Raw genomic sequence first — 144,179 nt, forward strand, 5'->3', positions numbered from 1 at the left:
GAGAACCTTCAAAACTAGGGATGCCAAGCCCATGATGACACTCTACAGGTCACTTGTTCTATCTAGGCTGGAATATTGCTGCACACTAACAGCACCTTTCAAGGTAGGTGAAATTGCTGACCTAGAAAATGTACAGAGAACCTTCACGGCGCGCATAACGGAGATAAAACGCCTCAATTACTGGGAGCGCTTGAGGTTCCTGAACCTGTATTCTCTGGAATGCAGGCGGGAGAGATACATGATTATATACACCTGGAAAATCCTAGAGGGACTAGTACCGAACTTGCACACGAAAATCACTCACTACGAAAGCAAAAGACTTGGCAGACGATGCAACATCCCCCCAATGAAAAGCAGGGGTGTCACTAGCACGTTAAGAGACCATACAATAAGTGTCAGGGGCCCGAGACTGTTCAACTGCCTCCCAGCATACATAAGGGGGATTACCAACAGACCCCTGGCAGTCTTCAAGCTGGCACTGGACAAGCACCTAAAGTTGGTACCTGACCAGCCGGGCTGTGGCTCGTACGTTGGTTTGCGTGCAGCCAGCAGTAACAGCCTGGTTGATCAGGCTCTGATCCACCAGGAGGCCTGGTCACAGACCGGGCCGCGGGGGCGTTGACCCCCGGAACTCTCCAGGTAATTATAATGCACATCTTATGATGATGAATACTTGCTCTTGGGTATTTTGCCAAAACCTCGCACGATCATAAATCACTCAATGTGAGTCTGTTTACTGCAAGACAGACAAACAACAGGTGTGAAGAGATTTGCTTGTGCCATAGTTTACACCCATTTGGGATTGAACCTGGGTACTTAAGGTGCAAGTTGAAACCACCACTACTGAGCTATGTAAATTTACAGAATAGCAGATATTGCTTTTGTTTCTAAATAGCCCTTACAGTATTTCTGAAATGTTTTTTTCCCATCTTCTGGCAAGGTTTGTTAGAACTCTTTCCCTAGTAGCTTTGTCTTATTGACTAAAATTCTGGGATGGGGTTAGTCATCCTTTTTTATATGGAGTATGGAGGTAGTAAATACATTTAGATATTGTGATGAATTTGGGAGTAGCTAACTCAGCAGATGGGCTTATTAAAGTTGGGATGAATCTGGGAATAGATAAGGGAAAGATAGTGACAGGAGTGTTAAAGCTTTGTAAAGTAAGTTTGTCAACAGATGTCCAGTGAAACTTCTCATTAACAGACTAATAGGGAGGAGGAGGTGTACAATAATGCTGATTGTCTGCAACTCCTGAATTATGAAATTAATATTCATGATTGTCCTGTTTTCTTCTGAAGTAGTCCACTGATGCAAAAGACAACCAGAAGCTGAGAATATGTTTATATTCTACAGTATGTTTATATACTACAGTATAGTACAGTACTGTATTGAATAGTAATTTTATAGTACTCTATGTAATTTTACATTCCTTTTCGTGAAAGAGAGATGAGGTGCGAACTGCCATGATTGATAGTGGTGATTCTGAGTCAGAGGAGCTGTAAAGTTCTTCTACTAGACTTAGCCTGATACTTCAGAAGATATCCACACATAAATCTACACATCGTAATGGATGATGTGTAGAATTATGGACTTATGTCCATTTTGTCTAATTAAAGTGTTTGTCTGGCCAAGTTTTTGTCTGAAATTGCCAGAATTTGTCAGTGAGAGGCTTTACTGTACTGTATATTCGGTTTAGGATACCTTTGAATATTTTTGGAGGAAATAATTAATTAAATTAAAAATTCTGTGTGCAGTGTCTGAGACAAGGAGATATCAAATTAGCCTAATTGTATCTGAAGCTAATGTCATAAATGTTTAAGAATGCTTCAAGTAACTGTTTTTCAGCATGTTCCTAAAATGTTCACCACCAGTATCACCACTACCACCACCAGTACCACCACCAGTATCACCACTACCACCACCAGTACCACCACTACCACCACCAGTATCACCACTACCACCACCAGTACCACCACTACCATTAACACACAACCCCACACTTGCCTTGGCTAGTGCAGTTCTGTTAATATAATTTATATATATACATGTATATCAATAACAACACTGCGGCATAGTGTTTCCCCTGTCATCTTCCATCACAGGGATGAGTAACATAGTACTGGAATGTGATAGCCAGAGCTGGCAGACTTCAGCAGGGTGATATGGTCAAGTGATATGGATGTCAAGAATTGGAGCATTTGGTTAGCAAAGTTGTTTTGACAGCCAGCTTGATACCCTGTTTCTTTTGGTGATTTTGATATTTTAAGTCTCCTGTGGTTGTATCGACATCTGGTATATTCTACTCTTATTCTATCTCTTCAGTTTTCCATGCTTATTTTACCTCAGATAATTATAATCAAAGGTATATAATACCAACAAGTTGAATAAGAGACATGTAACACATTGGTATCTCTGAAAGATGTTCTGCCCACTAGGGACTTTATTGATAAAGCCCTTGGTAGGCATAACTTCTCTCAAAGGTACCCAAAGTGTTATACATGTACATCTTTTATTTGCCACCCCAGATAATGGTTAACCCCTTTACAGTAACTGCAATTTTTTTAAACAAAATTTAAACCCACAGAAAGCTTCTGATCCCTGTGACTTTGGCTACATAGATTAAATAATCAAATGACTATTTACATATGGCTACCATTATTGTAATGGTAGTCCTATAGGTTTAAGGATTGTTATGCATTGGGAATTAAATCTCTAGACTGTAGAATAAGACTTTAACTCTGTTAGCCTTGACATCCAAGGCATTACAAGATTGACCTTAAGGACACAAAATCCACTGGCAAGCTCTACAACCTTATGCCCTAAGACCTGTTTCTGCCTATCAGTTGCATGCTCATGTTGGAGAAAGACTTGCCACCATGTTTAACTGTGGCAAAATTTTAAATTGCCGTTTGGTATCATAGGGAATATGGACACTGATCATTCTACGAGACCAGGAACAGTCATGGGTTAGAGTATGTTGTAACAGGGTTACTACCTTAGGAAATGTGGATGAATATTATGTATATGGGATGAAAGGAAGCTGAAACCCATAAGGGTAGAGAAAGAGAGGACTGGCAGGAAGCTTTGATGCTTGTGTGGACCCCATTCTCCCTCATTCACCTCAGTTGTTAAGTACTGTACAACTTCTTGGGTTCCTGTATTGTCATTCACACTAGACTAAAACTTAAACAGTGACTTTTACGTACAGTAAATCCTTGATTAAACATATTTCGGTTTAATGGACTTTAGAAATGAGACAGACTATCGGGTCATTTGATTTGGAAATGCTGGACAAAATCTGTTGGTTACAGAATTGTTCATTATTATTACAATCACAGCAAAACACTCATTTGTATCCACCCTAATTTCCTCTACTAGACATCCGCTTCCCTGTTAGTCCATTAAATCAAGAGTTTACTGTATTAATATGTATGCATATATTAAAAGATTATCAAAAAATATAGTAAAACCTCAATTTCCCAGACCTCCATTTCACAAATTTAGGAAATAAAAACATTATTTGTTAAATTGATTTTGAAAACAACATACAAGATCCACTGGGCACAGAATTGCTCAATACTTTTATGGCCCATAAAGGAAATATTGCAGAAATAATTGGTAAAATCTGCTGGATACAGAATTTTATGTAATTATCACAGCAAAATAATCTTGGCTATCTGCTCCTTTATTTTTCAGTGTTTTCTTCAGTATATCTTTATACTGCATTATATGTACAGTAGAGTACTGTAGTGCTTTTCTTTATCATTTTCAACATTGCAGTATTTAGTTACCATCATGTGGCACTACCAGACATCTTTTAACTCCCCTGTTGGTCCATTAAATTTCTGTATTCATTAAAATATACTAGTATTGTAACCCTGAATTGTATAAATGATCAGTATGAAGTGCAGAAACTGTATAACTAACTTTTATTTTATTTTATTTTTTTTATTAACACATCGGCTGTCTCCCACCAAGGTAGGGTGGCCCGAAAAAGAAAAACTTTCACCATCATTCACTCCATCACTGTCTTGCTAGAGGCATGCTTACAATACAATTATAAAGCTGCAACATTAACATTTGACTTTTCTTGCAGGTTATTGATGGTGGACAAGGGGAACTAGACATTAACTTTTATATTGCTGGCCCATTAGGACAAGTGCTTGTGCAAGATTTGCGGAATGCAGATGGATCCCACAGGTGGGTGACAGGATTTTGTATACTATATACAGTATTATATACCAAGATGTATCTATATGGTTGTCAGTAATCCATGTTATCATTGAGTAATCCATATCCAAATGCATGGTTGAAATTAACTAAATTTGTATTATTCAGTAAACAAAGAATATTCTATGCACAGTTTCAGACATCTATGTAGAACTATATAAGTCAAAGGGCAATTAGAGAAACCTCTCAGAGAGCTAAGGAGTATTATGACTACCATGGTAACAAGGCTAAATTTAGAATAATTTACTTCACAATTGTTTAAAAATTTGTGATTTAGTGCAGCACTGTTGTAGAGCATTTTGCATAGCTGATCCTGGACCTTAAAGATTTATCTGTTTAGTGTTTCTACATATCAGAAAATATAAAATGGGTTATCCCTACTCACTTAAGATAAGGATTTTTATTGTTTATGGAATTTTAATCTTCAGAACAACGATGTCAGAAGAAGCCGATTATCGGATCTGTTGGGACAACACATTTTCTCACTTCAATTCAAAAACTGTTTTCTTTGGAGTCATGATAGAAAATGAAGATGATGACGATGACGATCTTTGGGATGCTGGATTAGAAGCTAGCGTCACTGCAGAAGAGATATATGAAATGAAGATAGAGGACATGAAGGTAAAGATTTCATTTTCATTGCACAGACTATAACATAAGCTGTTTTCATATTTGATGGATGCCTCTTGTTTATCTTGTACATGTATATACTGCATATTGTTAAGTGAATTTTTGAAAATGTGCAAACCAAGCCAAACCTTAGGTTTACAGGAGATATAATGGACTTCTCTTCATAGGTACAGTAGTTAATAATTTATTTAAAGTTGTGTTTCTGTTTGTGTGACTGCACAAATAGCACATTTTCTAGTCATGTTTCTCTTTTTCTGTAACAGTAGGTTCAAGAAAGTTTTTACCAGGCCTTAGGCATGAGGTTTTTGCCTGGCTTCAGTCAAAAAGGGTTATTTCAGTATGTTTGTCACCTATTGCAGATTGTTGGGCTTGCTGGTATCTTTTGATTATTAGTTTAATGACAGCTAAATGAAAATCTAGTTGGGGTGTATATTATGTATTCAGCATTTAGCATAGTCATATCAGAGATGGAAAAAAAAAATTCATGTACAGTGGTACCTCGAGTTTCGAACATCTCCCAACTCAAATAATTATGTAAGTGTATTTTTGGGGGTCTAAAACGGACTAATCTAATTTACAATATTCCTTATGGGAACAAATTCGTTCGGTATCGGCACTTGAACAGCCTTCTGGAACGAATTAAGTTCGTAAATTGAGGTACCACTGTACTACTTGAAACTTTTTCTAATATTTTGTATGAACTCAATTTGCATGTTTGATTTGCCAACCAAATGTATATTTTTACTGTAATCAGTTGTTTCAAATTATTTTTTCTTTTACCTTTGTTTACCTTATCAGTTTATACCATTATACTATATATGTTTGTGAGGTGCATTTAATCACTCATCAGGTAACCTGAATAACATGATATCATTGGTACGAAACTACTGCATCGAGCTAAAGTATTGCCCAAAATGTTTTTGGAAGGGGAATATGTATTTCCTCCTTGCTCTCACTGTGCCACACATTCTTGCCTTATTGACAGGTAGATAATCACAAAATAGTCAGATTATGAAGAGTCTCAGGTGTAGTGAGATTAGCAACAGTGCTGAAGATTGAAGCAATGATACATTTGAATGGTTTTGCAGAAATAATGTATCATTCAAATTCATTAATAAAAATACAAACCATCTGAATCAAGATATAGCTGGCTCTTCAGCTTTGCATACCTCTAAACCCATTCCTACATAAATAAAACAACATATATACAGTATGTCACTGTGTCATTGTGACTGCAATTTGATGGTAAGGGAAGTGAAGACAAATACAACTAAGCTAGAAATTGTGATCTACTTGCTACTTTGTACATGCTTGCTTCTCTATATCCTGAGGATATAGAGGAAAAGTGCTAAACCTGTAGGGGCATAGGCCAAACCAACTTTTGCTAAATGGGCAATGCCTATAAAAATTACAACTGATGGTGCTGTATTTCTGGCATGTGTAAATTAGGAACAAATCATACTGTATAAATTATTGTACTTAAATGAGTGTTTCATCACTACGTAAATGTAAAAAGAAGAAAAACTACTGTTTATTTGTTTTTTGGGTCACCCTACCTCAGGGGAGGACAGCTGGTATGTTAAAAAAAAAAAATTTAAGTAATGTATATACTGGCATATACATTAACCCGTAAACGGTCCAAGCAGATCTACGTTCACATGTGTAGTGCTACAAAAGTAGATCTACGTTTTTTTTACATATTTTCAAATATAACAAAAAAAGAGTAGATCAAAGTTTTTTTACACATTTTCAAATGTAAAAAAAAAAAAAAAGAAGATCTACTTTTTTTACATACTTTCAAATGTTGAAAAAACGTATATACAGTGGACCCCCGCTTAACGATCACCTCCAAATGCGACCAATTATGTAAGTGTATTTATGTAAGTGCGTTTGTACGTGTATGTTTGGGGGTCTGAAATGGACTAATCTACTTCACAATATTCCTTATGGGAAAAAATTTGGTCAGTACTGGCACCTGAACATACTACTGGAATGAAAAAAGTTCGTTAACCGGGGGTCCACTGTATAAGTTTGGACCGTTTATGGGTTAATATAAGACTTTAATCCAAGTATAACAGTTACTGATGCATGGCAGAGGTGAAAATAATGCCATGGCACATTACTTGGAAGAGAAGTGACGTCACTAGTCCACTGATGCTGTCATGCTAGTACCATAACTTGTACCACAGTTGCAAGATTTATTTGCCGTTATTTACCTGTTTTACTTTTGTTGCCCAAACACATTTTTAATAAAATGTCACCTTTTATTAAAATAATACATGAAACTCCAGAAAATAGCAAAAATTAAAGCTGGAGAAAATAAGATACATATACTGCTTCCTAATATTTCCCTAAGGGTGCATGTCATTTCACTTACACTCTGGACAGTCTAATGAAAGTAGTGCTTCCTGATTTTGGGCAGGAAAGGGCAGGGGGAAAGTTGACTTATTGGGTGAATATATCCCTAAACCTTAATTAAGACTTCAAAATTTTAGGGGTTGACTTGTCTACTGGCAAATAAAAAAAAAAGTATGCATTGTAAGGTGGTAAGACACATTTATGAGTGACTTTAGGCAGGAAGTAGGGATATCCCTTTTGCCCTCAGCGAGCAAGGAATCTGCTAATTAGGGTACAACATAATATTGGCAGTGTTTAAAAAATCTGTATAGAATTGGTACTTAGTCCTGATGCTTTACTATCTTCCACAACTCTAGGATGCAATGGACAGGATTCGTGGTCACCTTACCAAGTCAAGATTCATGCAGGATCAACTTCGAGCATATGAAGCACGTGATAGAAATGTTGCTGAGAACAATTATAGCAAGGTCAATATGTGGTCACTAATTAATATATCAGTGATGTTGGTCACAGGAATAATTCAGGTGAGATAGTTCACATGACTGCTTTTATTTTACTCCTTGATTGATACAGAAGCATTTTATAGTTTTTCTATAAAATACAATGAAAATCCTAAATACAATTTCCATTAATTTAATTGTTTTTATTCAACTTTTGAAATTTTAGGTTTATGAATTATGAATGATTGTGTAACTTAGTTATTATATTTTTATTTCTTATCTACAGGTCATATTATTGAGAAGCTTATTTGACGACAAGTCCCGGCTACATGGACTATGGAAAAAGGGTGCGGCATCAACATTTTCTTAGTTGTTTTAACTGGATGGCTAATTTTAATGATATAATATCCCTTTATGATCAAAGCTTGAAAGAAGCAAAATGGTCACGTGTGTCATATATGGCATAAAAAAATGTTCATCTCATCGTATGATGGATGGCTTAGTGCTTGCGTGTTGCAAGAATAAGTTGATACTTACTGGTTAGCAGCTGCATCACAACCACCAAGTACATATACATATACATTATACACACACCTACACTATACACACACACACACTTATGTATACATGCATATATACACATGAAAAAACTTTTGTATAGTACTAGGAAAATTTATGACTTGATAGAGGATGTCCATAAGTTGTATTGTCAAAAGACATATTTTAAGGCATTACCAATTCAGTTTAAATTTTAAGTATATTGTACTCAGATGGGCATTTTATTAATTTTTTCTGTTTTTAGCGTATTATTTTTGAACATGATTTACACAAATTATGAATGGCAATAATGTAAAAAGTGTGGAAATCAGTATTTAGTATGTGTTTTATGTAGTGTCTTATGTGATACAGTAATTTGTGTGCATGTGTGTTTTTGTAGTGACCATTTTTTTTTTTTTTTTTTTTTTTTTTTTTACATCTTTGGCTGTCCTTTACCATATTGGGTGTCTCAGACAAGGAAATACATTTGCAATCATTCATTTAATCACTGTCTTGCCATAAGTGTGCTGACATTGTAATTCAGATTACCTTCTGACTGCAACATCCTCACTCCTCCTTCAGAGTGCAGGTGCTGCCCTTCTCATCTCCATTTACCCAGTTTCTCTGAATCCTCTCATAAATGTTACCTTGCTCATATTAGTCATGTATTAATTTGACAAGTGGGAAGCTCAAACCCATGGTGCTTAGCATCCCGGCCAAGTCAGAAATTGGCAAGAAAAATGGTGTAATTTTGCTGAATTGAAGAAAGATCAAAATGGAGATATTGGCAGGGCTCGTGAAATGCACAAGAAGTAGGATTGGTAAGGTAGGAGCAGATAGCCTAGTCAGTAAGCTCCTCGAGGGAGGTTCCTTGTTGCTGGTGAGGGGCTCTTGATCTAGAAAATTTGATATGTGCTCCTGTTCCCTGAATTGAGCCTGAATACCTTCCATCCCCGCACACACAGGTGCTGTATAATCCCTACAGGTTTAATGCTCCCTCATGATTATAATAATAATAATAGTAAGCATACCATCTGTTTATGGTGTGCATGTGTGTATGTGTGCAGTTGTTTGTTTTATTGACATTTTTACATATTGATTAACTATAACTAAAGATTTGGTAAAGTAGATAACTTTTTCTTTTTGACATTAGTGATTGCTCATGGTACATCATATATGTTCATAGATGCCAGTTTCCTCAGCTGTTGTAAAGAAACCATAATTGTGTTCAGCAGGTTTGTCCTGTAAAACTGTTTTCCCTTCAAAGTTTTGCTGTGATTAGTGCCATTGTTAAGTGAACTTTAGTGTAAAATATCAAGTTCTTATCGTTGGAAAATAATTAATTTATAATATTTTAACCTAAATGATGATCATATTGTATATGAAATGAATCAAAATTTGGTAAGTGTTAACTGAAAGTGTGAGGTGTGAAAAAATCTAACTGCAGGTGTAAATCTAAGAGTTTTACCCTTTAAAGAAATAACTGCAATTAATTCATATGAAGACTGACACCATTCACCAATTTAGTTAGAACAGATATTGTACCATTCACCAGTTTGGTTAGTACAGACATCATTCATTCATTCACTAGCTTGGTTAACTCACATGCCAGTCATTAGTTTGGTTAGCTTTAATAATTCTTGTAATAATAGTGTTACTATTTATACTTGAAGCTGAAGGCTGCATACTGTTGAATGTTCAAACCTAAGTGAAGTTCGTACAAGTGTAACAGCTATCAGTATATGCAAATTAATAACTTGTGCATTTCATCTTGGGTATTTTATGTATAGAGGTTGCATTAAGAGAGGCATAACAGTAAAGATATTTCTGTAATTCAATGTATAAGGTGCAAGTAAAGCCTACTGAAGATCTTGTTTAGGTTTTGTGTATCATATTTTTACTTGGGTTCCATGATTTATATTTATGGAAAGAGATTAGACTTATTGAGTGCAATGTAGATAATCTGTTGTTTTATAGTTGTATTGTTATTTTATCATTTATAGATCATTTCTTCCTGCAGATAGATGCTAGTTGTGTGAATTAATTTTTCATTTTATTTGTGGGTAATTAGATTTTAGTTTATTATGAATATCTTAGTGACATTGGAAGACAGAAGTACAGTAAGTCACCAGTGACCAATTACTGTATTGCCTATTTTTTTATGAATTTCTTTTAAACCTTGTACAAACTGCTTATTGATAAAAATTATAATTTTTATAATAAATATTTTGTTACTAGTCTCCCTTTAGCAGTAGTAATACAAGAGATAAATCACATTGTAATTACTTTCATTATCAAAATTTGTAAAATAATTATATTGATCACTGTAATGCATTAGTAAATTGTTTTTGGCATTTTACCCATGTAAATAGCTGCAGTCATATCCCTAAGAATGACTACAGTAATATTTCTTACTTGGAATTATTGCTGATTCAGAGTTTAAACTTTGTTAATAAATTACAGTGACTCCCAAATTCAAAATTTTTTTATGAATCAGAGTAAAATACTGGATTGTATTTGAAATTTTAAGAATAAGAACAGTCTTTACATTTTTATTGGAAATATACAGTATATCTGATTAATTTTTCAGTGAGAGTTCTGATTTTTAAATTGAGAAATATAGTCTTGTCTGGAATTTTTTTTGAATGATCGTATAATCTAATTTGTAATTTATATTTATGTGATTGAATTTCAGAAGTTTACTATGCAGTGCATGGGCATTCTTTAAGTGCACATTAATCTGAATAAGAAAGAGATCCTTGTATATTATATAGATAGTACTGGTTCAAGAGATAACTTAGTATACCTAGTTGCCAAGAGTTTCCAGTGCCAGCCATCATAGCTTCCTGAATTAAGCCAACATCTCATGGCTATGCCATTGGTGTGTATGAATAAATAACACTACAAAATTTTTTTACAGTATTGGTTCATTATTAGGCTTCATCTAGCAACAGCTTAACTTAATAAGGTACCTTATTTTTTCTCTATATAAGGCATTTAAAATGTGTGCTTGTGTGTGTGCACGTGCATGTGCTTGCCTGCATGCATTCAGTGTAGTACAGTGTTTAAAATATATTTATGTGAGGGATGTTGAAGATTAATATCCTTGAAACATATGTTTTAAGAATTAAAGCATGTTAAATACATAGTGGCTTTTAGTTTTTCTGTTATTTAATGCCTGCCTAAACATCTGATGTAATCAAGGAAGAAATTTTTAGAAAATTTCTAATTGCAGTTTGCAAAGCTTTACAGTTAACATTATTGTGATCATTGTAAAGTTAGAACATCCATTTGTAATTTATATTATATAGTATTCACCTAATTTTTACAAGTGTTTTGAATAAAAAGTATCCAAAAAGTAAATAATTTAACCTTTCCTCAAGTGCATTTAATTATATTATAAAAAGAAAAAATCAAACCTTTATGGGTCATACAGTACTGCAGCAAGTACATGCATGTGCGCGTGCACGCACAAACTTGATGGGGTTAGGGATCAGTAATTGTACAAAATGTCATAATTAGTGCTGTAGGCTAGTTTTCTAAGCCATATAGCGAATCTGCTTTGAAAGGAAGGTTAAGCAAGGAGAGCAATTAGTATGACAGCATTGCAGATGTCAAAAGTGAAATCCACATGATCTGATAAATAGGGCAGTCTAAAAAGATATGACAAACTTAATGTGACCTGGTCCTTGTAGAGGTATTGGGCATCACTACTTGAGGTATGTGTTAAAGATGTACGTAACAGATTCGGGCGAGTGTGCTTTCCCATATATTACTGATGCAAAAAACATAGCCAGAAAACTAATTGTGTTTATACAGTATTAGGAGGAAAAGTGTACGGTAGGGTTATTATTGAAAGAATTAGAGGTAAGACAGAATGTAGAATTGTGGATGAGCAAGGAGGTTTTAGAGTGGGCAGGGGATGTGTAGATCAAGTGTTTACATTGAAGCATATATGTGAACAGTATTTAGATAAAGGTAGGGAAGTTTTTATTGCATTTATGGATTTAGAAAAGGCATATGATAGAGTGGATAGGGGAGCAATGTGGTAGACGTTGCAAGTATATGGAATAGGTGGTAAATTACTAAATGCAGTAAAGAGTTTTTATGAGGATAGTGAGGCTCAGGTTAGGGTGTGTAGAAGAAAGGGAGACTACTTCCCGGTAAAAGTAGGTCTTAGACAGGGATGTGTAAAGTCACCATGGTTGTTTAATATATTTATAGATGGGGTTGTAAAAGAAGTAAATGCTAGGGTGTTCGGGAGAGGGGTGGGATTAAATTATGGGGAATTAAATACAAAATGGGAAGTGACACAGTTACTTTTTGCTGATGATACTGTGCTTATGGGAGATTCTAAAGAAAAATTGCAAAGGTTAGTGGACGAATTTGGGAATGTGTGTAAAGGTAGAAAGTTGAAAGTGAACATAGAAAAGAGTAAGGTGATGAGAGTATCAAATGATTTAGATAGAGAAAAATTGGATATCAAATTGGGGAGGAGGAGTATGGAAGAAGTGAATGTTTTCAGATATTTGGGGGTTGACGTGTCAGCGGATGGATTTATGAAGGATGAGGTTAATCATAGAATTGATGAAGGAAAAAAGGTGAGTGGTGCATTGAGGTATATGTGGAGCCAAAAAATGTTATCTATGGAGGCAAAGAAGGGAATGTATGAAAGTATAGTAGTACCAACACTCTTATATGGGTGTGAAGCTTGGGTTGTAAATGCTGCAGCGAGGAGGCAGTTGGAGGCAGTGGAGATGTCCAGTCTAAGGGCTAAGGGCAATGTGTGGTGTAAATATTATGCAGAAAATTCGGAGTGTGGAAATTAGGAGAAGGTGTGGAGTTAATTAAAGCATTAGTCAGAGGGCTGAAGAGAGTTTATTGAGGTGGTTTGGTCATTTAGAGAGAATGGATCAAAGTAGAATGACATGGAGAGCGTATAAATCTGTAGGGGAAGGAAGGTGGGGTAGGGATTGTCCTCGAAAAGGTTGGAGGGAGGGGGTAAAGGAGGTGTTGGCGAGGGGTTTGGACTTCCAGCAAGTGTGCGTGAGCGTGTTAGATAGGAGTGAATGGAGATGAATGGTATTTGGGACCTGACGAGCTGTTGGAGTGTGAGCAGGGTAATATTTAGTGAAGGGATTCAGGGAAACTGGTTATTTTACATAACCAGACTTGAGTCCTGGAAATCGGAAGTACAGTGCCTGCACTCTAAAGGAGGGGTTTGGGATATTGGCAGTTTCGAGGGATATATTGTGTATTTTTTATATGTATATACTTCTAAACTGTTGTATTCTGGGCACCTCTGCAAAAACAGTGATTATGTGTGAGTGAGGTGAAAGTGTTGAATGACTATGAAAGCATTTTCTTTTTGGGGATTTTCTTTCTTTTTGGGTCACCCTGCCTCGGTGGGAGACGGCTGACATGTTGAAAAAAAAAAAATATATATATATATATATAATATATATATATATTATTATTATTATTATTATCATCACACTGGCCGATTCCCACCAAGGCAGGGTGGCCCGAAAAAGAAAAACTTTCACCATCATTCACTCCATCACTGTCTTGCCAGAAGGGTGCTTTACACTACAGTTTTTAAACTGCAACATTAACACCCCTCCTTCAGAGTGTAGGCACTGTACTTCCCATCTCCAGGACTCAAGTCCGGCCTGCCGGTTTCCCTGAACCCCTTCATAAATGTTACTTTGCTCACACTCCAACAGCACGTCAAGTATTAAAAACCATTTGTCTCCATTCACTCCTATCAAACACGCTCACGCATGCCTGCTGGAAGTCCAAGTCCCTCGCACACAAAACCTCCTTTACCCCCTCTCTCCAACCTTTCCTAGGCCGACCCCTACCCCGCCTTCCTTCCACTACAGACTGATACACTCTTGAAGTCATTCTGTTTCGCTTCATTCTCTCTACATGTCCGAACCACCTCAACAACCCTTCCTCAGCCCTCTGCACAACAGTTTTGGTAATCCCGCACCTCCTCCTCCTCCTCCTAACTTCCAAACTACGAATTCTCTGCATTATATTCACACCACACATTGCCCTCAGACATGACATCTCCACTGCCTCCAGCCTTCTCCTCGCTGCAACATTCATCACCCATGCTTCACACCCATATAAGAGCGTTGGTAAAACTATGCCTCGGTGGGAGGCGACCAACTTGTTGAAAAAAAAAAAAATATATATATAAATATATATATATATATATATATATATATATATATATATATATATATATATATATATATATATATATATATATATATATATATATATATATATATATATATATATATATATATATATATATATATATATATATATATATATATATATATATATATATATATATATATATGAAGATTGAGACACTTATGCAGCATATGGAAATCTTTATTCAGGAAACGTTGTGATGAATGGTTTGAAAAACCTACTTGTCGGTTTTTCAAACCATTCATCACAACTGTCGGACACTGCAGCATCATGGGATCTTGTTACAAAGAATTCTTCAACACTTGTTCAACCTTTGGACGAAGACCTACTTCGACTAGTGGATGGTACCACTATGACCCCGCCTCCATCTGCTTCACGTCACCTCACTACAGTATATAAGCCACGTCTACGGCCCTATGCTGTACATTCTACAAGATTGATGGACTGAACACATCGACTCCAGGTTGAGGGACTGATTACCTCATTCTCCTCTCCTTACGCCTTCCTCTTTGTATTGGACTGATGAAGCCACTGTGTGGCGAAACGTTTCCTGAATAAAGATTTCCATATGCTGCATAAGTGTCTCAATCTTCAACTTGTCGGTTTTTCAAACCATTCATCACAACTGTCGGACACTGCAGCATCATGGGATCTTGTTACAAAGAATTCTTCAACACTTGTTCAACCTTTGGACGAAGACCTACTTCGACTAGTGGATGGTACCACTATGACCCCGCCTCCATCTGCTTCACGTCACCTCACTACAGTATATAAGCCACGTCTACGGCCCTATGCTGTACATTCTACAAGATTGATGGACTGAACACATCGACTCCAGGTTGAGGGACTGATTACCTCATTCTCCTCCTCTCCTTACGCCTTCCTCTTTGTATTGGACTGATGAAGCCACTGTGTGGCGAAACGTTTCCTGAATAAAGATTTCCATATGCTGCATAAGTGTCTCAATCTTCAACTTGTCGGTTTTTCAAACCATTCATCACACACACACACACACACACATATATATATATATATATATATATATATATATATATATATATATATATATATATATATATATATATATATATATATATATATATATATATACACACACATACACATGTCATGCCGAATATGTAAAACTGGTCATTTAGCAAGAACTCATTTAAAATTAAGTCCTTTCTAAAATTTTCTCTTATATGTTTAAAGATATATTTTTTTTCACTAATGTTAATGTAAAAATTTTTAGTTTTGCACCAAAAGAATCTTAGAAAACTTACCTAACCTTATTATAACAAGAGCAATTTATTTTAGCCTAACCCAACTAAATATATTTCAGATTTGTTTACAGTAATTTAATACTAAACAAACACAGTGAAATATATTTTTTTCGTTAGGTCCAGAATGATTTTGGCGAAATTATTGCATACACAAATTTTCACTTGTCTTATATGGCAAGATGAACGTTGCTATTTAAGCCAAGATCGCAAATTCTGCCTATTCGGCATGACATATATATATATACATAATATATATATATACATAATATATATATATATACATATATATATATATAAATATATAAATATATAAATATATATATATATATATATATAATTAATAAAATACATATACAGAAAAAACATAAACATGAATACAATGGCACAATGTATCAAAGATGATGAATTTCCTCCAGCTCCTCCGAGGCTGGACGTGAGCCAAGTATGCAGCAAACATTTCCCCTCTGGATGGCGACGCTGAGGCGCTGGAACATGAAAGTGGCTGCCCTTGGGTCCCTGGTGGTGTCGATGAGTCTGGAACCCAATTCTTTAAGGAAACGTGTGGCATTTTTTCCCCATGATGCCAAGGTCTCTGATCCCACTGGGACAAATTGATACTGTTGGCTAATGTCCCTGTACTTGCTGATCTTGTACTCCTCCCTGTGGTCAGCAGCTCCTCCCTGTCGCCCCACACTGTGATGGATATAGGTGTCAGCCAGTGTGGACACACAGGTATAGTCCCATGCTAAGAGCTTGCCATTCTTCCAAGGATAGATGGTGATCCCGTCGGGGCGGTTTGCTGGGTTGTGGATATTGTTTGCTGCAAGTGATCGTGGCTCCCACTCGGCAGGGCATCCAGCTGTAGCAAGGGTTCTCTTAATGATGTCGTTGACCTCATTGTGTCTTGCATGCCAGCCCTTGGTTTTGGAACAGTTAAGACCATGTAGACCGTATTGGTCTGCTTGCACTTCGCCGCAAATACACATATACATGTATTCTGTGTGAATTGGGCAGCAAGGCGCAGAGCCACTTCTTGGGATCTTAATACTTAGGAATTCTTCGCTTGCCTAATTCTTGGGCACAACCTACTTCCACATTGAACAAATGTGACACTACCTATGACTGCTACACCTCTCCTGCCATACGGTTTATAAGCTGCTTCTCCGCTCATCTGCCGTATTCTACTCAAGATTGATGGACTGAACACATCGACTCAAGGTTGAAGGACTGATTACCTCATTCTCCTCCTGTTCTTCAAGTTTCTCCTATGTATGGACTGATGAAGCCACTGTGTGGCGAAACGTTTCCTCAATAAAGATACCCAAGTGTTGCACATGTGTCTAATTTATCAACATGTCGGTTCTCTGAACCATTCATCTACAAACCTGTCAGACACTGCAACTTCTTGGGATCTTAATACTTAGGAATTCTTCGCTTGCCTAATTCTTGGGCACAACCTACTTCCACATTGAACAAATGTGACACTACTTATGACTGCTACACCTCTCCTGCCATACGGTTTATAAGCTGCTTCTCCGCTCATCTGCCGTATTCTACTCAAGATTGATGGACTGAACACATCGACTCAAGGTTGAAGGACTGATTACCTCATTCTCCTCCTGTTCTTCAAGTTTCTCCTATGTATGGACTGATGAAGCCACTGTGTGGCGAGACGTTTCCTCAATAAAGATACCCAAGAGTTGCACATGTGTCTAATTTATCAACATGTCGGTTCTCTGAACCATTCATCTGCAGTATGACCTCTGGACTTCTGTTGCTTACACTTCTTGATATAAATCCCAGTAATCTATTTGCCTTATTACGTATGCTTAGGCATTGCTGTCTTGTTAGGTAAGACACATATGCAACAGTTAGGTATCTTTATTTCGAAACGTTTCGCCTACACAGTAGGCTTCTTCAGTCGAGTACAGAACAGTTGATAAAAGCAGAAGAGACTTGAAGACGTCAGTGGTGACGTGTACTTAGCTCTGTGAAGACCTGTTTGTGTGCTCTCTGTGAATCTGTACCAGGATGCCCTCTCTTGAGCAACTTTACCAGCAGCTGAGAGAAGAGCTCAGAGTTGCTAAGATGGAGATACGGCGATTAACGGAGGAGAACAAGAGGATTCGTAGTAATCCTTCTGTTGTGAGTCCCCAGGTTAAGAGGGGAGCTTGGTCAGTGGCCGGGCAACATGGAACCAAGCTGAAGATCAAGAAAACGGTTGGAGAGGCAGAAACAACGAGAAACCAGAAGACTACCGTGGGAACTTCCAACTCATTCTCGGTGCTACCTGACGAATGTGAGTGTTCTACTGGGAATGCCACAACGAGCACCAAAGAAGCATTGGCAGACGTGAGTAAGACATCCCTAGAAACCCCAACGAAGACCATCGAGAACGTCTTGACGAATTCTACAAGTGGTGTAATGCTACCTGGCGAATGTGAGTCGACTACTCGGAGCATCACGACGGACGACGCCAAGGAAGGTAAAAACATTGTTGTTGTTGGGGATAGCCAGATTAGGTACCTGGATAGGGCATTCTGCTTGAAGGATAGGAGTAGGAGGCAGAGAGTGTGTTTTCCTGGGGCTGGGATGAAGGATATTGTTAGCCGTCTGGATGACATCATGAGAGGTAATGGGAGCAATCCTATTATCTGTCTCAGTGCTGGAGGCAACGATGTTGGCAGACGTAGGAGTGAGGACCTGATTAGCAGGTATAGGTCAGCAATAGAGATAATTAGGAGGAAGGGTGGGAAACCTGTCATATGTGGCATTTTGCCAAGGAGAGGAGTTGGAAATGAATGGTTGTCCAGCGCAATTGGTGTCAATTGCTGGCCGGACAAATACTGTAAGGAAAATGCGGTAACATTCATTGACAACTGGGACCTCTTCTATGGCAGAAATGACATGTATGCCAGGGATGGGGTTCACTTATCTAGGTGTGGGGTGGGAGCACTGGCCAACGCAGTGGAGGGAGCTGTTAGGTCTTTAAACTAGGAATAGTTAGTGGTATGGGTTTTGGCGGGAAAACTGTGAAATCGCAGGGTAGTAACATGAGTACTAGGAGAACTAGTAATAGGCAAAATGAGGTGGATATTGGAAAGCCAGTGGCACTAATTGACAGGGACAGTAATAGGTTTAGTGGAATAACAGAAAGGAGCAGGAAGGGTAAAGAGAGAGGAGGGTCATTAAATATTTATTACACAAATAGTCGCAGTGCTAGGAATAAGATGGACGAGTTGAGACTAGTTGCTAGTGCAGGTAACATAGATGTATTTGCCATTACTGAGACGTGGTTTAATTCAAAAAGTCGGGACATGCCTGCAGAATGTCACATTCAGGGTTTTAAATTGTTCCAAGTAGATAGAAGTATCAGGAAGGGGGGTGGGGTGGCATTGTATGTCCGAGATCGCTTGAACTGTTGCATAAAAACGGGTATTAAGTCTGAAGTAACACATACAGAGTCTGTTTGGATAGAATTTTCAGAGGGGCATGAAAAATTAATTTTAGGTGTGATATACCGTCCCCCAAATTTAGATAGGGACCAGGGGAGACTACTATGGGAGGAAATTGTTAGGGCCACAAGGCACGATAATGTAGTAATTCTAGGAGACTTTAACTTTAGTCATATTGATTGGAATTTCTTGACTGGGAATTTAGAATCATACGATTTCTTAGAAGTAGTTCAGGATTGTTTTTTGAAGCAGTTTGTGACAGAACCTACAAGGGGTAATAACCTGCTTGACTTAGTTCTGGCAAACAATGAATCCCTTGTTAATAATTTAGAAATTTCAGAGGAACTGGGTGCTAGCGACCACAAATCAATTACATTTAGAATTGAATGGAAGTATGATAGTAGGGATAACTCAGTAACAGTCCCAGATTTTCGCTTAGCAGATTACGATGGGCTTAGAGAACACTTATCATCTGTTGACTGGGGTAACGAAGAGAGCTATCAATATGACAGTTTTCTGAACACAATACATGCTGCTCAAAGAACGTTTATCCCTTATAAGGAAATTAGATCAAATAGAAATGACCCAAAATGGATGAATAATAGGCTGAAATATCTACTAGGGCATAAGAAAGGAATTTATAGACGTATCAAAAGAGGCGAGGGTCATCTTATGAATCAGTATATTGACATTAAGAGGGACATTAAAAAGGGGATAAGAAAAGCTAAAAGGGACTATGAAATTAAAGTTGCTAGGGATTCTAAAACTAACCCAAAAAGTTTTTTCCAGGTCTATAGAACAAAAGTCAGAGATAAGATAGGTCCCCTTAAAAATAACTATGGGCATCTTACTGACAAAGAGAATGAAATGTGCTCGATTTTAAATAATTATTTTCTCTCGGTTTTTACACAGGAAGACACTAATAATATTCCGGTAATTAATTTTTATAGTGGATCAGAAGAAGATAAATTATGTAACATCACAGTCACTAGTGAAATGGTTGTGAAGCAGATAGACCGACTGAAGCAAAATAAGTCACCGGGTCCTGATGAGGTTTTTTCAAGGGTTCTTAAGGAATGCAAAATGGAAGTCTGTGAACCATTAACTAATATTTTTAATTTATCTCTTCAAACAGGTGTAGTGTCTGATATGTGGAAGATGGCTAATGTAATTCCTATTTTTAAAACAGGGGACAAGTCGTTACCGTCAAATTACCGCCCAATAAGCCTGACCTCAATTGTAGGCAAATTACTAGAGTCAATTATAGCTGAGATTATAAGAAGCCATCTCGATAAGCATAGCTTGATTAATGATACTCAGCATGGATTCACAAGAGGCCGGTCTTGTCTAACTAATTTATTAACTTTCTTCAGTAAAGCTTTTGAGGCTGTTGACCACGATAAAGAATTTGATATTGTTTACTTAGATTTTAGTAAGGCATTTGATAGAGTTCCGCACCAAAGACTGTTGAAGAAAGTAGCAGCTCATGGCATTGGGGGAAGGGTGCTCTCGTGGATCGAATCATGGCTCACAGACAGGAAGCAGAGAGTGTCCATAAATGGGGTTAAATCCGAGTGGGGATCAGTAACAAGTGGGGTTCCACAGGGATCAGTCTTGGGCCCGTTGTTGTTTATAATATATATCAATGATCTTGATGAAGGAATTACTAGTGATATGAGCAAATTCGCCGATGACACGAAGATAGGATAATTGATTCAAATGTAGATGTTAGGGAACTTCAGGAGGATTTAGACAAACTCTACTCTTGGTCAGAAAAGTGGCAGATGCAGTTCAATGTAGATAAATGCAAGGTTCTGAAGCTCGGGAGTGTCCATAACCCTAGCACTTATAAGTTAAATAATGTAGAACTTAGCATACAGATTGCGAAAAGGACTTGGGGGTTATGGTAAGCAGCAACCTTAAACCAAGACAGCAATGCCTAAGCGTACGTAATAAGGCAAATAGATTACTGGGATTTATATCAAGAAGTGTAAGCAACAGAAGTCCAGAGGTCATACTGCAGCTTTATACATCATTAGTAAGGCCTCACCTAGATTATGCAGCTCAATTCTGGTCTCCATATTACAGAATGGACATAAATTCGTTAGAAAACATTCAGCGTAGGATGACTAAATTTATACATAGCATTAGAAATCTTCCTTATGAAGAAAGATTGAAGACTCTTAAGTTACATTCACTTGTTAGACGAAGAATGAGGGGAGACCTGATCGAAGTGTACAAGTGGTAGATAGGTATTAATAAAGGGGATATTAACAAGGTCTTGAGGATATCTCTCCAAGAGAGAACCCGCAGTAATGGATTTAAATTAGATAAGTTTAGATTTAGAAAGGACATAGGAAAGTATTGGTTTGGAAATAGGGTAGTTGATGAGTGGAACAGTCTACCTAGTTGGGTTATTGAGGCTGGGACTTTGGGTAGTTTCAAATTTAGGTTGGATAAGTACATGAGTGGGAGGGGTTGGATTTGAGAGGGACTTGCACATCGGAGCTTGTTTCTTGGGTGGCATTGAAAATTGGGTTGGTCAAATGTTGTTAGTGGGATGAATTGTAAAGGACCTGCCTAGTATGGGCCAACAGGCCTGCTGCAGTGTTCCTCCTTTCTTATGTTCTTATGTAATCAGTCAATCATCCTTAAAGTTTTGAGGTGGTCAGTCCCTCAGTCTGGAGAAGAGCATTGTTCCATAGTCTGGAACAATACTATTACGATTGTCCAGTATCTGCACTAGTAGACACAGATTAATATATTGCGTCAGACTGCGTGCATGTGGCATGGTTAGGGTGCTTCTGTAGTGCGTATGTACTGACAGTGACTCTAGATAAGCATAGTTTTGACATCCAGCACTGACTCAGTGTGTGTCCTTGTCGGTGGTGGCATCTCCTGCTATTGCTACGCTGTACATTAAGTTGCACAAGGAATTGAATGTAAGCCTTGCTGTCTGCCTGTTGTGAATTTCTCTTGATCAAGAGAATTTGAGCTAGCCTTCCCTTCCTTGGGAAATATACCCTGACCTTTGCCTCTCTTTAAACTACGTAATTCGTAACCACTTTAACTTTCTAAAATTCCACCATATCTTGGTAAATACTGGGTACTGTGAATAATAACTACAGGGAGCTTCATAATAATGTTTTTTTTTTTTGTGGTGGATGTCAATAGATTTGCAAGAGTTGATTACCAATTTAACTTGCTTAGCGAACAAGTGTTTGGACCTAGTTCTTTGACCCATTATGTGTCTGTGCAATCCTTTTTCTAGCACCCATAGAATGGGTTTTGATGCTTTTGAATATAAGATAAAGATATCAAACTAACTAAACTCGGTGTTGGAGTGAATGGTGAAAAAGTTGAAGCTTGTCTTGGTTGGAGGGGCTGCAGTCTGCCTTCCACACCACCACTCCCATATATACATATGCTGGACTGGAGAAGCTGTGAGAGACCAGTGGTGACGTATTAATAGTTTGGAGGAAGTGTCGCTGATGCTGTATGGTCATGACTGCAGCTTCCATGATGTGGACCTACCGACTCGCTATTCTCACTCTCATACTGCTGGCAGGTATGTTCTTATTCCTCGCCAGGTCCCTCTCCACCCATTGCCCCATCATCCATCCTATTTACCTTTCTACCTCCCATTCCCCATATTCCTTCACCCAAATCCTTGAAATTACTGATAGGCATCAGAGGTAATGAACCAACTGACATTATAACGACTTCTCGCTAAAGACGACTATTTCCAAGTTTTGGTTTAAAGGGAGTAATCTTTTCGTGATACATTATGTATACCCCTAATTGTATATACATTAATGCTCTCTGTGTATATGCGCAGAGATAAACATCTCTCGGTATGTTTATTAATAAAAATGTTCTTAATGAATGTACAGGCAGATCATACAATTTTTATATCGTGCCCGTGATATCCTGCCTAACATGTGCTGCTTGCATTTATCCCCACCCTGTAAACACATGTCCTGTATGTAAATATATCCTGCTTGTAAAAGGACCACCAGTCCACAAACATAATGTTGAATCTTTTATAAAATGTAGGCAATAACTTGATATGTGTGTAATGGTATATTCAGTGTAACCAACTCCAACTTTGTACCCAACAATATTTTTATATCATGTTACTTCACGTGAAGTGCTAAAACTCGTGAGGATCTCTCAACACCAGGAGTAGATAAATTAGACACATGTGCAACTCTTGGGTATCTTTATTGAGGAAACGTTTCGCCACACATTGGCTTCATCAGTCCATACAAAGGAGAATCTTGAAGAACAGGGGGAGAATGAGGTAATCAGTCCCTCAACCTTGTTCTTCAAGATTCTCCTTTGTATCTACTGATGAAGCCACTGTGTGGAGAAACGTTTCCTCAAAGATAACCAAGAGTTGCACATGTGTCTAATTTATCAACATGTCGCTTCTCTGAACCATTCATCTACAAACCAGGAGTAGAGGCTCGATCCTCTGTCCACTAATCGTGAGAAAAACAAGTTACTTAACTATTGTTTCCCGTGGCCAACAGAAGCGTCAAGAGAGGGTGATGAGATGTGTGGTGCGATAAGAGCAGGGGATCTTCAAGCTGTGGAAGACATGCTTGCTAGAGGCGTACATGTAGATGCTGTTGACCATATCCGTGAGTATTATTCCAAGAGCTGGATTCTGTGTGTGTGTGTGTACTCACCTAATTGTGGTTGCAGGGGTCGAGACTCAGCTCCTGGTCCCGCCTCTTCACTAGCCGCTACTGGGTCATCCCTCTCCCTGCTCCATGATCTTTATCATACTTCGTCTTAAAACTATGTATTGTTCCTGCTTCCACTACATCGCTTGCCAGACTATTTCACTTCCTAACAACTCTATGGCTGAAGAAATATTTCCTAACATCACTTTGACTCATCTGAGTCTTCAGCTTCCAATTGTGACCCCTTATTTCTGTGTCTCATCTCTGGGACATCCTTTCTCTGTCTACCTTGTCTATCCCATGCAGTGTTTTGTATGTCGTTATCATGTCTCCCCTGACCCTCCTGTCCTCCAGTGTCATCAGACCGATTTCCCTTAACTTTTCTTCATAGGACATTCTCCTTAGCTCTGGATCCAGCCTTACCTGGAGTTTACCTGGGGAGGGTTTCGGGGGTCAACGGCCCCGCGGCCCGGTCTGAGACCAGGCCTCATGGTGGATAGGGTCTGATCAACCAGGCTGTTACTGCTGGCCGCACGCAAGCTGACGTACGAACCACAGCCCGGTTGGTCAGGTACTGACTTTAGGTGCCTGTCTAGTGCCTTCTTGAAGACAGCCAGGGGTCTCTTGGTAATCCCCCTTATGTATGCTGGGAGGCAATTGAATAGTCTTGGGCCCCGGACACTTATTGTGTTGTCTCTCAGTGTACTCGTGGCGGTCCTGCATTTCATCGGGGGAATGCTGCATCTCCTGCCAAGTCTTTTGCTTTCATATGGAGTGATTTTCGTGTGCAGGTTTGGTACTAATCCCTCCAGGACCTTCCAAGTGTATATTATCATGTATCTCTCTCGCCTGCGTTCGAGGGAATACAGATCAAGGACCTTCAACCGTTTCCAATAGTTTAGGTGCCTTATCACACTTATGTGTGCCGTGAAAGTTCTTTGTACACTCTCCAGGTCTGCAATGTCGCCAGCCTTGAAGGGGGCCGTTACTGTACAGCAGTATTCCAGCCTAGAGAGCACAAGCCTTGTTGCAAACCTTTGCACTTTCTCTGATTTCTTGATGTGTTTGACCAGATGTGGGTCCCAAACTGATGCTGCGTGCTCCAGTATGGGCCTGACGTACACAGTTTACCTGGAGTTTACCTGGAGAGAGTTCCGGGGGTCAACGCCCCCTTACTGAGGTACCGGAATGCTATTCCCAGGTTTGCCAGGCGCCCATATGCCGCAGCAGTTATCTGGTTAATGTGTGCTTCTGGCGATATACTCGGTATTATACTCACTCCTAGATCTTTCTCCTTGAGTGAGGTTTGCAGTCTTTGGCCTCCTAGCCTATACTCTGCGGTCTTCTTTGCCCTTCTCCGATCTTCATGACTTTGCATGTGGCAGGGTTAAATTCTAGGAGCCAGTTGCTGGACCACACATCCAGCCTGTCCAGGTCTCTTTGTAGACCTGTCTAGTCCGCATCTGATTTAATTCACCTCATTAACTTCACATCATCTGCAAACAGGGACACTTCTGAATCTATCCCTTCCGTCATGTTCACATATACCAAGAATAGCACTGGTCCCAGGACTGACCCCTGTGGGACCCCGCTCGTCACAGGCGCCCACTGTGATACCTCATAATGGACCATGACTCGCTGTTGCCTCCCTGTTAGGTATTCTCTGATCCATTGCAGTGCCCTTCCTGTTATATGTGCCTGATCCTCTAGCTTCTGTACTAATCTCTTGTGAGGAACTGTGTCAAAGGCCTACTTGCAGTCCAAGAAAATGCAATCAACCCACCCCTCCCTCTCATTTCTTCAGTTGTCTTGTCATAAAACTCATGTAGGTTTGTGACACAGGATTTGCCTTCCATGAATCCGTGCTGGCTGTCGTTTATAATCTTGTTCCGCTCCAGGTGCTCCACCACTCTCCTCCTGATAATCTTCTCCATGACTTTGCATACTATACACGTCAGTGACACTGGTCTATAGTTTAGTGCTTCATTTCTATCTCCTTTTTTAAAGATGGGGACTACATTTGCTTTCTTCCATACTTCAGGGAGTTGCCCAGTTTCAAGGGAAGTGTTGAAGATTTCGGTTAGTGGCTCACATAGTGTCTCTGCTCCCTCTCTAAGGACCCACGGAGAGATGTCCGGTCCCACCGCCTTTGAGATATCAAGGTCACTTAGGAGCTTTTTCACCTCCTCCTCAGTGTGTGTGCGTATATATATATATATATATATATATATATATATATATATATATATATATATATATATATATATATATATATATATATATATATATATATATATATATATATATATATATATATATATATGTCGTACCGAATAGGCAGAACTTGCCATCTTGACTTAAATAGCAACGCTCATGTTGCCATATAGGACAAGTGAAAATTTGTGTATGCAATAATTTCGCCAAAATCATTCTGAACCTAACGAAAAAAATATATTTCACTGTGTTTGTTTAGTATTAAATTATTGTAAACAAATCTAAAATGTATTTAGCTGGGTTAGGCTCAAATAAATTGCGCTTGTTATAATAAGGTTAGGTAAGTTTTCTAAGTTCCTTTTGGTGCAAAATTATAAATTTTTACATCAACATTATTAATGAAAAAAATATATCTTTAAACGTATAAGAGAAAATTTTAGAAAGGACTTAATTTTAAATGAGTTCTTGCTAATTGACCAGTTTTACATGTTCGGCACGACATATATATATATATATATATATATATATATATATATATATATATATATATATATATATATATATATATATATATATATATATATATATATATATATATAGTTCAGTGACCTGCATTTTATGGAGTGGTTGAATTGAGGTGAAATCAAAGCATGAGAATTTTCAGAGGGTAAATAATGCAGTGGTCATTAAATTCTAGTGCATCAAAAATATTAAAATGTGTATACGTGAGTGAAGGAATGTGTGAATATATTCTTGTGCTACAAACCTGTACAACTGTAATGCTTCTTATCTGAAATACTCATTTGTACTTCATGTTGTAATTTGTTTACTGTAATTTTTACCACTGAATATATCACTGCTTAGTTAATCTGAAGTTAATTTTAAGCTGCCTATAATGCTCTGCATACAAGGCACTTTTGGCATGTACATCCACCCACTGTATTTCTTTGTACAACTATGTATCATGTAAAAATAAAATCAATAAATATGTATCCGAGTCTCAGATTCTGAGACCCGAATATTAAATTGATAACCAGATATTAATTAACAAACAACTTTCATATGCAGAGCATTTCAGGTTGCCTTTAAATTGACTTAGATGGAGACAAATATAGTAGTTAACTGGTACTATATTAGTTTAATACCTGCTGGGTTTAGCGCTTAGTTATAATAATAATAATAATAATAATAATAATAATAATAATAATAATAATAATAATAATAATAATAATAATAATAATAATAATAATAATAATAACTTTTATTTTAACATGATACATAGTTGTACAAGGAAATAAAGTGGTTGGGTGCACATGACAAAAGCTCCTTGTATGCAGAGCATTATGGACAGGCTTAAAATTAGCTAAAGATTATAAGCAATGATATTCAGTGGTAAAAATTAAAGTAAACAAATTACAACATGAAGTACAAATGAGTATTTTAAATATGAAATTTGAACATTTCAATTAAGAAGCATTACAGTTGTACAATTTGTAGCATAAAAACGTATAATATAACAAAATGATCAGTATACTAAACAAAGTCATACAATTTATTAATCCGATCAAATCGAATAAAATCAATGATTTGTAGTGCAGAAATAGGTTATATGGTCATTAGATGAGTTACTGTGCATTCAAGAAAATGTAGAAAAATGGAGTATTTTATTAGGTAATGTAATTAAAAAACATAGTTTGATAGTGTCACATGCCTGCTGGGGCAAGGAGGGCCACCTGGCTCGTCAAGACTGCGAGTCTTCTGATGAGTGATCCGTTTAGAGTTAAGTGGAATATTTGCAGCTCTGTTTCTAAACTGAATGAAATGGGTTTTGTCAGTATTCAGGGTAAGTTTATTAGTCACCATCCAGGCAGATATTTTCTGCAATTCGGCACTGATAATGTTGGCGAGTATGACTGGGTTTGGGTGGGAGAAGACTAGGGCACATTACAGGACGGTCGCCATTTATCAGATCTATAATTCCGCTGGGGGATATTTACATAACGGTTTTGGTGGGAAACCGGTTACTGTACTCAAGAACCAATGGAAACAAGTCATTTTGATTTTTTTCCGTGTTATCCTAGGTAATCTACACATATGCTACTATGTATGATAATCTGTGTAACTGTATTTATGTGTACCTGTACTTGAATAAACTTACTTAAGGTGTAGGTGTCTCGCTCTAAGGGGTTTCTAAGGAAAAGGGGGGAGAGGGGTTCCTTCTAACCCTAATTTGGAACGATTCGATTCGATGTGGTTCGCCGGTATTGTCCCGACCCGGGTCTTGTCCAGTTGGTGACCCGGCAAATTGGGAACTGTTTGTTCCTGTTTCTTTTGCAAAGGGGAATCCTTTGTCCTTTCCCTACTTGCCCAGCTTGGGGACTTAGTGGTGTGTGGGCGTCTTGCTTTCGCCTGGGATCTGTGACAAATTTATCCCATTCTCTCTGGGACGCTTGTCATCATCTTGTTTTGCTCGCTGGGCACATTACTGGAGGGATACCATTCATCAGCTCCTTGTTGTCGCCATTGATTTTTTTTTTAACTGTTGTGGTGGGAAGCTGGCTACTGAACTCAGGTTGGAGTGTGGCTTCCCACTCTGATGGGGCTTGGTAAGAGGGGTCCACTTGGCCTTCTTGGGAATTTCTGGTTTCTTTTTCTATTTGCAAAGGGAACTTCTGTTCCTTATCTTTCATCGCTGTTTTGGGCAACATCTCTTACTCGTGGCTCGTGGTCTGGTAGGCAACGTTAAGTGTCCATGGTTCGATCCCAGGCAGGGTTGGAAACAGGCGTGTTTCCTTACATCTGTTGTCTCGTTCACCTAGCAAGCAAGTAGGTACCTTGGTGTTAGTCGACTGGTGTGTGTCACATCTTGGGGGACAAGATTGAGGACCCAGGTGGAAATAAGGCAGACAGTCCCTCGATGTCGCACAGCCTTTCTTGGGTTATCCTGGGTGGAAAACCCTTCGGGGGTTAAAAATCCGAACAAATGTGGAAACTGTCGTGTTTCCTTACACTTGCTGTCCCTGTTCACATAGCAGTAAGTAGGTACGTGGGTGTTAGTCGCCTTATACCTGCTGTTCTTGTTCACTTAGCAGTAAGTAGGTAGGGGGATCCTCTCCAAGATACGATACTACGTGCCGCAAACTGCCCTTCTCACACTATACCATTCACTTATATATCCATACCTCACCTATGCTATCTGTGCTTGGGGTTCAACTGCAGCAACACACCTAAAGCCAATAATAGTCCAACAAAAAGCCGCAGTAAGAATAATCACTAAATCCCACCCCTGGCAACACCCCCCCACTGGAGAGAGTTTCGGGGGTCAACGCCCCCGCGGCCCGGTCTGTGACCAGGCCTCCTGGTGGATCAGCGCCTGATCAACCAGGCTGTTGCTGCTGGCTGCACGCAAACCAACGTACGAGCCACAGCCCGGCTGATCAGGAACTGACTTTAGGTGCTTGTCCAGTGCCAGCTTGAAGACTGCCAGGGGTCTGTTGGTAATCCCCCTTATGTGTGCTGGGAGGCAGTTGAACAGTCTCGGGCTCCTGACACTTATTGTATGGTCTCTTAACGTGCTAGTGACACCCCTGCTTTTCATTGGGGGGATGGTGCATCGTCTGCCAAGTCTTTTGCTTTCGTAGTGAGTGATTTTCGTGTGCAAGTTCGGTACTAGTCCCTCTAGGATTTTCCAGGTGTATATAATCATGTATCTCTCCCTCCTGCGTTCCAGGGAATACAGGTTTAGAAACCTCAAGCGCTCCCAGTAATTGAGGTGTTTTATCTCCGTTATGCGCGCCGTGAAAGTTCTCTGTACATTTTCTAGGTCGGCAATTTCACCTGCCTTGAAAGGTGCTGTTATAGATCTAAACTTACTCCCTGTTCAGAACATCCACACTTACTACTGTGCAATCTATATCTACAGGACCTTAAATTCCAATATTAACCTTGACCTAAAACGCTTTCTTGATAGTTGTGACAGGATCCACAGGCGTAACACCAGACACAAACATCTCTATGACATTCCCCGTGTCCGACTAAACCTTTACAAAAATTCAATGTATTTCAAAGGACCTAAAATCTGGAACACCCTACCTGAAAACTCTAGAACTGCAGACACACTCATCACTTTCAAAACTACAGTTAGAAAACATCTTATCTCCCTGATACACCCCGACAACTAACTACATGATAACCACCTGGTGGTTCACAATTACACTCACTCATCCACTGACTATAAACACAGAAATACTAATCGTAATCTTAAAATAATGAATCCTAACTAGTCATAAGTTTGCCTATGATACTCCAATATAGACACTTTGTATTGTGCTAAAACAAAAGCATTCACATTGCTAAACTCACAAATTATAATGTAGTCACCTAGCCTTAATGCCATAATCTGTAAGGAATTAATGTTGAGAATTAATTTAAGTCTGCCCGAAATGCCTAGCCATGCTAGGTGTCCTAGTGGCTCCCTCTGTAATTAGTATTTTATAACATGTAAACCACACAATATCCAAATCCTGTAAACCCCACATTGTAACCCTTATAGAGAATAAACTTGATTTGATTTGATTTGATTTGATCTTGGGTGTTAGTCACCTTACACCTGCTGTTCCTCTTCGCTTAGCAGTAAGTAGGTACCTGGGTGTTTGTCACCTTACACCTGCCTTCCCTGTTCACCTAGCATTAAGTAGGCACCTGAGTGTTATTCAACTGGTGTGGGTCGCATCCTGGGGGACTAGATTGAAATATCCCACTGGAAATAAGTCAGACAGTCCTCGATGACGCTCTGGCTTTCTTGGGATAGTTTAGTTAGTTTAATATGTTTATTATGCACCCCATACCCATCCTGTGGGCGGTAGTCAAAAGATTACAGAGGTACATAATTGGTCCAGGGACTGGACTCCAAAGTTTTGATAGCTGAGCAAGTTACAGAGGTAATGAACTCACAATTTACAAAGGTAATGAACTCACAATTTACAAAGGTAATGAACTCACAATTTACAAAGGTAATGAACTCCAGGTAGGTCTGGTCACAATCATGACAAGTTACAAAGGTATTTACAGATTACAGAGGTACGTAATGGGTCCAGGGACTGGGCCCCCAAAGTTTTGATAGCTGAACTAGGTACAAAGGTAATGAGCTCACAAGTTACAAAGGTAATGCATTCTGTAGAATGGTTACTTACGTTTATTCATGCTACAATCATGAACAAATTATAGAGTAATGAGCAATTCACACTTCCACACCCGGTCACAACTGTAATGAGTTATTGGTGCAAATATTGATTGTTGAGTCACACACACCACACACACACACACACACACACACACACACACACACACACACACACACACACACACACACACACACACACACACACACACACACACACACACACACACACACACACACACACTTTAGTTTAATATCTTTATTATGCACCCCATACCCATCCTGTGGGCGGTAGTCAAAAGATTGGTTTACAAAGACTCGTAAGCAAACACTATAACATATTTATTAGAAAACGTGTAAAATCTTGTAGATTCTACAAGATTCTACACGTTTTCTAATAAATATGTTATAGTGTTTGCTTACGTGTCTTTCTAAACCAACTTGTCGGTATTTATTACCAAGGTTTATACCAGTCAAAAGGTTACAAAGGTACATATCCTGGGTGGCTAACCCTCCCGAGTTAGAAATCCGAAAAAAATTTTGCCTTTCATCAGGAAGCAAGGCTCAATACGGGTAAGCTGTCAGCTGCCCTTACAAACTCAACAAGTAGACGTTTGCATCAGCCTTCGTCAGTTGTGGACGTCTTGCTCTCTCCTGAGTATGTGACAAATTTCCCCCGCTCTCTATGGGACGCTTGTCCTCATCTACTTTGCCCGCCGGGCACATTTGCAGGAGGAGCTCTTATCATCGGCTTATTTGTAGTCAGCTCCATTTTTCCTGTCTACGGATAATTTTTTAATGGGAAGCCGGATACTGAACTTAGGTAAGTGTTTGGTCACCTAGCTCTGCTGGGGCTTGGCAAGGTGGTCCGCCAGATCTAATTGATAACTTTTAGCTTCTGTATCTATTTACAAAGAAACTCTTGTTCCTTATTCTTTCATAGCTACTATGTGCTTAGTTGTCCACTTATTGAGGAATACAGAGATAGACAGTATAATAACCTATGTGACATGTCAAGATATCTTATTAATGAAAATAAAGATACCAGATATACTAAGCAAATTTCCTAAATTTGTTTGTAACAGATAAGTGAACTATAGATATGTAGATATAAATCCAAATGTACGCCTGTTGACCCTTTTGGGCCCTAGTTCCTAGGCTTTTTGTGTATCCATATGCTCTTGCATTACCGTCCACTGGATGGATATGGGGTGCACAATAAACTAGCCACTTCGGTGGCAAAATCTAAAAATATAATCACGGCCGAGCCTTGGGCAACAAATCTTCCCCGAACATCGGGAAGTTGGGCTGGATACTGCGTAAGCTGTCAGTGGCCCTGATACACCCAACACAAAGAAAGGAAGACGAATTTGCTGTCACTCTTCTGGGATGCATGTTCTTCTTTTATTCTGCCAGCTAGGCACATCAGATGTTAATTTATTATGTACACTGTACTCATTCTCTGGGCAGCATTCAGAAGATTATAGAGGCACATAATGGATTCAGGGGCTAGGCCTCAATACATTGATAGCAAAACGAGAATGATCTGGTAAAAATTGTAAGTTGTTTATACAGTCATGAATTTCATCATTTTTTAACACATCGGCCATCTCCCACTAAGGCAGGGTGGCCCGAAAAAACTTTCACCATCATTCACTCCATCACTGTCTTGCCAGAGGCGCGCTTACACTACAGTTATAAAACTGTAACATTAACACCCCCTCCTGTACTTTCCATCTCCAAGACTCAAATCTGGTCTGTCAGATTTTACCTGAGTACCTGAATCCCTTCGTAACTATTACCCTGCTCACTCCAACAGCACGTAAAGTCCTAAAAGGCATTTGTCTCCATTCGCTCCTAACACACTCACGCATGCTTGCTGCAGGTCCAAGCCCCTCGCACACAAAACCTCCTTTACCCTCTCCCTCCAACCTTTCCTAGGCTGACCTTTACCCCACCTTCCCTCTACTATAGATTTATACACTCAACACAAGCGAGGTGGAGGTGTGCGGGTTGTGGGTTGAAGGCCGTTGACAGCATACGCCGCTCTGCCTATCTTCCACCCTGCACCCTCCATCTCTTCTCTCTGGTAAACTATGCACGATTAGGGTCACAAGTGACATGGTCCTTAGGCAAATAGATAAGTTAAAACCTAATAAATCCCCAGGCCCTGATGAACTGTATGCAAGGGTTCTAAAGGAGTGTAAAGAGGAGCTTAGCAAACCTTTGGCTAATCTTTTCAACATATCACTACAGACTGGCATGGTGCCAGATAAGTGGAAAATGGCAAATGTGATACCTATTTTCAAAGCAGGTGACAGGTCCTTAGCTTCAAACTATAGACCAATAAGCCTAACCTCCATAGTGGGAAAATTTATGGAATCGATAATTGCCGAGGCAGTTCGTAGCCACCTTGAAAAGCATAAATTAATCAACGATTCTCAGCATGGTTTTACAAAGGGGCGTTCTTGCCTTACGAATTTATTAACTTTTTTCACTAAGGTATTTGAGGAGGTAGATCATGGTAATGAATATGATATTGTGTATATGGACTTCAGTAAGGCTTTTGACAGGGTCCCACATCAGAGACTATTGAGGAAAATTAAGGCACATGGAATAGGAGGAGAAATTTTTTCCTGGATAGAGGCATGGTTGACAAATAGGCAGCAGAGAGTTTGCATAAATGGGGAGAAATCAGAGTGGGAAAGCGTCACGAGCGGTGTTCCACAAGGGTCAGTGTTGGGCCCCTTGTTAACCCTTTCAGGGGCCGTCCCGTAGATCTACGGCTTTACATTCAGGGTCCAAACCGTAGATCTACGCCATGAGCTCAGCTCACTCTGATAAACTGTGAGTGGTACATTTGGGCCTAGATATAAGAGAATACATCTATGTGGTATGTGTGCACCACATAAAACAGATCCTGCAGCACACTGTGTATAATGAGAGAAAAAAAATGAAATCATGATTTTTCGATTAAAACAGCAACTTTGCAGTGTTTTTTCGTATGTTTTTTATAGTTGTATTTGCGATTTCTTGGTCTCATTTGATAGAATGGAAGACATATTACAGAAATAGAGATGATTTTGATTGGTTTTAGCACTGGAAATGGCTTGAAACTGAGCTCAAAGTAGCAGAAATGTTAAATTTTTGCCGATATTCAAGAGTAAACAAACGACCTCACACGTCTAATACACACCAGCTGGTGGGTCTAATATACATTCACAAATATGGTGATGATATTTATACAATTATTACAGTATTGCATAACAGTAAATCTTCTATTTTTTGGTGTGAATAAAAATTCATTATGTGAATAAAAAATCAAAATGGAATTTATTTGTAAAGCCTCAAAACATAACTAATGAACAGAGGAAATGTTAGTTTAGTGCCAGGAATGCCTACATTGTTCATTCTGGACCCTATTTTGAAATTGGAATATTTTGAACTTTGTGTTAAATTGGCCAAATTAACAATTTCCGATCACTTTATTTTGTAGTTGAAACAGTTGACTTGGCGATTTCTTGTGCTCAATCGATAGAATAGAAGTAATACTAGTGAAATAGCTAAGAATTTGGTTGATTGGAATAATGTAATTGGCCTAAAATGGGAGTCAAAGTCGGCAAAATCGCCGATTCGTAAATATCGCTGACACATCAAAATTCGCGAGAGCATAATTTCGTCAATTTTCCACCAAATTTCGTACTTTTTGTTTTATTACCTTCACAAAAAGATTCTCTACGATTTCATAAGAAAAAATAACAAATTTTTTTTTTGAAAATTCTTGGACACTGGTGCGTGACTCCAGATTTGGGCCTTGGACCCTGAAAGGGTTAACAATCTACATAAACGACATTGATAGGGCATAAACAGCGACATAAGCAGGTTTGTCGATGACACCAAAATAGGCCGTCGAATTCATTCTGACGAGGACATTAGAGCACTCCAGGAAGATTCGAATAGACTGATGCAGTGGTCGGAGAAGTGACAGATGCAGTTTAATATAGACAAATGCAAAGTTCTAAATGTTGGACAGGAAAATAGCCATGCCACATATAAACTAAATAATGTAGATCTTAATATTACGGATTGTGAAAAAGATTTAGGAGTTCTGGTTAGCAGTAATCTGAAACCAACACAACAATGCATAAGTGTTCGTAATAAAGCTAACAGAATCCTTGGCTTCATGTCAAGAAGCATAAATAATAGGAGTCCTCAGGTTGTTCTTCAACTCTATGTATCCTTGGTTAGGCCTCATTTAGATTATGCTGCACAGTTTTGGTCACCGTATTACAGAATGGATATAAATGCTCTGGAAAACATACGAAGAAGGATGACAGTTGATACCATGTATCAGAAATCTTCCCTATGAGGATAGACTGAGGGCCCTGAATCTGCACTCTCTAGAAAGGTGTAGAATTAGGGGGGATATGACTGAGGTGTATAAGTGGAAGACAGGAATAAATAAAGGGGATATAAATAATGTGCTGAAAATATCTAGCCTAGACAGGACTCGTAGCAATGGTTTTAAGTTGGAAAAGTTCAGATTCAGCAAGGATATAGGAAAGCACTGGTTTGGTAATAGAGTTGTGGATGAGTGGAACAAACTTCTGAGTACCGCTATAGAGGCTGAAATGTTGTGTAGTTTTAAAAATAGGTTAGATAAATACACGAGTGGGTGTGGGTGGGTGTGAGTTCGACCTGATTAGCTTGTGCTACTAGGTCAGTTGCTGTGTTCTTTCCTTAAGAGATTGTGACCTGACCTGACTAGGTTGGGTGCATTGGCTTAAGCCGGTAGGAGACTTGGATCTGCCTCGCATGGGCTAGTAGGCCTGCTGCAGTGTTCCTTCTTTCTTATGTTCTTTACATTCTCTATTAGGTTTTTATACAATATTTCTTATTTATAAACACATTGTTTCAGTGTTTTCTTTATGAAACTAGTGATATAGCGCAGTTAGCTTCACAAAAACTGTTTTCAGAAGGGGAAGAATGGGAAGATATGGGACTGGCGATGGCCGCCACCGCTCATCACATAATGACATATTTTATTCATTCATGTTTCTGTTATTTTTATTGTTTATTATGTCATAGAGTTGATATTAGCGTCATGTTGAAGTACGTATTTTGTCCTGCCTCCCGAGAGCAGGAATTCCACTGGAACGGATTAATGGAATTTCAATTAATTTAAATAAGGAAAATTTATTTGATATATACAATCAAGTTGAGTTACGAACTAGGTCACGGAATGGATTAAACTCGTAAGTTGAGGTTTCACTGTAGTTGCTAAATGACTTGTGTCTGCAAAACCTCTGTATCAGAAAGAAGAGCTTAACCAATTTTATTGCTACCTCCTTGGTGCTGTAATTTTTTAAGCCTTAAATAAATGATTTTCCACAGAGAGAACTGGACTACACTGTGCATCACGACATGGACAGTTTAAGATTGCAGAGTTTTTGTTGAAACACAACGCAAGCACGTCTGCCACTGACAAAGATGGTAAGTGATTTTAGCATTTTAAATGCATTACAGTTTGTCTTAGACTAACTCATCCATATTACATATTCATATAGTTGGTCTGGTCAGGCTAGTGCTATGTATTGTTTTGATAATGTTCAAATAAGCCCTCCAAAAATCCCTCCAAAAATCCCTCAAGCTCAAGTATACCTGGAGTATACCTGGATAGGGTTTCGGGGGTCAACGTCCCCGTGGCCCAGTCTGTTATCAGGCCTCATGGTGCATCAGGGCCTGATCAACCAGGCTGTTACTGTTGGCAGCATGCAACCTGAAGTACGAACCACAGCCCGGCTGGTCAGGTACTGACTTTAGGTGCCTGTCCAGTGCCTTCTTGAAGACAGCCAGGGGTCTATTGATAACCCCCTTTATGTATGCTGGGAGGCAGTTGAACAGTCTTGGGCCCCTGACACTTATTGTGTTGTCTTATAGTGCTAGTGGCACCCCTTCTTTTCATTGGGGGGATGTTACATCATCTGCTGAGTCTTTTGCTTTCATAGGGAGTGATTTTCGTGTGCAAGTTTGGTACTAGTCCCTTTAGGATTTTCCAAGTGTACACAAATAACCCGCACATAAAAGAGAGAAGCTTACGACGACGTTTCGGTCCGACTTGACCATTGACTTTGTCAATGGTCCAAGTCGGACCGAAACGTCGTCGTAAGCTTCTCTTTTATGTGCAGGTTATTTGTGTATCGTTCCAGTCACGGTATTGTGCCTTTTTTTGTTATTTCAAGTGTATATAATTACATATCTCTCTTGCCTGTGTTCTAGGGAGTACAGGCTGAAGAACTTCAAGCATTCCCAGTAATTGAGGTGTTTTATTGCACTTATGTGTGCTGTGAAGGTTCTCTGTACAGTTTCTAGGTCAGCAGTTTCACCTGTCTTGAAAGGTGCTGTTAGTGTGCAGCAGTATTCCAGCCTAGATAGAACAAGTGACCTGAAGAGTGTCATCATGGGCTTGGCATCCCTAGTTTTGAAGGTTCTCATTATCCATCCTGTCATTTTTCTATCAGATGCGCATCTTAAAAAATGTGGACAAGCATAGTGTAATGAAAAAGACCTAGGCTGGTGCATGTTATTGGTGCAAGCTGAAATTATTCCTCTGTGTCTTCTTAAATGTCACAAGTGTTATTCAGGTTAATTTACTGTATAAAGCCATCGACAATTTATGTGGAAGCACAGGGCACCATTGTTTTAGGATTCTGCCCTAGCTGGAATATTACCATTGCAAAAAGTAAAGCTATTTGAAGTTACCAGGTACTTGGTAGTTCTAGATAGCAACATAAGATACTGTAATAAGTTTCACTTATCTTTACTTTGACCTGTAGCCTAATCAAATGCTCAACTCACACCTGAAGGAACCCAAGTTCAATTTCCAAGTGCACTGAGACATTTGGACAAGTGTCTCTATACTTGTTGCCTGTATTTTCCCCTCAAAGAATTGGATCTGGCTTTCCCATTCTTTGGATAGAACCTGATTGCCTTCCATTTCTCTAGGCACTGTATTACCCTATGGGTTTAGTGCTGTCTCCATGAATTTAAGAAAGTTGCCTGTGTTCACCTAGCACTACTTTACCTGGGATGAATGGGTGCCTTGATGCCAGTAAGGGGTTCTTGATCTAAAAAATTTAACATATCCTCCCTTCCCTTGGAATAAGTCTGATAATCTTATCTTTCTCCTTGGCACTGTATGGCCTCTGTGGGTTTAGCATTTCCCTATCATGAATGTAATAATACCATGATAATCACTTAGTACTAAACAGGTACTGTACCTAGATGTAGACTGACTTGTGGATTGCATTGGGGGGGGAGTGATAGTATTCTTTCATACAGTAGGGCCCCACTTTACGGCGTTTTGCTTTACGGCGTTCCGCTAATACGGCGATGTCAAATTGTGACCAAAATTTGCTATATGGCAAGCGGTCTTTTAAATATGGCATGCCCCACCTGGTTTGTTTACATTCTTCGTGACCACATCTATTATGTCTGGAAACTTTCCAAAATTTCAAGCGTTTTAAACTTAATGCATATTTTATATGTACTCTGATAATTATAATTATGTACCTGTACCTAAATATACTTACTGTGCTGGTGTGCTGGTATACATTAAAATCGCTAAGAGTCTCTCTACTCATGACGCCAATACTATGTAATAATAATCACTCTTGGGCACATTAAATGTCTTATTTTACATTAATATAGACATTTTCATTAATCCATCTATGATTGATATTTTCCTCAAAATTATATAAGAAACATGTTATGTAGCATATAAACATGATACATACACTCACAGAATAAAAATTGACGTAAATATGAGATTTATTTACAAAGCGGCTGTGTAGGTAGTGTCGGAAGAATTATGTTTTCTCTAGTCAAACACTGGAGGATAACTGTAGAAAAATATTCCTTTCGTATGCCTTCACTTTATATATAGCAATTTATGACCCTTGTGGGTTTAGCATTTTTTTATTATGATATTTATTATTTTTTTTTATTAACACACTGGCCAATTCCCACCAAGGCAGGGTGGCCCGAAAAAGAAAAACTTTCACCATCATTCACTCCATCACTGTCTTGCCAGAAGGGTGCTTTACACTACAGTTTTTAAACTGCAACATTAACACCCCTCCTTCAGAGTGCAGGCACTGTACTTCCCATCTCCAGGACTCGAGTCCGGCCTGCCGGTTTCCCTGAACCAATTCATAAATGTTACTTTGCTCACACTCCAACAGCACGTCAAGTATTAAAAACCATTTGTCTCCATTCACTCCTATCAAACACGCTCACGCATGCCTGCTGGAAGTCCAAGCCCCTCGCACACAAAACCTCCTTTACCCCCTCCCTCCAACCTTTCCTAGGCCGACCCCTGCCCCGCCTTCCTTCCACTACAGACTGATACACTCTTGAAGTCATTCTGTTTCGCTCCATTCTCTCTACATGTCCGAACCACCTCAACAACCCTTCCTCAGCCCTCTGGACAACAGTTTTGGCAATCCTGCACCTCCTCCTAACTTACCAACTATGAATTCTCTGCATTACATTCACACCACACATTGCCCTCAGACATGACATCTCCACTGCCTCCAGCCTTCTCCTCGCTGCAACATTCATCACCCATGCTTCACACCCATATAAGAGCGTTGGTAAAACTATACTCTTGTACATTCCCCTCTTTGCCTCCAAGGACAAAGTTCTTTGTCTCCACAGACTCCTAAGTGCATCGCTCACCCTTTTCCCCTCATCAATTCTATGATCCACCTCATCTTTCATAGACCCATCCGCTGACACATCCACTCCCAAATACATATCTGAATACATTCACCTCCTCCATAGTCTCTCCCTCCAGTCTGATATCCAATCTTTCATCACCTAATCTTTTTGTTATCCTCATAACCTTACTCTTTCCTGTATTCACTTTTAATTTTCTTCTTTTACATACCCTACCAAATTCATCCACCAACCTCTGCAACTTCTCTTCAGAACCTCCCAAGAGCACAGTGTCATCAGCAAAGAGCAACTGTGACAACTCCTACTTTGTGTTAGATTCTTTATCTTTTAACTCCACGCCTCTTGCCAAGACCCTCGCATTTACTTCTCTTACAATCCCATCTATAAATATATTAAACAACCACGGTGACATCACACATCCTTGTCTAAGGCCTACTTTTACTTGGAAATAATCTCCTTCTTTCCTACATACTCTAACTTGAGCCTCACTATCCTCGTAAAAACTCTTCACTGCTTTCAGTAACCTACTATACCATACACATGCAGCATCTGCCATATTGCCCCCCTATCCACCCTGTCATATGCCTTTTCCAAATCCATAAATGCCACAAAGACCTCTTAGCCTTATCTAAATACTATTCACTTATATGTTTCACTGTAAACACCTGGTCCACACACCCCCTCCCTTTCCTATTATGATAATAATAATAATAATAATAATAATAATATGCACTTGCATATTTTAAATCTTACCTTTCTAATAGGTATCAGTATGTCACCATTAAAGACACAGCCTCATCAATACGGCCACTTGATAATGGAGTTCCACAGGGAAGTGCCCTTGGACCCCTGCTCTTCCTCATTTACATCAATGATCTTCCAAACATATCCCAACACCTGAAACCCATTCTCTTTGCTGACGACATGACTTATGTCATCTTTTTTTTTTTTTTTTTTTTTTTACACAGAGTTTGACAAGGTTAAGGATCCCTAGCTTTATTGACAAGCTATTTACAGGTTAAGGATTCCTATCTTTATTGGCAAGCTAAGAGCTGTTACCTACATCAGCTCATTTGAAAGCATTTTTATTGTTATGAGACATACAAGTAGGGAACAGGATGAAGTTGGAGCCTTATCTTGCCACCCTCAACACCATTGTTAACGAGGAGCTGCTCAAAATATTGACTTGGATGATAGCCAATAAACTTACACTTAACACTGGCAAAACCTACTATATTATGTTTGGTAGCAGAGCAGGTGTTGCGCAATTTAACATTAAGATTGACAACACTCTAATTGCCAGACATAATGAGGGGAAATTCCTTGGCCTATACCTCGACAACAACCTAAATTTCAGCACCCATATCCAACACATAAAAAAAGTATCCAAAACGGTTGGGATCCTCTCCAAGATATGATACTACGTGCCACAAACTGCCCTTCTCACACTATACCATTCACTTATATATCCATACCTCACCTATGCTATCTGTGCTTGGGGTTCAACTGCAGCAACACACCTAAAGCCAATAATAACCCAACAAAAAACCGCAGTAAGAATAATCACTAAATCCCATCCCTGGCAACACCCCCCCCCCACTCTTCATAGATCTAAACTTACTCCCTGTTCAGAACATCCACGCTTACTACTGTGCAATCTATATCTACAGGACCTTAAATTCCAATATTAACCTTGGCCTAAAATGCTTTCTTGATAGTTGTGACAGTATCCACAGGCATAACACCAGACACAAACATCTCTATGACATTCCCTGTGTTCGACTAAACCTTTACAAAAATTCGATGTATTTCAAAGGACCTTAAATCTGGAACACCCTACCTGAAAACTCGAGAACTGCAGACACATTCATCACTTTCAAAACTACAGTTAGAAAACATCTTATCTCCCTGATCCACCCCGACAACTAACTACATGATAACCACCTGGTGGTTCACAATTACTCACTCACCCACTGACTATAAACCCAGAAATACTAATCTTAATCTTAAAATAATGAATCCTAACTAGTCATAAGTTTGCCTATGATACTCCAATATAGACACCTTGTATTGTGCCAAAACAAAAGCATTCACATTGCTATACTCACAAATTATGATGTAGTCACTTAGCCTTAATACTATAATCTGTAAGGATTTAATGTTAAGAATTAATCTAAGTCTGCTCGAAATGCCTAGCCATGCTAGGTGTCCTAGTGGCCCCCTCTGTAATTAGTATTTTATAACATGTAAACCACACAATACCCAAAACCTGTAAACCCCACATTGTAACCCTTAGAGAGAATAAACTTGAATTGAATAATATCTAATATGGTGTGTTGCATGAGAATGGGAGTGTTGCTGTTTGTTCATTCTGTACTAACTTGTGTGGCTTAGCGCTTCTTTTTGATTATAATAATAATAATGTACTAGTACACAATGTGAGGTAAAAGCTTTACAAACTCTTACAAACGTACGTGAATGAACTAAAAGTAGACGCATATTAATACGCATTTATTTCGCCTGACCAAGTGATCGCCCACTACCTGTTCAGTTTGTGTTCTTACATTGTCTGAAGTCTGTATCTTGTTCTCTTTCTCGTTTACTCTTTCGTTAACTAGTTGGCTCTCATTGACGATGGCGTCTAAGCCTAGCTGCGATAAAAAGAGGAGTCGTAAGCTTCTTGCTTTAAGTGCCAAGTTTTTATTTTATTTTTTATTTTATTTAGTAATTTTAGCATACATACAGAGGTACAAAAAAAAAAATACAGGTAAGAGCAGCATGCCAAAGCCACTTATATGCATAGCATTACGGGCTGGCTTAAAATTAACTTAAGAGTGAGTAACATATAGGATATACAATTTATAAGGTTCAGTTATTCAGTATTTATTTGGTTTTGAGTGAGTAAGTGATCTTTGAGAAGAGACTTGAATTTATAAACAGGTAGTGTTTCTTTTATATTTACAGGTAATGAATTCCAGATTTTAGGGCCTTTTATGTGCATTGAGTTTTTGCATAGCGTGAGATGGACACGAGGAACATCAAAGAGTGATCTGTGCCTTGTGTTATGGTCATGTGTTCTGTTGAGGTTGGCAAGGAGATGTTTGAGGGGAGGGTTAATATCAGAGTTAAGTGTTCTATGTATGTAATAGGTGCAGTAATAAGTATGGATGTTTTGTATGGTGAGTAAGTTGAGTGTTTTGAATATTGGTGGAGTGTGCTACCTGTAGTGAGAATTTATCATCATTCTAACTGCAGCCTTTTGTTGGGTAATTAGTGGTCTGAGATGGTTAATTGTTGTTGAGCCCCATGCACAAATTCCATAGGTGAGATAGGGGTAAATAAGAGAGTGATAAAGGGCCAGGAGGGCTGACTGTGGAACATAGTACCGTATCTTCGATAGTATGCCTACAGTCTTGGAAATTTTCTTAGAAATTTGTTGTATATGTGTATGAAATTTGAGTCTATTATCAAGGTGGATTCCTAAGAATTTTCCCTCTGTTAGCTTTGTGATAGGTGATCTGTTTATCGTTATGTTAAGAGGTACATCTGTAGCTCTGTTACCAAACTGAATGAAGTAGGTTTTGTCAATGTTTAGTTTAAGTTTGTTAGTCCTCATCCAGGTAGATATTTTCTGTAGTTCGGTGTTTACAGTATTGGCTAGCGTGACTGGGCTCGGGTGAGAGAAGACGTATGTAGTGTCATCTGCAAAAAGTGTGGGTTTGAGTAATTGCGAAGCATTTGGTAGGTCATTTATGTATAGGAGAAAGAGAAGAGGGCCAAGGACACTTCCCTGTGGGACACCAATTGTAATTGGTTGAGCGGAAGAGCTTGCCCCATTTGCTTACACATATTGGCTTCTGTTCCTGAGGTATGACTTAAGGTAGTTGAGGGAGTGCCCTCTAATACCATAGTGTGACAATTTTACGTGGAGCAAGGATGATGGTGTGCCGTTCTGATTTTATTCAATAAACGCCCTGCCACTCGCCTCTCACACATTAATATTAATATTTTAAGTAATACCTGGAGTTTACCTGGAGAGAGTTTTGGGGGTCAACGCCCCCGCGGCCCGGTCTGTGACCAGGCCTCCTGGTGGATCAGCGCCTGATCAACCAGGCTGTTGCTGCTGGCTGCACGCAAACCAACGTACGAGCCACAGCCCGGCTGATCAGGAACTGACTTTAGGTGCTTGTCCAGTGCCAGCTTGAAGACTGTGTTTTTTAATGCCTATTTGTATTGCTAACTTAACCCCTTCAGGGTCCAAGGCCAAAATCTGAAGTGGTGCTCCAGTGTCCAAGAAATTTTGAAAAAAAAAAAAAAAAAAATATTTTTTCTTACAGAATTAAAGAGCATATTTTTGTGAAGGTAATAAGACAAAAAAAAAAAATCTGATCAGTACTTACCGAGATACAGTGCCAAGAAGTTTGTCAAAAATGATGTGGTGGCGGCAACATCGACGAATTCTACATACGCGCATTACATTATTTAGCGGTTTTTTAATTTTTTTCTTTTCTTTTCCAATTTTTTTCTATTCCTACTAACATTTGGGGCCTGAGAGATCAATACTGTATATAATGTATATATATAAACTCACTGTATTGAACACAATAACCGCACTAAAGTTATTATCATATTATTGTTTACCACTGTTGTTTATTACAATAAACATGCACAAATATTGTATAATACTAATGTTCTATCATATATTTACATATTTACAATCACTGGACATGGTTTTAGAACTGCTGGAGCTTGTGGAACTCCTTGAAACAAGGCACCATGCACAGAGGCACCTTACATTCCTCACACATAAACCGAGTGTCTTTGCGTCTTTGTTGCCGTCGTTTTGTTTGTGCACAGACGATGCATCTCTTCTGAGCAAATTTCTTCTGAGTTGAAGGAAGCTGTATTATGAAATGATCACCTTCCCTCCTCAAACGCTTGGGTATATCCTGAGTAATTCGAGGACCTTGTTGTATAGCAGGTGTTCTTACCTGGTACTTCATTATGAGTTGTCTGACAACAGACAAACAAAATTCACCATACAGTGGTCTGTTGCCAGTCTTTATTTGGTACATATTATATGCATTGAGCATAGAAATGTCCATGAGATGGAAGAAAAGTTTCATGTACCACTTGTAACTCTTACGAACACAGTCAACAAAACCAATCTGCATGTCACATTTGTCAACCAAGCGCATGTTTTGTGTATAATCAATCACTGTCACTGGTTTTCGAATACGTTCATTAGTCACTCGATTAACTTTGCCACTGTCTTGCATTTCATTACGGTGAATGGTTGTCAACAATGTGACATCTCGTTTGTCATGCCACCGTAATGCCATGATGTCATTGGCAGTAAACACCTGCACGTCATCACCACGAGCACCTGCGTTGAGCCTGGGCATATGTTTACGATTAGAACGCACTGTGCCACACACATCTGTCTTGTTCACTCGCATGAAATCACTGAGTAATGGGCTTGTGTACCAGTTATCGGTATATAATGTATGCCCCTTACCAAGATAAGGTGCCATCATGTTTCTCACTACGTCACCTGAGATACCCAATAACATCTTGGTATCTTTCAATGTTTTACTTCCCGTGTATACAACAATATCCAACACCAGGCCACTGTCAGTCACAGAGTACAAACAGTTTTATACCAGAGCGTTTCCTCTTGCTTGGTTTATACTGCTTGAATGACAGTCTACCTTTGAACAAAATCAAAGACTCGTCAATTACAAGATTCTTGAATGGATGAAAGTATATGCTGAACTTTTGCTTGAGATACATGAAAACATTTCTAATCTTGTATAACCTGTCACTTCTGTCAGGCCTGGTTTTGTCAGAGAAGTGCAACATACGTAAGAGTAAGATAAACCTGTTCACTGGTATGATTTCACTGAAGACCAGGGTAGAAATTAGCCGATCTGTGGACCAGTATGCTTTTATATTATGCTTATAGACATGAGGCATAAGCATTATTGTTGCAAAAAGCAAATACATTTCTGCAACAGTCGTCTCTTTCCACCTGTGTAGTCTTGACTGTGGTGATATGATCGTATTTGCCATGGTGTACTCAAAATACTTGTTACTTTCCCTGACAATAGTTTCCATCAATGGCTGGTCAAAGAATAATTCAAAGAATTCCAGTTCATTGGCCGTGGTTCCAAGGGGACAAGTAGGTAGAATTCCACTTTGAGAGTCATCAAAGTGGTGAGGCTTGGGAACAAAATTGGGATTTTGCTGCCAATCCCACATACGGTTTGCTGGTGGATACTGGACACCATAGGCTGGTTGTGCGGGTGGTCGTGGTTGTGGTGGGCTGGTGGCTGACGCTCCGCTTTGTCCTTGAACTGACGAGTCAGCAGCGTGGGTCCCAGCGTGGGCTGGTGAGTCACGCGTGGTGGTGCCACTACCATCACCACTACCACCATCCACTGATGCCTGTGGTCTATCCATGCCAAGTGTAGCCACATCATCCTCACTATCACTACCTAAAACTGGTGTAGGGCCACGGGATGTACTCCGTCCCCTGGGCACAGCATAGGGTACACTACCCGAGAGCATGCGGCGGCGAACATACCGATGCTTCACTGGTGAATATGATTCCTCACTATCACTACTCGAATGATTGTCGAGCGCAATAAAATCACAATCCACGTCACTATCATCATCATTACTGAAGTCAGAGGCCTGGCCATGCGAAAATACAGTGGACCCCCGCATAACGATGGCATCACATAGCGATTATTTCGCATACCGCTTACTTTAATCGCAAAATTTTTGCCGCGCATACCGATTAAAAACCCGCTCACCGATTTTCGTCCGAGACGCGTCTAATGTGCGCCCTCACCCAGCCTCACATGTGCCGCCCGTGCCATTGTTTACCAGGCAGCCTCCGCGCTAACATCCAAGCATACACTCGGAATATTTCGTATTATTACAGTGTTTTCGGTGGTGTTTCTGGAAAATAAGTGACCATGGGCCCCAAGAAAGCTTCTAGTGCCAACCGTACACCAATAAGGGTAAGGATACCCATTGAAATGAAGAAAGAGATCATTGATAAGTATGAAAGTGGAGTGCGTATTGCCGACCTAGTCAAGTTGTACAAGAAACCCCAATCGACCATCGCTACTATTGTGGGCACCAAAAAGACAATCAAGGAAGCTGTTGTTGCCAAAGGTTTAACTGTGTTTTCGAAACAAAGATCGCAAGTGATGGAAGATGTTGAGAGACTCTTATTGGTGTGGATAAATGAAAAACAGCTAGCAGGAGATAGCGTCTCTCAAGCGATCATATGTGAAAAGGCTAGGAAGTTGCATGACGATTTAATTAAAAAAAGGCCTGCAACTAGTGATGATGTGAGTGAATTTAAGGCCAGCAAAGGTTGGTTTGAGAGATTTAAGAAGCGTAGTGGCATCCATAGTGTGATAAGGCATGGTGAGGCTGCCAGTTCGGACCACAAAGCAGCTGAAAAATATGTGCAGGAATTCAAGGAGTATATAGAAACTGAAGGACTGAAACCTGAACAAGTGTTTAATTGTGATGAAACAGGCCTGTTCTGGAAGAAAATGCCAAGCAGGACCTACATTACTCAGGAGGAAAAGGCACTCCCAGGACATAAGCCTATGAAAGACAGGCTTACTCTTCTCATGTGTGCCAATGCTACTGGTGATTGCAAAGTGAAGCCTTTATTAGTGTATCACTCTGAAACTCCCAGAGCGTTCAGGCAAAAGAATGTCCTCAAGGATAATTTGTGTGTGCTGTGGAGGGCAAACAGTAAGGCATGGGTCACTAGGGAATTTTTCTATAACTGGTTACACCATGCATTTGCCCCCAATGTGAAAGATTACCTAACTGAAAAGAAATTAGAACTTAAGTGCCTCCTGGTGTTAGACAATGCCCCTGGTCATCCTACAGACGTGGCAGAGCGACTTTATGGGGACATGAAATTCATTAACATCAAGTTTTTGCCTCCTAATACCACTCCTCTCCTGCAGCCCATGGACCAGCAGGTTATTTCCAACTTCAAGAAACTGTACACAAAAGCTCTGTTTGAAAGGTGCTTTGTAATGACCTCAGAAACTCAACTGACTCTAAGAGAGTTTTGGAGAGATCACTTTAATATCCTCAATTGTGTAAACCTTATAGGTAAGGCTTGGGAGGGAGTGACTAAGAGGACCTTGAACTCTGCTTGGAAGAAACTGTGGCCAGAATGTGTAGACCAAAGGGATTTTGAAGGGTTTGAGGCTAACCCTGAGAGGAGTATGCCAGTTGAGGAATCCATTGTGGCATTGGGAAAGTCCTTGGGGTTGGAGGTTAGTGGGGAGGATGTGGAAGAGTTGGTGGAGGAGGACAATGAAGAACTAACCACTGATGAGCTGATAGATCAACTTCAAGAGCAAGAGGCCAGACCTGGGGAAACTGGTTCAGAGGAGGGGAGAGAGAAATTGAAGAAGTTGCCTACTACAAAGATAAAGGAAATCTGTGCTAAGTGGCTTGAAGTGCAAACCTTCATGGATGAAAATCACCCTCACACAGCTATTGCAAGCCGTGCTGGTGACTATTACACTGACAATGTTGTGAAACACTTTAGGGAAGTGATAAAGGAACGAGAGGTACAGGCCACTATGGACAGATATCTTGTGCGAAAGAAGTCCAGTGACTCTGAAGCTGGCCCTAGTGGCATTAAAAAAAGAAGGGAAGTAACCCCAGAAAAGGACTTACTACCTCAAGTCCTAATGGAAGGGGATTCCCCTTCTAAACAGTAAGAAGATAATGCTCTCCCCTCCTCCCATCCCATCAATCATCACCAGATCTTCAATAAAAGTAAGTGTCATGTAAGTGTGCATGCCTTTTTCAGTTTGTGTGTATTAAAATTAATATTTCATGTGGTAAAAAAAAATTTTTTTTCATACTTTTGGGTGTCTTGCACGGATTAATTTTATTTCCATTATTTCTTATGGGGAAAATTCATTCACATAACGATTATTTCGCATAACAATTACCCCTCTTGCACGGATTAAAATCGTTAACCGGGGGTCCACTGTATTAGCTTTCTCTTGCGTTGAGGAACAACCGACCGTGAGCCACGAGTGCCCACACCAGAGGTAGAAGGTTGAGGATCGTCAGGGTTTTCTGCACTATTATCGATATCCTGGTCATTCTTTTCGGTCACTAACTGATCAAAGCCGTAGACTTCGTCTTCATTTCCACTTCCATCAGTGTCAGAACTATCAGATAGGAAGAGGAGAGTCCCAATTTTCCGGGGAGTGAGAGCTGACTTGCGACGAGGCATGGTGAACAAGGGTAACTGAGCCGGTGTTCCCAGAATGCTATGTGGGCGCCTAGATTTTTTGGTTATGGCGCACACCCACCACACAGACCCGTTCTCTCACATGTAGGCCTATGAGTGCTTTCGCGCTAAATTTGATGGCGCTAGAATTTTGGCGTAGATCTACGGTTTGGACACTCAACGTGAAGCCGTAGGTCTACGGGGCGGACCCTGAAAGGGTTAATATAAATTAGTGTTAACTTGTTGTCTAGTATTTATTGCATATTTTATATGTGCTTTGATAATAATACTTGTGGACCTGTGTGGTAGCTAGGCGGAGGGATAACATTCGTTTTCTCTGGTCAGGCACGTGAGAAAATGTGTGTGAATCTGCGTTTGACCCAGCCCCTCCCCCACTCCACTTTGGTTTACAATTTTCGGCATGAATTATTCATTACTTCTCCCTTAGTTTATGATGGCAACTAAAGGTAGTTGTTAGAAACGATTAAATTCAGTGAACAAGGTATGTCGATGCTAATAATATGGCTTTGGGTCACAGTGTAGGTAGCCGGTAGGTGTAGCCCAGGTGGGCTACACCTACCGGCTACTTACACCGACTCCCTACAAATAAATACTACTCGCCTCTCGTCCTACATTAAGACTACACATATTTTAAGGTAAATAGTGAGTGTACTGTATGTGTATTTTAACTCTGGGCTGTTTTAAATATCGTATATTAAGTAGGAGACGGGGAGCCAGGGCTACCTACAAATAAGTACCACTCACCTCTCGCCCTACATTAAGATTACAAATACTCTAAGATAAGTAATGAATGTACTCTGTATACATTTTACTTTTTGTGTTTTTAATGCCTAGTTCTATTACTAACTTAATATAAGTTAGTGTAAACTTCTTGTCTGGCATTTATATGCATTTATAAATGGAAAAAATGGAGTTCTGCTTTCCGGCGATGTCTGCTTTCCGGCGATAGCCTGGAACCTAACCCGCCATATAAATGGGGCCCTACTGTATATGTCTGGAGTTTTGATATGAGCTGAGGTAGGATGATACCTCTTAGCTTGTAAATATGACTGTGTATAATAATCTTTGATGTAAACACTGTGTTAGGATTAGTATGCATATCATTACCTATGTTATCAGTGCACAAGTAACCAGTGAAACTTTAAATATCTTCTTTTCACAGGGGCAACACCTCTCCAACTGGCAGAATGGAAGAATTATGTTGACATTATTACATTGTTGAAAGATCACAAATATAACACCAGCTTAATTAATGGTGAGTGTTGCATTCACCATTTATGCTTGTATTAATACAGATGCCTCAGTAACAAGCATGCAGTATTGTATGTGACTGTAGGTTCCTCAGTAACAGGAATACAGAATCGCTCTATACGTGTATATGACTTTAGCTTCAATAACAATAATAAAATCTTGTTATCCAGTCTGATGTTGCACAGCAAAAAAAAAAAAAAAAAAAAAAAAAGTTATAACATGTTGTAGCATGTGGTAAATTTTGGAAAAAATAAGCATCATCTCACATTGCAAGTTAAATCCCAATTGAACATGCCATAAGCTACAGTACATTCCCTCCATCTATGCCATGTTTAGCCTACAGGCAAGCCCAGTGTTTTTAAGGGGAAAGCATATTGTCACCCTATTATGTAAACATCCTCTCGTGCTCCAGTTGCCTCATGGCCATGTACAGTAACTACTCAGTTGTCCATGATATAACCCTTAAACTGTCCAGACGTAGATCTACGTTCATACGCGTGGTGCTCCGAACGTAGATCTTCGTTCAATTTTACATTCTTTATGTAAAAAAGAGTAGATCTACGTTCGAAGCGCTACGCATACGAATGTAGATCTACGTTTGGACAGTGTAAGGTTAAGTGAGTTTGGATCTTTTCATCACCTTATCTCATCTCTGGATATTAACCATGACACCCAATAAAAATAGTAGTGAAGCTGAAGGCGTGAAGAATAAACCTGAAAGTATGAGCATTTTGAAAAAATATAGGTATTAGATAAACCTAAATGCTGGGTCACATAAATGAAGCAATACAGTGGACCTCCACTTTACGATCAGCTCCCAATGCGGCCAATTATGTAAGTGTATTTATGTAAGTGCGTTTGTACGTGTATGTTTGGGGGTCTGAAATGGACTAATCTAATTCACAATATTCCTTATGGGAACAAATTCTTTCAGTAATGGCACCTGAACATACTTCTGGAATGAAATAATATCGTAAGCCGGGGGTCCACTGTATTTTGTACAATTAGAAAGAATGAAGTGTAGACCTTTGGCAGTGAGTAATCCTGATTGTGACAGGCTGAAAAGAATGTTAAAGAGGTCAGTACAGTTAAGTAAAACAGCAAAGTTGCTGAATGTGTGGGTAGAGCAGAAAACAAGGAGAGTTGCCTATAAGACTGTCATCGGCAAGGAAAAGGCAGCACAAGTGTGTCCATTTGGTTCTGGATGGTTAGCTGTTTGAAAGTGTGCATTCAGCAGCATAATAACAAAATTTAGTGGAAAAGTGCTTCTACTGACCATGCTACTGCAGAGAATTTCCCTGCCCATTTGGAGGAAATTATTTCTGAGGGTAGCCTTAAGCAAGCAAATGTTCATTGCTGACAAGACAGGCATATTTTTCTAGAAGATGCCATCTTGAACTTAAACCAGCAAACAAGAAAAAAGTGCACCTGGATTCAAGGCAGTGGAGAATTGTTCGAACTTGCTTCTGTGTGCTAATGCATCAGATGATTTCAGGTCAAGCCCTATGTTATTTATCATTGACAGAATCCTTATCCTTTAAACATTAAAGACAAAACTACAGTTGGCCCTTGAAGAACACAGGTTTGGACTGCTTGGGTCCACTTATACCCAGATTTTTTTTCAGTAAATATATTGGAAAATTTTTTAGAGATTTGCGACCAAAAAAAAATAAGAAACTTGGGTATGTCATGAATGCATAAAATATATGTAGATTGTACTAGTCTATTACAGTCTCTCCTCACTTAGCAATGTGCACTTTGGCAGCAACCTGAAATACAGCACCCATATCCAACGCATAACAAAAAAAGTATCCAAAACAGTTGGGATCCTCTCTAAGATGTGTTACTACATACTACAGTCAGCCCTACTAACACTATACCATTCACTCTTCTGTCACTACCTCACCTATGCTATTTGTGCCTGGGGATCAACAGCAGCAACCTACCTAAAGCCAATAATAACCAAACAAAAAGCTGCAGAATTATCATGCAATCCAATACTAGGCAACACCCCCCTCCCCACTCTTCAAAGATTTAAACTTACTCACTGTACAGAACATCCACACCTACTACTGTGCAACCTACAAGTCCCATAGGCACAATACCAGACACAAAAATCTCTGACATTCTTCATGTCTGGCTAAACCTCTACAAAAATTCAATGTACAGTAGGGCCCTGCTTTTCGGCGTTTCACCTTACGGCATTCTGCTAATATGGCAATCTTAGATTATGACCTAAACTTTCTATAGGGCAAGCGGTCTTTCGAATACAGTGCGTGCCACTCGGTTTGTTTACATTCTCCATGAGCTCATCTCTCCATTATGTAATAATAATCACTCTTGGGTACATTAAATGTCTAATTTTATGTCTATATAGATATTATCATTAATCCGTTTATAACATTTTCTTCAAAATTATATAAGAAACACATTACATAGCATATAAACATGCTGTTTATATGCTGTGGAGGTGTGGTTGCCGGGTGGAGGGAAAACATTACATAATGCTAATAAAAATCACTCTTGGGCACATTAAATAACTTTTTTCGTTAATATAGACATTTTCATTAATCCCTCTAATATACCATACCCCGGCCGGGATTGAACCCGCGGTCAGAGAGTCTCAAAACTCCAGACCATCGCGTTAGCCACTAGACCAGCTAGCCACAACTAGGTATATTTCTACACCTAGTTGGACGAATCTTATTGTGGCTAGCTGGTCTAGTGGCTAACGCGACGGTCTGGAGTTTTGAGACTCTCTGACCGCGGGTTCAATCCCGGCCAGGGTATAGTTTGTTTGCAATCGTGTCATTACGATTTCGTGAGTCATCCCTCTAATATATTCATAGAATGTTTTCTAATGAATTTATGTCCATTCTGTAATATGGAGACCAGAACTGAGCTGCGTAATCTAGTTGAGGCCTTACTAATGATGTATAAAGCTGTAATATAACCTCTGAACTTCTGTTGCTTACACTTCTTGATATATATCCCAGTAATCTGTTTGCCTTATTATCACTCGTGTATTTTTTTTTTTCTCTCTCAACAAGTTGGCCGTCTCCCACCGAGGCAGGGTGACCCAAAAAGAAAGAAAAAATCCCCAAAAAGAAAATACTTTCATCGTCATTCAACACTTTCACCTCACTCACACATAATCACTGTTTTTGCAGCGGTGCCCAGAATACAACAGTGTAGAAGTATATATACGTATAAAAATACACAATATATCCCTCCAAACTGCCAGTATCTCAAACCCCTCCTTTAGAGTGCAGGCATTGTACTTCCCATTTCCAGGACTCAAGTCCGGTTATATAAAATAACCAGTTTCCCTGAATCCCTTCACTAAATATTACCCTGCTCACACTCCAACAGCTCGTCAGGTCCCAAATACTATTCGTCTCCATTCACTCCTATCTAACACGCTCACACATGCTTGCTGGAAGTCCAAACCTCTCGCCCACAACACCTCCTTTACCCCTCCCTCCAACCTTTTTGAGGATGACCCCTACCCCACCTTCCTTCCCCTACAGATTTATATGCTCTCCATGTCATTCTACTTTGATCCATTCTCTCTAAATGACCAAAACACCTCAACAAACCCTCTTCCGCCCTCTGTCTAAAATTTTATTAACTCCACACCTCCTAATTTCCACACTCCGAATTTTCTGCATAATATTTGCACCACACATTGCCCTTAGACAGGACATCTCCACTGCCTCCAACCGCCTCCTCGCTGCAGCATTTACCACCCAAGCTTCACACCCATATAAGAGTGTTGGTACTACTATACTTTCATACCTCCATAGATAACATTTTTTGCCTCCACATACACCTCAATGCACCACTCGCCTTTCTTCATCAGTTCTATGATTAACCTCATCCTTCATAAATCCATCCGCTGACACGTCAACTCCCAAATATCTGAAAACATTCACTTCTTCCATACTCCTCCTCCCCAATTTAATATCCAATTTTTCTTTATCTAAATCATTTGATACTCTCATCACCTTACTCTTTTCTATGTTCACTTTCAACTTTCTACCTTTACACACACTCCCAAATTCGTCCAGTAACCTTTGCAATTTTTCTCCCATAAGCACAGTATCATCAGCAAAAAGTAACTGTCACTTCTCATCTTGTATTTAATTCCCCATAATTTAATCACATCCCTCTCCCAAACACCCTATCATTTACTTCTTTTACAACCCCATCTATAAATATATTAAACAACCATGGTGACATTACACATCCCTGCCTAAGATTTACTTTTACCAGGAAGTAGTCTTCCTCTCTTCTTCACACCCTAACCTGAGCCTCACTATCCTCATAAAAACTCTTTACAGCATTTAGTAACTTACCACCTATTCCATATACTTGTAACATCTGCCACATTGCTTCCCTATCCCCTCTATCATATGCCTTTTCTAAATCCATAAATCCCTACCTTTATCTAAATACTGTTCACATATATGCTTCAATGTAAACACTTGATCTACACATCCCCTACCCACTCTGAAACTTCCTTGCTCATCTGCAATCCTACATTCTGTCTTACCTCTAATTCTTTCAATTATAACCCTACCGTACACTTTTCCTGGTATACTCAATAAACTTGTTCCTCTATAATTTTTACAATCTCTTTTGTCCCCTTTCCCTTTATATAAAGGGACTATACATGCTCTCTGCCAATCCCTAGGTACCTTCCCCTCTTTCATACATTCATTAAACAAAAGTACCAACCACTCCAACACTATACATGTATATCCCCCTGCTTTTAACATTTCTGTCATGATCCCATCAGTTCCAGCTTCTTTACCCCCTTTCATTCTATGTAATGTCTCGCGTACCTCCCCCACACTTACATTCTGTTCTTCTTCACTCCTAAAAGATGGTATACCTCCCTGACCAGTGCATGAAATTACCGCCTCCCTTTCTTCCTCAACATTTAAAAGTTCCTCAAAATATTCTCGCCATCTACCTAATACCTCCCTCTCCCCATCTACTAACTCCCCTACTCTGTTTTTAACTGACAAATCCATACTTTCCCTAGGCTTTCTTAACTTGTTTAACTCACTCCAAAATTTTTTCTTATTTTCATTAAAATTTCTTGACAGTGCCTCTCCCACTCTATCATCTGCTCTCCTTTTGCACTCTCTCACCACTCTCTTCACCTTTCTTTTACTCTTCATATACTCGAGGGGCTTGGACTTCCAGCAGGCATGCGTGAGCGTGTTTGATAGGAGTGAATGGAGACAAATGGTTTTTAATACTTGACGTGCTGTTGGAGTGTGAGCAAAGTAACATTTATGAAGGGATTCAGGGAAACCGGCAGGCCGGACTTGAGTCCTGGAGATGGGAAGTACAGTGCCTGCACTCTGAAGGAGGGGTGTTAATGTTGCAGTTTAAAAACTGTAGTGTAAAGCACCCTTCTGGCAAGACAGTGATGGAGTGAATGATGGTGAAAGTTTTTCTTTTTCGGGCCACCCTGCCTTGGTGGGAATCGGCTAGTGTGATAATAAAAATAATAAAATAAATAATACTCTGCTTTTCTTATAACACTTCTGCTTTGTAAAAACCTCTCATAAGCTAACTTTTTCTCTTTTATCACACCCTTTACTTCATCATTCCACCAATCACTCCTCTTTCCACCTGCCCCCACCCTCCTATAACCACAAACTTCTGTCCCACATTCTAATACTGCATTTTTAAAACTATTCCAACCCTCTTCAACCCCCCCCCCCTACTACTCATCTTTGCACTAGCCCACCTTTCTGCCAACAGTCGCTTATATCTCCCCCGAACTTCCTCCTCCCTTAGTTTATACACTTTCACCTCCCTCTTACTTGTTGTTGCCACCTTCCTCTTTTCCCATCTACCTCTTACTCTAACTGTAGCTACAACTAAATAATGATCCGATATATCAGTTGCCCCTCTATAAACATGTACATCCTGGAGCCTACCCATCAACCTTTTATCCACCAATACATAATCTAACAAACTACTTTCATTATGTGCTACATCATACCTTGTATATTTATTTATCCTCTTTTTCATAAAATGTGTATTACTTATTACCAAATCTCTTTCTACACATAGCTCAATTAAAGGCTCCCCATTTACATTTACCCCTGGCACCCCAAATTTACCTACTACTCCCTCCATAACATTTTTACCCACTTTAGCATTGAAATCCCCAACCACCATTACTCTGGCACTTGATTCAAAGCTCCCCACGCATTCACTCAACATTTCCCAAAATCTCTCTCTCCTCTACACTTCTTTCTTCTCCAGGTGCATACACGCTTACTATAACCCACTTTTCACATCCAATCTTTATTTTACTCCACATAATCCTTGAATTAATACATTTATAGTCCCTCTTTTCCTGCCATAACTTATCCTTCAACATTATTGCTACTCTTTCTTTAGCTCTAACTCTATTTGAAACCCCTGACCTAATCCCATTTATTCCTCTCCATTGAAACTCTCCCACCCCCTTCAGCTTCGTTTCGCTTAAAGCCAGGACATCCAGCTTCTTCTCATTCATAACATCCACAATCATCTCTTTCTTATCATTTGCACAACATCCACGCACATTCAGACTTCCCACTTTGACAATTTTCTTCTTCTTATTTATTTATTTATTTATTTATTTATTTATTTATTTACAATTTGAGCACACATACAGAGGTACAAAAAAATACAGATAAGAGCAGCATGCCAAAGCCACTTATACTATGCATAGCATTACGGGCTGGCTTAAAATTAACTTAAGATTAACTAAGCAATGATGAAATCAGTGATAAGACATTAATGTAAACAGATTACTATAAAGCACAAGTGAGTATTACAAAGACAGGTCATATGGTTGCATGCATTGTTGTACATTCAGTCATATGGAGTATTCTGTTAGGTAGTGTATTTAAAAAATAATAAAGTTAGATTGGGTTTTAGGTTTAACATTTATGTGATATAATTGTGAGAAACATTTAAGATATACAATTTATAAGGTTCAGTTATTCAGTATTTATTTGGTTTTGGGTGAGTAAGTGATCTTTGAGAAGAGACTTGAATTTATAAACAGGTAGTGTTTCTTTTATATTTACAGGTAATGAATTCCAGATTTTAGGGCCTTTTATGTGCATTGAGTTTTTGCATAGTGTGAGATGGACACGAGGAACATCAAAGAGTGATCTGTGCCTTGTGTTATGGTCATGTGTTCTGTTGAGGTTGGCAAGGAGATGTTTGAGGGGAGGGTTAATATCAGAGTTAAGTGTTCTATGTATGTAATAGGTGCAGTAATAAGTATGGATGTTTTGTATGGTGAGTAGGTTTAGTGTATTGAATATTGGTGGAGTGTGCTGCCTGTAGTGAGAATTTGTTATCATTCTTTTGTTATCATTATTCTTTTTAGTAATCTTTACAGGAAAAGGGGTTACTAGCCCATTGTTCCCGGCATTTTAGTTGACTTTTACAACACTCATGGCTTACGGAGGAAAGATTCTTATTCCACTTCCCCATGGATATAAAAGGAAAAGTAATAAGACCAAGAACTATTAAGATAAAATCAAAGAAAACTCAGATGAGTGTGTATAAATAAACGTGTACATGTATGTGTAGTGTGACCTAAGTGTAAGTAGAAGTAGCAAGACATACCTGTAATCTTGCATATTTATGAGACAGACAAAAGACACCAGCAATCCTACCATCATGTAAAAAAATTACAGGCTTTTGTTTTACATTCACTTGGCAGGACGGTAGTACCTCCCTGGGTGGTTGCTGTCTACCAACCTACTACCAACTACTACCTTTCTTTTACTCTCCATATATTCTGCTCTTCTTATAACACTTCTTTGTAAATACCTCTCATAAGCTATCTTTTTCTCTTTTATCACACCCTTTGCTTCATCATTCCACCAATCACTCCTCTTTCCTCCTGCACCCACCCTCCTATAACCACAAACTTCTGCCCCACATTCTAATACTGCATTTTTAAAACTATTCCAACCCTCTTCAACCCCCCCCCCCCACTACTCATACCTGCATCAGCCCACCTTTCTGCCAATAGTTGCTTATATTTCACCCGAACTTCCTCTTCCCTTAGTTTATACACTTTCACCTCCCTCTTACTTGTTGTTGCCATTTTCCTCTTTTCCCATATACCTCTTACTCTAACTGTAGCTACAACTAGATAATGATCCGATATATCAGCTGCCCCTCTATAAACGTGTACATCCTGGAGCCTACCCATCAACCTTTTATCCACCAATACATAATCTAACAAATTATTTTCATTACGTGCTACATCATACCTTGTATATTTATTTACCCTCTTTTTCATAAAATATATATTACTTATTACCAAACCTCTTTCTACACATAGCTCAATTAAAGGCTCCCCATTTTCATTTACCCCTGGCACCCCAAATTTACCTACTACTCCCTGCACAACATTTTTACCCACTTGAGCATTAAAATCCCCAACTACAAGTACTCTCACACTTGGTTCAAAACTCCCCATGCATTCACTCAACATTTCCCAAAATCTCTCTCTCCTCTATACCTCTCTCTTGCCCAGGTGCATATACGATTACTATAACCCACTTCTCACATCCAACCTTTATTTTACTCCACATAATCCTTGAATTAATACATTTAGAGTCCCTCTTTTCCTGCCATAGATTATCCTTCAACATTATTGCTACTCCTTCTTTAGCTCTTGCTCTATTAGAAACCCCTGACCTAATCCCATTTCTTCCTCTTCAGCTTTGTTTCACTTAAAGCCAGAACATTCAGCTTCTTCTCATTCATAACATCCACAATCATCTCTTTCTTATCATTCACACAACATCCACGCACATTCAGACTTCCCACTTTGACAGTTTTCTTCTTATTATTCTTTTTAGTAATTATTACAGGAAAAGGGGTTGCTAGCCCATTGTTCCTGGCATTTTAGTTGACTTTTACAACACGCATGGCTTACGGAGGAAAGATTCTTATTCCACTTCCTCATGGATATAAAAGGAAAAGTCAAAAGACACCAGCAATCCTACCATCATGTAAAACAATTACAGGCTTTCATTTTACACTCACTTGGCAGAACGGTAGTACCTCCCTGGGCGGTTGCTGTCTACCAACCTACTACTACATGTATTTATCTAACCTAAATTTGAAACTACCCAACGTTTTAGCTTCAATAACCCTACTAGGCAGACTGTTCCACTCATCAACTACCCTATTTCCAAACCAATACTTTCCTATATCCTTTCGAAATCTAAGCTTATCCAACTTGAATCCATTATTGCGGGTTCTTTCTTGAAGTGATATACTCAAAACCTTATTTATATCCCCTTTGTTAATACCCATCTTCCACTTATACACTTCGATCATGTCTCCCCTCATTCTTCGTCTTAAAAGTGAATGTAGTTTAAGAGTCTTCAATCGTTCTTCATACTGAAGATTTCTAATGCTATGTATTAATTTGGTCATTCTACGCTGGATATTTTCTAGCGAATTTATATCCATTCTGTAATATGGAGACCAGAACTGAGCTGCGTAATCTAGGTGAGGCCTTACTGATGATGTATAAAGTTGTAAAGTAACTGCTGGACTTCTGTTGCTTACACTTCTAGATATAAATCCCAGTAATCTGTTTGCTTTGTTACGTACGCTTAGGCACTGCTGTCTTGGTTTAAGGTTGCTTCTTACCATAACCCCCAAATCCTTTTCGCAATCTGTATGGCTAAGTTCTACATTATTTAACTGATAAGTACTAGGGTTATGGACACTCCTGAGCTTCAGAACCTTGCATTTATCTACATCGAACTGTATCTGCCACTTTTCTGACCAGGAATTGAGTTTGTCTAAATCCTCCTGAAACTCCCTGACATCTAAGTTTGAATCAATTATCCTACCTATCTTTGTGTCATCAGTGAATTTGCTCATGTCACTAGTAATTCCCTCAGCAAGGTCATTGATATATATTATAAACAACAACGGGCCCAAGACTGATCCCTGTGGAACACCACTTGTTACAGATCCCCACTCGGATTTAACCCCATACGCATACTCTCTGCTTCCTATTGGTGAGCCATAACTCAATCCATGACAGCACTTTTCTCCCAATGCCATGAGCTGCCACTTTCTTTAACAGTCTCTGGTGCGGTACTCTATCAAAAGCCTTGCTAAAATCTAAATAAATAATATCGAATTCTTTATCTTGATCAATGGCCTCAAAAGCTTTACTGAAGAAGGTTAATAAATTGGTTAGGCAGGAACGGCCCCTCGTGAATCCATGCCGAGTATCATTAATCAAGCTGTGCTTATAGAACACAAGAGCATAAGAAAGAAGGAACACTGCAACAGGCCTACTGACCCAAGCGGAGCAGGTCCATGTTTCCCCCCAGGATTAGACCATTGACCCACCCCCCCGGATTTTCCCAATGACCCACCCAGCCTGGTCATCTCCACTCAAGGATGGAGCACTGCACCAGACCCAGCAGCACAAGCTAGTCAGGTCCAACTCACACCCACCCACACCTACTCATGTACACCTCCCATCCGACTTACGACTGAGTTCGGTTCCAAGAAACCGGTCGTAAGTCGAAATGGTCGTAAGTCGAACTTTACTACTGAATATCAACAAAACATTTTTGTAAAGACTTTATTTTATTGTTTTATTTTGGTATTTCATGTTTTACTATGGAGTATGGAGGAGGTGAACGTATTCAGATATTTGGGAGTGGACGTGTCAGCAGATGGGTCTATGAAAGATGAGGTGAATCATAGAATTGATGAGGGAAAAAGAGTGAGTGGTGCACTTAGGAGTCTGTGGAGACAAAGAACTTTGTCCTTGGAGGCAAAGAGGGGAATGTATGAGAGTATAGTTTTACCAACACTCTTATATGGGTGTGAAGCATGGGTGATGAATGTTGCAGCGAGGAGAAGGCTGGAGGCAGTGGAGATGTCATGTCTGAGGGCAATGTGTGGTGTGAATATAATGCAGAGAATTCGTAGTTTGGAAGTTAGGAGGAGGTGCAGGATTACCAAAACTGTTGTCCAGAGGGCTGAGGAAGGGTTGTTGAGGTGGTTCGGACATGTAGAGAGAATGGAGCGAAACAGAATGACTTCAAGAGTGTATCAGTCTGTAGTGGAAGGAAGGCGGGGTAGGGGTCGGCCTAGGAAAGGTTGGAGGGAGGGGGTAAAGGAGGTTTTGTGTGCGAGGGGCTTGGACTTCCAGCAGGCATGCGTGAGCGTGTTTGATAGGAGTGAATGGAGACAAATGGTTTTTAATACTTGACGTGCTGTTGGAGTGTGAGCAAAGTAACATTTCTGAAGGGATTCAGGGAAACCGGCAGGCTGGACTTGAGTCCTGGAGATGGGAAGTACAGTGCCTGCACTCTGAAGGAGGGGTGTTAATGTTGCAGTTTAAAAACTGTAGTGTAAAGCACCCTTCTGGCAAGACAGTGATGGAGTGAATGATGGTGAAAGTTTTTCTTTTTCGGGCCACCCTGCCTTGGTGGGAATCGGCCAGTGTGATAATAAAAAAAATAATGTTTTACTTTACTTTTTATGTTGTTAGTATTGCATTTTATACTGTAAGGTTTAGGATAAACACTGTGTACAACACAAATAGTTGTTTATTTCCCAGAAATTTGGCATAAAAAACACGGTCGTAAGTAGAGTGGTCGTAAGTCGGATGGTAGGTGTATTTATCTAACCTATTTTTAAAACTACACAACGTTTTAGCCTCAATAACTGTACTGGGGAGTTTGTTCCACTCATCCACAACTCTGTTACCAAACCAGTGCTTTCCTATATCCTTCCTGAATCTGAATTTTTCCAACTTGAAACCATTGCTGCGAGTCCTGTCTTGGCTGGAAATTTTCAGCACACTATTTACATCCCCTTTATTTATTCCTGTTTTCCATTTATACACCTCGATCATATCCCCCCTAATTCTACGCCTTTCAAGAGAGTGCAGATTCAGGGCCCTCAGTGTATCCTCATAGGGAAGATTTCTAATACATGGGATCATCTTTGTCATCCTCCTTTGTACGTTTTTCAGAGCATTTATATCCATTCTGTAATACAGTGACCAGAACTGAGCAGCATAGTCTAAATGAGGTCTAACCAAGGATATATAGAGTTGAAGAACAACCTGAGGACTTCTATTATTTATACTTCTAGATATGAAGCCAAGAATTCTGTTAGCTTTATTGCAAACACTAATGCACTGTTGTCTTGGTTTTAGATTACTGCTAACCAGAACTCCTAAATCCTTTTCGCAATCAGTAGTATTAAGATCTACATTATTTAGTTTATATGTGGCATGGTTATTTAACTGTCCATCATTTAGAACTTTGCATTTGTCAATATTAAACTGCATCTGCCACTTCTCTGACCATTGCGTCAGTCTATTCAAATCATCCTGGAGTGCTCTAATGTCCTCATTAGAATGAATTGGACTGCCTATTTTGGTGTCATCAGCAAATTTGCCTATGCCGCTATTTATTCCCTCATCTATGTCGTTTATGTAAATTGTGAACAACAACGGGTCCAACACTGACCCCTGAGGAACACCGCTTGTGATGTGCCCCCATTCTGATTTCTCCCCATTTATGCAAACTCTTTGCTGTCTATTTGTCAGCCATGCCTCTACCCAGGAAAAAATTTCTCCTCCTATTCCGTGTGCCCTAAGTTTCCTCAATAGCCTCTGGTGTGGAACTATTGAAAGCCTTACTGAAGTTCATATACACAATATCATATTCATTACCATGATCTACCTCCTCAAATACCTTAGTGAAAAAGTTAGTAAATTCGTAAGACAGGAACGCCCCTTTGTAAAACCGTGTTGAGATTCATTAATCAATCTGTGCCTGTCAAGATGACTACGAATTGCTTCTGCAATTATTGGTTCTATAAATTTTCCCACTATGGAGGTAAGGCTTATTGGTCTATAGTTCGAAGCCAAGGACCTATCACCTGCCTTGTAAATAGGTATTACATTTGCCATTTTCCACTTATCAGGCACTATGCCAGTTTGTAGTGACATGTTATAAAAGATTAGCCAAAGGTATGCTAAGTTCCTCTTTACATTCCTTTAACACCCTTGCAAACAGTTCATCAGGACCTGGGGATTTGTTAGGTTTTAGTTTCTCTGTTTGTCTGAGGACCACGTCACTAGTTACCGCAATCGTACATAGTTTATCATCATCCTGTTCTACATAATCTATTATTTCAGGAATATTGCTAGTATTTTCCTGGGTGAAAACTGAGAGGAAGTAGGTATTTAGAATTTCAAACACATTCTTATCACTGTCAGTGATCTGACCAGTGTTACTCTTAAGTGGGCCAGTCTTGTCCCTAATCTTACTTCTGTATACCTGAAAGAACCCTTTTGGGTTAGTCTTTGAATCCCTTGCAACCTTAGCTTCATAATCCCTTTTTGCTTTTCTTATTCCTTTTTTTATTTCTCTCTTTAATTGAATATATTGATTTCTTAACTGCCCATCCCCTCTTTTGATACACCTATATATGCCTCTCTTTTGACCAATGAGATGTTTTAATCTATTGTTCATCCATTTGGGATCATTTTTGTTAGATCTAATTTCCCTACTCGGAACAAAAGTTGTCTGGGCAACTAGTACTTTGCTCTGAAAAACGTCATATTGGCAACCAAGATCACCTACCTGACCCATAGTCAGGACATCCCAATTTAGCCCACCCAAGTAATTTTTCAGTCTCATGAAGTCGCCAAGTGAAAATCTGGGACAGAGATTTGATTGCAGTTATCTGGGTAATTCCATGATATGTTGAAACTAAGTGATTTGTGATCACTTTCCCCAAGCTCATCATTAACCTCAAGATTATTAATTAGTGAATCTTTGTTGGCAAGGACCAAGTCAAGCAGATTGTTTCCTCTAGTTGGTTCTGTCACAAACTGTTCTAAAAAGCAATCCTGAACCGTATCAAGGAAGTCACTAGACTCAAGATTTCCTGTCATATTGTTCCAATCAATTTGTCTAAAGTTAAAATCTCCCATTATCACAACATTTTCATATCTAGATGCCTTATGAATTTCGTCCCATAACAGCTTACTGCCCTCCCTATCAAGGTTTGGAGGCCTATAAATCACACCCACAATTAATTTGTCACGTCCCTCGAGAAACTGTAGCCAAACAGATTCTGTGTTCGATGTTTCTAATCTTATATCATGTCTAAGACAACAATTTAAATTTTCTCTGACATACATCTCCACACCACCACCCTTCCTGTTGACCCTATCAGTGTGGAATAGTTTATAACCCTGTATGTTGCATTCAGAAGGCATTTCTCCATCTTTCAGGTTGAACCAGGTCTGTTATACCAATAATATCTATATTACCTACACTTGCAAGTAATTTTAGCTCATCTATCTTATTTCTTAGACTCCTACTATTTGTATAGTAAACCTTAAGGGAGCTCGTCACTCGTTGCCCTCTACTGTCTCTCTTTGTTTGTTGATCAATTGATTTGCCATTACTAGCAACTTTATTTTGAATATTGTCTTTTAAACATATCCCTGAGGTATCCCGGTAATAACTACTATTTTTAACCCTAATGCTGCAGCCTGATTGTTTCCCACAAACACCCATACCTCTATAATCTATCAATTTAAATTCCTAGACAAGTCAACAATTGCCCTCTCAATTGAATTGGCTAATGCAACCACTCCATCCCCAGAGAGATGAACCCCATCCCATGCATACATATCACGTTTGCCAAAGAATAGGTCCCAGTTATCAATGAATGGGATTGCAAGTTCCTTGCAGTACCTGTCTAGCCAGCAATTTATACCAATTGCCCTAGACATCCATTCATTGCCCACTCCCTTTCTAGGCAAGATGCTACATATGACTGGGATCCCTCCCCTAGACCTAACTACTACTATGGCTGACCTGTACTTATCCAGCAGCTCCTCTCTCCTGCCCTTCCCAGTGTCATTACCCCAGATGGCTTCTTATATTATCAGCTATAATTGACTCTAGTAATTTGCCTACAATTGAGGTTAGGCTTATTGGGCGGTAATTTGACGATAACGACTTGTCCCCTGCTTTAAAAATAGGAATTACATTAGCCATCTTCCACATATCAGACACTACACCTGTCTGAAGAGAAATATTAAAAATATTAGTCAATGATTCACAAAGTTCCATTTTACACTCTTTAAGAACCCTTGAAAAAAGTTCCTCAGGGCCTGGGGATTTATTTTGCTTTAACCGGTCTATCTGTTTTATAACCATTTCGCTAGTGACTGTGATATTGCATAATTTATCATCTTCAGGCCCACTATAAAAATTAATTACTGGGATATTGTTAGTGTCTTCCTGAGTGAAAACTGAGAGAAAATAATTATTAAGAATAGAGCACATTTCAATCTCCTTGTCAGTAAGATGCCCAGAGTTACTGTTAAGGGGACCTATCTTATCTCTAACTTTTGTTCTATAAACCTGGAAAAAACTTTTTGGGTTTTCGAATCCCTAGCAACTTTAATTTCATAGTCCCGTTTAGCTTTTCTTATCCCCTTTTTAACGTCCCTCTTAATGTCAATATACTGATTCATAAGATGACCCTCACTTCTTTTGATACGCCCATAAATTCCTTTTTTTCTGCCCTAAAAGATATTTGAGCCTATTATTCATCCATTTGGGGTCATTTCTATTCGATCTAATTTCCTTATATGGGATAAATGTCCTTTGGGCAGCATGTATTGTGTTAAGAAAGCTGTCATACTGATAGCCAAGCTTATTGCTTGGGTAGCACTGAAAATTGAGTTGGGCAAATATTCTGTTAGCATTATGGATTGTGAAGGACTTGCCTAGTATGGGCCAACAGGCCTACTGCACTGTTCTGCCATTCTTATGTTCTTATAACCACATTAGGCAGCCTGTTCCACTCATCAACATAAGAACATAGAGGAGCACTGCAGTAGGCCTGTTGACCTATACTTGGCAGATCCTTCACAAATCCAACCACTAACAGAATGAACACTACCCAAGCAATAAGCTTTGATAATTCTATTTACTCACATGTACATCACACTCAGATCCAACCCCTCTCACTCGTATATTTATCCAACCTAAATTTGAAACTACCCAAGGTTTTAGCTTCGATAGGACCTTGGGTAGCTTTAAAAAGAGATTGGACAAATATACGAGTGGGAGGAGCATGTATGTACATGTATATACAATACATGTATGTATCTTATGATGTTTTCATGTGTTTTATGATTGTTCATGGTTCAATAGGTTAAGGAAGCAGTATTGCACTATATTTCCTTACAATATATTGGGGCACCAAACATTTGCGATTTTTCAACATTCGCAAGGGGATTGATCCCCTAGCCCTCGGGAATGTTGAGGGAGACCTGTATTTTTTTTCCTGCCTCCTGAGAGCAGGAATTCCGCTGGAACAGATTAATGGCATTTCAGTTAATTTAAATGAGGAAAATTGATTTGATATACAAGCAAATTAAGTTATGAGCTGGGTCACGGAATGGATTAAACTTGTAAGTCGAGGTTCCACTTTATATTATGCTATAGTATTAAAAATTCACCGTTTGCATGTGCATGTGAAGGTTCTGCTGTAAAGTTTGAAAAATGGTTACCATTTAGACACTTACAATTATACTAGAACCATTTTTTAAAATGTTTTACATGTATTTTCTGATTTAATAATACAGAAGAGATGTGAATGTGCCCATCACTAGCAAGTTTTCATTGATAAAAGATCATTGGTAATTGAAGGAAATAAAATTGTATTTGTATTATAATGAACTGTTTGATGATGAGACAGGATGTACCGTATAATTTAATACTATACTTGTATTCGTTACAGGTTGTAAAATTATGAGTGAAGTGTATGTTGACGGATTCATGTGGACTCGGGGTTGTCATCACTACTCCTGTGCTTCAGGCTCTGTGACGACCACTGTCCAGGAGACGTGTTAGTAAATACCTTTAAGAAAATGAAATTTTGTTCATGTGCCTATTGTAGAAAATTAACAAGTACTAAGTTTTACTTGCTAGAGTTAATATTGGTAGAGATTAATATTTTTTATGATGGAGATATAATTATGCTGCAGAAACTTGGTTAATTTAAAGTAAAAGTTTTAACACTGCCTCCTAATCAAGAATCGTGCATAAGACTACTGTATTTGATTGCTAAGCCAGTATGATAATAGCTCTAATAACTGTGGGGAAGGTATTTTTTTTTTATCAGGAGAAATGAAGAAAATGTAAATGGGCATAGATCTAAGGCAAATGATAACTTGGTCAGTGGAGCTCTTGGGCATTTGATCAAGACTTTTTACCAACTTACTGATACTCGCAGTTAAAAATATATCACATTCTGAGACATCATAGCAATTGTACACAACAATCTGTTTTATATTTAACCAGCTACAATATTTCAATAGGTTGTGAGGTACTTGGTGAGGTATATACCAATGGGCAGAACTGGAAACAAGGTTGCCACAATTATACTTGCAATTTTGGGATGCCAGAATCCAATGTTGTGCTGGACACATGTGAGTACAGTATCTTGTTCTTGTTCTTTGCAGTATAGTGAAACCTTGGCTTGCGAGTGCCCCACCATGCGAGTTTTTCAGGATACAAGCAGTCGCTCAGTCGATTTTTTGCTTCTGGATACGAGCGGGCCTCAAGGGGGGTTCCTTGATGCTGGTGAGGGGCTCTTGCTCTTGATCTACGGAATTGGATCACAGTTGTTTGTTGGACTATCTTATTGAAACTTGGGCAATGCATGATGGAAAGATGTTTCTTAATGTACACCAAAATTGAAAGAACTTGGACCATAAATAACGGAATTCATATCTCAGCCATTAGCTGCCCCTTAGCGGTATATTTTTGTATGGTTATATTCTTGTTTTTTTTTTTTGTCTCATTTGATAGAATGGAAGATATATATGGAAATAGATATGATTTTGATTGGTTTCACAACAAAAAGTACCTTGAAATTGAGCTCAAAGTAGCAGAAATGTTTGATTCAAGAGTAAACAAATGACGTCACCATCCAATACTTGTCCAACTGGCCAGTCTAATACACAGTTACGAATGGGTTGATGTTACAGTGAAACCCTGAATCGGCTGCTTCGGGTTTTGGCCGCTTTTTTTGGCCAAATTTTGTCCTGCGTTATGGCCGTTTCTCTGGGTTTTGGCCGGCGTACCAGATCTATCTGCCTGCCCGTGCTTGCGCACCTGCCCGCACAGGCGTCATCAGCCAGTCTAGTGTTGTTTATCCTTGAGTGAACATTACCCTGTGCTGCCATCCAGCCAGCCAGGCAGCCATCCAGCTAGGCAGCCATCCAGCTAGGCAGCCATCCAGCTAGGCAGCCAGCCAGCTAGGCAGCCAGCCAGCTAGGCAGCCAGCCAGCTAGGCAGCCAGCCAGCTAGGCAGCCAGCCAGGCAGGCAGCCAGGCAGGCAGCCAGTCAGTCAGTCTCAGTCAGTCAGTCTCAGTCAGTCAGTCTCAGTCAGTCAGTCTCAGTCACAGTCAGTCAGTCTCAGTCAGTCAGTCTCAGTCAGTCAGTCTCAGCCAGTCAGTCAGTCTCAGCCAGTCAGTCTCAGCCAGCCAGCCATTAATTGTGAATGTGAAAAGTATGCAAAGTGGAATGAGTTGCAAACTTTTGTTGAAAAGTATCATCCTGACCAAGCTGAAACAAGCCATATCTGCAACATGTTCAGTGACAAAACCTTGTCCCACTTCAGGGAAATCTTAGAGATGCCAGAAACAGAGCACTCTTGAGTTATTTTGCGAGACAGGGGTCCAGTGACTCTCAAGCTGGTCCTAGTGGCCTTAAAAGACAAAGAAGGGAAGTAACCCCAGAAAAGGACTTGTTACTTAGTCTTTATGGAAGGGGATTCCCCTTCCAAACAAGTCCTCCATCTTTCCTCCTCCCTATCTTCCAGATGCCAGCAAGTCTCTTCAATAAAGGTAAGTACATGTTATTTTAAATGTTTATTTAAATTTTAATTTATTTGTATAATATACATATATGTATTTATCTGTGTTGTGTGTATGTAAAACTATAGTTATTATTTAAAAAATGTATTATTTGTGAATATTTTTGTGGGTCTGGAACGGATGAATTTTATTTACATTATATCTTATATCTTATGAAGCATATATGTGAGCAGTATTTAGATAAAGGTAGGGAAGTTTGTATTGCATTTATGGATTTAGAAAAGGCATATGATCGTGGATAGGGAAGCAATGTGGTGGATGTTGCAAGTATATAGAATAGGTAGTAAGTTACTAAATGCTGTAAAGAGTTTTTATGAGGATAGTGAGGCTCAGGTTAGGGTGTGTAGAAGAGAGGGAGACTACTTCCTGATAAAAGTAGGTCTTAGACAGGAATGTGTAATATCACCATGCTTGTTTAACCCGTAAATGGTCCAAGTAGATCTACTTTCACATGGGCAGTGCTCCAAAAGTAGATCTACATTTTTTTTTTACATATTTTCAAATATAGCAAAAAAAAAATAGATCAAAGTTTTTTTACACATTTTCAAATGTAAAAAAAACAAAAAGAAGGTCTGCTTTTTTTACATACTTTCAAATGTTGAAAAAACGTATATATACATTTGGACAGTTTACGGGTTAATATATTTATAGATGGGGTTGTAAAAGAAGTAAATGCTAGGGTGTTCGGGAGAGGGGTGGGATTAAATTATGGGGAATTAAATACAAAATGGGAAGTGACAGTTACTTTTTGCTGATGATACTGTGCTTATGGGAGATTCTAAAGAAAAATTGCAAAGGTTAGTGGACGAATTTGGGAGTGTGTGTAAAGGTAGAAAGTTGAAAGTGAACATAGAAAAGAGTAAGGTGATGAGAGTATCAAATGATTTAGATAAAGAAAAATTGGATATCAAATTGGGGAGGAATAGTATGGAAGAAGTGAATGTTTTCAGATATTTGGGAGTTGACGTGTCAGCAGATGGATTTATGAAGGATGAGGTTAATCATAGCCTCGGTGGGAACGACCGACTTGATGAATTGATGAAGGAAAAAAGGTGAGTGGTGCATTGAGGTATATGTGGAGGCAAAAAATGTTATCTATGGAGGCAAAGAAGGGAATGTATGAAAGTATAGTAGTACCAACACTCTTATATGGGTGTGAAGCTTGGGTTGTAAATACTGCGGCGAGGAGGTGGTTGGAGGCAGTGGAGATATCCTGTATAAGGGCAATGTGTGGCGTAAATATTATGCAGAAAATTTGGAGTGTGGAAATTAGGAGAAGGTGTGGAGTTAATAAAAGTATTAGTCAGAGGGCTGAAGAGGGTTTGTTGAGGTGGTTTGGTCATTTAGAGAGAATGGATCAGAGTAGAATGATATGGAGAGCGTATAAATCTGTAGGGGAAGGAAGGCGGAGTAGGGGTCGTCCTCGAAAAGGTTGGAGGGAGGGGGTAAAGGAGGTTTTGTGGGCGAGGGGTTTGGACTTCCATCACCTTACTCAGGCTCTGATCCACCAGGAGGCCTGGTCACAGACCGGGCTGTGGGGGCGTTGACCCCCAGAACTCTCTCCAGGTAAACTCCAGGTAAGCGTGCGTGAGTGTGTTAGATAGGAGTGAATGGAGACGAATGGTATTTGGGACCTGACGAGCTGTTGGAGTGTGAGCAGGGTAATATTTAGTGAAGGGATTCAGGGAAACCGGTTATTTTATATAACCGGACTTGAGTCCTGGAAATGGGAAGTACAATGCCTGCACTCTGAAGGAGGGGTTTGGGATATTGGCAGTTTGGAGGGATATATTGTGTATTTTTATACGTCTAAACTGTTGTATTCTGGGCACCTCTGCAGAAACAGTGATTATGTGTGAGTGAGGTGAAAGTGTTGAATGATGATGCAAGTATTTTCTTTTTGGGGATTTTCTTTCTTTTTGGGTCACCCTGCCTCAGTGGGAGACGGCCGACTTGTTATAAAAAAAAAAATCTTATGGGAAATATTGCTTCGCCTTTTGGCCGCTTCACGGTTAGGCTTAGCTCCTGGAATGGAATACGGTTGAAACCCGAGGTTTCACTGTTTTTATAGAATTATTACAATAATGCAGTAGTCTGCATAACAGTAAATCTTCTATTGTTTGTGTGAATAAAAATTCAAAATGGTAAGCAAGAGTATTATTTTAAGAATATGTATGTACTAATAAATAATAATAATAATAATAATAATAATAATAATAATAATAATATGTATAATGTAATAATTATATACAGTGGACCCTTGGTTAATGATGCTATCATCATCCCGAATGTGTCCGCGCTGCCTGAGCCCATGTAAAGCCAGTGTGCCATTGCTTACAAGCCAGGGAGGACAGTTCCATGTGTACATGTGATATATACCTACCATCCGACTTACGACTGAGTTCGGTTCCGAGAAACCGGTCGTAAGTCGAACTTTACTACTGAATATCAACAAAACATTTTTGTAATGACTTTATTTTATTGTTTTATTTTGGTATTTCATGTTTTACTTTACTTTTTATGTTGTTAGTACTGTATTTTATACTGTAAGGTTTAGGATAAACACTGTGTACAACACAAATAGTTGTTTATTTCCCAGAAATTTGGCATAAAAAACACGGTCGTAAGTCGAGTGGTAATAAGTCGAGCAGGTCGTAAGTCGGATGGTAGGTGTATTTTGTATTATTCCATTGTTTTTAGTGCTTGTAACTGCTAAATAAGCCACTATGGGCTCAAAGAAAGTTTGTAGTGCCAGTCCTGTGATAAAGAAGGAAAGAAACATGATAAAATTCAAGAAAAAATTCATAGCAAAATACCAAAGTGGAGGAGGAAGAGAGAGGGGAGAGTGTGCCTTCTGCAGTGATTCTTTGATATGTACAATACTAAAGCAGCAGGTAGATAAAGGCTATAGTGCCAGCCAGCGATAAAGTTTAGAATTAACAGTGAAGCAAGTAAGTTAAGCGAGTAAGCGATAGTAAAGCGACACAAAAGTAACTCTCCAATGTTGTTGGATGTGTATCGGGCCAATGAACATACGCCGGTCTGCTACGTATCTTCCACCACACTAAACCTCCATCTTCTCGATACCTCTAAATCTCCATTTAATAACTCTCCTCTCCTATTTTTAACTGTCATATCCATTTGTTCCCTAGGCTTCCTCAACTTATTAATCTCATTCCACAACTTTTTCTTTTTGTCAACAAAATTCGTTGATAACATCTTACCCACTCTCTCATTTGCTCTCTTTTTACATTGCTTCACCACTCTCTTAATCACTCTTTTTCTCTCCATATACTCTTCCCTTACTACTCTCTTTACATCATCATTCCACCAATTGCTCTTCTTCCCTCCCGCACCCACTTTCCTGTAACCACAAACTTCTGCTGAACACATTAACACTACATTCTTAAACCTACCCCATACATCTTCGACCCCATTGCCTATACTCTCACTAGCCCATCTATCCTCCAATAGTTGTTTATATCTTACCCTAACTGCCTCCTCTTTTAGTTTATACACCTTCACCTCTCTCTTACTTGCTGCTTCTATTTTCCTTGTATCCCATCTACCTTTTACTCCCACTGTAGCTACAACTAGAAAGTGATCTGATGTATCTGTGGCCCCTCTATAAACATGTACATCCTGAAGGAACCTCCCTTGAGGGGGAAGTACGCATCCTGAAATTTCTTTCGCATCCAGAAGCAAAAAATCGACCAAATGACGGTTCGTATCCTGAAAAGTTTGCATGGTGGGGCGTTTGTAAGCCAAAGTTCCACTGTATTTATGCATTTCTTAGTTTTAGAAAAACTGCTTGTTCTCTATCACTAAACATAAAAAATTTCAGTTGATCTTGTCTGTGCTGTAAGGGTATCAGGTATATGACATGCTGGTGCCACTAGTGTAGCTAGGGTCATCCACCCTTGCCAAATTACATACAAGTTCTGGTTGAGTTTCTTTCACCATTTCATTGGATCCATTTCATGCACACATAAAAAACAAACTAGACCTACTCTCGATATCTGTGATTCCCCCAAATTTACACTTACACTCACCCAAATGACCGTAAACATAAAACCTTAAATAAAGCTATTGCCTAACAAATCTTAAATTAGTCATAAGTTTGCCTGAGATGCTCCATTATCGGAGCTTTAATAGAAACTGTGTATCATGCCAAGACAAAACCATTCTCATTGCTAAATTTACAAACTGTAATACAGTTACCCAGCTTTATTATAAATATGCTCCATAACCTGTATCAATATAGAATTAGAATTATTATTAGTCTGCCCGAAATGCCTAGTCATGCTAGACATGATAGTGGCCCTCTGTAATTAGTATTTTATAATATGTAAACCACACATTGTAACCAATATTTTATAATATGTAAACCCCACATTGTAATCTTTACAGAGAATAAACTTTTGATTTGATTTGAGGTGGATAAGAAGGCTGGCAAGGCAGTCTACAAGGTCATACTTAAGCCTGGTAATCCTAATCTGACTGGAAGTGTAGGCTGCTTCCTTTCTAGCATGGACTTAGCTTGGGGCTTAGCTGAGGGAGGGATGGACGGACATTGCCCTGGTCTGGGACCGGGCAGTGTGGGTGGTGACCTCCAGCAGCAACTCCATGTAATTATGAGCATTGATATTAATGATTCTGTTTTCCATCTTTTTGAAGTAGGAGTTATATTTTTCCAGAATCTTGGTAATAACATTAAACCCAAGCGGAGTGCTAAGGAGAGTACAATCAGTGGGATTGATGGCTTACACTCCTTGTAAGGCAGCTGTGACTTGCTAAGTGGTGTGTTGGCTAGAGGACACTAGTTATAATTTTGAGCAGTTTAGAGAGACGCCTAGATTCTCTCATTGCTCTTCAACTACAGTATTCGATTGTCCTCTAGCAGAAACTTTGTATTGTCAGCAAGCATGCCATTACTCAAGAACCAGATGTTGAGCTTACTGGTTAGGTCCTTAGTAATTTTTTTGCAAGCATGTTTGACAGGAGCGCATGGAGGCAAATGGTTTTTAATGGACATGCTATTGAAGTACAAGCAGGGTGACCTTTGTGAAGGGATTAAAGGAAACTGGTTAGTCAGACTTGAGTACTGGAGGTGGAAATGACGGTGCCTGCATTCTGGAGGGGTGGGGATGTTGCAGTCAGAGGGTAATCTGATTGATATGTCCTCACTTTTGGAAGGACAGCAATTCTGTGAATGTTGTTGAATGTGTCTTCTCTGGGTCACCTTGGGTTGGTGGGAGACAGTCAGTTTAAAAACATATATATACAGTAGACTGTTGTTTAACATGGTAGTTACTTTCCTGATAATGCCATGTTAGACAAAACCATGTTAGACAAACTGAAGAACTATGGGAAAATAGGGTTACATTCCTGGGGGCCCCCAAAAAGCCAAACAACTTTTTTTTAGACCTCCAGATCTTACAAAATAAAGGTGAATATGTAATTGTACTGCATTGTCATGATATATTAGTGCTTAAGACTACAAATGCAGTAGAAATAACAGTATTTCTTAACTTAAATTGTGGGTAATGGTGTTTGTGGATGATTGTGAAGAGAGTGGATATGGATGGTGTGGCCCTACTGGGCTGAGGTGGATGGTTGCTGGTTGTCGGCAGAAGTGGATGGTAGACGTTCTGGTACTGAAGTCGATGGTTGTATTGGAGTGTGCATAAATTCTGTAATGGATCTCTGGGCTCTTTTACCCTGCAGTACATTATACAGCTGACGGTAAGGCATCATCAGCTGGCCTAGACCCCGTTTCAAAGCACTACTTCTAGATTTGTCAGGGTCCTCTTCAGTGAAAGTCTGTAACTTTACCAATACATGTGATATGGAACTGCTCACGTAACTGCTACAATGTTAACTGTTTTTCTTCAGGTTCTTCTGTTATCTCCCTCCCTTGTATCTGTGCATTGAGCTCTGCTAACATTTCCTCTGGACTCCTGACTTCATCATCATCATCATCTTCAAAGACCTCATTCACATCATCTTCATTCATATCTTCAAAACCATCACCTGGTAATCTCCTTGCTGGGAGGGTGGTGTGGGTGGCTTAGGGAGGTGGGGGATGGCAATTGGTCTCCACTGTTGACACAGTGGTGTAACCCACTAACCCACAGACCATCCCACCCAGCGGGCGCCCAGGCGCTCAACATGTTTTCCCTTCACGTAACAGTGTTAAACTAATTTTACGAAGTGTTAAACAAAAATATGCCGCAATTCTTCAATCGTGCTATGACAAAAATGTTCAAGACAAAATCGTGTTCAACGATGGTCAACTGTTCATACTTTGTGTGTGCATGTGCATGCTATGACTCAACCCCTGCAACCACAATTAGGTGAGTACATACATATACTCATGCATACATTTATTTATTTGTACTAAACCTACAATTTTATTTTGCCTGACATTAAGATACAGACTAAAGATTGAATTCTAAACTTAAATTAATCTTTTCTAATCAGGTTGTGAAGTGTTTGGTGAGGTGTTTCCTGATGGACACACACAGATTATAAATTGCCACAACTATACTTGTAATTCTGGTTCATTGGATATTGTTAGCATAGTGGACACGTGTGAGTATCATGCAGTTTACCTGTCAGATTGCAGTAGTGTTACAAAATAGTTTGTTTTAAAAAAATTGTCATCTTATAAAATTAGTAGTTAACTTGTATAACAGTTCCCTTACAAAATTAATAGCTGCCTGAGAAAAAGAGCAGCTATTACAAAATTTTATTTTACACACAAAAGAAATTACTGAGGTAGGTTGTCGTACATAAGACAATTTGCGGTTCATTACTCAAGCCCTGAGTTGCATTCCACAATTCATATTATAATTTTTTTTCAAAATCAAAGTTCTCAGATCAGTTGAATTTCTAAGATAGAGGAGGAGGGGCAAAGCCCATTTCACTAGTCATATTCCAAAATTTATCAAAGGCCATAAATAAAATATTTTGGAGTAGGAAGGTGGAAGGTATAATATTTACATCTTTAATTCACAGAATGGGATTTTTAGTCATTAATGAACCAGACAGCTTGTTTGATACATTTCCATACTATATCCAGTATATTATACTGTATAATGGGTGATGAGTAGATAGAGCATATTTTTCTAAGCACTCTTTTTATGTTATAAGTGATATGTCATAATCATAAATGGATATAGTGAGATATGGTCACCTATGTTGGGTTAATGAAATGCATTTGAAGCAAAATGAGAGGCATAGCAGAGCAAAACATCCTTCTTGCATATGTCTTAAATTTTTCCTATAACCTGTAATAATTTAAATGCAAAACCAGACATCTTGTAACATTTAGAAATTCGGTATCCTATTCTAGTAGCTGCAAAATGACCTCTGAATATTATGAGCTAAGTTGCAACATTGTTTGTCACTATTTACATATGTACTATGTATCTAGCTATCTTCCATAGTAAATTAATATTTTCCATACATTTAAGTAGCATAAAGTAAAAAAACGCGACTAACATTCAACTGTCCATTTACCAGTCATATTGTGTGTACTTATTCAGAACAATGACTCATGTTCAGTACTCTTAATTTTGATAGTGTATCATTTTGTTATAACTTTGCACAGGTTGTGAGGTATACTCTAATAACCACACATGGACTCAAGGTTGCCATAACTATACATGCAAGTATGGCTTATCAGAAGCTGTTGGTGTATTACACACATGTGAGTATTTTCTTAATGTTCATTATTGACATTAAATGAAGTGATGTAAATGAAACTCCTTGTATCCATCAGTAATGTCTGTCATGCAGGATACTGTAGTCCTTGGTTAATCTGAGTTAATGGGTAATTTCTACAACGTACCTCCAATTTAAAATTTGGTTTGCAGTGTAACCATCTCCCAGTGATCTTAACCCTTTCAGGGTTGGTGCCGTACTAGTACGGCTTGCACGCCAGGGTTGGTGCCGTACTAATACGCATAAATTCTAGCACCTTCAAATGTAGCGAGAGAAAGCTGGTGGGCCTACATATGAAAGAATGGGTCTATGTGGTCTGTGTGCAGTATAAAAAAATCCTGCAGCACGCAGTGAATAATGAGAGAAAAAAGAACTCTGACCGTGTTTTTGGTTTAAAACAGCAATTTTGCACTGTATTTTCGTATGCTACTTATGGTTGTATTCTAGTTTTCCTGGTCTCATTTTATAGAATGGAAGACATATTATGGAAATTGAGATGATTTTTATTGGTTTCACAATGAAAAGTACCTTGAAATTGAGCTCAAAGTAGCAGAAATGTTCAATTTTTGCCAAAGTTCAAAAGTAAATAAATGAAGCCATGCATCCAATACACATCAACTGGTGAGTCTAATATTCTTGCACAAGTGAGCTGATGTTATTTATACCTTTTCTACACCATTTCTACACTAATGCAGTTGTCTGCATAACAGTAAATCTTCAATTTTTTGAGAATAAAAATTCAAAGTGCAAAGCAAAAGAAATGTAACAGAGGCCTAGGGACATGACTAATGAACAAAATGAAATGTTATTTTAGTGCCAGGAATGTCTGTCTTGTTTATTCTGGACCCTATTTGGAAATTGGCATCTTTTGAAATTTGTGTGAAATTGGCAAAAATTGCCAATTTCGGACCACTTTATTGGATAGTTAAAATCGGTAAATGGATGGTTTCTTGTATTCATTCGATAGAAAAAAGTGGAGTTCTAGCGAAATAGTTATGATTTTTGTCGACTGGTACATTGGAATTGGCTGAAAATAGGGCTCAAAGTGGGCGAAATCGTTGAGACCGCTAACTTTGCGAGAGCATAAGTCCGTAAGTTTCCCATCAAATTTCATACTTTTGGTGTCATTATGATCAGGAAAAGATTCTCTTATCATTTCATAAGATTTTTTTTTTTTTTTTTTTTTTTTTAACCCTGAGAGCAAGTTTAGGAGAGGGCCTGCCAACCCTGAAAAGGTTAAATAACAGTGGAATTGTTATAGCCACTAAAAAAAAAAATTGATTAGGTTTCTGCAAATGAAAACAATTCAATATTTTAAATTTTATTGAACTTTTCTTTATGAAAAGTACTTACAGCAACCATGGATGCTTCTTGTCCATATGCTTCAATTTTGCATACAGCCAGTTTTATCATGTGCCTCATTATACAACATGTACAATAGGTATATTAGTTTTTGGTATTCAAGGTGCTCTTCTCAGTATTGGCTCTTATAGTATTGACTACAATAGTTGCATAAAGGAAGGGCAACCATTGTTGTATTTTAAGGTAAGTATTATACATACTGTTTATTTTACTTTATCTGTCTTTTATGCTTAGGTATTTTAAATGCCTAGGCATTTAAGACACATTTGATAATGACAAAAAGGTATTAATCATTCAGCACTGTGCTGCAAATTGGTGGCTGATGTTGGGAGGCAAGAGGCAGAAGTGTGAAGGGCAAGCCAAAGAGTAGGGGAAAATCATAGTTTTTGCAGCAAATCTATCATAGCCAGTCATAGAGAGAGAGAGATTCTGCAGAAAATGTGGAACCTATTAAAAGGAAGACAAACAGAATGAATATGTCAGTGTTAAGCACAAATGATATAAAATACCGACACAGTGAAAAAAGAGATAAATGCAGCATAATGCAATCCTTTATTGGCAGTAAAGAACAAAAAGGCACAATACCGTGACTGGAACAATACACAAATGACCCACACATAAGAGGGAGGAGCTTCCAACGACATTTCAGTCCGGCTTGGACCATTTACAAAGTCACATTGACAATGTTTTGTCCATACAATGGGCTTTATATAAAGCCAGTGTTTTTGCTCACTATGTGGTCAGAATGTTGTTAATAAAGGATCAAATTATACTGCATTTGTCTTTTTACCCATTTCACTGTTTTGAAAACAAAATCAAAATGAAGTCTGCATGTTCTCTAATGACTGAAGGGTCTGATAATTCTCACAGAGTGCCTCTCCATATGTCTAAAAGTAGAAAAGTGAAACTGGAACTTGAAGATGGGGAATGGTAGACATGAACTATAGGAAGAAGTACAAGACAGAAAGAACAAGAAAATAAGGTAGAATGGTGGACCTAAATGAGTTTACTACACTTGATGGCAGGTAAGTAAATTCAGGAGACACTTTTTTATCAACACTTTTTTTTTTTTTTTTTAACCAAGTTGGCAGTCTCCCACTTAGGAAGGTTGACCCGAAAAGGAAGAAAATCCCCAAAAAGAAAATACCTTTACCCCCTCCCTATGTAATTTTTATAATTACACCATTATGGTCTAACGTTTAACAGGTTGTGAGGTACTTGGTGAGGTTTACCCTGATGGACACACTTGGACTCAAAGTTGTCATATCTACACCTGCAAAAAGGGTTTCTTGGAGACTCTTGGTGTATTAGATTCATGTGAGTATCTCTTGTTATTATACTTGTGGAAGAGCTAGATTCGTAAAGATCACATAGTACCTCAAGATTTGGAGGTAATCAGAATCTCTTGATTTTTCTGTCTCTTACAATAACAAGTAAATACCATTAAGCTTGCTGTTATTTTAGTCATATGGGAATATTATTTTTTTTTCCCAACAAGTCGGCCATCTCTCACCAAGACAGGGTGACCCAAGAAGAAAGAAAATCCCAAACACTTTCGCCTTACTCATACATAATTACTGTCTTTGCAGAGGAGCTCAGATATGACAGTTTAGAAGTCCCTCCAAACTGTCAGTATCCCAGACCCCTCCTTTAAAGTGCAGGCATTGTACTTCCCATTTTCAAGACTCAAGTCCGGCTAACTCCATAATAACCGGTTTCCTTGAATCCCTTCACTAAATATTACCCTGTTTACACTCCAACAGCTTGTCAGGTCCCAAAAACCATTCATCTCCATTCACTCCTATTTAACACGCTCATGCACGCTTGCTGGAAGTCCAAGCCCCTCGCCCTTGAAACCTTTTCCCCCCTCCCTCTAACCTTTTTGAGGACGACTCCTACCCCACCTTCCTTCCCCTACAGATTTATACGCTCTTCAAATCATTCTGATTTGTTCCATTCTCTCTAAGTGACCATACCACCTCAACAACCACTCTTCAGCCCTCTGACTAATAGTTTTAGTAACTCAATTCCTCCTAATTTCCACACTATGAATTCTTTGCATATTATTTACGCCACACATTGCCCTTAGGCACATCTCCATCTCCAGCCTCCTCCTCGCTGTAGCAGTTACAATCCATGCTTCACACCCATATAAGAGTGTTGGTATCACTATACTCTTGCACATTCCCTTCTTTGCCTCAATGGATGACGTTTTTTGTGTCCACAGATACCTCAAAGCACCACTCGCCTTTTTTCCTTTATCAGTTCTATGGTTAACCTTGTCCTTCATAAACCCATCTGCTGACAATTCTACTCCCTTCTTCCATACTCCCTCCAGTGTGATATGCAATTTATCTTTACCTAACTCATTTGATACCTTTATCACCTTACTCTTATCTATGTTCAATTTCAACTTTCTTCCTTTACATACCCTCCCAAACTCATCCACTAACCTTTGCAACTTCTCTTTAGAATCTCCCAAAGGCACAGTATCATCAGCAAAAAGTAACTGTGTCAACTCCCATTTTGTATTTGATTTCCCCAGTGAATATACTTTAATAATAATCATTTAGAATATGCATGACCAGTGCTTGAGCACCAAGATCATTTTTTTTTTGTCATAGCTTACATGTACATCAGTTTGCTAGCTTCAAAATTAAAATATTGAAAACAAATAGGGTAATTTCACTGTTTCATCCTTATGTAGGTTGTGATGTGCTTAGTGAGATGTACCCTGACAGTCACACCTGGACTCAAGGCTGTCATAAGTATGTGTGTAAAAATGGCTTAGCAGAAGCAGTAGGTGTAATTAACACATGTGAGTTTTGTCATAATTGTCTTTGTTGCAATATATATTTTTAAATGTCTCATATATGTATAATCCATGAGAAATTTAAGCATAGGGAAAATTTTTTCTCATCTCCAGGCTCTTAGTGGGAAGCAGTAAACCTGTAAGGGTCATACAGTGCCTGGGGAATGAGAGGCAATCAGGTTTGATCCAGTGAAGGGAAGGACAATTGCAATTCCTTGGATCAAGAATCCCCTTGCCAAAATTATACTACTGTACCCATTTAAAGCAACAATAGTGTTGAATTGTGTAAGAAGCTATATTAATGAATCTTAGAACATAGTATATAAGCATTGGTATTTATGAATTATGCTATACCAAGTATGTACTTAAAAAAGATCCTGGTGCTCAATTGATTATTAGCTCTGTCTGGTGTTATTGGCTGCTGTACTTTGTGTCCTTCTAGGTACCTTGATGCTAGTGAAGGATGTCATCCCAGGAACCAGATTTATCTTACCCTTCTTTAGATCAGTACTGAATGCATCCCATTCCTCAGGCACTACATGATCCCTAAGGTTGAGAATTTCACTCCTCCTCCCTCCTGATTAACCCTTTGACTGTCGCAACCCCCTTTCTGAAACTGTTGCAAAATTTTTGGAAAAAAAAAAATTATTTTTTCTTGTGAAATGATAGAGAATCTTTTCCCAATGGTAATGACACCAAAAGTACGAAATTTGGTTGAAAACTCACGGAATTACGCTCCCGCAAAGTTAGCGGTCTTGGCGACATATACGCATTGGTGATTTTGCCGACTTTGAGCCCAGTTTTTGGCCAATTCCGTTGTTCCAGTTGACCAAACTCAGCTATTTCTTTAGAACTCCATTTTTCCTATCAATTAAGTACAAGAAACTTCCCATTTACCAATTAGAACTACCCAATAAAGTGGTCAGAAATTGGCAATTTGGCCAATTTCACGCAAATTAAAAAAGATGCCAATTTCAAAATAAGGTCCAGAATAAACAATGTAGACATTCTTGGCACTAAAATAACATATCCTCTGTTCATTAGTCATGTTTATAGGCCCTTCTTATATTACTATTGCTTTATATTTTGATTTTTTATTCTTACAAAAAATACAAAATTTACTGTTACGCAGACTACTGCATTATTGTAAAAATGCTATAAATAATATCAGTGCACTAGTGAAAGAATATTAGACTCCCCAGTTGATGTGTATTGGATGTGTGGTGTGATTTGCTTACTCTTGAACATTGGTAAAAATCGAACATTTCCGCTATTTGAGCCCAATTTCAAGGTTGTTTTCATCATGAAACTAATCAAAATCATCTCTATTTATGCAATATGTTTTCCATTTTATCATGTGAGACCATGAAAACGAGAATACAACAATAAACACTACAAGAAAATACACCTCAAAGTCTGCATTTTAACCCTTTGACTGTTGCGGCCGTATATATACGTCTTACGAGGTACCGTGTTTGACGTATATATACTCATAAATTCTAGCAGCTTCAAATCAAGCAGGAGAAAGCTGGTAGGCCCACATGTGAGAGAATGGGTCTGTGTGGTCAGTGTGCACCATATAAAAAAAATCCTGGAGCACGTAGTGCATAATGAGAAAAAAAAAAACTCCGACCGTATTTTTTAATTAAAATGCCGAATTTGTGGTCTATTTTCGTATAGTATTTATGGTTGTATTCTCGTTTTCTTGGTCTCATTTGATAGAATGGAAAATATATTATAGAAAAAGAGGTGATTTTGATTAGTTTTACTATAAAAAGAACCTGGAAATGGAGCACAAAGTAGGGAAAATGTTTGATTTTTGCCAATGTTCAAAAGTAAACAAATGATGTCATTGTCCAATAAATGTCCAACTAGCCATTCTAATATGCAGTCATGAATGGGTTGATGTTATTTATACAATTATTACAATATTGCAGTAGTCTGCATAATAGTAAGTCTTCTATTTTTTGTTTGAATAAAAATTCAAAATAGAAAGCAAGAGTAATATCAGAGGGGCCTGGAGACATGACTGATGAACAAAGAAAATGTTATTTTAGAGCCAGGAATGTCTGCATTGTTCATTCTGGACCTTATTTTGAAATTGTCATATTTTTTAATTTTCGTGAAATTGGCCAAATTGCAAATTTCTGACCACATTATTAGTTAGTTGAAATCAGTAAATGGGCAGTTTCTTGTACTCAATCGATAGAAAAAATGGAGTTCTAAAGAAATAGCTGAGAGTTTGGTCGACTGGAACAACGGAATTAGCCGAAAATAGGGCTCAAAGTGGGCGAAATCGCTGATTTGTAAATATCGCCGAGGTCGCTAACTTTGCGAGACCGTAATTCCGTCAGTTTTCCATCAAATTTCGTTTTTTTGGTGTCATTACAATCGGGAAAAGATTCTCTATCATTTCACAAGAAAAAATAATTTTTTTTTTTAAATTTTGCGACACCAGGAGACACCTCAGGATTGGGGGTTGCGACAGTCAAGGGGTTAATCCAAAAAACGGTCAGTTTTTTTTCTCATTATGCACTGCGTGCTGCAGGATTTTTTTTATGTGGTGCACACTGACCACTCAGACCCATTCTCTCACATGTGGGCCTACCAGCTTTTTCCTGCTTGATTTGAAGCCGCTAGAATTATTGAGTACAGTGGACCCCCGCATACCGATGGCACCACATAACGATTAATCCGCACACCGCTTGCTTTAATCGCAAAAATTTTGCCTCGCATACCGCTTAAAAACCCGCTCACCGATTTTCGTCCGAGACACGTCCAATGTGCGCCCTCAGCCAGCCTCACATGTGCCGCCCGTGCCATTGTTTACCAGCCAGCCTCCGCGGTAACATCCAAGCATACAATCGGAATATTTCGTATTATTACAGTGTTTTCGGTGCTGTTTCTGGAAAATAAGTGACCATGGGCCCCAAGAAAGCTTCTAGTGCCAACCCTACACCAATAAGGGTGAGAATTCCAATAGAAATGAAGAAAGAGATCATTGATAAGTATGAAAGTGGAGTGCGTATCGCCGACCTGGTCAGGTTGTACAAGAAACCCCAATCAACCATCGCTACTATTGTGGGCACCAGAAAGGCAATCAAGGAAGCTGTTCTTGCCAAAGGTTTAACTGTGTTTTCGAAACAAAGATCGCAAGTGATGGAAGATGTTGAGAGACTCTTATTGGTGTGGATAAATGAAAAACAGCTAGCAGGAGATAGCATCTCTCAAGCGATCATAAGCGAAAAGGCTAGGAAGTTGCATGAGGATTTAATTAAAAAAATGCCTGCAACTAGTCTAAGAGAGTTTTGGAGATAGCACTTTAATATCCTCAATTGTATAAACCTTATAGGTAAGGCTAGGGAGGGAGTGACTAAGAAGACCTTGAACTCTGCTTGGAAGAAACTGTGGCCAGAATGTGTAGACAAAAGGGATTTTGAAGGGTTTGAGGCTAACCCTGAGAGGATTATGCCAGTTGAGGAATCCATTGTGGCATTGGGAAAGTCCTTGGGGTTGGAGGTTAGTGGGGAGGATGTGGAAGAGTTGGTGGAGGAGGACAATGAAGAACTAACCACTGATGAGCTGATAGATCAACTTCAAGAGCAAGAGGCCAGACCTGAGGAAACTGGTTCGGAGGAGGGGAGAGAGAAATTGAAGAAGTTGCCTACTTCAAAGATTAAGGAAATGTGTGGAATGTGGCTTAAAGTGCAAACCTTTTTTGATGACAATCACCCTCACACAGCTATTGCAAGCCGTGCTGGTGATTATTACACTGACAATGTTGTGAAACACTTTAGGGAAGTCATAAAGAGAAGAAGAAAAACTTTATAAAACTGGGTTGCTTAAATGTGCGTGGATGTAGTGCGGATGACAAGAAACAGATGATTGCTGATGTTATGAATGAAAAGAAGTTGGATGTCCTGGCCCTAAGCGAAACAAAGCTGAAGGGGGTAGGAGAGTTTCAGTGGGGGGAAATAAATGGGATTAAATCTGGAGTATCTGAGAGAGTTAGAGCAAAGGAAGGGGTAGCAGTAATGTTAAATGATCAGTTATGGAAGGAGAAAAGAGAATATGAATGTGTAAATTCAAGAATTATGTGGATTAAAGTAAAGGTTGGATGCGAGAAGTGGGTCATAATAAGCGTGTATGCACCTGGAGAAGAGAGGAATGCAGAGGAGAGAGAGAGATTTTGGGAGATGTTAAGTGAATGTATAGGAGCCTTTGAACCAAGTGAGAGAGTAATTGTGGTAGGGGACTTGAATGCTAAAGTAGGAGAAACTTTTAGAGAGGGTGTGGTAGGTAAGTTTGGGGTGCCAGGTGTAAATGATAATGGGAGCCCTTTGATTGAACTTTGTATAGAAAGGGGTTTAGTTATAGGTAATACATATTTTAAGAAAAAGAGGATAAATAAGTATACACGATATGATGTAGGGCGAAATGACAGTAGTTTGTTGGATTATGTATTGGTAGATAAAAGACTGTTGAGTAGACTTCAGGATGTACATGTTTATAGAGGGGCCACAGATATATCAGATCACTTTCTAGTTGTAGCTACACTGAGAGTAAAAGGTAGATGGGATACAAGGAGAATAGAAGCATCAGGGAAGAGAGAGGTGAAGGTTTATAAACTAAAAGAGGAGGCAGTTAGGGTAAGATATAAACAGCTATTGGAGGATAGATAGGCTAATGAGAGCATAGGCAATGGGGTCGAAGAGGTATGGGGTAGGTTTAAAAATGTAGTGTTAGAGTGTTCAGCAGAAGTTTGTGGTTACAGGAAAGTGGGTGCAGGAGGGAAGAGGAGCGATTGGTGGAATGATGATGTAAAGAGAGTAGTAAGGGAGAAAAAGTTAGCATATGAGAAGTTTTTACAAAGTAGAAGTGATGCAAGGAGGGAAGAGTATATGGAGAAAAAGAGAGAAGTTAAGAGAGTGGTGAAGCAATGTAAAAAGAGAGCAAATGAGAGAGTGGGTGAGATGTTATCAACAAATTTTGTTGAAAATAAGAAAAAGTTTTGGAGTGAGATTAACAAGTTAAGAAAGCCTAGAGAACAAATGGATTTGTCAGTTAAAAATAGGAGAGGAGAGTTATTAAATGGAGAGTTAGAGGTATTGGGAAGATGGAGGGAATATTTTGAGGAATTGTTAAATGTTGATGAAGATAGGGAAGCTGTGATTTCGTGTATAGGGCAAGGAGGAATAACATCTTGTAGGAGTGAGGAAGAGCCAGTTGTGAGTGTGGGGGAAGTTCGTGAGGCAGTAGGTAAAATGAAAGGGGGCAAGGCAGCCGGGATTGATGGGATAAAGATAGAAATGTTAAAAGCAGGTGGGGATATAGTTTTGGAGTGGTTGGTGCAATTATTTAATAAATGTATGGAAGAGGGTAAGGTACCTAGGGATTGGCAGAGAGCATGCATAGTTCCTTTGTATAAAGGCAAAGGGGATAAAAGAGAGTGCAAAAATTATAGGGGGATAAGTCTGTTGAGTGTACCTGGTAAAGTGTATGGTAGAGTTATAATTGAAAGAATTAAGAGTAAGACGGAGAATAGGATAGCAGATGAACAAGGAGGCTTTAGGAAAGGTAGGGGGTGTGTGGACCAGGTGTTTACAGTGAAACATATAAGTGAACAGTATTTAGATAAGGCTAAAGAGGTCTTTGTGGCATTTATGGATTTGGAAAAGGCGTATGACAGGGTGGATAGGGGGGCAATGTGGCAGATGTTGCAAGTGTATGGTGTAGGAGGTAGGTTACTGAAAGCAGTGAAGAGTTTTTACGAGGATAGTGAGGCTCAAGTTAGAGTATGTAGGAAAGAGGGAAATTTTTTCCCAGTAAAAGTAGGCCTTAGACAAGGATGTGTGATGTCACCGTGGTTGTTTAATATATTTATAGATGGGGTTGTAAGAGAAGTAAATGCGAGGGTCTTGGCAAGAGGCGTGGAGTTAAAAGATAAAGAATCACACACAAAGTGGGAGTTGTCACAGCTGCTCTTTGCTGATGACACTGTGCTCTTGGGAGATTCTGAAGAGAAGTTGCAGAGATTGGTGGATGAATTTGGTAGGGTGTGCAAAAGAAGAAAATTAAAGGTGAATACAGGAAAGAGTAAGGTTATGAGGATAACAAAAAGATTAGGTGATGAAAGATTGAATATCAGATTGGAGGGAGAGAGTATGGAGGAGGTGAACGTATTCAGATATTTGGGAGTGGACGTGTCAGCGGATGGGTCTATGAAAGATGAGGTGAATCATAGAATTGATGAGGGAAAAAGAGTGAGTGGTGCACTTAGGAGTCTGTGGAGACAAAGAACTTTGTCCTTGGAGGCAAAGAGGGGAATGTATGAGAGTATAGTTTTACCAACGCTCTTATATGGGTGTGAAGCGTGGGTGATGAATGTTGCAGCGAGGAGAAGGCTGGAGGCAGTGGAGATGTCGTGTCTGAGGGCAATGTGTGGTGTGAATATAATGCAGAGAATTCGTAGTTTGGAAGTTAGGAGGAGGTGTGGGATTACCAAAACTGTTGTCCAGAGGGCTGAGGAAGGGTTGTTGAGGTGGTTCGGACATGTAGAGAGAATGGAGCGAAACAGAATGACTTCAAGAGTGTATCAGTCTGTAGTGGAAGGAAGGCGGGGTAGGGGTCGGCCTAGGAAGGGTTGGAGGGAGGGGGTAAAGGAGGTTTTGTGTGCGAGGGGCTTGGACTTCCAGCAGGCATGCGTGAGCGTGTTTGATAGGAGTGAATGGAGACAAATGGTTTTTAATACTTGACGTGCTGTTGGAGTGTGAGCAAAGTAACATTTATGAAGGGATTCAGGGAAACCGGCAGGCCGGACTTGAGTCCTGGAGATGGGAAGTACAGTGCCTGCACTCTGAAGGAGGGGTGTTAATGTTGCAGTTTAAAAACTGTAGTGTAAAGCACCCTTCTGGCAAGACAGTGATGGAGTGAATGATGGTGAAAGTTTTTCTTTTTCGGGCCACCCTGCCTTGGTGGGAATCGGCCAGTGTGATAATAAAAATAATAAAAAAAATAAAGGAACGAGAGGTACAGGCCACTATGGACAGATATGTTGTGTGAAAGAAGTCCAGTGACTCTGAAGCTGGTCCTAGTGGCATTAAAAGAAGAAGGGAAGTAACCCCAGAAAAGGACTCGACACCTCAAGTCTTAATGGAAGGGGATTCCCCTTCTAAACACTAACACTCTCTCTCTCCTCGTCCCATCTCATCAATCATCACCAGATCTTCAATAAAAGTAAGTGTCATGTAAGTGTGCATGCCTTTTTCAGTTTGTGTGTATTAAAATTAACATTTCATGTGGTAAAAAAATTTTTTTTTTCATACTTTTGGGTGTCTTGCACGGATTAATTTGATTTCCATTATTTCTTATGGGGAAAATTCATTCGCATACCGATTATTTCGCATAACAATGACCCCTCTTGCACGGATTAAAATCGGTATGCGGGGGTCCACTGTATATATACATCTGAAACACTGGCTCGTAAGATGAATATATACATGTACGCCCAAAACAGTCAAAGGGTTAAGGGATCTTACTCCTGTATTGATGACAATGTGCCCACACAGTGCACTTTATCAAGCTATGGATTGATACAGCCCACAGTGAAATATCATTAACCCTTTGACTGTTTCGGTCATATGTATACGTCTTACGAGCCACCGTGTTTGACGTATATATATACACTGTACTCATAAATTCTAGCGGCTTCAAATCAAGCAGGAGAAAGCTGGTAGGCCCACATGTGAGAGAATGGGTCTGTGTGGTCAGTGTGCACATATCAAAAAAATCCTGGAGCACGCAGTGCATAATAATAAAAAAAAAAAAATCCGACCGTTTTTTAAATTAAAATGCCGACTTTGTGGTCTATTTTCGTATAGTATTTACGGTTGTATTCTTGTTTTCTTGGTCTCATTTGATAGAATGGAAAACATATTATAGAAATAGAGTTGATGTTGATTAGTTTTACCATAAAAAAAATCTGGTAATGGAGCCGATGTTCAAAAGTAAACAAATGATGTCATTGTCCAATAAATGTCCAACTAGCCATTCTAATATGCAGTCATGAATGGATTGACATTATTTGTACAATTATTACAGTATTGCAGTAGTCTGTATAACGGTAAATCTTCTATTTTTTGTTTGAATAAAAATTCAAAATAGAAAGCAAGAGTAATATCAGAGGGGCCTGGAGACATGACTGATGAACAAAGAAAATGTTATTTTAGAGCCAGGAATGTCTGCATTGTTCATTCTGGACCTTATTTTGAAATTGTCATGTTTTTTAATTTTCGTGAAATTGGCCAAATTGCAAATTTCTGACCACGTTATTGGGTAGTTGAAATCGGTAAATGGGCAGTTTCTTGTTCTCAATCGATAGAAAAAATGGAGTTCTAAAGAAATTGCTATGAGTTTGATCGACTGGAACAATGGAATTAGCCGAAAATAGGGCTCAAATTGGGTGAAATCGCCGATTTGTAAATATCGCTGAGGTCGCTAACTTCACGAGAGCATATTTCCGTCAGTTTTCCATCAAATTTCGTTCTTTTGGTGTCATTACAATCGGGAAAAGATTCTCTATCATTTCATAAGAAAAATAATTTTTTTTATTTTTTTTTAAATTGTGACACCAGGAGTCAGGATTAGGGGTTGCGACAGTCAAGGGGTTAATAAAGGAATACATTATACTGCATCTTCCTGTCTTTTTCCATCATGTTGGTACTTTATACCATTTATCTCTACACTCCCTTTGTTTGGATCAAATCTCATTTACTACTATTTCCCAGTTGCCATATGACACGGGTTTGTCTTTCCCACGAATACAGTTAAAACTGTTAAAGGTTCAGGGCTAAATGTGTTGCTGAAGGTTTTGCAGGAGCAAGTTTCCCAAGCTGCAGCTTGTGGTAAAGCTGGCTTTGTTTATACAATATTTGTCATGGAGGTGCATGAAACCCATAGGGATCAAACTGCCTGGGGCAACAGGAGGCAATCAGGTTAGATCCAGAGGGAAGAAAAGATTCATTTATATTATATCAGGAACCCCTCTCCAGCATCAAGGACCCTCCATTACCTGTGACCTGTTTTTGGAGTCTTCCTAATCCTCAGCCGAGCCTGGAATCTGACTACGCTATTGATCACTTGGTAGACCAGGTCATTACTGGTGGTTGCCTGCCTCATAGGACTTGTTTTTACATAACTTTAGCTAACCTTCAGTGAAAGCTTTATAGTTTGTCACATATACAGGGAGTAATTGATCAAACTAATAATATATCCATATTAATTACCAATTTTGAGAGAAAACATTTTTGTTGCATAAAAAAAAAAAAAATTAACCTTAGGAGATTTGAGAAACTGTATTTGTTTTTAATACTGCTTAAAACCACATCAATGAATTCATACTGATTGAGAAAATGGAGTGAAAATTATTAAATAGATGCCCATCGAGGCAGGGAGGCATTCAGGTTTGATCCAAGGGTGGACAAATTCAGTTCCTTGGATCAAGAGCCCCTCACCAGCATCTTCCTTGAGGGGTCCCCTACAGTTTGATAGACATTAAGCCTATTACATCAGAGGAATGCACTACAATATTCATGTGTTAATGAGACACTTCAACTACTATAATATTGCTGTAAGTTATTTTTTTGTAACTAAACCATAATTATTTGCAGGTTGTGAAGTGCTTGGTGAAACTTATCATGATGGACATGCATGGATCAAAGATTGCCAAAATTACTCTTGTAACTCTGGTATATTTAAGAATGTAACTCTTACAAATTGTCATGACACTGGTACGTACCTTATTCATTCAATTATACATAATTAAATCCCAGAAATTTTTGAGTACTTTGTATATTTTGATACTGTACTTTGTTAACCCTTCATGGGGACTGCCTTGATGCCAGTGAAAAAATCTTTATCCTAAGAGAGCTATTCTTTCCTTGGATTGAACTTGATTACCTCCCATTTCACAGGTGCTGAATAACCCCTTAACAGTTTTTTTTTTAAACACCAGCTATCTCCTACTGAGATAGGGTGACCTGTCACCTTGTATGAAATATATAGTGGTGATTTGATCTCCACACCATAAAGAAAAACATGACAGGAAAAATCCAGACTACTTCCAGAGTTCAAAAAAATGTTAGGAATGCTGAAGACACTAAAAATGACTTTTTTTTTCTGATATCAAATTAAGGGGAGACATGATAGCTCTACATAATTATTACTTTCAGGTATAATTATTACTTTCAGGCACGTACATGCATATACAGTGGAGCCTCCACTAACGAGTTTAATCCGTTACATGACTTTGCTCGCATCTAGATTTGCTGGTTTGCAGAGTTAATTTTCCTCGTTGAAATTAATTGAAATGGAATTAATTCGTTCCAATGGAATTCCAGGCACCATAAAATACTTCATTAATTTCCCTAATATCAACTCTACGCTTATTTATCTATCACAATTCATCTAATATGACATAAACAATATAAATAACATAGAAACCTGATATATACTCTAGAATGAATAAAATGTCATTGTGACAAGTGGAGGTGGCTATGACCACTCTACCGTTGTTGTGGTGAACACTGCCATCTAGTGATAGCCTTTTGAAGCCGTCTATTATTATAATTATTATATAGTACATTATTATTGTACATTTATTATACGTATTATATTATTATTATTATTATTATTATTATTATTATTATTATTATTATTATTATTATTATTATTATTATTTATTATTATATATTATACTATTGTTATTATAATTATTATTACAATATAAATAATTTGAAATTGTTATTCACACAAAATATAGAAGATTTACTGTTATGCAGGCTACTGTATTATTGTAATAATTGTATAAATAATGTCAATCCATTCATGACTGCATATTGGAATGGAGGTGACGTCATTTGTTTACTCTTGAACATCGGCAAAAATAGAACATTTCTGCTACTTTGAGCTCATTTTCAAGGTACGTCTTGTCATGAAACCATTCAAAATTATATCTATTTCTGTAATACACCTACCATCCGACTTACGACCTCCTCGACATACGACTACTTGACTTAAGACCATGTTTTTTATGCCAAATTTCTGGCAAATAAACAACTGTTTGTATTGAAGTCACCGAGATTATAAAGTCACTTAAAAATAACTCAGGGAATCTGTCTCATGTCCCACCATTATTGTAAAAGCGAGCGGCCCATGTCCTTTTGCATGCTATTTCATTACTAGCACCTTCCCGAAACTACTCGAGCTGGCAAGGGTTACACCAATACATAAAGGTGGTGACCTTACAGATTTAAACAACTATAGGCCAATATCAAACTTACCATTGCTATCCAAAATCTTTGAGAAACTCGTGCACAGGAGACTATATTCATTTATAACGGCACAAAACATACTCAACCCCTGCCAATTTGGATTCAGGAAAAATAAAAGCACTAATGATGCAATTATAAAAATGCTAGATCTGCTTTACACAGCATTGGAAAATAAGGAATATCCACTAGGAATTTTTATTGACCTAAGAAAAGCTTTTGACACAGACCACGGCATCCTACTCCACAAACTTGACCATTATGGTATAAGAGGCCATGCGCTTGCATATTTCAAATCTTACCTTGCTAATAGGTATCAATATGTCACCATTAAAGACACAGCATCAACAACACGGCCACTTGATACTGGAGTTCCGCAGGGAAGTGTCCTTGGTCCCCTGCTCTTCCTCATATACATCAATGATCTTCCAAACGTATCCCAACACCTGAACCCCATTCTCTTTGCTGACGACACGACTTATGTCATCTCTCACCCTAATCTTGCCACCCTCAACACCATTGCTAACGAGGAGCTGATCAAAATATCGACTTGGATGACAGCCAATAAACTTACGCTTAACACTGACAAAACCTACTATATTATGTTTGGTAGCAGAGCAGGAGATGCGCAAATTAACATTAAGATCGACAACACTCTAATTGCCAGGCATAATGAGGGCAAATTCCTAGGCCTATACCTTGACAACAACCTGAATTTCAGCACCCATATCCAACACATAACCAAAAAAGTATCCAAAACGGTTGGGATCCTCTCCAAGATACGATACTACGTGCCGCAAACTGCCCTTCTCACACTATACCATTCACTTATATATCCATACCTCACCTATGCTATCTGTGCTTGGGGTTCAACTGCAGCAACACACCTAAAGCCAATAATAACCCAACAAAAAGCCGCAGTAAGAATAATCACTAAATCCCATCCCTGGCATCACACCCCCCCACTCTTCATAGATCTAAACTTACTCCCTGTTCAGTACATCCACACTTACTACTGTGCAATCTACATCTACTGGACCTTAAATTCCAATATTAACCTTGACCTAAAACGCTTTCTTGATAGTTGTGACGGAACCCACAGGCATAACACCAGACACAAACATCTCTATGACATTCCCCGTGTCCGACTAAACCTTTACAAAAATTCAATGTATGTCAAAGGCCCTAAAATCTGGAACACCCTACCTGAAAACTCTAGAACTGCAGACACATTCATCACCTTCAAAACTACCATTAGAAAACATCTTATCTCCCTGATACACCCCGTCAACTAATTACACGAATACCACCTGGTGGTTAACACTTACACTCACTTACCCATTTGACCATAAACAGAAATATCAGTCTCAATCTTAAAATAATGAATCCTAACTAGTCATAAGTTGGCCTGTGATACTCCAATACTGAAACTATGTATTGTGCCAAAACAAAAGCATTCACATTGCTAAACTCACAAACTAGTATTTAGTCACTTAGCCATAATACCAACTTACCTCATAATTTGTAATATTTTAAATTTAAGAATTAGTCTAAGTCTGCCTGAAATGCCTAGCCATGCTAGGTGTTCTAGTGGCACCCTCTGTAATTAGTACTTTACTACATGTAAACCACACAATAACCAAATTCTGTAAACTCAGCATTGTCATCCTTATAGAGAATAAACTTCGAATTTGAATTGAATTGAATTGTACACAGTGTTTATCCTAAACCTTACAGTATAAAATACAGTACTAACAGCATAAAAATAAAATAAAAAATGAAATACCAAAATAAAACAATAAAATAGTCATTACAAAAATGTAATGTTGAAATTCAACAGTAAGGTTCGACTTACGTCCATTTTGACTTATGACCAGTTGGTCAGAACCAAGCTCGGTCGTAAGTCAGATGGTACCTGTATTTCTTTCATTCTATCAAATGACTTAAAAAAAAAAAAACGAGAATACAACCATAAAAACCGTAAGAAAATACTGCTAAGGGGCGGCTAATTGCCGAGAAGTGAACTCCATTATTTATGGTCCAATTTCTTTAATTTTTGGTGTATGTTAAGAAGCATCTTTCCATTATACAATGCCCAAGTTCCAATAAGATAGCCCAACAAACAAATGAGATCCAATTACCTAGATCAAGAGCAGGAGCCCCTCACCAGCATCATTGAACCTCCTTTGAGGCCCACTCGTTTATGGAAATTTTGTTTGCGTATGGAAGCAAAAAATCGATCTATCAACTGCTCGTATTTGGAAAAACTCGCATGTGGATGTGCTCGCAAGTGAAGGTTCCACTGTATGTACATAAACACATCTAGGTTTTTCTTCCTTTTTCTAAATAGCTCTTGTTCTTTTTTATTTCCTCTATTGTCCATTAGGAAGTGGAAAAGAATCTTTCCTCCATAAGCCATGCGTGTCGTATGAGGTGACTAAAATGCCAGGAGCAATGGCCTAATAACCCCTTCTCCTGTAAACAGTTCCTAAAAAAAAAGAAGAAATTTTTTTATAAAACTGGGATGCTTGAATGTGGGTGGACGTAGTGCAGATGATGATAGAGATGATTGCTGATGTTATGAATGAAAAGAAGTTGGATGTCCTGGCCCTAAGTGAAACAAAGCTGAAGGGGGTAGGCGAGTTTTGGTGGGGAGAAATAAATGGGATTAAGTCAGGAGTACCTGAGAGAGTTAGAGCTAAGGAAGGGGTGGCAATAATGTTGAAGGATCAGTTATGGAAGGAGAAGAGGGAATATAAATGTGTAAATTCAAGGATTATGTGGATTAAAATAAGGGTTGGATGTGAAAAGTGGGTCATAATAAGTGTGTATGCACCAGAAGAGAGAAGTATAGAGGAGAGAGATTTTGGGAGATGTTAAGAGAATGTATAGGAACCTTTGAACCAAGTGAGAGAGTAATTGTGGTAGGGGACCTAAATGCTAAAGTAGGAGAAATATTTAGAGGGGGTGTGGTAGGTACATTTGGGGTGCCAGGTGTAAATGATAATGGGAGCCCTTTGATTGAACTTTGTATAGAAAGGGGATCAGTTATAGGTAATAGTACATATTTTAAGAAAAGGAGGATAAATAAGTATACAAGATATGATGTAGGGCATAATGACAGTAGTTTGTTGGACTATGTATTGGTAGATAAAAGACTTTTGAGTAGACTTCTGGATGTACATGTTTATAGAGGGGCTACAGATATATAAGATCACTTTTTAGTTGTAGCTACAGTAGAGTAAAAGGTAGATGGGATACAAGGAAAATAGAAGCAGCAAGTAAAAGAGAGGTTAAGGTTTATAAACTAAAAAAGGAGGCAGTTGGGTAAGATATAAACAATTATCGGAGGATAGATGGGCTAGTGAGAGTATAGGCAATGGGGTTGAAGATGTATGGGGTAGGTTTAAGAATGTAGTGTTCGTGTGTTCAGCAGAAGTGTGTGGTTACAGAAAAGTGGGTGCAGGAGGGAACAAGAGCAATTGGTGGAATGATGTAAAGTAAATTGAGTAGTAAGGGAAGAGAAAGAGTGGTTAAGAGAGTGTTGAAGCAATGTAAAAAGAGAGCAAATGAGAGAGTGGGTGAGATGTTGTTAACATATTTTTTTGAAAATAAGAAAAAGTTTTGGAGTGAGATTAACAAGTTGAGTAAACCTAGGGAACAAATGGATTTGACAGTTAAAAATAGGAGAGGAGAGTTATTAAATGGAGAGTTAGAGGTATTGGGAAGATGGAGGGAATATTTTGAGGAATTGTTAAATGTTGATGAAGACAGGGAAGCTGTGATTTCGTGTATAGGGCAAGGAGGAATAACATCTTGTAGGAATGAGGAAGAGCCAGTTGTGAGTGTGGGGGAAGTTCATGAGGCAGTAGGTAAAATGAAAGGTGGTAAGGCAGCCGGGATTGATGGGATAAAGATAGAAATGTTAAAAGCAGGTGGGGATATAGTTTTGGAGTGGTTGATGCTATTATTTAATAAATGTATGGAAGAGTGCAAGATACCTAGGGATTGGCAGAGAGCGTGCATAGTTCCTTTGTATAAAGGCAAAGGGGACAAAAGAGTTTGCAAAAGTTATAGGGGAATAAGTCTGTTGAGTACACCTGGTAAAGCGTATGGTAGTTATTATTGAAAGAATTAAGAGTAAGACGGAGAGTAGGATAGCAGATGAACAAGGAGGCTTTAGGAAAGGTAGTGTGTGTAGACCAAGTGTTTACAGTGAAACATAGGTGAACAGTATTTAGATAAGGCTAGAGGTTTTTGTGGCATTTATGGATTTGGAAAAGGCATATGACTGGGTGGATAGGGGGGCAATGTGGCAGATGTTGCAGGTGCATGGTTTAAGAGGTAGGTTACTGAAAGCAGTGAAGAGTTTTTACGAGGATACTGAGGCTCAGGTTAGAGTATGTAGGAAAGAGGGAGATTATTTACCAGTAAAAGTGGGCCTTAGACAAGGATGTGTGATGTCACCGTGGTTGTTCAATATATTTATAGATGGAGTTGTAAGAGAAGTGAATGCGAGGGTCTTGGCAAGAGGTGTGGAGTTAAAAGATAAAGAATCAAACACAAAGTGGGAGTTGTCACAGTTGCTTTTTGCTGATGACACTGTGCTTTTGGGAGATTCTAAAGAGAAGTTGCAGAGGTTGGTGGACGAATTTGGTAGGGTATGTAAAAGAAGAAAATTAAAAGTGAATATAGGAAAGAGTAAGGTTATGAGGATAAAAAGATTAGGTGCCAAAAGATTGGATATCAGATTGGAGGGAGAGAGTATGGAGGAGGTGAATGTATTCAGATATTTGGGAGTGGACGTGTCAGCAGATGAGTCTATGAAAGATGAGGTGAATCATAGAATTGATGAGGGGAAAAGGGTGAGCGGTGCACTTAGGAATCTGTGGAGACAAAGAACTTTGTCCTTGGAAGCAAAGAGGGGAATATATGAGTATAGTTTTACCAATGCTCTTATGTGGGTGTGAAGCATGGGTGATGAATGTTGCAGTGAGGAGAGGGCTGGAGGCAGTGGAGATGTCATGTCTAAGGGCAATGTGTGGTGTGAATATAATACAAAGAATTCGTAGTTTGGAAGTTAGGAGGAGGTGCGGGATTGCCAAAACTGTTGTCTAGAGGGCTGAGGAAGGGTTGTTGGGGTGGTTTAGACAGGTAGAGAGAATGGAGCAATACAATGACTTTGTATAAATCTGTAGTGGAGGGAAGGTGGGGTAGGGGTCTGCCTAGGAAAGGTTGGAGGGAGAGGGTCAAGGTTTTGTGTGCAAGGGGCTTGGACTTCAGCAAGCATGTGTGAGCGCATTTGATGGGAGTGAATGGAGACAAATGGTTTTTAATATTTGATGTGCTGTTGGAGTATGAGCAAAGTAACATTTATGAAGGAATTCAGGGAAACTGGCAGGCCGGACTTGAGTCCTGGAGATGGGAAGTACAGTGTCTACACTCTGAAGAAAGGGTGTTAATGTTGCAGTTTTATAAACCGTAGTGTAAAGCACCTCTGGCAAGACAGTGCTGGAGTGAATGATGGTGAAAGTTTTTCTTTTCCAGGCCACCCTGCCTTGGTGGGAATCAGCTGATGTGTTAATAAAAAAAATAAAAAATAAATGGGGAGCTCTAAATCTGTAGAGGTTACAAAGCACCTGGAATTTGGGAGGGAATCAGGTTGAATCCATTGAAAGATAGTGATCCTTCAAAGGAATTGGAGCTAAATGGTAGTGATAGCACAGATGCCAAAAGGTAGTAAATTCTTCTACTGGATCCCCATCTCTTCAAGGAGGGCTCCTTGGTGTGGTGAAGAGGCTCTTGGTTTGAGGAATTAGACCTGTTGGTCTTCTTCCTCAGACCAAATGTAATTACCCCCCAATCCCCCCTTCCCTTTTTCCTTTCCTCCTCCTCCCCATCCCTCCCTTATTCCCTTCTTCTTTTTGGCATTTGGGATTCTTCCCACAGGCACACAGTTCCTAGGTAGGGGGAAGGGTACTGGAGTCCATCCCATTCCGTTGAGGTTCTTGGCAGTGGTGTAGTTTGCCGTGGAATCTGGATTACCTGGGGATGTCCTGATCCCTCTCCGGTCTCCCGGGGGATGGCTTTGGGTGTCTTTCGGGTGATGGGTGTATCTCTGGAAGCCGCCTTTTGGATTCCGGGGGTGGTGGCCAAAGGAGGTATGCTTTGTGGCAGATATCCAGCCGCCCTCTCTTTTGTTCACCGAGGTAGCTCGGCAGATGCGAGGTTGTAAAGTTGTCAAGCCGTTACCTTCTTGACAAAGCTCTTGGAGAGCAAAACGTTGCCACAATAAAATGTCGCATTAGTTGCACTTGTGTCCTTTTACTTTACATATTGTCGGTAATTCTACCAACATTATTACAGATGTGAGGTTGCTATCCCGGATTGCTGGTTTAGGCATGAAGGGTAGGGTATGGCATGGGTTCCATGCCGCATCTGCGCTATTGGGCGTGGAGGGAGATTTCTGGCCCTTTCATTCCTCCTAGGAACTATTCCTCCCCATTCCCCCCTTTTTTTTATTCCGTTTTTTTATTTTTATGTTTTCCTTTTTTTTCTTAAAAACAAAAAGAAAGAAGTAACCTAACCATGGAAGACCCAGTCCGTGACCCTGCTACCCCTGGGCCCCTTCTTGATACCGCACCCCGTTCTGACCCTGCCTCGTTTTTTGACCACTCTTCGGACACTCCTGATGCCCCTTTACCTCTTGCTGGTGTTGTTTCATCACCCACTTCAGGTATCGGGGTTTCGACTGACTCCTTCGATTTGTCTGACCTCCGCTCTCCTTTGACTATGCTTCCGGCCTTTCCCTCTACGGTGTGGCAGCTTTCGAATTGCCAGCCCGTCCCACGTTGGACCAACTCCGGTCCCACCCCTAAAACGCCAACGTCAGTTGCCTGATGATGATACTTTGCCACCTTCTCGTTCTACTCAGAAAAGACCGACACGCCATGCACTCCATTTCCACGCTCAGTTTCAGAATCCACAATGGACTAAATTCTTTACTTTACGACTGCCTTCCTCTATTGCCTATCTTTCCGACCATAGTATTGGCAAGGCGCTCCTACGCCATGTTGGTAGAGATATTTCCTTTCATGCTCTCAAGAGCGGTACACGCATCATCACTGTCCAGAATGCTACCCAAGCTCATGATCTTTCCCTTCTTTCACATATTGATACTATTCCTATCACTATCGAAAAGCATCATTCCCTCAATTCTTGTAGTGGTACTGTCATTCTGTCCCATACCATAGTCCAACAGAATTTCAAGACATGTGGCAATGACATTCTCGAACAGCTGGAACTCCAAGATCTCCCAATCCTCAAAGTAGACACTTATGTCCTTCCTGCCCGTGGGCAGAGACGATACCCTTGCAATGTGGCTCGATTAACTTTCGACAGCCGTGAACTCCCATCCTCTGTTTATGTAGCAGAACATCGGTTACAAGTTCGAAAGGTGATCCCTACACCGCAACAGTGTAGAAATTGCTGGCGATTTGGTCACCCAGCGAAATATTGCAGATCTATAGCCGAATGCCCAGTCTGTGGTGCCGATGACCATTCTAATACATCTTGTAGTCGACCTCCCTCTTGCCTTAATTGTCATGAGGCTCACCCTTCTTACTCTCGCCGTTGCCAGGTCTACTTAAATGAGCCAGAAATCCATTGCCTCAAAGAGGCAGAAGGTCTCCCTTATGCTATGGCAATTTCTCATCTCCGCCTCCAAGGGAGACTACCCAGTATTTCTTATGCTCGTGTTTCTAAACGTCCCCCCAATTCTGGGGTCCTGTCTTCTGCAACCTCATCTGTGGTTACCCCTCCCATAATCACTCCTGTCTCTAATCCTTTCATTGTTCTGGGCTCAGAAGTCCCTACTTCAACACCTCAGTCTGTTCTCACATCTTTGTGTTCTCCCTCACAAGTGCCGGTATCAACAAGACCTCGACCGATACCTCCTCCCAATTGCCCCTCTACTTCTCAGAAGTCCAAAAAATCCCCATTGCTCAAATCTCCTTTAACCCCTCATTCCCTTCTTCCACCTCCACATTTTACGTTTCCAGTCTCTGTACCTGGTTCTTTTCCTCTCACTGGCTCTGTTACAAGTGTGGAGGTTCACCCTCCTCCTTGTACTGTGCCTTCCTCCCCTGTCCCCTCCCAAGTTTCTTCCTCTTCTGTCCCCTCCCACACTTCTCCAGTTCCCTCCACCCTTTCGTCCCCCCCTACTTTGGTACAGTCCATTACTGTCCCAATCCTTATTCGCCCTCCTCCTTCCATCTCCAGTATTGTCTCCCATACGTCTTTGAATTCCGAAACGCTTGAAGCTATCTCAGAATATATTGCAGAGACTAAACCATCAATGGACACTGATCCGCCCATTCCTTCTCTTTCCTCTCCTCCATCTGTGCAACTCCTTTCTTCGCAGCGCTCCGTTCCTTCGCTACTTGAACGTTTTCCACTGCTGCCACATGTGGACTTTTCAAACCCCTCTAGTCCGTAGGTACCCTTATCTGCGGATTTCTGGTATCTTTATCGTTACCAATTGTGGCCTATTTACATTAGAATATCCGCGGCCTCAGGGATAATCGAGGTGAGCTTCAGATGTTGCTTTCTAGGTTTTACCCTGTTGGTGTTTGCTTACAAGAACCAAAATTAAACTCCGCTGTTATCTATCGCATCTCGAGCTATAATTTACTGTATTCTTCGGATCCTTTTTCTGATGGGACCTTTAATGAAAGTGCCCTTCTTCTACGCACTGATATTCCATACCATCAGCTATTTGTTCGTACTACGCTGCATTACACTGCAGCCCGTATCCACTTGCGTAAGTAATAATCATAATAATATTAAGTTTATTTCTTTGTAAAGGTTACAATGTCTAATTACAATTTTGATTTGCTAAGTACAAAGATAGCCACTATCATGCCGAGGCATTTTGGGCATACTAATCCTAATACATGTACAGTGGACCCTCAGCTAATGATGGCATCAGCTAACGTTAAATCCGACTAACGATGCATTTTAATGCAAAAATTTTGCCTCGGCTAACACTAAAAAACTCGCCCAACGCAATTCGTTCGAAACACATCCACGTGTGGCCTGAGCGCACCTCGGTTGTTCCGTGGGTGCCAGTGTTTACAAGCCAGCGAGTGCGGTCGCATCCACGCATACATACAATCGGAACATTTCATATTATCACAGCGTTTTTAGTGATTGCATTTGCAAAATAAGTCACCATGGGCCCCAAGAAAGCTTCTAGTGCCAACCCTGCAGGAAAAAGGGTGAGAATTACTATGGATATGAAGAAAGAGATAATAGCTAAGTACAAAAGTGGAGTGCGTGTCTCGGAGCTGGCCAGGTTGTATACCAAACCCCAGTCAACCATCGCTACTATCGTGGCCAAAAAAACGACACTCAAGGAAGCTGTTCTTGCAAAAGGTGCAACTTTATTTTCGAATAAGAGATCGCAAGTGATAGAAGATGTTGAGAGACTGTTATTGGTGTGGATAAACGAAAAACAGATAGCATCTCTCAAGCGATATGTGAAAAGGCTAGGAAGTTGCATGAAGATTTAATTAGAAAAATGCCTGCAACTAGTGGTGATGTGAGTGAATTTAAGGCCAGCAAAGGTTGGTTTGAGAGAGTTGAGAATCGTAGTGGCATACATAGTGTGATAAGGCATGGTGAGGCTGCCAGTTCGGACCAAAAAACAGCTGAAAAATATGTGAAGGAATTCAAGGATTACATAGACAGTGAAGAATTGAAACCTAAACAAGTGTTTAATTGCGACGAAACAGGCCTGTTTTGGAAGAAAATGCCAAAAATGACCTACATTACTCAGGAGGAAAAGACACTCCCAGGGCATAAGCCTATGAAAGACAGGCTTACTCTGTTGATGTGTGTTAATGCTAGTGGTGATTGCAAAGTGAAGCCTTTATTGGTGTATCACTCTGAAACTCCCAGTGTGTTCAGAAGAAACAATGTCCTCAAGGCTATTATTATTATTATAATCAAGGGGGAAGCGCTAAACCCGGAGGATTATACAGCGCCTGGGGGGGGGGGATGTGGAAGGCATTCAGGCTTAATTCGGGGAACTGGAGCACAGATCCAATTCCCTAAGTCAAGAGCCCCTCACCAACATCAAGGAACCTTCCTTGAGGGGTCCTCAAGGCTAATTTGTGTGTGATGTGAAGGGCAAACAGTAAGTCATGGGTCACTAGAGACCTTTTCTATGACTGGTTACACCATGCATTTGCCCCCACTGAAAAATTACCTCCTGGAAAATAAATTGGACCTTAAGTGCCTCCTAGTATTGGACAGTGCTCCTGGTCATCCTTCAGACTTGGCAGAGCGACTTTCTGGGGACATGAGTTTCATTAAGGTCAAGTTTTTGCCTCCTAATACCACTCCTCTCCTGCAGCCCATGGACCAGCAGGTCATTTCAAACTTCAAAAAACTCTACACAAAAGCTATGTTTCAAAAGTGCTTTGTAGTGACCACAGAAACTCGATTGACTCTAAGAGAGTTTTGGAGAGATGACTTTAGCATCCTCAATTGTGTAAACATTATAGGTAAGGCTTGGGAGGGAGTGACTAAGAGGACCTTGAACTCTGCTTGGAAGAAACTGTGGCCAGAATGTGTAGACAAAAGGGATTTTGAAGGATTTGAGGCTAACCCTGAGAAGTGTATGTCAGTTGTGGAATCATTTGTGGCATTGGGGAAGTCCTTGGGGTTGGAGGTTAGTGGGGAGGATGTGGAAGAGTTGGTGGAGGAGGACAATGAAGAACTAACCACTGATGAGCTGCAAGATCATCATCAACAGCAAGAGGCCAGACCTGAGGAAACTGCTTCGGAGGAGGGGATAGAGAAATTGAAGAAGTTGCCTACCTCGAAGATTAAGGAAATATGTGCAAAGTGGCTTGAAGTGCAAACCTTTTTTGATGAAAATCACCCTCACACAGCTATTGCAAGCCGTGTTGGTGACTATTACAATGACAATGTTGTGAACCACTTTAGGAAAGTCATAAAGGAACGGGAGGTACAGGCCTCTATGGACAGATATGTTGTGCGACAGAGGTCCAGACTCTCAAGCTGGTCCTAGTGGCATTAAAAGAAGAAGGGAAGTAACCTCGGAAAAGGACTTGATACCTCAAGTCCTAATGGAAGGGGATTACCCTTCTAAACATTAACAACTTCCACACTCTCCTATCCCATCAGTCATCACCAGATCTTCAGTAAAGGTAAGTGTCAGTTTGTGTGTATTAAAATTAATATTTCATGTGGTAAAAAATTTTTTTTTTTTCATACTTTGGGGTGTCTTGCACAGATTAATTTGATTTTCCATTATTTCTTATGGGGAAAATTAATTCAGCTAACGATAATTTCAGCTAACGATGAGCTTTCAGGAACGGATTAATATCGTTAGCTGAGGGTCCACTGTACATGGTAACTAATTAAAACTAGATAAGAGAATAGTACATAGTAATTATACTTAAAACTAATGCAAGTGGTATACAATCCGTTCTTTGTATCTCCCTCCTCGGGTATTATCTATCCAGGATGTTGCCTTATCTCGTCCTTACCGCCACCACTTCTGTTACTAGGCGATTTTAATGCTCATCATTTCCTTTGGGGGGGTCTCACTGTGATTCACATGGCATTCAGTTGGAGGCTTTTCTTGCTTCTCACCCTCTCCATGTTTTAAATACAGGTACTCCCACCCATATTGATCCTCGTACTCATACTCTCTCTCTTGCATTGATCTCTCAGTCTGCTCTTCCTCCACTGCACTAGACTTCACCTGGTCTGTTCTCCTGGACTGACATGACAGTGATCATTTTCCAATCATTCTTACTTCTCCTTCATATTCACCACTGCTTCGTAGCCCACGCTGGCAATTTGCTCAAACAAATTGGGACCTTTACTCGTAACTAACTGCTTTTAGTGAGGTCCCTTCTTTGTCCTCCATTGATGAGCTTTTACACCTCTTCTCGTCCTCGGTTTTAACTGCAGCTTCTCATTCTGTACCCCAAGCCTCGGGCAGGCATTCTCAGAAGTGCGTGCCTTGGTGGTCTCCTGCTTGTGCTTGTGCAGTACGTTTGAAACGCGCTGAGTGAGGCAGGTACCAGTACAATAGAACCACTGAGAGACTTCTTGATTTTAAGCAGAAGTGTTCAGTCGCTTGCCGTGTCATCTGTGACGCTATACACACTTGCTGGTGAGATTGTTTCCATCACCTTTGCTTCCTCTATGAGTGCAGTCTGAAAAAAGTACGGAAACTGAGTGATAAATATTCTCCTGACCTGGCTCCTGTTCTGCGGGTTGCCGGTGTTGATACAGCAACCCCTCTTGACGTTGCCATTGAAATTGATAATCATCTGGTCCGTATTTCTCAGGGGCTACATCTGTGCCCCTCATTTCTTTCCTCAAAGTCTGCCAGAGTTAGCGCCCTTACTTTTCTTCTCTCAAAGAAGAATCTTATAATGTGCCTTTTACACTTCAGGAACTGGAGGTGACACTCGCAGCTTGCAGATCATTGGCAGCTGTGCCAGACGACATTCATATTCGGTTGTTACAACATTTACATCAGTCAGCCCTTGAAGTCCTCTTATACCTCTTCAATCTTATTTGGTCACAAGGAGTTCTTGCTGAGCTGTGGAAATCTGCCATTGTTCTCCCTTTCCGCAAACCGGGTACTATGGGACATGATGCTTCCCACTACCATCCCATTGCTCTTACTAGTGCAGTTTGCGAAGTGATGGAACGTCTGGTAAATTCACATTTAATGTGCTATTTAGAGAGACAACAGCCTCTCCACCAGTCAATATGGCTTTCGTAAGGGCCGTTCTACCAAAGACCCCCTTACTGCGCTTGGATACGTATGTTCGTAATGCATTTGCAAATAACCACTCAGTTATTACCATATTTTTTGACCTTGAGAAGGCATATGACACAACTTGGAGGTACAGGAGGGCCCCAATTATACGGCTGGTTAGGTTCCAGGCTACTGCCGTAAAGCGGAAACCGCCGTAAAGTGGAACACCCTTTTTTTCCACTTACAAATGCATACAAACACTAGATAACAAGTTTACACTAACATATATTAAGTTAGCAATAGAACCAGGCATCAAAAAACAATAAAAAAGTACAATACACACATAGTGCACTCATTACTTACCTTAAAATATTTATAGTCTTAATCTAGGGTGAGACAAGTAGTATTTATTGTAAGAAATCAAGTGTGGTATGTATGGTAGTCAGCCAGGCTACCATACCAGGCCACCCCACCCACACATACAATTCTATGATATTTAAGCATCCCAGAGCGATAAAATGTATATACAGTTCACTCATTACTTACCTTAAAATATAGGGTGAGATGAGTAGTATTTATTGTAAAAAATCAAGTGTGGTATGTATGGTAGTCAGCCGGGCTACCATACCAGGCCAACCCACCTACACATAATATTCTATTACATTTAAGCATCCCAGAGCGATAAAATGTATATACAGTTCACTCATTACTTACCTTAAAATATTTGTAGTCTTAATGTAGGGTCAGGAGTAAGTAAATGAGATAAAACGAATAAATGAGAGAAAGAATGAGTGCATGAGAGAGGACAGGTGCAGAGTTATGTATTATTATTATTATTATTATTATAATCAAGGGGGAAGCGCTAAACCCGGAGGATTATACAGCGCCTGGGGGGATGATGTGGAAGGCATTCAGGCTTAATTCGGGGAACTGGAGCACAGATCCAATTCCCTAAATCAAGAGCCCCTCACCAACATCAAGGAACCTTCCTTGAGGGGGTGTGCAGAGTTATGTAAACAAACCAGGCGAAGGTAAGTTTTGTAAACGAAGTGTACACGTCTGGTTTGTGTACAAGTTACATTGTGTACAGGTTGTCTCTACATTGATACGGTAGAATAAATAAAGAAGAACACTCCCATTCTCATGTAACATCATTTTGAGAAGAAATGATGCTCTGAGTGAAGGCAATGGAAATAAGTCACTCTGACTTTTTTGAGTTATCCTAGGTTCTCTACACATATGTTATGTATGATAATCTATGTAACTGTATTTGTGTATACCAGAATAAACTTACATATATACGAAAGGAATAATTTTCTACAGTTACCCCCAGTAACACATTTTCTCTTATGTTAGATTAGAGAAAATGTTATTCTTGGCATCACTTGTACAAGTTATCTGGCTACCACATCTCATATTTATGTTTATTTATTCTATTGTAGGGTGTATTTATCATCTTTTTATGTTATGTATCGTGTTTATTATATAATTTTGAAAAAAATATCATGGATGGATTAATGAAAATGTGTATATTAATGTAATATACAACATTTAATGAGACTCGGTGATTATTATTATTATTATTAGCATTTCTAATATGGTATCACTTGTGCAAGTCATCTGCTACCACATCTCATATTTATGTTTATTTATTCTATTGTGGGGTGTATTTATCATCTTTTTATGTTATGTATCGTGTTTTATTATATAATTTTGAAAAAATATCATAGATGGATTAATGAAAATGTGTATTTAACGTAATATACGACATTTAAATGAGACTCTATGATTATTATTATCATTACTAATATGACGTCTGGAGACATAAGACACTCATACTGATTTTAATGTGTACCTGCATGCCAGCACAGTATGTAAGTTTATTTAAGTACAGGTATACATAAGTATAATTATCAGAGTATATATAAAATATGAAATAACTTTTAAAAACATTTGAAATTTTGGAGTTTCCAGACAAAATGGAGAGACTTAGTGCTTACTGAGCTCACGAAGAATGTAAACAAACAAGGTGGGGCACGGTGACCATATTAGAAAGTCAGGTGGGGGGAGCTGTATAGCGAGTTTTGGTCATAATTTGAAATGACCATATTAGCGGAACGCCATAAAGTGAAACGCCGTAAAGCGGGGCCCTGCTGTATAATATTTTGGCCCAAGCCCACTCATTAGGCCTCCGAGGCAATCTACCATCCTTCCTTAAGAGCTTCTTAACTGACAGACATTTCCGTGTTCAGGTTAATAATATGCTGTCCCTGGACTTTGTCCAAGCTGAAGGTGTTCTGAGCACAACACTTTCTCCTTGCTATAAATGATTTGGCCTCTCTTCTTCCATCCAATATTTGGTCATCCCTTTATGTTGATGACTTCGCTATTGCTTGTGCAGGCACTGACTGTCGCCTCATTACAGTTTGTCTCCATGTGGTCAGCCGTGTTTCCCATTGGGCCACCACGCATGGGTTTAAATTTTCCACTAATAAAACTCGCCAAATTGCTTTCACTAGACGCTCTGTCATCTCCGATCATCCTTTGTACCTCTATGGCTCCCATATCCCTGAATGTGATATGGTCAGGTTTCTAGGCCTTCTCTTTGACCATAGGTTATCCTGGAAACCTCACATTACCTCTCTGAAGGCAACTTGTCACAGCCGGCTGAACCTTCTTAAAACCCTTGCTCATCTTTCATGGGGAGCTGATCGTCGAACTCTCCTTCGCCTACATTCAGCCCTAATTTTTCAAAACTTGATTATGGTGACCAGATCTATTCAGCGGCCTCTCCTGCTACTCTACCCTTAATCCCATCCATCACCGGGGATTACGTTTAAGTCTTGATGCTTTTCGCTCTTCCCCTATTGAGAGCCTCTTTGCTGAAGTGAATATTCCATCCTTGTCCAATCGCCACGATGCCCATTGCCTTCGCTACTAGGTTCGCTCTCATGATCTCCACAACCCTTCCATATATAGAATAGTCACCGATGTTAGTAGACATTCTTTGTTCGTTGCCCCTGTTGCCGCATCTCGCTTTTCCCTGCCCCCCTGGGAAGTTCCGGCTGTTCGAGTCTGCTCTTTCTCACTCCCTTGTGCGAAAGCCCAACTTCCTATGGTAGCTTCCTGCTCTCTTTTTCTTGACCATTTCCGCTCTCATTCTCATGCCATCGCTGTATACACAGATGGCTCTAAGTCTTCTGACGGCGTCGGATTCGCAGCAGTGTTTCCGGACAGTGTTGTGAGTGAGCATTTACTACCCTCGGCTAGCATTTTTACTGCTGAATTGTATGCCATTCTTGTGGCACTTACCCATATTGCATCTATGCCTGTCACCATTTGTGGTTGTTTCAGACTCCATTAGTGCTTTACAGGCTATACAAAAATTTGATACACCTCATCCCCTAGTTCTCCGTATCCAACTTTGGTTATGCCGTATCTCTACCAAGTATAAAGATATTGTTTTTTGTTGGGTCCCTGGTCATGTTGACATACAGGGCAATGAACAGGCAGACACTGCTGTGCAGTCAGCAGTACATGACATTCCATTTTCATATAGAGGTGTTCCATTCACAGATTATTTTGCTGTAATTGCTACCCACCTTCGCACCCTTTGGCAACAATGTTGGTCTGATCTGCTCGATAACAAGCTTCATTCTATTAAACCTAGTCTAGGTTAATGGCTGTCTTTTTGTCATCAGTGTCGAGGTTGGGAGACTATTCTCCCCCATTTTCGGATTGGCCACACTCGGTCTTACTCACGGGTATCTCAGGGAGAGGCACCCTGTTCTTCTCTGTGAGAATTGTCAGGTTGCAGTATCTGTTAGCCACATTATTAGACTGCCCACTCTATCAACGAGTACACAATTTACCTCCAGCTTCGTCTCCGCTCTGTTGCTCTCTCTTTACCTTCCCTTCTTGCTGATGGACCCTCCTTTAATCCAGACTCTTTCATTGACTTTTTGACAACTGATTTACTCCACAAACTCTGATACCTTTAGCACTCCCCACAACTCTTTCTACCTCACTCTCTTGCTACCCTAGCTGTATAGCCCCTGTGGCTTAGCGCTTCTTTTTGATTATAATAATAATCTTGCTACCCTCTACCCCCGCACTATCCACTGCCCCGCTGATCTCCGTAACCTACCAATCCCTTTTGCCACCTGATACCCTTGCTTCCTTCCCTGCCCTGCAGTACTGTATAGCCCTTGTGGTTTAGCACTTCTTTTTTATTATAATAATACTGGATCCTCATAGGTTTAGTGCTCCCCATTAATGTAATAATACAACAACTGGAAATTTGAAAAAAATAAATGCTGAAGCTATAATTGCTCCCTAAATATTCTGTTCACTTTAATATTATACACTTACTAACCTGACTGGCTCCATATTTTCTACATAACCAACTATTGTGCTAATTGAATCATACTGTTCATACTAGTGGTTATTGATATCTTTATTCCTCGTTCATGAATTTTTGCTCCAAAATCTCTGACAAGGAATTTTCACTGACCCCAAAAAGTACTTTGCTGAAACATTTCAAGACTAAGCTTTACACAAAATACTGCACACAATAAATTTAGGACTATTAGAATATGAATCCCAATGATATAAATCATGTCATGGATATTTTTATAATGTAACCAGTTATGTATATTATAATTAAATTATGGTAAACTGTAACTAGTACCCCCAAACCCATTCATTTTCATTTTCATTCCTGAAACATGCTTTGAATGTAAGACTAAGGCAAGGTGTATTCAAAGCAGAATATAAATACAAGCTGTCAACCTTGCTATGGATAGAATATTAAATGGGTACCTTAAAAATGTTGGGACCATTAAGACACACTTAAAATTGACATTTTATTTTAGAGAAAGGAGAGGTAATACAAAATACTAGGTACCCACTTACAGAAATTTGCAGAGTACAACCAAGCTGAACAGGTCAGCTACAGCACTGCAAGGGAGTGGAATGAACTAAGACACAGTAGAAGCAGACCCAAAACAGGATCATATGAGGCAGGCCCAAAGAATAGACCTTGTTCTCCATAACTTTTTATAGGTAATCACATACTAGCCCAGAATCCAGTAGAGCAGTGTTTAGCTAGTCTGACTTCAGGCTTCTTGTTCAAATTTTCAGTTATTCTCTAATTTACATCCTTGCCCCCATCCTGCAGCTACTGTCTCCTGACCCCTTCCTTCAGAGAGAGGACCTTTGATGCTGGTAAGGGAGCTCTTAATCTAAGGAAGTGCACCTATCTTCCCCTTCCTCAAGTTAAACCAGATTGTCTCCCATATCCCATGTGCTGTATGACCCCTATGGGTTTAGCACTTCCTGTTATATAATGAACCTTTTCAGTTAACGGACTAATGGACAAAGGTGCGTGTGTGTTATTGCCGATTGTTTATTATATTCAAATTATATTTGTCATGATTGGTTCTGGTGACACTAATGGACACAAAGAACGCACTGTCCTGTAAAACAATACAGGGAGGGTGTGAGAATGGGTGTGAGGGTGAGTGGGTGTAAGAGGATGGGAGTGAAAAAAGGAACATAAGGGAAGGAGGGAGGGTAGATGGATGAACCAGAGGGTGGCTTTCAGAATGCATGAATAGGTACATGGGTAGTGGGTATGAAAGTCACAGGTGGGTGGTTATGAAAGAGGGTGTGAATGTAGGTAAGTGCAAGGTGGGCAAGAGATGAGTGTAAGGGTGGATGGGTCAGAGATTGGTATGAGAGAAAGGGTGGATTTGAGAGGGTTGATGTAAGAGGTGGGTATGTGAGAGCAGAATTGGGGTATATTACAGGGTGAGTGGGTGAATGCATGAGTAGATGGATTAATGAGGATGGGAATTTGTAGGTGAATGTAAGAGGGCGAGTCTACCTTGAGGACTCCTGCTACCTGGGTGTTCCGGGGATCAGTGTCCCCATGGCCTTGTCCATGACCAGGCCTCCTGGTGGATCAGGGCCTAGTCAACCAGGCTGTTACTGCTGGCTGCATGCAGTCCATTGTACAAACCACAGCCAGGCTAGTCATGTACTGACTTAAGGTATCTATCCAGTTCCCTTTTGAAGACGGCTAGGGGTCTACTGGTAATTCCCCGTTATATATGACTGTAGACTGTTGAATAGTCTTGGAGCCCCAGAAGATTTTCCAGGTGTTAATTATATCTTTCTTACTTGCATTCCCAAGAATACTGATCATGGGACTTTGAATGGTCAAAGTAATTAAAGTGCTTAACTGGGCGATTGTGAATGTGAGGATAGGTGGGTGAATGCTAGAGGTTGGGTGGATAGCTGGGCAGATGGGGGGGGGGGGGTGGCTGCTTGAGTGAATGTGAAAGGATGGGCAGGTGAGCATAGAATACCTTAGTATATGAAGATATTGGACTTGGATGCAAGAACTGCACTGACTAAATGTGTTGTGCACAAGAACGTCTGTCCTGGGTTCCCACACTCGCCCACCCATCTCCCTGCCTTACCAACAATACCCCTCCACCAGACCTCCCACACTATCCAATAACAAATACAACGTGAATAAATCTGTGCAGATCTTCGACGATCTCTGCAAAAAGGAAGAAAAAAAAAATATACACAGGGAGGGCAGCAGTGAATCAGTGATGGATGGAAAAGCCTCCCTTGGCTCTCAGCAAGCCCATTTTCCCATTCCTGGGACTGGAGCATTCCTCATCCCCCCCCCCTTTCCCTATGCCTGACAACCACTCACAGCTAACACAGCATAAATAATAAATCTGTAGTTCTTTACCAATCTTTATTTAATTAATGTAATCTCCTTATATAATGCATACATGTTACATACACAAAGTATGAATACATTTGGTAAAAAATTAACTGAGAAAAAATTCATAAATGGACAAAATCTCAAAACAGATTTTTTCCCACTTTGTCCGATACTTTCATTTGTACGGCCAATTTTTTTTTGTCCAAAGTGTGTTAATGAGAGGTTTAACAGTAATTTTTTTTTATATCTTGTGAGTGGTCTCCAGCCCTTTACTTTGGGATGCCACCTCTTTTCTCTTGCCTATTATAATATTCCCTAAGGTAGATTGGCCTGCCACTTTCTTGTAACATTTTCTCACAAATATTATTCAAAACATCAGATTAACCTCAGCATTGCCTTAACCCTTTTGTACAAATCTGTGGAACAGATACCAATTTGAATTAATAACTTCATCTGTTGACAGAAGCTGTAAGAGCAATACTATAAAATCCTGCCTTTTCTACCTAGTGAAAATTACATTAAAATTTTCAGTAACTTTGTGTACAAGTGGAGGATGTACTCAAGTTTAGATAACTTGCCAGTTTATGATGGTTGTCATGTGTTTTTGATAGCTTGTTTGCAGATGTAGTTTTGCCAGCCTTCTTACCTGTTGAGAATGCCTGCAAGTGCTGGCATGCTTCCCACATTCTGATTAAGTTTTAATCAGTAGTATTACAATTTGCAGATAGAAGAGGACACACAATTATTTGGGTTATGTGCACCATAACAGTCATCCTCGTTGTTGCACTAGCCATCATTGTTCAGAATGCCTGGAAGACAGCATCCATCATTGACAGCATTCGGCTTAAAGATCTTCGTGAAGACCCACTGTTAAAATAATTTGTGGGCTAGGTAAGTGACCAGGAGTGGCAGGAAGCAATACCTTGGGCAGATGAAGACTACCTTGATCACATTCATGGTTTTGTGTGACACAATTGCACTACAGTGCTAATTTATTTTTTATTTACTTTGAAGTGACTAGAAGGTAATAGCATAATATAATTTCCCATAGTGGTTTTTAAAATTAACTTGAGCCAAAGTTGTGTTCCTTTTTATATGTATTATCAACCATTTATTTGGTACTCAAATATCTTTCAATAAAAGAGAAAACACAATTGCTTGCTTCTTTGGTAATGTCTTTCAATAAAACGAAATATTTCTTTGGTAATTTTCCAATACAATGGAAAATATTTCTTAAAACTTCTTAATTATTCTAAATACTTTTAACTATAGTAGTTAGTTCTGATTAAACTTTACTTTGACAAAAAATAATGGATTTTAAATGGTTTAAGTAAGTGTTTAAGCAGTTTTTGTAATTTTCAGTGAACAATGTAAAAAAAAAAAAAAAAAAAAAAAGGGCACATTCCAGTTACTATGCATTATTAGTCAGCCACTGTTGGTTAGTGCTACTCATTGCTTGTGGTCATTCAGGCAGGCTGTAACATAATTATTAATTTCTACATATTTGACAGGAGGTTGTAACCATCAGCAAGGAGGAATATGCATATGCTAAATGTAATTCCAGTGCAGAATTTATTGTTTTCATAGGAGTATCTCCATGAAGGGACATCTAACCTGAGTTAGCAAAGATGAGTCACAAACGAGGGCCACGGGGAAAATTATATAGGTTTCGATAAGATTACTTGAAAGCAGTTATATATATAATAATAAATTTCCAGTTTATAAGTACAGCTTAAGACAATGATGTAGATTCTGCCAAGAATATCAAATCACTGCTAGACATGTGAAGCATTTATACAATACAGAATTCTAGAAAGATTCCTTGCCTCCTCAAAGTTAATAGGTTACTAATTTTTGCTTCTAGAGTACTGAACTGAATAATTTTTGAACTTTCGCTTATGGCACATGAACCTGCCAGTCGTACTTCCCAGACATCAGTACTCATCCACCAGGTAACTATCATTTATGCAGGTTCAGTTTTATACGAGTACAATACATAATTTTGTTTTAGTTTTGGGATGTATGAGTTTACAACTGTACTTTGTAAATGTGAATAACTTAGGAATATTCAATAAAAGGATATTTTAAGTTTGCAATTTTTTTTCATTTTGTCTTTAAAGATAAAAAAAATAAAATCTTATATGCACCAGTTACAAAATATATTGTTTTCCATATATATTATACAAATACATTAACAATACCTTATTACTAGTTGATTTTAATTTGTCCATAAATAAAAGGTTGATTTCAGTTTAGTAAAATTTTTGATGAATACAATTTCAAATTCTAGTCAATAACTCCTGAAGAATGAAGACACCATTTTCCTGAAATTTCATAAATTTTCGTTGAGCCTGAAACTTCTGAATTTAATTCTACAAAAATCAGCTGAAGGGATTGTCATGCAGATGGAACAGCACCAGTAATATCCATATCAGCAACCAATCTGGGAAAAAACGAATTATATTATTAGATAAAAGTTGTAAGCATAAGAATAAATAACATGCTGTAATACTACTAGAAGTTGGCCATCAGTAATCTGGCACTAATTTCTGTTAGCATAATTTAAAATTTCATCATTATACTGACTCAGAAATTGTGCAGATGGTTGTAAATCCACAGCAGAAAGCAGTGATGAAAATGAGGAAGGTGTAGCAGAAACACACTATTGATAGGTTAATTAAGTGTATTCTAACCTAACCACTGTAATCCTGCAAACTCACTAATCCGGCACACTACAGGTCCCAATGATGCTGGATTAGTGATGCTTGACCTGTACTACAAGATATATTACCACCCCTCAAGAAAAGCTCCTTGATGCAAGTAAAGGGCTCTTGATCCAAGGAATAGAATTTATCCTCTTTCTTGAATCAGAGGCTGACTCCCATTTCCCAGGTGCTATGACCCAAGGAAAAAAGAAATAGTTATAACTATGACCATAATTTTTTAAAGGGGTGGACTGGTAAGCCAGCATCAGGAAGCACTTGTCCTGTTTCCTGATGAACCTTACCTAACCTAGCACTTCCCATTAATATAATAAACAACTTTATAAGGACCTTAAACTAGCAAAACAGGACAACAACAATGTTCACAATGGTACCTTTCATATTATATTAGCCTGTTTTAATTAAAATTTTTTTTTTTTTACAACAAATCAGTTTTTAGCATACACAATCCCTTTGTATTCACATCTTCAGTCAATAAATAACTCTTTTGTGAAAAGGATCACTCAGTTCACATTTAGGAACTTGTAATTTGCAAAAGCATCACTGTCTCCACTTCTCTGCTCTGGGGAACAGTGGTAACGCAGTAGCTATTATTGCACTGGAAATATCTCCTGTGAATCGCCATAAAGTACAATGCAGCTTGTAATTTTGTCAATACATATTTAAAAGTGAATACAGGAAAGAGTAAGGTTATGAGGATAACAAAAATATTAGGTGATGAAAGATTGGATATCAGATTGGAGGGAGAGAGTATGGAAGAGGTGAATGTATTCAGATATTTGGGAGTGGACGTGTCAGCGGATGGGTCTATGAAGGATGAGGTGAATCATAGAATTGATGAGGGGTGAAATGGGTGATGGTTGCAGCGAGGAGAAGGCTGAGTGGTGCACTTAGGAGTCTGTGGAGACAAAAAACTTTGTCCTTGGAGGCAAAGAGGGGAAAACAGAATGTATGAGAGTATAGTTTAGGAAAGGTTGGACGAGGGGCTTGGAACAGCAGGCGTTTTTTTAGGAGTGAATGGAGACGAATTAATAAAAAAAGTAATAAATATCACTTGGTCCTGATTCCCACCAAGGCAGGTAGTGTAAAGCCCCTTCTGAAAAGTGATGAAAATGGTGAAAGTTTTTCTTTTTTGGGCCACCATCATTCACTCCATCACTGGCCCGAAAAAGAAAAACTTTCTCATTCACTCCATCACTGCCCAGAAGGGTGCTTACACTACAGTTTTTAAACTGCAACATTAACACCCCTCCTTCAGAGTGCAGGCACTGTACTTCCCATCTCCAGGACTCAAGTCCGGCCTGCCGGTTTCCCTGAACCCCTTCATAAATGTTACTTTGCTCACACTCCAACAGCACGTCAAGTATTAAAAACCATTTGTCTCCATTCACTCCTATCAAACACGCTCACGCATGCCTGCTGGAAGTCCAAGCCCCTCGCACACAAAACCTCCTTTACCCCCTCCCTCCAACCTTTCCTAGGCCGACCCCTACCCCGCCTTCCTTCCACTACAGACTGATACACTCTTGAAGTCACTCTTTCGCTCCATTCTCTCTACATGTCCGAACCACGTCAACAACCCTTCCTCAGCCCTCTGGACAACAGTTTTGGTAATCCCGCACCTCCTAACTTCCAAACTACGAATTCTCTGCATTATATTCACACCACACATTGCCCTCAGACATGACATCTCCACTGCCTCCAGCCTTCTCCTCGCTGCAACATTAATCACCCATGCTTCACACCCATATAAGAGCGTTGGTAAAACTATACTCTCATACATTCCCCTCTTTGCCTCCAAGGACAAAGTTCTTTGTCTCCACAGACTCCTAAGTGCACCACTCACCCTTTTCCCCTCATCAATTCTATGATTCACCTCATCTTCCATACTCTCTCCCTCCAATCTGATATCCAATCTTTCATCACCTAATCTTTTTATCTTCATAACCTTACTCTTTCCTGTATTCACTTTTAATTTTCTTCTTTTGCACACCCTACCAAATTCATCCACCAATCTCTGCAACTTCTCTTCAGAATCTCCCAAGAGCACAGTGTCATCAGCAAAGAGCAACTGTGACAACTCCCACTTTGTGTGATTCTTTATCTTTTAACTCCACGCCTCTTGCCAAGACCCTCGCATTTACTTCTCTTACAACTCCATCTATAAATATATTAAATAACCATGGTGAACTCACACATCCTTGTCTAAGGCTGTCAATACATATAGCAGTGAAAGGTTGCAAATGGTGGATGTTTCATGCTATGTCAACTTATCTAGCTCTATCCTTCCAAAATTATCATCTGAATACCTCTACAAATTTTTACATTTCAGACCATCACACCATTTCTTCACTCCTTATTCCCCCCCCTCCCCCCCCCCAAAAAAAACATCATTCATTATCACTGTCTTACCAGAAGTACACTGATACTACAGTTCAGATGCCTTTCTAAACAGCAAATATGCCCACCCCTCATTCAAGATGCAGACACCACTTCCCACCTGCAGAACTCAAGTACGGCTAACTGGTTTTCCCAAAGTCCCTTCACAAAATGTTACCCTGTTAACACTCCAACAACTCGTCAAGTCCTAAAAACCACTCGACTCTTACTTCTATTTAACAAGTTCACACATGCCTGCCTGATGTCCAAGCCCCTCACACAAAGACCACCTTTATCCCTCTAACCTTTCCTAGGGCAACCCCAACCTAGCCTTCTCTCCACGACAGATTTATACACCCTCAACGTCATCCTATTTTGCTCCATCTCAAAACCTCCAAATCACCTCAATGACCCCTCCTCAGCCTTTTGGATAATACTTTGTGGCTGCACCTCCTCTTAATCTCCAGGCTACGAATTCTCTGCGTAATATTTACACCACACATTACCCTCCACTGCCTCCAACCTCCTTTCTGCCATATTCATTACCTGTGCTGGTACCATTATACACTCATGCATTTCCCTCTGCCTCCATGGATAACGTTCATCTCCACAGATGACTCAAGTAATGCACCACCTACCTTTTTCTCTTCAATTAGATTCTGCACGTTTTAATCTTGTACTTCTCTCTCAGCATTCACTTCTTTTACATCCCTTTCTATAAATATGTTAACTCCAAAAATACAGTGGAACCTAGGCTTACGAATGCCTCACCATGCAAATTTTTCAGGATGTGAACAATCACTCGATTGATATTTTGCTTCTGGATACGAACGAAATTTCAGGATGCGAACTTCCCCTCAAGGGAGGTTCCTTGGTGAGGGGCTCTTGATCAAAGGAATTGCATCTGTGCTCCACTTCCCTAAATTAATAATAAAATTATAATACATACGTACCACTAATAATAATACACTGCAGGAGGCCTGTTGGCCCATATTAGGCAGGTCCTTCACAATCCATCCTACTAATACAATATTTGCCCAACTCAATTTTCAATGCTACCCACACAATAAGCTTTGATAATTCTATTTACTCATGTGCAGGTGGGTATATAATAACACTAGAGAGGAGGAACACTGCAGTAGGCCTGTTGGCCCATGCTAGGCAGGTCCTTCACAGATCCAACCCACTAACAGAATAAACGTACCCAAGCAATAAGTGTTGACAATTCTGTTTACTCATCTTGACTGTGTGCTAATGGAGTTACAGGAAGCTGACATCGAAGAAGTGCTGAACACTGACGATGATGCACCTGTTGTGCATTCCTTGAGTGATGGTGAAATTAGATGAATTGTGATATACAGTGGACCCCCGGTTAACGATATTTTTTCTCTCCAGAAGTATGTTTAGGTGCCAATACTGACCGAATTTGTTCCCATAAGGAATATTGTGAAGTAGATTAGTCCATTTCAGACCCCCAAACATACACGTACAAACGCACTTACATAATTGGTCGCATTCGGAGGTGATCGTTATGCGGGGGTCCACTGTATAAATAAGCTGTAGAGTTGATATTAGTATCATACTGAAGTATTTTGTCATGCCTCCTAAGAGCAGGAATTCTGCTGGAACAGATTAATACCATTTCAATTAATTTAAATAAGGAAAATTGATTCAGCATATGAACAAATCGAGATATGAACGAGGTCACGGAGCGGATAAAATTTGTAAGCTGAGGTTCCACTATTTATTTATTACAGATCAACAGAGCTTGTTTTTCTGAGCTATGTTTTCCTGGGGCTGGGATGGGAGATATTGTTAGCTGTCTGGACGACATCATGAAAGGTAATGGGAGCAATCCTATTTGCCTCAGTACGGGAGGCAACGATGTTGGCAGACGAAGGAGTGAGGACCTGATTAGCAGGTATAGGTCAGCAATAGAAATAATTAGGAAGGGTGGGAGCCTTGTCATATGTGGTATTTTGCCAAAGAGAGGAGTTGGAAACAAATGGTTGTCCAGGGCAACTGGTGTCAATTGCTGGCTGGACAAATACTGCAAGGAAAATGAGGTAACATTGAGAACTGGGACCTCATCTATGGCAGAAATGACATGTATGCCAGGGATGGGGTACACTTATCTAGGTCTGGGGTGGGGGCACTGGCAACTGGAGTGGAGGGAGCTGTTAGGACCCATACCACTAACTAGGAATAGTTAGTGGTATGGGTTCTGGCGGGAAAACAGTGAAGTCCCAGTGTAGTAATATTATGAGTTCTAGGGGAACTAGTAATAAGCAGAATGAGGTGGATATTGGAAAGCCAGTGGCACTAGGTAATAGGTTTAGTAGAAAAACAGAAATGAGCAGGAAGGGTAAAGAGAAAGAGGGGTCTTTCAATGTACATTATGCTAATAGCCATAGTGCTAGGAATAAGATGGACGAATTGAGATTAGTTGCTAGTGTAGGTAACATTGATGTATTTGCCATAACTGAGACGTGGTTTAATTCAAAAAGTTGGGAGATACCTGCAGAATGTTACATTCAGGGTTTTAAATTGTTCCAAGTAGATAGAAGTATCGGGAAGGAGGGTGGGGTGGCACTGTATGTCCAAGATCGCTTGAACTGTTGTATAAAAACAAGTATTAAGTCTGAAGTAACACATACAGAGTCTGGATAGAATTTTCAGAGAGGCATAAAAAACTGATTTTAGGAGTGATGTACCATCCCCCAAACTTAGATAGGGAGGAAACTGTTAAGGCCACAAGGCACGGTAACGTAATAATTCTAGGAGACTTTAGTCATATTGATTGGAATTTCTTGACAGGGAATTTAGAATTTAACGACTTCTTAGTAGTAGTTCAGGATTGTTTTTTGAGGCAGTTTGTGACAGAGCCTACAAGGGGAAATAACCTGCTTGACTTGGTTCTGGCAAACAAAGAAACCCTTATTAATAATTTAGAAATTACAGAGGAACTCGGCACAAGCGATCACAAATCAATTACCTTTAGCACTGAATGGAAGTATGATAGTAGGGATAATTCAGTAATGGTCCCAGATTTTAGCTTAGCAGATTACAATGGGCTTAGAGAACATTTATCATCTGTGGACTGGGGTAACAGAGAGCTATCAGTATGACAGCTTTCTTAACACAATACATGCTGCCCAAAGAACATTTATCCCATATAAGGGAATTAGATCGAATAGAAATGACCCAAAATGGATGAATAATAGGCTCAAATATCTTTTAGGGCAGAAGAAAGGTATTTTTAGATGTATCAAAAGAGGCGAGGGTCATCTTATGAATCAGTACCTTGACATTAAGAGGGATGTTAAAAAGGGGATAAGAAAAGGTAAACGGGAGTACGAAATTAAAGTTGCTAGGGATTCAAAACCTAACCCAAAAAGTCTTTCCAGGTGTATAGAACAAAAGTTAGGGATAAGATATGTCCCCTCAAAAATAATTTGGGGCATCTTATTGACAAAGAGAATGAACTGTGCTAGATTTTAAATAATTATATTCTCTCGGTTTTTACACAGGAAGACACTAACAACATCCCAGTAATTAATTTTTATAGTTTACCTGAAGAAGATAAATTATGTAACATCACAGTCACTAGTGAAACAAATCGACAGTGTGAAGCAAAATAAATCACCAGGTCCTGATGAGCTTTTTTCAAGGGCTTTTAACCCTTTGACTGTTTTCGACGTATAAATACGTCTTACGAGCCAATGTTTCTGACGTATATATACTCAATAATTCTAGCGGCTTCAAATCAAGAAAAAAAAAACTGATCATTTTTTTGGAATAAAACGCCGACTTTGAGGTGTATTTTCGTATAGTATTTATCGTTGTATTCGCGTTTTCATGGTCTTAACCCTTTCAGGGTCCAAGGCCCAAATCTGGAGTCACGCACCAGTGTCCAAGAATTTAAAAAAAAAAAAATTGTTATTTTTTCTTATGAAATCGTAGAGAATCTTTTTGTGAAGGTAATAAAACAAAAAGTACGAAATTTGGTGGAAAATTGACGAAATTATGCTCTCGCGAATTTTGATGTGTCAGCGATATTTACGAATCGGCGATTTTGCCGACTTTGACTCCCATTTTAGGCCAATTACATTATTCCAATCAACCAAATTCTTAGCTATTTCACTAGTATTACTTCTATTCTATCGATTGAGCACAAGAAATCGCCAAGTCAACTGTTTCAACTACAAAATAAAGTGATCGGAAATTGTTAATTTGGCCAATTTAACACAAAGTTCAAAATATTCCAGTTTCAAAATAGGCTCCAGAATGAACAATGTAGGTATTCCTGGAACTAAACTAACATTTCCTCTGTTCGTTAGTTACATTTTGAGGCTTTACAAATAAATTCCATTTTGATTTTTTATTCACATAATGAATTTTTATTCACACCAAAAAATAGAAGATTTACTGTAATGCAATACTGTAATAATTGTATAAATATCATCACCATATTTGTGAATGTATATTAGACCCACCAGCTGACGTGTATTAGATGTGTGAGGTCGTTTGTTTACTCTTGAATATCGGCAAAAAATTAACATTTCCGCTACTTTGAGCTCAGTTTCAAGCCATTTCCAGTGCTAAAACCAATCAAAATCATCTCTATTTCTGTAATATGTCTTCCATTCTATCAAATGAGACCAAGAAATCGCAAATACAACTATAAAAAACATACGAAAAAACACTGCAAAGTCGCTGTTTTAATCGAAAAATCATGATTTCAGTTTTTTTCTCTCATTATAGACAGTGTGCTGCAGGATCTGTTTTATGTGGTGCACACATACCACATAGATGTATTCTCTCATATCTAGGCCCAAATGTACCACTCACAGTTTATCAGAGTGAGCTGAGCTCATGGCGTAGATCTACGGTTTGGACACTCACCGTAAAGCCGTAGATCTACGGGACGGACCCTGAAAGGGTTAATAAAGGGGATATAAATAAGGTCTTGAGGATATCTCTCCAAGAGGGAACCCACAGTAATGGATTCAAATTAGACAAGTTTAGATTTAGAAAGTATATAGGAAAGTATTTTTTTTTTATTATCACACTGGCCGATTCCCACCAAGGCAGAGTGGCCCGAAAAAGAAAAACTTTCACCATCATTCACTCCATCACTGTCTTGCCAGAAGGGTGCTGTACACTACAGTTTTTAAACTGCAACATTAACACAGTCTACCTAGTTGGGTTATTGAGGCTAAAATCTTGGGTAGTTTCAAATTTAGGTTGTATAAATACACAAGTGAAAGGGATTAGATTTGAGTGGGACTCGCATATAAGAGTGGACAGAGTTATCAGAACTTATTTCTTGGGTGGCATTGAAAACTGGGTTGGGCAAATATTTTGTTAGTGGGATGGATTATAAAGGACCTGCCTAGTATGGGCCAACAGGCCTACTGCAGTGTTCCTCCTTTCTTATGTTCTTATAATAAGCAAAATCCGAAAAAAAAAATAGTTTCATAGTTGGTAAAAAAAAGATCACTAATCAGCTACATTGGCATTAACCCCTTGACTGTCGCAGACCCCAAATCCTGAGGTGTCTCCTGGTGTGGAAAAAAAAAAAAAAAAATTGCCACGAAATGGTAGAGAATCTTTTCCCCGATGGTAATGACACCAAAAGAACGAAATTTGATGGAAAACCAACGGAATTACGCTCTCGTGAGGTTAGCGACCTCAGCGATATTTACGAATCAATGATTTCGCCCACTTTGAGCCCTATTTTCGGCTAATTCCGTTGTTCCAGTCGACCAAACTCATAGCTATTTCTTTAGAACTCCATTTTTTTCTATCAATTGAGTACAGGAAACTGCCCATTTACCGATTTCAACTACCCAATAATGTGGCCAAAAATTTGCAATTTGGCCAATTTCACAAAAATTAAAAAATATGACAATTTCAAAATAGGGTCCAGAATGAACAATGCAGACATTCCTGGCACTAAAATAACATTTTCTTTGTTCATAAGTCATGTCTCCAGGCCCCTCTGATATTACTCTTGCTTTCTATTTTGAATTTTTATTCAAACAAAAAATAGAAGATTTACTGTTATGCAGACTACTGCAATATTGTAATAATTGTATAAATAATGTCAACCCATTCATGACTGCATATTAGAATGGCTACTTGGACATTTATTGGACAATAACATCATTTGTTTACTTTTGAACATTGGCAAATATCAAACATTTCCTCTACTTTGAGCTCCATTTCCAGGTTCTTTTTATAGTAAAACCAATCAAAATCACCTCTATTTCTATATGTTTTCCATTCTATCAAATGAGACCAAGAAAATGAGAATACATTTGTTCCCATAAGGAATAACGTAAATTAGATTAGTCCGTTTCAGACCCCCAAAAATACACTTACAAAAGCACTTACAAAAATACACTTACATAATTGTTCGAGTTGGGAGCTGTTCGAAACTCGAGGTACCACAGTATTTTTGGAACTATCACATGGCCTCTCTCTCCACCCTATCACACACCTTTTCTAAACCCATAAATAGAAGAAACAGTTCTTTACTATGTAAATGCCTTTTGCTCCTGAGTAATGTAGATCCTGTTTGGCAATTTTATTCCAAAACAGGCCTGTTTCTTCACAATTTAACACTTGTTGGGGTTATAATTTTTCAGCCTCTATGTACCCCTTGAAGTCCTGAATATATTTTTCAGCTGCTTTTTTGTCAGAACTGGTAGCCTCACCATGCCTTACCACACTGTGTATGCCACTACAATTCTTAAATCTCTCAAACCAACCTTTGCTAGCCTTAAATTCACCAATATGAGCACTAGTTCCGGGCATTTTCTTAACGAGATCATCATGCAACTGCCTTGCCTTTTCAAATATAACTGACTGGGAAACATTATCTCCTGATAATTGTTTGTCGTTGATCCACAAAAACAACAATCTCTCCACATCTTCGAGTATTTGCGATCTCTGTTTTGTAAGCATATTTGCACCTTTTGTAACATCAGCTTCCTTGATTGCTTTTTTCTTGGCCAAGATAGTAGCGATGGTTGTATGGGGTTTGTTATACGATCTGGCCAGCTCGGAGACACACACTCCACTTTTGTATTTTGCATTGATCTCTCTCTTGAATTCTATAGTGTTTCTCACCCTCTTTACCAAAGGGCTGGCACTAGAAGCTTTTTTCGGGCCCATGGTGGCTTATTTAGCAGTTACAAGCACTAAAAACAATGGAATAATACAAAATGTATCACACGTAAGCGTGGAATCGTCCTCACTGGCTTGTAAACAATGGCACACTGGCTGTACATGGAGTGGCCGGGCTGCTCACGGCGTGCGGACATGTTCGGGCCAAATGACTTTAACCGAGTTCTGTGTCGTTAACCAAGCCAATATTTTGACGCAAAAACGTTACTTAATCCGAGTATTACTTAATCCTATGATGTCGTAATCCAAGGTTCCACTGTACTGTTCACTTATATGGTCCACTGTAAACACTTGGTCCATATGTCCACAAATATGCATATACACACATACACGTAGGTACAGCACCAATTTTCTGGCACTCTTTTCCTAAACTATGCCAGAATATGAATTTTGCAGGGGCAACAAAGGTCACAATAATAATTTCGTAAAACGTAACCCACCAAGGATTGCAAGACACTTACATTAAACATTATCATAACTGAAACCAGTCTATTAATTACTGTACTTACAGAAGAATGTTGCAGTACTACTACCCCCAAAGTGGTAAATTTTACTATTTTACTGGAACTGCAGAGCTAATTACAAAGGTCTACAAGTTGAGGGCTGACAGGATTACTGTTTGTTTCATCATGGATTTGTTATGTTACAGGGTGGATATCTGAAGTAATTCAAGTTGAAGCCACAGGATTTGCAGATGAAGGCCTACTGTTATGATATTCTTCAAAGCTATTTTTTTAAATAATTCATCCAAATAAAGTTGTTTCATGTGTTTTGATCTTTCCCTCTGTCATTTTTCATGCATCTAATAAAATTGCATGAGCTCTTGTTCTGTCACAAAGGAATGTTGTTCTAGCTCCCTGATTAATTCACCCAAACAACTCAATTTTAATTTGTCAACAGCTATAGTTATTAAGTTAATTGTATATTAACCCTAGCAAAGAATAAAAAGGCACAATACCATGACATGAACAATATACAGATAACCTGCACAGAGGAGAGGAGAGCTTACACAATACCATGACTTGGACCATATACAAAGTCACAATGTGACTTTGTAAATGGTCCAAGTCGGACTGAAATGCCATAAGCTCCTCTCTCCTATGTGTGGGTTATTTGTGTATTAACCCTAGCCTTAACCCTCTGACTGTTGGTGTCTTATAAATACGCCTTACGAGCCAGTGTTTTTGACGTAATACACCAAAATTCTAGTGGCTTCAAATCAAGCGGGAGAAAGTTCGTAGGCCCACATGTGAGAGAATGGGTCTATGTGGTCAGTATGCACAGTATAAAAAAAAAATCCTGCAGCACACAGTGCATGAGAAAAAAAAACTCCAACCGTGTTTTTGGATTAAAATGCCGACTTTGAGGTGTATTTTTGTATAGTATTTGTATTCTCGTTTTCTTGGTCTCATTTGATAGAATGGAAGACAAAATTACAGAAATAGAGATGATTTTGATTGGTTTCACAATGAAAAGGACCTTGAAATTAGCAGAAATGTTCGATTTTTGCCGATGTTCAAGAGTAAACAAATGACGTCACCGTCTAATAAGTGTCAGACTAGCCATTCTAATAGGCAGTCACAAATACAGTGGACCCTCGGTTTTCGTGTTTAATCCATTCCAGAGTCATTGGCCAAAAATGAAATAGGCCAAAACAGAAACCATTTTTCCCATAAGAAATAATGTAAATGGGATTAATCCATTCCGGACACCCAGAAGTATCAACAAAAAAATTTTTTTTTTTACCTTAAAGACAGATTTACATGCACAAATGAATGAACGTTACACATGACGCTTACCTTTATTGAAGGCTGTTGTTGATGGATGGAAGACAGGGAGGAGGGGAGAGGGAAGAGAGGTTACTGCTTGAAAGGTGAATCCCCCTCCATAAGGACTATGTACCAAGGGTCACTTCCCTAGCTTAAATATAGATTTACATGCAGAAAAAAATTACAAATAATAAAGCACTAATAAAATGTATAAATGAACATTTAACCTCACATTTACCTTTACTGAAAAGACTTGTTGGTGTATGGCAGACCAAGAGGAGGGGAGAGGGAGGCAAGTTTATTGTTGGAGAATATGACACTAATATCAACTCTAAGGCTCATTTATCCATCACAATTCAACTAATATGACATAATAAACAATATTAATAACATAGAAACATGACATATACTCTAGAATGAATAAAATATGTCATTATGTAACGACAGGTCTTGTGTTGTTGCTGGGTGTATAAGGGCCACTGTGAGCATAAGAAGTATATAATGTTGAAGGCTGCAACTGAGGCGGCGGTGTTTTCTGTAGCCCTATATAACTCCAACAACATTGGAGGAGTTAGTAGAATTGCTGAATCACTGAAGAAGGCACCCTCTACCATCACAACCACTACTACCCTCTACCACCATCACTACCATCCTCTACCACCACCACTTTTGTATTTTTCTACAAACTTTTTCTTGAATTATATCGTGTTTCTCACATTCTTTACCAAAGGGCTGGTACTAGAATCTTTCTTTGGGCACATGGTGGCTTATTTAGCAGTCACACACAAACAAGTGGCAAAAACAATGGATTATTATGAAATGTTTTGTATGACCTGGCAGGATATGTTCACTCATGGAGAAACAATGCTACACTGGCTGAGAATGCGTGTAGGAGGCAACTTTGTCTGCGTGCTGGGCACTGGACAGGTTCCATACGATCAACGAAAGTGGAGATAATCGACGAAAACGGAACCAATAAATAAACAACAAAGTCGGCCAAAACCGAAATCGGCAATAACGGAGATTGACGAAAACAAGAGGGTCCACTGTAGGTTGACATTATTTATACAATTATTACAATAATCCACTAGTCTGCATAACAGTAATTCTTCTATTTTTTGTGAGTAAAAAAATTCAAAATAGAAAGCAAGAGTAATATAAGAGGGGCCTGGAGACATGACTAATGAACCGACTTAATGTTATTTTAGTGCCTGGAATGTCTGCATTGTTTATTCTGGACCCTATTTTGAAATTGGCATCTTTTTTAATTTACATGAAATTGGCAAAATTGCCAATTTCTGCCCACTTCATTGGGTAGTTGAAATTGGTAAATGGGTGGTTTCTTGTACTCACTCGATAGAACAAATGAAGTTCTAAAGAAATAGCTATGAGTTTGGTCGACTGGAACAATGAAACTGGCCAAAAATAGGGATCAAAGTGGGTGAAATCGCTGATGAGTATATATCACCGAGATCGCTAACTTTGCGAGAGCGTAATTCTGTAAGTTTTCCATTGAGTTTCATATTTTTGGTGTTGTTACCATCAGGAAAAGATTCTCTATCATTTCACAAGAAAAATTTTTTTTTTTTAAATATTTTGCGACAGAGAGACTTCAGGATTTGGGTCTCAACAGTAAAAGGGTTAATTAACCCTTTCAGGGTCCAGAGGCCAGATTTCAAAGTGTGCACCAGGGTCCAAGAATTTTCAAAAAATAATTTTGTTATTTTTTCTTGTGAAATGGTAGAGAATCTTTTTCTGAAGGCAATAAAACAAAAACTACTTGATGAAATTAAGCTCTCGCAAATTTTGATGTGTAGGCGATATTTATGCATTGGCGATTTTGCCAACTTTGACTCCCATTTTAGGCCAATTACAGTATTCTAGTCAACCAAATTCTTAGCTATTTGACTAGTGTTACTTCTATTCTATCGACTGAGCACAAGAAATCGCCAAGTCAACTGTTTCAACAACAAAATAAAGTGACTGGAAATTGGTAATTTGGCCAATTTAATGCAAAGTTCAAAATATTCCAGTTTCAAAACAGGGTCCAGAATAAACAATGCAGGCATTCCTGGCACTAAACTAACATTTCCTCTGTTCATTAGTTATGTTTTCAGGCTTTACAAATGAATTCCATTTTTATTTTTTATTCACATAATAAATTTTTATTCAAACCAAAAAATAGAAGATTTACTGTTATGCAATATTGTAATAATTGTATAAATCATATCAACTCATTTGTGAACTTATATTAGACCCACCAGCTGGCATGTATTAGATGTGTGAGCTCATTTGTTTACTCTTGAACATTGGCAAAAATTTAACATTTCTGCTACTTTGAGCTCAATTTTAAGCCATTTCCAGTACTAAAACCAATAAAAATCATCTCTATTTCTGTAGTATATCTTCCATTCTATCAATTGAGACCAAGAAATTGCAAATACAACTATAAAAAACATACAAAAAAAAAAAAAAAACACTGCAAAGTCGCTGTTTTAATCAAAAATTACGGTCTCAGTATTTTTCTATCATTATGCACTGTGTGCTGCAGGATTTGTTTTATGTGGTGCGCACATACCACATAGATGCATTCTCTCATATCTAGGCCCAAATTTACCACTCACAGCTTATCAGAGTGAGCTGACCTCATGGCGTAGATCTACGGTTTGGACCCTGAACATAAAGCCGTAGATCTACGGCACGAACCCTGAAAGGGTTAAGGTTACCAAAATACTTTAAGAATTGCAAAAAAAAAAAAAAAAAAAAAAAAAAAAAAAAAAAAAAGTAAAAGGAAATTAAAAGTGAATATAGGAAAGAGTAAGGTGATAAGGATAACCAAGAAATTAGGTAACAGAAGATTGGATATCAGATTGGAGAGAGAGAGTGGTGAATAAGAACATAAGAATGTAGGAACACTGCAGAAGGCCTACTGGCCCATACGAGGCAGGTCCTTATCAAAACGACATCTACCTAAAGCTACTCAAGAAATAACTCCCGTACCCCTTGACACCAATCAAACCCAGCCCCTCCCACTCATATATTTGTCCAGTCTCTTCTTAAAGCTACCCAAGGTCCTAACCTCTATCACCCCACTGGGAAGACTGTTCCACGCATCTACAACTGTTAGAAAACCAGTACAGTGGACCCCCGCATAGCGACCTTAATCCGTGCAAGAGGGCTGGCTGTTATGCGAAATGTTCGGTATGCGAATGAATTTTCCCCATAAGAAATAATGGAAATCAAATTAATCCGTGCAAGACACCCAAAAGTATGAAAAAAAAAATTTTACCACATGAAATATACATTTTCCTACACACAAAGAGAAGGATACATGCACAATAGTAGAGTAGTACATGCACAATATATATTGTGCATGTACTACTCTACTAAATGAAGAATAAATGACACTTACCTTTATTGAAGATGCAGCAATGACTGATGAGACACTGTGTCCTGGGAGTGCCTTTTCCTCCTGAGTAATGTAGGTCCTGTTTGGTATTTTCTTCCAGAACAGGCCTGATCACACTGTGTATGCCACTACGATTCTTAAATCTCTCAAACCAACCTTTGCTGGCTCTAAATTCACCAATATGAGCACTAGTTCCAGGCATTTTCCCTGTTCACCTGGGTGTTAGTCGACTGGTGTGGGTTGCATCCTGGGAGACAAGATTAAGGACCCCAATGGAAATAAGTTAGACAGTCTTCGATGACACTGACTTTTTTGGGTTATCCTGGGTGGCAAATCCTCTGGGGTTAATTGTTTCTTGGTATTCTCAATAAGCCACACCAACAACGGTGGTACAGCAGCAGCAGCAGCTGACGGTGGTACAGCAGCAACAGACGATGCTACAGCAGCAACAGACGATGCTACAGCAGCAGCAGACAATGCTACAGCAGCAACTGACGATGTTACAGCAGCAGCAGACGATGCTACAGCAGCAGCAGCAGACGATGCTACAGCAGCAGCAGCAGCTGACGGTGGTACAGCAGCAACAGACGATGCTACAGCAGCAACAGACGATGCTACAGCAGCAGCAGACGATGCTACAGCAGCAGCAGCAGCTGACGGTGGTACAGCAGCAACAGACGATGCTACAGCAGCAACAGACGATGCTACAGCAGCAGCAGACGATGCTACAGCAGCAGCAGACGATGCTACAGCAGCAGCAGACGATGCTACAGCAGCAGCAGACGATGCTACAGCAGCAGCAGACAATGCTACAGCAGCAGCAGACGGTACTACAGCAGCAGCAGCAGCAGCAGCTGACGGTGGTACAGCACCAGCAGCTGACAGTGCAGCAGCAGCTGACGGTAGTACAGCAGCAGCAGCAGCTGTACCACCAATAGTAGCGATGGTTGATTGGGGTTTATTATACAACCTGGCCAGCTCGGAGACACGCACTCCACTTTCGTACTTATCAATGATCTTTTTCTTCATCTCCATAGTAATTCTCACCCTTATTGCTGTAGGGTTGGCACTAGAAGCTTTCTTGGGGCCCATGGTCACTTATTTTCCAGAAAAAATCACCAAAAACACTGTAATAATACGAAATGTTCCGATTGTATGCTTGGATGTTACCGCGGAGGCTGGCTGGTAAACAATGCCACCGGCGGAACATGTGAGCGTGGCTCAGGCCGCACATTGGACGTGTCTCGGACGAAGGGCGGTGAGCGGGTTTTTGGGCGGTATGCGAGGCAAAATTTTTGCGATCAAAGCGTCCGGTATGCGGATTGTACGGTATGCGATGCATCCGGTATGCGGGGGTCCACTGTACTTACCTATGTCCTTTCTAAATCTAAATTTATCCAACTTAAATCCATTATTCCTGGTTCTTACCTGGTTCGACACCCTCAGTACTTTATTAATGTCTCCCTTGTTTATGCCCGTCATCCACTTATACACTTCAATGATATCTCCCCTCATTCTATGCCTCTCCAGAGAGTGGAGATTTAAGGCTTTAAGTCTATCTTCATACGGGAGGTTCCTTACACAGTAAATCAATTTAGTCATTCTTCTCTGTATGTTCTCTAATGAGTATGTCCATCCTGTAGTAAGGGGACCAAAACTGAGCAGCATAATCTAAATGAGGCCTCACTAGTGATGTATAGAGCTGTAAAATAACTTTTGGACTTCTGTTACTTATACTTCTTGAGATAAATCCAAGTAATCTGTTGGCCTTGTTGCGCACACTAAGGCACTGCTGTCTTGGCTTTAGATTTCTGCTTACCACGACTCCCAAGTCTTTTTCACATTCTGTATGACCAAGCTCTACTTCACCTAGATTATAGCTTCGAGGGTTATTTTCATTACCAAGGGCAAGTACCTTACACTTATCCACATTAAACTTCATCTGCCATTTCTCAGACCAAGACATTAATTTGTTCAAATCGTCCTGGAGTTCATTGATATCCTCCTCAGAGTGAATTATACGGCCTATCTTTGTATCATCAGCAAACTTACTCATGTCACTAGTAATCCCTTCATCAAGGTCATTAATGTAAATTATGAACAAGAGAGGGCCTAAAACTGATCCTTGTGGAATGCCACTAGTGACTAATCCCCATTCAGATTTCACTCCATTAATGGTAACTCTCTGCTTTCTATTGGTAAGCCATGCCTCAATCCATGCTAGAACTTTACCTCCTATACCATGAGCTGCCACTTTTCTTAAGAGTCTCTTGTGAGGTACTCTGTCGAAGGCTTTACTAAAATCCAAATAAACAATATCATATTCCTTATCACTGTCAACTGCCTCAAATGTTCTATTGAAGAACGTCAGTAAGTTTGTCAGGCAGGAACGACCTCTCGTGAATCCATGCTGAGATTCATTTATCAAGTTATGCTCTTCAAGGTGACTTCTGATAATGTCAGCTATAATTGATTCTAATAACTTGCCCACTATAGATGTCAGGCTTATTGGACGGTAATTTGAAGGAGTGGACTTATCCCCTGATTTGAATATAGGAACCACATTAGCCATCTTCCACAACTCTGACACAACACTGGCAAGGATGGACGCATTGAATACACTCGTTAATGGCTGACTAAGCTCCATCTTGCATTCCTTAAGTACCCTTGAAAACAACTCATCGGGTCCCAGGGACTTATTTTGTTTCAGTTTGTCTATCTGTTTAATAACTATGTCCCTCGTGACAGTAATATTAGTTAACTTAAATTCATCAGGAACTAAATAATTGTTAATTACTGGAATCTCATTTACATCTTCCTGTGTAAAAACTGACAAAAAATAGTCATTAAATAAGGAACACATTTCCAGTTCATTATCCGTCAGCTGTCCATTCCCAGATTTCAAAGGTCCTACTTTTTCCTTCACCTTCGTCCTATACACTTGAAAGAACCCCTTTGGATTAGTCTTTGATTCATTAGCAATTCTAATTTCATAGTCACGTTTAGCCTTTCTAATCGCCTTTTTTACTTCTCTTTTAAGCTGAACATATTGGTCAGTAAGGTTAACCTCTCCTCTTCTGATGCGCCTATAAATTCCCCTTTTCTCCCCTAATAGATGCTTTAGCCTCCTGTTAACCCATTTGGGATCATTATTATTAGACCTAATTTCTCTCTGGGGAATGTATATACTCTGGGCACTGTGTACATTATTAAGAAAACAATCATAAAAGCAGATCCCTTCATATTCATAAGTATGATTATCGTCAATAAAATCATTAGCTAGATAACCCCAATCAAGATTAGACAGATGTTCCCTAAGTCCATTATAATCGGCAGAACGAAAATCGGGGATTTTTACTGTATTATCATTATTCTTGCATTCCCATTTAATGCTAAAGGTGATGGATTTGTGATCACTTGCGCCAAGCTCTTCAGTGATCTCCAGATTATTCACGAGTGTTTCCTTATTTGACAAGACTAGGTCTAGCAAATTATTACCCCTGGTAGGTTCAGTTACACTCTGTTTCAGAAAACAGTCCTGAACTGTTTCCATGAAGTCACTGGACTCTAGATTACCTGTCAAAGAATTCCAGTCAATTTGGCTAAAGTTAAAGTCCCCTACTATGACTACGTTACTGTGTCCAGAAGCCCTAACAATTTCGTCCCAAAGAAGTCTCCCTCTATCGTGATCCAAGCCTGGAGGTCGGTATATTACACCTAGAATTAGTTTTTCTTGACCCTCCATGAACTCTACCCAAACAGACTCTGTTACTGCTCCATCTATTTTTATGCAACAATTAATATTTTCTCGAACATACAATGCAACTCCTCCCCCCTTCCCATTACATCTATCCACATTGAATAACTTAAATCCCTGAATATTACACTCAGCAGTCATATCCCGACTCTTTAAATCATACCACGTTTCAGTTAATGCAATGATATCAAAGTTCCCAGCACATGCTACCAAACGTAGTTCATTAATTTTATTTCTTGCACTTCGACTGTTAGCATAAAATACCATCATATGTTTTTTCTTCTGCACATTTTTCCTATTCATCTTTGTTTTTACACAATTTCTGAAATTATCATTACCCAGAGTTACTCCATGACAGTTACTATTAAGATTCTTAATATCAGAGCGTAAGTCAATATATCCATACTCATTATTAATCATTTCTAAACCCATACCTCTAACTAATCCTAGTTTAAAGTCCTAACAACCCCCTCAACTGAGTTAGCAAGAAAACCCACACCTGCCCTGGATAAGTGAACCCCATCCCTGGCATACATGTCATTTCGGCCATAGAAGTTGTCCCAGTTGTCAATGAATGGTACTGCATTATCCTTACAGTGTTTATCCAGCCAACAATTAATACCAATTGCTCTGGACAACCATTCATTACCAACACCTCTTCTTGGCAAAATGCCACATATAACAGGGTGCCCCCCCTTCTTCCTAATCATGTCTATAGCTGTCCTGAACTTTCTAACTAAATCCTCACTTCTACGCCTGCCTACATCATTGCCTCCAGCACTGAGGCAAATAATAGGATTGATCCCATTACCGTTCATGATGTTGTCAAGCCGGCTAACAATGTCCTCCATCCCAGCTCCAGGAAAGCATACCCTTTGTCTCCTACTCCTGTCCTTCAAGCAGAATGCCCTATCCATGTATCTAACCTGGCTATCCCCAACAACAACAATGTTCTTACCTTCCTTGTTGTCGTTCGTCGTGACGATCCCAGTAGTAGACTCACATTCGTCGGGTAGCACCGAGAATGCGTTGGAGGTTTCCACGGGAGTTTCCACAGCAGTCTCTTTCTTCTTCATCATTTCTGGCTTTCCATTCGTCTTCTTGATCGTCAACTTCGTCGTCCCCTGCTGTCCAGCCACTGACCACGATCCCTTCTTGACCTGAGGACTCGAAACAGGAGGACTACTACGAATCCTCTTGTTTTCCTCGGTCAATCGCCGTATCTCCATCTTCGCTGCCCTCAATTCTTCCTTAAGTTGCTGGTAAAGTTGCTCGATAGAGGGCATCTTGGTTCAGTCCACGGGAGCAAACAAGACACTTCTTCACAGAGTTAAGTACAGGTCACCACTGAGTTAAGTACAGGTCATATTTGGGAGTGGATGTGTGAGCAGACGAGTCTATGGAAGACGAGGTAAATCACAGAACTGATGAGGGGAAAAAGGTGAGTGGTACACTGAGGAGTCTGTGGAGACAAAGAACTTTATCCATTAAAGCAAAGAGGGAAATGTATGAGAGTATAGTTATACCATCTTTCTTATATGGGTGTGCGGCATGGGTTGTGAATGTTGCAACAAGGAGAAGGCTGGAGGCAGTGGAGATATCATAAGAACATAAAGAAGGAACACTGCAGCAGGCCTACTGGCCCATGCAAGGTGTCTGAGAGCAATGTGTGGTGTGAATATAATGCAGAGAATCCCTAGTTTGGGGATTAGGAGGAAGTGTGGAATTACCAAAACTATTACCCAGAGGGCTGAGGAGGAGTTATTGAGATGTTTGGACATGTAGAGAGGATGGAACAAAACAGAATGACTACAAGAGTGTATAAATCTGTAGTGGAGGGTAGGCGGGGTAGGGGTCGGCCTAGGAAAGGCTGAGGAAGGGGGGGGGGGTTGAGTGCGAGGGGCTTGGCTTTCCAGCAAGTGTGCCTGAGTGTGTTAGATAGGAGGAAATGGAGATGAATGGTTTTTAGGACTTGACATGCTGTTGGAGTGTAAACAAGGTAACATTTATGAAGGGATTCAGGGAAATAAACAGGCTGGACTTGATTCCTGGAGATGGGAAGTGCAGTGTCTGCACTCTGAAGGAAAGGTGTTAATGTTGCAGTTTTATAACTGTAGTTTCAGCATGCCTCTGGCAAGATGACACAAAGATAGGTAGGATTATTGATTCAAACGTAGATGTTATGGAACTTCAGGAGGATTTAAACAAACTCTATTCTTGGTCAGAAAAGTGGCAGATGCAGTTCAATGTAGATAAATGCAAGGTTCTGAAGCTCGGGAGTGCCTATAACCCTAGTACTTATAAGTTAAATGATGTAGAACTTAGCCATACAGAATGCGAAAAGGACTTGGGGGTTATGGTGAGCAGCAACCTTAAACCAAGACAGAAATGCCTAAGCGTACGTAATAAGGCAAATAGATTACTAGGATTTATATCAAGAAGTGTAAGCAACAGAAGTCCAGAGGTCATACTGCAGCTTTATACATCATTAGTAAGGCCTCACCTAGATTATGCAGCTCAATTCTGGTCTCCATATTACAGAATGAACATAAATTTGTTAGAAAACATTCAGCGTAGGATGACTAAATTAATACATAGCATTAGAAATCTTCCTTATGAAGAAAGATTGAAGACTCTTAAGTTACATTCACTTGTTAGACGAAGAATGAGGGGAGACCTGATCGAAGTGTATAAGTGGAAGATAGGTATTAATAAAGGGGATATTAATAAGGTCTTGAGGATATCTCTCCAAGAGAGAACCCGCAGTAATGGATTTAAATTAGATAAGTTTAGATTTAGAAAGGACATAGGAAAGTATTGGTTTGGAAATAGGGTAGTTGATGAGTGGAACAGTCTACCTAGTTGGGTAGTTTCAAATTTATGTTGGATAAGTACATGAGTGGGAGGGGTTGGATTTGAGTGGGACTTTCACATCATAGCTTATTTCTTGGGTAGCATTGAAAATTGGGTTGGGCAAATGTTTTGTTAGTGGGATGAATTGTAAAGGACCTGCCTAGTATGGGCCAACAGGCCTCCTGCAGTGTTCTGCCTTTCTTATGTTCTTATGACAGTGATGGAGTGAATGATGGTGAAAGTTTTTCTTTCTCAAGCCACCCTGCCTTGGTGGGAGATGGCTGATGTGTTAATAAAAAAAAAATAAAATCAAGGGATCACTGCCAACAACTGCAGCGTAAGCAATATAAGTGAGCATGTGCGCTACACATGCTATCCGTGGCTGCCTAACATACTAGTCTGGGGGAGGGGGAACTAGTGTCATTTTGTTTGGACTACAAGAGGTGCTGGATCATCTGTTGCTGGAAAATCATTGTACCTGCATGCATGCATACACATGCTGAGAGTAGACCCTTGGAACCACATACAGTGGAACCTCAAAAATCGAACGTATCACATATCGAACGTTTCGAAAATAGGACCATTTTTTCGGACAAACTGTGTCCCTATTATCGAACACGCCCCTTTTTTCGGACCGCCGGGTACGGGACCTGTCTGCCGCCCGCTCTGTCCACGTCCCCGCGCAGGCGCCGTGAGCAGTCTAGCTTTGTTTATGCTTGAGTGAATACTACCTGCGCTCTCATTCACGCATTTTACGATTATTTCGTTGTGTTTAGTGCTTGTGGGACTGTGAAATAAGCTGCCATGGGCCCAAAGAAACTTGCTAGTGGTACCCCTGTGGTAAAGAAAGTGAGAAACACCATAGATGTGAAGAAGGAAATAATACAGAAGTATGAGAGTGGTGTGAGACTTGTTGAGCTTGCCAGGATGTATGGGAAAAACAAGTCGACCATCGGTTCTATCCTGTCAAAGAAAGAACAAATCAAGGAAGCTGATGTTGTGAAAGGTGTTAATATAGGGAGTAGATGAGGTGCCTTCTTCAAAGATTAAGGAGATTTGTGCCAAGTGGAATGATGTTCAAATGTTTGTACAGAAGTACCACCCTGAGCAAGCTGAAACAAGCCATCTTTGCAACAAGTTCAGTGACAGAACCATGTCCCATTTTAGGGAAATGTTAAAGAGGTGCCAGAAACAGAGGACTGTGGACAGTTATTTTGCGAGACAGGGGTCCAGTGACTCTCAAGCTGGTCCTAGTGGCATTAAAAGACAGAGAAGGGAAGTAACCCCAGAGAGGGCTTTACCTGAAGTCCTCATTCTCCTTCCAAACACTAACCCCAACTCCCTCTCTCCTCCTCCCTATCTTCCAGATGCCATCACCAATCTTCAATAAAGGTAAGTAAAAATGTTATTTTATATGTATTACTATACATAATTAAAAACTATAGTATTTCTTGTATGTAAAACTGTAATTAATCTCTATAAAATGTATTTTTTGTGTGAATATTTTTGGGTTTCTTGAACGGATTAATTGTATTTCCATTATTTCTTATGGGAAATATTGCTTTGAATTTCAGATTTTTCGAATTTAGAACTAGCTCCTGGAACGGATTAAGTTCAATTTTTGAGGTTCCACTGTATAGGCAAGTGCACATACATACATATGTACACACAATAAATATCTCAGTGACTAAATAGGAAAAAAATATAATTTCTTACCTTCTTAAAGCTCCAGGGTGCAGTTCATTGGCCAGAGAATAACTCTGACTACACCCTGTGAAATTTTGAGGCCCCCTCAATCACAACATCCACCGAGATCCCAATATTACCCGCACATATCACCCATGTAGCTGAGCCCCCGACTGCTACATTATAAACCTGGTACTACAGGTCAGGTCACTAAGCCCATCCTTGTACTACGACGATACCCTGAGTTCCTTCCTCTGTAGAACGCCATCTGTGAGAAAGAGAAAAAACAATGAATATTTCATATACTATCCACTTAAAACAATTTCGTGTTGTTAGTCACATTTAATGGTTCAGTAAAGATTTTATGAAAGAATACAAGACACTGGTATAACCTCTGATCTCACTTCTGCTTTCCACTTAATGTCTATTACCAAGCAGATGCTATATTTTTTAACATTATTAATGTAACGGTAAAATGCATCATTACATCATCTTATGCCATTCAAATTTAAATTATGATGCTCCATCTGCACAGGAACTGCCTCCTTATATAAAACATTTGTGAGAGATCAATTTAATTAAAAACAACTTCATTCACTTTCACTATTCAATATAAAAAAGTACAACTCAATATTTTACAGATTATGTAAAACAATTTACAAATAGTTGATTTTCAGCAAGCCACAGTACACAGAAAAGGAGTTAGAATCTATATTTCCAATAAATAAGGTGTTTAAGTCTTTTGTTACATAATTTCAGAGATTACAGCAACTTTTAATATATAATTTAAACACTGGCAATGTTAAGGTCTTGAGTGTTTTCTGAAGTTTTCCACAAAATCAAGAAAACATATATTCTACCACTGGTATATTTTACCTACTTGCTCAAGCTTCTGCCACACTACAGATGTACTAGGCATGTGTAATGGTAACTTTTTAATGAAGGTACAAATCTCCAGTTTACAAAATCATAATGGTAAACATCCAAGAAACCAATTTACAGCATTTTAGCTTCAGCTACTAGGTATATGCTGATCAATCTGTTTAAGCAAAATTTTAAGGTATTAATTTAAAGAACCAAATATAAAAAATATATTTCAAAAGAAATTTTACGTAAAAATTTAAATGACTGCAAATAGTATTTACAGTAATAATAGTACATGTATATGTTTCATGACAGTAGAGCTATCATGAAGGCAAATCTCCTGCTGTATCTCTCACAAGGGCATCTATTACAAAATGCCTGCCCAATTAAAACATTTTAGTCAAAATTACTACCTGTAAAGAAAGTACATCTTATATAGCCTAAGTCCTAAAAATTTTCATTATGTAATAACTAGCTGACATTTGTCCCCCCTCCCCTCCATATCAAAGAATGAAGAAAATTTTTTGCAAAAATTAAGTGGCAATTCTTTATTTGCTAGTTAAAAAGTAATTTGGCACCTGGGAAGTAGGATGTAATCAGCTTTGTTTGAAGGGTAGGATAGTCCCAATTCCTTGGATCAAGAGTTTTTTATATCAAGGCATCTTTCCCTCCCTGAAGGGGGTTCTGACACTGCTCTCCAAATTTGCAGTTAAAATGCGTCCACACAAATCATGAATACCAAAACATTTCGGTACCATGTGTAATTATTCTCCCCCCCTTAACCCTTTCAGGGTTTCTGACATACTAGTACGGCTTACGCACCAGGGTTATTGACGTACTAGAATGCCTAAATTCTAGCACCTTCAAATCTAGTGAGAGAAAGCCGGTAGGCCTACATGTGAAAGTATGGGTCTATGTGGTCAAGTGTGCACAGTATAAAAAAAAATTCTGCAGCGCACAGTGCATGAGAAAAAAAAAATGACCGTGTTTTTGGTTTAAAACAGCCACTTTGCAGTGTATTTTCGTATGGTATTTATGGTTGTATTTTAGCTTTCCTGGTCTCATTTTATAGAATGGAAGACATATTACAGAAATTGAGATGATTTTGATTGATTTCTTAATGAAAAGTACCTTGAAATTGAGCTCAAAGTAGCAGAAATGTTCAATTTTTACCAAAGTTCAAAAGTAAACAAATCATGCCAAGCGTCCAATACACGTAACTGGCGAGTCTAATATTCTTTCACAAGTGCACTGATATTATTTATACCATTTCTACACTAATGCAGTAGTCTGCATAACAGTAAATCTTTCTATTTTTGTGAGAATAAAAATTCAAAGTGGAAAGCAAAAGAGATGTAAGAGGGGCCTGGGGACGTGACTAATGAACAGAGAAAACATTATTTTAGTGCCAGGAATGTCTTTCTTGTTTATTCTGGACCCTATTTGGAAATTGGCATCTTGTGAAATTTATGTGAAATTGGCAAAATTGCCAATTTCTGACCACTTTATTGGATAGTTGAAATCGGTAAATGGGTGGTTTCTTGTACTCATTCGATAGACAAAATGGAGTTTTAGCAATATAGATATGATTTTTGTCACTAGTACACAGGAATTGGCTGAAAATAGGGCTCAAATTGGGCGAAATTGCAGATGCGTAAATATCGTCGAGATTGCTAACTTTGCGAGAGCATAATTCCGTAAGTTTTCCATTAAATTTCATACTTTTGGTGTCATAATGATGGGGAAAAGATTCTCTATTATTTCATAAGAAAAATTTTTTTTTTCCCCAAAAAATTTTTGACCCTGAGAACAAGTTTAGGAGAGGGCCTCTCTACCCTGAAAGGGTAGAGAGGCCCTTTGTGGTTCCATCTCGTAGTTCTACGGTTTTGAAGCCACGATCGAAGCCGTAGTTCTACACCATGAGCTCAGCTCACTCAGATAAGCCGTGAGTGGTAGATCTGGGCTTAGATATGAGAGAATACATCGATGTGATAAGTGCGCACCACATAAAACAGATCCTGCAGCATGCAGTGCATGAGAAAAAACTGCAACCGTAGTTTTGGATTAAAACAGCTACTTTGTGGTTTTTTGTATGCTTTTTTATAGCTGTATTTGCAGTTTCTTGGTCTCATTTGATAGAAAGGAAGGTACATTACAGAAATAGAGATGATTTTGATTGGTTTTAGTACTGAAAACGGCTTGAAACTGAGCTCAAAGTAGCAGAAATGTTCGATTTTTGCTGATGCTCAAGAGTAAACAAATGGTGTCAAGCGTCTAATACAAGTTCACGAATGCGCTGACATTATTCTACACTCATTACAATATTGCATAACAGGAAATCTATTTCTTGGTGTAAGCAAAAATTCATTATATGAATAAAAACTCAAAATGGAATTCATTTGTAAAGCCTGGAAATGTAACTAATAAATGAAGGAAATGTTATTTTAAGAACATAAGAAGGAACAATGCAGCAGGCTACTGGCCCATGTGAGGCAGGTCCAAGTCCCCCACCAGCCCAGGCCAATGCCCCAACCTAGTCAGGTCAGTTCATAGTCACTTAAGGAAGAAGCACAGCATCTGACCTAGTAGCACAAGCTAGTCAGGTCCAACTCACACTCACTCATGTATTTATCTAACCTATTTTTTAAAACTACACAACATTTTAGCTAGTGCCAGGAATGCCTGCATTGTTTATTCTGGACCCTATTTTGAACTTTGTGTGAAATTGGCCAGATTACCAAATTCCAATCACTTTGTTGGGTAGTTGAAACACTTGACTGGACGATTTCTTGTGCTCAATCGATAAAATAGAAGTAATACTAGCAAAATTGCTAAGAATTTTGCCGATTGGAATAATGTAATTGGACTACAGTGGGAGTCAAACTGGGCAAAATTGCCGATGCGTAAATATCACTGACACAAAATTCGTGAGCGTAATTTCGTCAATTTCCCATCAAATTTCGTACTTTTTGTTTTATCACCTTCAGAAAAAGATTCTCTACCATTTCATAAGTTTTTTTTTTTTTTTTTTTTTTTTAATTCTTAGACCCTGTGGACAAGTTTCAAATCGGGGGTCTGGACTCTGATAGAGTTAACCATTTGCGTTGAACCTTCCTTTCCCCATGCTTACAGCAACATGCTCTAAGTGGACTTCACTAGTTACTAACACACTCCATACCTTCATGCAATATTCCTGACATCTGCTGGTAGCAGGTTTGACTCAGACCACAGATATTGATGAAATGTTAGTGTACTTGGGGTGGTCCTGTGTTTTCCTGGGTTTATTTTTACATTTCTTTCTGTATCTCTCACTCCAGTACAGATTTGAGAGCAGGCCCTTTAGTATCTTCCATGTAACAGCATATATTACCAGGTACTGTACCATTCTCTATTTCACCCCTGAAAGTACATCTCAAGTATGTTGATGGGTTCCCAGTAGTTCAGTTTCTTTGTGTACCATCGCCAAAGGATAGCAAAAAGTTGTGCCCAATTTTTTATCCATCTGCTATAAGGATGCAAAATGGTAAAGGCGCATGGACTGTGCCACAGGGTACCGTACTTTTTACTTTGCTAAAATTAGGGTCTGGCCAGTGACTGGGTTAGCCTTTTTTACTCTCCATACATATCGCTAAAGAGGTCTTTGTGGCATTTATGGATTTAGAAAAGGCGTATGACAGGGTGGATAGGGGGGCAATGTGGCAGATGTTGCAAGTGTATGGTGTAGGAGGTAGGTTACTGAAAGCAGTGAAGAGTTTTTACGAGGATAGTGAGGCTCAAGTTAGAGTATGTAGGAAAGAGGGAAATTATTTCCCAGTAAAAGTAGGCCTTAGACAAGGATGTGTGATGTCACCGTGGTTGTTTAATATATTTATAGATGGGGTTGTAAGAGAAGTAAATGCGAGGGTCTTGGCAAGAGGCGTGGAGTTAAAAGATAAAGAATCACACACAAAGTGGGAGTTGTCACAGCTGCTCTTTGCTGATGACACTGTGCTCTTGGGAGATTCTGAAGAGAAGTTGCAGAGATTGGTGGATGAATTTGGTAGGGTGTGCAAAAGACGAAAATTAAAGGTGAATACAGGAAAGAGTAAGGTTATGAGGATAACAAAAAGATTAGGTGATGAAAGATTGGATATCAGATTGGAGGGAGAGAGTATGGAGGAGGTGAATGTATTCAGATATTTGGGAGTGGACGTGTCAGCGGATGGGTCTATGAAAGATGAGGTGAATCATAGAATTGATGAGGGAAAAAGAGTGAGTGGTGCACTTAGGAGTCTGTGGAGACAAAGAACTTTGTCCTTGGAGGCAAAGAGGGGAATGTATGAGAGTATAGTTTTACCAACGCTCTTATATGGGTGTGAAGCATGGGTGATGAATGTTGCAGCGAGGAGAAGGCTGGAGGCAGTGGAGATGTCATGTCTGAGAGCAATGTGTGGTGTGAACATAATGCAGAGAATTCGTAGTTTGGAAGTTAGGAGGAGGTGCGGGATTACCAAAACTGTTGTCCAGAGGGCTGAGGAAGGGTTGTTGAGGTGGTTCGGACATGTAGAGAGAATGGAGCGAAACAGAATGACTTCAAGAGTGTATCAGTCTGTAGTGGAAGGAAGGCGGGGTAGGGGTCGGCCTAGGAAAGGTTGGAGAGAGGGGGTAAAGGAGGTTTTGTGTGCGAGGGGCTTGGACTTCCAGCAGGCATGCATGAGCGTGTTTGATAGGAGTGAATGGAGACAAATGGTTTTTAATACTTGACGTGCTGTTGGAGTGTGAGCAAAGAAACATTTATGAAGGGGTTCAGGGAAACCGGCAGGCCGGACTTGAGTCCTGGAGATGGGAAGTACAGTGCCTGCACTCTGAAGGAGGGGTGTTAATGTTGCAGTTTAAAAACTGTAGTGTAAAGCACCCTTCTGGCAAGACAGTGATGGAGTGAATGATGGTGAAAGTTTTTCTTTTTCGGGCCACCCTGCCTTGGTGGGAATCGGCCAGTGTGATAATAAAAAATAAATAATAATAACATATCACTTCTGCTTTGTAAAGCCCTCTCACATGCTAACTTTTTCTCCCTTACAAGCTCTTTACCTCATGACTCACGAAATTGTAATGACATGATTGCAAACGCACCATACCACAGGGGGACCGAACTTGCCATGAGTTCAATCCCTGCCCATGGTATGGTTTCTTTACCTTGTCA

General features: G+C 39.4%; 2 protein-coding genes across 12 annotated transcripts in view; both read left to right on the top strand.

The window, feature by feature from the left end:
- The window catches only part of opm (opossum), a 9,793-nt gene extending 1,193 nt beyond the window's left edge, over nt 1-8,600 (top strand). Inside the window, exons 2-5 of the mRNA XM_053778863.2 lie at nt 4,097-4,200; nt 4,659-4,851; nt 7,575-7,742; nt 7,945-8,600. Coding sequence (XP_053634838.1) covers nt 4,097-4,200; nt 4,659-4,851; nt 7,575-7,742; nt 7,945-8,028 — 549 coding nt within the window. The 3' untranslated portion in view covers nt 8,029-8,600. The remainder of the gene's footprint in view (nt 1-4,096; nt 4,201-4,658; nt 4,852-7,574; nt 7,743-7,944) is intronic.
- Nucleotides 8,601-21,998: 13,398 nt separating this feature from the next.
- Nucleotides 21,999-114,459, top strand: LOC128690257 (uncharacterized). Of its 11 annotated transcripts, none has more exons than XM_070090583.1 (13): nt 21,999-22,106; nt 22,339-22,732; nt 23,700-23,810; nt 36,643-36,741; nt 50,469-50,561; nt 67,436-67,543; nt 68,016-68,126; nt 76,062-76,172; nt 77,194-77,292; nt 79,875-79,985; nt 81,376-81,486; nt 91,149-91,268; nt 113,088-114,459. In XM_070090583.1, the coding sequence occupies exons 2-13, from the start codon at nt 22,663-22,665 to the stop codon at nt 113,240-113,242; spliced, it is 1,299 nt and encodes a 432-aa protein (XP_069946684.1). In that variant the 5' UTR covers nt 21,999-22,106; nt 22,339-22,662; the 3' UTR covers nt 113,243-114,459. The 11 variants fall into 11 exon arrangements, with proteins under 11 accessions (XP_069946684.1, XP_069946686.1, XP_069946685.1 ...); XM_070090585.1 differs by having other exon boundaries at nt 22,001-22,106; nt 22,509-22,732; XM_070090584.1 differs by having other exon boundaries at nt 22,019-22,106; nt 22,436-22,732.
- Nucleotides 114,460-144,179: the final 29,720 nt, after the last annotated feature.

This window comes from Cherax quadricarinatus, chromosome 32 (assembly GCF_038502225.1).
Source record: "Cherax quadricarinatus isolate ZL_2023a chromosome 32, ASM3850222v1, whole genome shotgun sequence".
Classification (NCBI taxonomy): Eukaryota; Metazoa; Arthropoda; class Malacostraca; order Decapoda; family Parastacidae; genus Cherax; species Cherax quadricarinatus.

Coding starts and splice junctions, on each gene's coding strand:
- LOC128690257 (XM_070090583.1), top strand. CDS start 22,663: ATGGTCATGACTGCAGCTTCCATGATGTGGACCTACCGACTCGCTATT. Junction 22,733..23,699: donor CACTCTCATACTGCTGGCAG/GTATGTTCTTAT, acceptor CGTGGCCAACAG/AAGCGTCAAGAGAGGGTGAT. Junction 76,173..77,193: donor TGTTAGCATAGTGGACACGT/GTGAGTATCATG, acceptor AACTTTGCACAG/GTTGTGAGGTATACTCTAAT.